The 137958-nt window shown below is 33.1% G+C and overlaps 6 protein-coding genes across 7 annotated transcripts; 1 reads left to right on the forward strand and 5 right to left on the reverse strand.

Moving 5' to 3' along the window:
• Positions 1-40804: 40804 nt before the first annotated feature.
• Positions 40805-65808, reverse strand: LOC126770637 (uncharacterized). Of its 2 annotated transcripts, none has more exons than XM_050490143.1 (5): positions 57691-57824; positions 53797-53923; positions 52331-52648; positions 42019-42133; positions 40805-41726 (listed from the first exon to the last, which is right to left on the reverse strand). In XM_050490143.1, exons 1-5 carry the CDS (start codon positions 57707-57709, stop codon positions 41586-41588), a joined length of 720 nt encoding a protein of 239 aa, XP_050346100.1. In that variant the 5' UTR covers positions 57710-57824; the 3' UTR covers positions 40805-41585. The 2 variants fall into 2 exon arrangements, with proteins under 2 accessions (XP_050346100.1, XP_050346099.1); XM_050490142.1 differs by lacking the exon at positions 57691-57824 and adding an exon at positions 65545-65808 and having other exon boundaries at positions 40806-41726.
• A 330-nt stretch (positions 65809-66138) lies between these two features.
• On the forward strand, positions 66139-68060 carry LOC126770594 (evolutionarily conserved signaling intermediate in Toll pathway, mitochondrial). The gene is made up of 5 exons (XM_050490069.1): positions 66139-66678; positions 66786-67012; positions 67098-67305; positions 67394-67513; positions 67818-68060. Exons 1-5 carry the CDS (start codon positions 66291-66293, stop codon positions 67991-67993), a joined length of 1119 nt encoding a protein of 372 aa, XP_050346026.1. The 5' UTR covers positions 66139-66290; the 3' UTR covers positions 67994-68060.
• Positions 68051-69561, reverse strand: LOC126770661 (TM2 domain-containing protein CG10795). The gene is made up of 4 exons (XM_050490169.1): positions 69184-69561; positions 68989-69070; positions 68679-68844; positions 68051-68408 (listed from the first exon to the last, which is right to left on the reverse strand). Exons 1-4 carry the CDS (start codon positions 69407-69409, stop codon positions 68286-68288), a joined length of 597 nt encoding a protein of 198 aa, XP_050346126.1. The 5' UTR covers positions 69410-69561; the 3' UTR covers positions 68051-68285.
• Positions 69562-75083: 5522 nt separating this feature from the next.
• On the reverse strand, positions 75084-97197 carry LOC126770481 (nuclear pore complex protein Nup214). The gene is made up of 29 exons (XM_050489872.1): positions 97042-97197; positions 96776-96914; positions 96433-96599; positions 96044-96216; positions 95559-95770; positions 94612-94732; positions 94291-94378; positions 93740-93842; positions 93096-93249; positions 92843-92903; positions 91788-91971; positions 90085-90146; positions 89271-89474; positions 88577-88743; positions 88150-88311; positions 87298-87480; positions 86046-86326; positions 85163-85372; positions 81897-82037; positions 81150-81389; positions 80232-80711; positions 80061-80150; positions 78835-79861; positions 78409-78590; positions 77784-77939; positions 77272-77335; positions 76700-76842; positions 76251-76374; positions 75084-75717 (listed from the first exon to the last, which is right to left on the reverse strand). Exons 1-29 carry the CDS (start codon positions 97078-97080, stop codon positions 75687-75689), a joined length of 5388 nt encoding a protein of 1795 aa, XP_050345829.1. The 5' UTR covers positions 97081-97197; the 3' UTR covers positions 75084-75686.
• A 1269-nt stretch (positions 97198-98466) lies between these two features.
• On the reverse strand, positions 98467-101820 carry LOC126770902 (retinol dehydrogenase 7). Its single transcript, XM_050490512.1, has 6 exons — positions 101791-101820; positions 101536-101656; positions 101020-101166; positions 99472-99629; positions 98918-99080; positions 98467-98807 (listed from the first exon to the last, which is right to left on the reverse strand). Exons 2-6 carry the CDS (start codon positions 101633-101635, stop codon positions 98467-98469), a joined length of 909 nt encoding a protein of 302 aa, XP_050346469.1. The 5' UTR covers positions 101636-101656; positions 101791-101820.
• A 5160-nt stretch (positions 101821-106980) lies between these two features.
• LOC126770549 (CLIP domain-containing serine protease HP8-like) lies at positions 106981-112726 on the reverse strand. The gene is made up of 7 exons (XM_050489998.1): positions 112591-112726; positions 111949-112109; positions 108937-109378; positions 108490-108624; positions 108224-108392; positions 107576-107769; positions 106981-107496 (listed from the first exon to the last, which is right to left on the reverse strand). The coding sequence occupies exons 1-7, from the start codon at positions 112664-112666 to the stop codon at positions 107108-107110; spliced, it is 1566 nt and encodes a 521-aa protein (XP_050345955.1). The 5' UTR covers positions 112667-112726; the 3' UTR covers positions 106981-107107.
• Between the last annotated feature and the right edge of the window lie 25232 nt (positions 112727-137958).

The following is a 137958-nucleotide window of genomic DNA, read 5'->3' on the forward strand; positions in this document are numbered from 1 at the left end:
GAATGTTATGTTTGTGTCAAATGAAATTCTGTCTCATGTGTATCTATGTCTCATTTGATCCTGCAGATATGAGACACCTTGGACGCTGAAAGGGATAATAATAAACGCTTAGTTATAGTGTACAGTCATAAACAGAATGATGTGATGTGAATCTAAAGAATTCTATAATCATTCTAAGAAAATTAACAACGTAAAAAGTAAGTAGAGGCTATATCAAATTTTAAGTGAAGTAAAACCTACTTGCGTCATAAACGTTTTACTCAAACGTAATAATATAGAATGGTAACATTCAAAATGACTTTGAACAAAAAGAATATAATTTTTATAAAAAGCAATACATTAAAACTTAAACCGAAATGTTATATAAGATTAGAATAATTAAGATAAGACTTAGGATTTTAAGTGAACTATCTTCGAAGGAACGTAAACCAGCCTGTAAATAAATTAACTCCTCGCTATTAGATAATGGCAAGCATGTGTTAATGCAGCAGCTATAGAAGAGCTCATGACTATGTAATGCTCTTACAGTATGACGAAGCGATGTACGCACAATGTAAACAAGAAGTCGTTTACTACGTTGCTGAAGCTAAAGCGCTGAATTATAGCAATTTGTTTTCCTTAAAGACTATGTCTGAGCTCTGTATGCTTTAAGGTTAAATTTGTTTTGATGGATTTTTAATGCGAATTTGGACATTTTTAATTAGTATCAATTTTAGTATGAGTGGTTCTATTTGTCTGTTTATTTTTACATACGTTAATGAAAAGGCAAGTTTCAAATTAAATATATAAGGAATGTAATTGAATGAAATCTAATACATAAAATGTACAGCTGCACACTTCTTCACTTCTTAATTTTTTTTTAAAGTTTATCTTGATATTTTTCATCTACATACAGATGAGGTGTTTTTCATGATCAGTCAGTCATGACAATGCCTTATATATTTATTAAATTATGTATATACATTATTGTACAACAAATTCACATTGCATGAAAATCGTGCTTAGCGCTACTGCATTCACTAACAGCGAACCTCAACACGTAATCGGAAGGTTGTTAGTATATATAATGTATATAATTATGTGTATATATTATACTAATCAGCTGATATTTTGTTAAGCTAGTCTCACCTGACGCTTAAATCATTTTAATCATTATATAATACTACATTCCACTCGTGGTATCGCCCGCGTGTTAGTTATTTTATTCTCTGACCCGTAATAACGTGTATGCAAAATTTCATACAATACTTCAAGATACTAATATTTACTATTATTCTATATATTTTAGGAAACTTATTCATCACTAGCACACACATTACATAAAGATGCTAATTTAATAATATTACTAAAATTACTTTAATCCTGGTGGATTAAAACTTCGTCTGATTTTCTCATAGTCAAGCATTTCAAACTGGTTGTAAGTAAGCCGATTATAAAAAACACGCGAACACTTAGTTTGCGTTTGTTCTATTCCTGGAAATTATTATTATTGTATGATGTATTATAAATGACAACATTATACTACACTATAATATGTAAATTGCAAAAAATTAAAAATTTTAATATGTCTGTTCTATAAATAGTATAAAATAAAGTCGCTTAGTGCCTGTGTCTGTATCTCCGCTTATTTCGTCTAAATCACGCAACGAATATAATCAAAGTTTTCATTTATAGTCAAAACAATAAATGACGAAAGTTTGTGTATATATTTTAACAATATCGCTGAACCGTGTCGGTGTTTTGTCCAACAAACTGTTTCGTACGATTATACGGTTAACGCAGGCAAAACCTTAGAAGATACATCAAAACAATGGATAAGAAAATTGTAGATCTTTGAAATGCCTACCGGTACCGAAAAGTCCTCGATAGCGTATGTCTATATTTTGATATCTCACACTAACAATTTTCATCTATTATAAATTAGTAAAATTATAGTTTACTTGCGAAGCCATTATCTCCAAGACAGTAATAATCCTAATTCAGACAAATATGTTAGTTACCTTGGTCATTTAATATGGATTAAAATTGTCTTTCACACTATATCATTCAAATACGTGCAACCAATAAACATGCGATCCTATAAGCCGTGGGCAATTTTTTATCGCAATTAAACTACGACTTACATTATGCACAATTCTATGCATAATATAAAAATCTTATATGATTAACTTATATGAATTAACGTTATAAAATAAATATTCCTCCTTAATATTTTCTTGCGAAACTCACTTCGTATTTTCTTTATTAGTTAATACCGTCGGCGGGTCTAATAACATAATAATGCAATGTTCATTTACTTAAAATACTAAACTGTAATCAGTTTAATAAACCCTAAAAATTAATTAAAAAATAAAAATAAAAAATTGTTTAAATACGATATCTCAAAACTTTTCTAGTGTTGTTTCAATAATAATGTATCGTTTACATTTAAAACTACAAAATAAAAATATACCAACAATTATACAAAAATATATTTAAAAATTATTAATATATTTTGAAAAAAAAAGACATCCGTAGAAATAATCCATTACGTAATCTTATAAATGAGAATTATATTATTAATAATATATTTCTTGTACTATTTTAGTGGCTTATATATACTTGAAAAAACTGTTCGTTATCTCTTAATTATAGTGGTTCAACTTCTCATCAAAGTACTTAGAACTTTGCCAGAACTTGAAGATGTAGATAAGATCAAGGAGTTATTGATTTTTTTATTTATAATTTACTCTTATATAAAAATTACAATATATAATACTCGTGCTATGTATTGAAATTATATTATGCATTATATATGAGAACATTATACTATACTATGTCTGTAAGCGCGTCTATAAGAAGAGGTGAAAATTTTCTATCATATTCCTGCCTATATAATAATCTAAATAAACATTACTATCCCTACTAGTATTATATATGCGATAGCAAGTTTATGTATTTGTTTATTACGCTTTCAAATCTTAACTCCTCAACCGATCTATGAATTTTTGCATACACGATGCCAGGTACCCTTGACACGCGGGCGAAGTCGTGTTCGGAAACTAGTTTTACAAATAAGTCCGAAAAAAATCTCTTGTATCGATTAAAAAAAGTTGATTGAATGAGTATTTTCATTTTCTGGTGAAAATAAAGCAATAAAACGCCTCTTCACGTTCTAGTTTTCAAAAAATACGTGTATCTACGTGACTCTTATTTATTAATTATAATCTATAACCATAAACAATTATTCGCTCGGAAGTGTGAATGTATCGAATCTTCGCATTATCAGTAATGACCTCGGTCCTTATTAGGTCAAGACTGGGAGTAATGTAGCGGTCGAGCTATGTAGTTACTGAGACGATCTCGTCTTGTCCAGGTGACATAATTCAATTAAATTGCGAGCCATTCATCAGCCTCGGGGGAGAGTTATACGCTGTCTCTCGAACTGTAGATTGGGTAAACATCTTACAAAATAATATATTACTAAATATATCGATTGTATTGTTACATAAGTTATATTCAATATGCGTAAAATTTTTAATGGCTTTAAATATCAAAGAAAATGATTGTATATTTTCTTAATATTATAAAGCTGGTGAGTTTGATTGAACGTGTTTATATCTCAGAAACGGCTAGTCCGATTTGGATGATACATTTTGCGTTGGGGAGACCATTAATGACTATATTACTAAACACTACGAGATAGCAGAAACCTTAAATCAACCAATTTACTTTTATATCATTGCCATTATATACCAAATCATTTAATACCTAATTATTGGAATTTTAAAGTAATTAATTATTTTAATGTATTTTATTTTTGGCATTTATAAGAATATGCTAATAAAATTGTTAATCTGCGAAATCAAGCTGTTGTAATACAAATAGATCCCTGCAAATGTTCCTCTTGCCTATATACATTTTTTTTTTTTTTTTTTTATAGAATAGGAAGGCGGACGAGCATATGGGCCATCTGATGGTAAGTGGTCACCAACGCTCTTAGACATTAGCATTGTAAGAAATGTCAACCATCGCTTACATATCCAATGCGCCACCAACCTTGGGAACTAAGATTTTATGTCCCTTGTGCCTGTAATTACACTGGCTCACTCACCCTTCAAACCGGAACACAACAATACCAAGTATTGCTGTTTTGCGGTAGAATATCTGATGAGTGGGTGGTACCTACCCAGACGAGCTTGCACAAAGCCCTACCACCAGTATATATATATATATACATATACGTCAGTATATATATATATACGTCATATATATATGACGTATATATATATGACGTGGTGGTCATTTGAACGGTATATAACTTGTGCTACAGCGCTATTAAGAAACGAGTTACAACAATCTTCTCCATTAAGAAAATGCATAATATATATTATGTATGTGTATACTTTCCTGGTAATCATTTAAGCGGTATCAAGCAGATATACATGTACCTATACAAAGTTATATATCTAAGATTATGTACACATGTTTGAACTGAAAATTTATTTCAAATATTTGATTTTTATTTAAAATTGATGCTAGAAGCTACATCTTCTAGCTTCATTATAAATTAAATAATAAGTTTGTTAATTGGCTAAGGGAAAGAAACTTCGAATAATTGCTCCTGATTTAAAAATCTTTTTCGGAGAATGCGAAACTGGAACTACATAAAAATTCAAAATCCGTTCCAAAGCTTTTTTAGACAGTGACGAAAAAACAAAACACATACGATATGAAATGTAAAAATATTTTCGTATACACGTTAATATTAAAGAGCAGATTTTTTAACAAAAAATATAGTCTATGCATCCTTTACAATAGAAAACATAACTAAAGTAAATAGCTGTCCTCTTTAAGAAGAGGCTTGGTGATTAAGTCACTGCGCTGTCCTAACGTGAGTCAGTGTTACACATGTGGTGGAAAATCACGACAATCGCAGAAATCTGCAATTTCCTTTACCGACCCAAGCACGAGATTAATTTTAAAAACAAAAACATAACAATCATGATAAAAGAGTTATGCTTTCCGCAGTTTGAACCTGCTATCATCGGTTAAGGTGAGCGTATAACCACTGGGCCATCGCGTACCAAACGCCATAACATAAATTTAAAAGTAATGGTCTTGTCGAAACTTCTAATGTCCTTCACATTTCAGAGCTCAGGTGTATGATGAGTGAGCCACCGCTTACTTTTCACTTAAACGTCTATATAATAATAACTTTAGAACAATGTTTTAGGGACTCCAATATTTCAAAAGGGTAATGTGTGATGTTGATTTTCTGACTGCTTAATAGTGATATTGACAAACGAAACAAAATAAGTATACTGGAGTTATTATGAAATTTATAGTTGTTACTTTTTGAAATTGGACCAGTAGTATTTTAAACGATAATTGTTTTGTTTTTAGATGTATTTGTTTCGATCTAAAATCATAAATATTTGAAATGTTATAATTATTATGTTCAATATCGCATAACTTTCTGAAATTTCACAACCGATTTTTGTGGTGGGTTTCGAGTTCAGTATCAGTAAAACACCGAAACGTTTTACATAAAAAAAACTTTGTACATTTTACGTTTCACAGTCTACATTTTGGTTAAAACCAAATTATACAGGTTGTCTGATGTCGACATAATTTCGAATCCTCAGAAGAAACCTATTACTTTTTATATGTATATTTATTCTCGTATGGATTTAATTTATTTTATCTTCGAACTAATAAAATATGGTTGTTCTATCACAATCCGGCCGTCTGCCGGGTCTCAGCGCTATTTAGCGTCGAGTAACAACAAAGTGGATATGTCTACCAATTATCATGGTAATCAGTCAATTGGTGTTGAAACCTATTAATCTCCAACATAGATATACTCCCTTTATATATTTTTAGTCTTTTTAAAAAACCAACATTTATTCTGCAGACATATTAATAAAAACATAAAAAAATTAGTATACGACATTGTTTTGTCATCTGTACCAGAGGTGTGTTCAAAATTTCAACTCAATCCCTTGGGTGAAACTGATTTAAAATTCAGTTGCAAGGCTTAACTCGCACACACACACTAACACGTGAAGTTAAATAAAAGCTTTGTAAAAAAATATTACTCGGCAAAAGATTAGTTATTTTTATATAGTGAGAGAAAAATTCTGAAAATCACTCTTGACAGGTGAAATGCGACGATAACTTATTCACGAGAGCTGCCCCACGCGGGCTACGAGTTTTTGTAACTGAAATATTTAATTATGCTTCAATGTGGATAAACGACCTCCAGCCCTAAGGCGTTAAAAGTTAATCCAGAGTATTTTGTAATACGGACGTTGCTCGATAATTAAATTATACGTTCTTTTATGTAACACAGTATATTTAACAAAGAAAAAGTCAATAAACATCTCTTTTTGAATTTTCAAATGAAAATACGTTCTTCATAATGTTAATAGCCAATAATTAAGCTACCAGACTTGATTAAGGACATTTTTTTTTCCATTTTACAGCGCGAATTCCACCAATAATAATAAATCTCAAATGTGAAATGTGAGTCCGCACCAGCCAAATCTACGCATGTCGTCAATTTTTACGGGTGAGTCCGCTCAGATGGATTGACTACAGTTTACTCTGCTTATTTTTTTTTTTTAAAACGTGGTCTCCATTCAAAATAATCTTTTGAGATATGACAATTTGATTTATGTGTTGTGGTTATTCAATAATTGAAATTGTAAACCTATCTAAATTAAATTTTATTTCTTACTAGCAACCCATCCCAAAAAATAAACCCTTGCTTGGCACGGGTTATATTTATATACACATAACTCTATCAATTTACGTGACGAATGAGAGTAAATCTCCCATGCAGTATGATTTTTTCCGAAATCTTTAACAAATATAATCATATTTTTGCCAATTTAAACAAAACATTATTGAATTATACAAAACCTTTCTCATGAATAACTCCGTTCATTGGTGAAACCCGTATGAAAACCTTTCAGTTGTTACGTTACTTTTCGCTATGTCATGAAAGTCACTTCCTAGACTTTTTGATATAATAATTGTTCATTACGATACTAAACAAAAAAAATAGTTATTATATAATCTTATTAATTATAAATGTGAATAGTTTAATGAAGCGCATCGCTGTATCCGTTAAAAAGTTATCGTCTAATACATATAGCGACGGTCTATTTAAAACTTTCGGTATTCTCTCTCGAATGTTCGATGAGAAAAAATATATTTAAACTAAAATAATAATAAATTCATTTTTGTTTTTTTTTCTCTCATTTTATCGTTATGTGTGTCTGTAAAATCCATTCCATTAACTTAATTATCTGTTTTCGCTTATCTCCTGTTTTCCTCCCCTTAGGGAACAGTTAGACCCTCGCCGCATGGTACGTGCTTGTGAGTGCGAAGTTAACAATAAATAGCTCACGCGGGAAACGCTTCACTCTGTTTAAGATGTGGCTTTTGCTTTACCGCTTTTATACGCATATTTAGACTATTTAATTGTCGTCATAGAATCAAAAGTGATATTTGATATTATAAATTAGTTTTAATAAATTATCTGGGATGACATTGAATTGCAAACTGTTCAGCTTCAGTGAGTTTTCATGTTAATTTATCTTTATTATTTCGTTCACGGCAATAAAGAAAACCATTGTAAGGAGGCATTCATGAATTGGTCATATTTGTTCACATGAATACACTGACTTGTAGTGAAACAGCGTGAAGGAATAAGCCTCAAAACCTCTTCACGATAGGAGATGAGGCCTTTTCTAAGCATCGTTCAGACCGTTCGCAATGAACGATTACAGTGGGTGCCCTCTGCCTCATCTAAAGTCAATATAAACTAACTAAAGTAACTCAAAACTTTATCCTAAGGTAAGTAACTAATTACTTACTTATCTCTAAGAGATTAGCTGGTTGTGTTCTCACAATGCAGGGATTTTAAGATGGAATGCAATTAATCTAAAGAGTTGTGATCAACTATTATGATCAACAGCTTAAATATCATAGTTTAGGTGCGTTTTAATGTTTTATTTTATTGGGCTGGCTCAATACAGTCTTACTACAAATCGAATCCTATTAGATCATTATCTTATTACGTGCGTACTTATACATTTTTTAGCAGAAATTTTTTTTTATTAATGAAATGAAATTGTATAAAAGTAATATATTTTATTTTGAAAGACGCACGTACCAATATTAGACGAACGTATTAATCACACGTAAGCACGTGCGTTACCTTAATTTTTTTTTTGTGTGAAATCTATTTTCGCTTGTTGGGGGTAATGAAATTCTACCCTGGGCTGGGTTTGTTAATAGATTAAATAAAATTCGTTTTATTTATTTATAAAGGATATCAGTTATAGAAAAAAGTAGTAAGTACAATGTTAAATGCTATTTATTCTACTTACAGCTGAATACAAAATGCGCAACATGACATTAAGTTAACCCAATTAACAAAATGAGAAACGGTCATATTGTAACGATAAACTAAATAACTTTACAAATATTTTAAAAGTATTAAGTGCACATATGTTCTCTTTTTTTTTATTTTGTTACTTTTAAAATCCCAAAATAAACCAGATTTTAATTTCCAACCATGAACATTCATATTTGTTATAAACTGAAACTTGTCACACTTACTTGTGTGAATCGAATAAGTGACAAGATGAGTTTGAAGAAAATAAATTCGAGAGATCTTTTCATTTTTATTTTGCTCTTTTCAAATAGTTACAACGTAAATTATTTTATAATTATTCTCAAATTTATTCAGTAAAATAATGGTAATTACTGATTCAAATAATTAATTGCAAATTAAAAATATAAAAGATAGATGTGCATTGCGATTTCATACAAGTTGTCGGATAATGCAGACCTGTTTCATACATATTACCAGGTTGATTAAATTTAATAATTTCTGATCCTTTAATAACTCCTGATGCTAGTTGTCTCCGTAATCGGTCAGAAGGACACGATCATCACCTTTGTCAATAAATGAGATACGCTAAGATAAACAAAAATACTCTCCAGCTTTATATAATAGTATAAATATAAATTGTTTCGTGAATTAACGATGAACAGATAAAAAATACTACCTCTTTGCTTATCAACTGGGTGTTCTTAAGCTTCCTTTAGTATTCTTATTTTTGAAAATCGATTAATGTCATCGTTATTCTTATTATATGTCAGTTAATAAAGTATTATAATGAAACCACCTGTTCTTCTAATTGTTAACAAGTAGCACATAGGCGCCCAGCTGTTGTGGCGTATAATAACTACTACCAATGATATTTATCTTAGTGATTTATTTACATATACCTTATTATATCTATAATTCATTATTAATAATTTCGTTAATCATCATATAATTAAATTACATTGTAAACTATAATTTATTAGTTCGTAAACTGACTTCACGCCAAAGGACGCATTCGTTTTAAATAATTCCTGGCACAACATTACGCTGACTGAATATTATAAATTGAGTGAATTAATTATTGGACTGTTTTTCATTTAAAACCCACATAAAATCCACAAGTGTTAACATAATATAAACTTAAACATTTCTAAGTGATATATATAGTAGTATATATTATAACCTCAACCATATACGTTGGCAAATGTTCGAATGCTTACCCGTAGGATTTAAAACTCCTTTTTAAAATGGTGGAAGTAAACTACTGAATTGAAGCACGTTCCACTTATAAATATCTGTGTTATTATTTTTCTTATATTTTTGTCCCATTTTCTGTTAGTGTTTTAGTTTCCTCGTAGAATAAATTGTTGTTCTTTAACAAAATATTTACGACAGTTAAGAATAGAAGTCGTGTATTTTTATTATTAACATTTGATTCTGAGGGGTCGGGTGTAATGAGTGTGTAATTTACTTAGTATTTATTTTGATATACATTTTATATATCTTTTTATTTATAAAATAAATATTTATTTTATGACTATAACACGTGAAGAGTTTGTCAAATTGCATTATTAATATTAAAATGTAGTGATATGGTTTTATTTTTTCTCATTGAAGCAAAGACTTAGAAATTATTTAAAAATAACTTTTACATATTAATGAGAATTTATTGTTTTCGGTTGAGTTTTCAAACGCAATTAATTAATATAAAATCACATTCATATTTTCATGGAACAACATGTACATTGTTCACAAAAATGAAAATTAAAACTAATCACTGTATTCACGAAAAATATAAAACATTATTAAAAAATTCCATCAATGTTTTTGTAAACAACGTTTTCCATCCACTCCGAGTAATCCCTTTAAAACGTAAGCTAAAAATCCTCTTAAATTTATATCCAGTTAGTGAGGCCGTGCAAGCTCATTACGGGTGCATTTTGAAGCTTATCTTTAGGCCATTACCAAGTTAATAGGCTGTCGCGGAAAAGCTAATCTGAACTGTGATAGTAAATAGGCATTCGATTTTACGTTGTAATTATCGTTCGGTGTGATGTGTCAGGATATCACTGTCTAATTGTATTGTTTGCTTAAATGTTATTGTTATATAGATGATAGTGATAAATGTAGCTGCCTTGGTTATACGTTTTGGGTAGTTAATAAGGTTACTAATCTCAAGGTTCTAAGATCAAATCCCGGCGTGGGCCAATAAAACTTTATTGGGCTTAGTAGGCGAAGTTTAGAAATAGACAGCGTTTATCACACCAGAAAGTAAGTACGGCGCCTGAACTATTTCGAACTTGTCAGATTTGTCGTCCCATCGGATTATGAGTTAGAGGAAATAAAGAGTGCATTGCTGCACTATAATATCGCCAAGCGCGATTGGCTAGTCATCCTTGTGGCTACCGCGGTAAAATAATTAAAGCAATTATGTATGCGTGGCTAATACATGTGATATACTATATAATTGTTTTTTATTTATTATTATTAAACATATTTATATGACAATAATAAGTCACATATGTCTTATTTCTTACACTACAGACAGAATATATTTCGGAGTGTGCCGAGGAACTATTTAATTTGGTTCCTCCGTCACCTTTTTACCACAGAAGTTCTGTGGTAAAAAGGCATCGTAAAGATCTGCATCCGTACGTAGTTGACGTATCTAAGACACGTACGAAACGATTTGCTTCCTCGTTTCTGATACCCACCGTTAAAATATGGAATACCCTCCCAACCACCGTTTTTCCTATCAACTACAATATTTACGACCTTCAAGTCTAGAGTGAATAGGCATCTTCTAGGCAAGCGCGCTCCATCTTGGACTTTATCATCACTTTCCATCCGGTGTGATAACAGTCAAGCACTAGCTTATATATTTAAAAAAAAATCTATCATTATACATATTTATGTTATTAAAGATACTCTAAATTTATTTTATTTTTATATTTATTGATTTTCTTTAGTTATAAATTATTTCAATAATCATCAATTTCGTTATTTCACATTTTCGAGGCGTCCTATAACGTTCACGTTTTTGAGCTTTATTACAAAATAGTTACTCGTCCCGGCTTCGGCTTTTATGCGGAACATGGCAATAAAGTTCACGTGATTCTTTCTGCCATCTTCAACACTTAAAGTCATATTTCATGCAATTTTCACAAAACCTTATTGAATTATACCCCTAAACCTTCCTCGTGAATCACTTTGTCCATTGGTGACGTATCCCGAACCTGTTCGGCAGTTTTTGAGTTAATCGCGTTCAGACAGACAGACAGACATACGGGGCGCGGTTCTTTATTTATTTAAATAAATTATAATGATCTTAATGTTGACTCAAGAAGTAGTGCTTAGTATGATAAAAAGTGAAAAGATATATATACAAATTATACTTAACAATGTAATATTTAGCAATATATGAAACTATGATTATTATAATATACACTGGCCGCCAAAAAAATCGACCCACCCGTATTTTTTTACTTACAAAGTTGTTATCTTAACTATGCTACGACCTAGGTGGATTGTTTTACTTATGGGACATACATTTAACATTTTATTACCCACTTGATATTGATTTGGAGGAGTTGTAAGTGTTATTGAGGATATTTGGAATATTTTTAAAGTATTGATAAGAAAACGTTACTTTGTGCACAAAGTGCATGGTTAGTTTATTTCCAGTTCTTAACGCGGAGTCATCTCGGTTCGATGTTTATTATTGATTAAGTGTATGAAACTTTGTTGAAACAATAATTTTAATAAGTTTAAACATAACAAAAATGGATACTACTGAAGCAGAAGCTGCTCAAGTCGTAGCTCTTATTCATGAGGGGTTAAGTCAGCGAAATGTGGCTAGAACACTAAAATTAAGTCGTTCAGCGGTGCGAAGAGTGTACAAACGCTACTTGGAGACTGGGGAGTATCGCCGGAGACCAGGATCTGGCAGGGGGCGTGTCACGAACCCGACCGATGACCGTTTTATTGGTTTGACGTCTTTAAGAAACCGACATCTTTTGGCTGTTGACGTTCAAGGTAGACTCCGAGAAAGTCGTGGAGTGTCTGTGAGTGAAAATACTGTAAGAAGAAGACTTCGAGAGCAAAACTTAACCCCTCACAAGCCAGCAACAGGACCAAAACTCACAGCATCCCATCGACAAGCAAGACTACAATTTGCTAGGCAGCACGTCGATTGGACACTGGACCAATGGGAGACAGTATTGTTCAGTGATGAAAGCCGAATGTCTCTAGTAGGCTCTGATGGACGACGTAACGTCATGCGAAGGCCAGGAGAACGCTACTCTCAGTGTTGCATTCGAGAAACAGTCCTATTTGGTGGAGGCTCTACAATGTTTTGGGGAGGTATTTCTTTGACGGGACGCACAGAGCTGGTTTTTTTCCGTAATCGTGCTGTTAATGCTGAAACTTACATAACGGACATTCTGGAGCCTCATGTGATGCCTTACGCTGGATATATTGGGGATAATTTCCAACTTAGCCGTGCAGTGACGGAGAAAGAATACATTTCACTGCCCCTCTCTTTCCCATGGGTGTCGTAAGAGGCGACTAAGGGATATCTGAGCGACCATCTGCTCACCTGGTGGTAGGATGCTAACATCCGCCTGGCTTGTTACCACCGTACGCATGGTGAAAAACTCGTGAAGTGGCTTGCAGCCGCGTTTCGAGGTCAGCCAGCGTACAGCCAGAGCCCGAGCGAGTATTGCCGCGATGGGTGTCGGTCCAATTGGAGACGGCTGTTGAACCAATGCCGGGGGAAACTGTATTGACCTGCCGGACAGGGAGACCCGAAGAAACGGCTGTTCCGCTGGCCGCCCGTGGCATAGTACAGGGGCCCGAGCGTGCCTAACCAGCTCGTGAGGCTGCCCCACCAGGCCACGCATAATCTCGGGGTGGACCGTCGTGCCGGTTGGTGACCGGTAGGTGGGGTCCCGGCGGCCACTTCCGGGGGGGTTCGGGGGCCCTTCCGTCCGGCGGGTCAGTGTATTTTTCCTTTTGGCAACCACTTGGGGAAACACGCCTCCACGCTTTGCCCATCCCTATCGTGGCAATACATCGCTCGCTTCACGTCTCTTTTCCATTCTATTTTTCCCAAATGGCGCAACAAAACAGAAATAACGGTCGTACAGCGGTGCACACCCCCACCATACCCTCGCTGTTTGAGGTCGAGTTCTCTAACATCCGAGGACTCCACACTAACCTCAACGCTGTCCACCAACATCTCGAGACAGCACGGCCAGCAATGTTGTTTCTCACGGAGACACAAATACTCCGTCCTGCCGATACCAGCTACCTTAATTATCCCGGCTACACGCTTGAAGAATCCTTCAAAGCGAAAGCCGGAGTATGCTTGTTCGTCAGGACGGATGTTTGCTGTCACCGACTGCGCTGCTTGGAGGACCCCTCCTTCTCCATGTTGGTGGTACGTGTGGACCTGGTTCGTCAGAGCCGAGTCTACGTGTGCCTCTACAGATCCCACAATGGTGACTTGGAGACAAGCCGACTATTTGACCATCTTAGTCGGGTGGCAGATGCTGCGCAAGAGCAATTTCCTAACGCGGAATTGGTGTTTTTGGGGGACTTTAATGCTCACCACGAATCCTGGTTGAAATCCCTCAAAACTGACCATGCTGGAAGGACTGCTCATGCTTTTGCTCTCACACATGACTTGACCCAACTGGTTGATCAGCCCACCAGGATCCCAGACATTGATGGGCAAGCACCTTCTCTACTGGACCTTCTGCTGACTTCTCACCCGGTGGAATATCAGGTTGTGGTTCAGGCTCCTCTTGGCTCTTCGGATCACAGCCTTATTTCTACCAGAGTGCCACAGGCCAAGCTGCCGCCACTAGCGGTATGCAAACGTCGCGTTTGGCACTATAAGTCGGCGGATTGGGACGGTATGCGCGATTACTATGCGTCGGTCCCTTGGAAGGAACGTTGCTTCAGTGGGAATGACCCGACAGCTAGTGCCGCTGCTGTTGCTGGCGAGATCATGCTGGGAATGGAATACTACATTCCTAGCTCAGATCTCGTCAGTAGGAGTACGCGTAACCGTTGGTTCACTCGTGAATGTGCCGATGCTGTATCAGCTAAGCAGGCGGCATATCGCAAGTGGATCAACGGCTGCATTAGCGGGGCATCTAACATTGACTCACTGAAAGCAAACTATAATAAAAATTCCAAGTCCTGTAGAAAGGCATACACGAGAGCGGATGCACAGCGCATTGTACAGATTGGTCATGACCTTGTTTCGCATCCTAGGGGCTCCCGTAGCTTCTGGCGTCTGACCAAGTCTGTGCAAAACAATTTCTGCCAACCTTCGCTGCCACCGCTCAGAAATCCGGACGGATCGCTAGCTCACAGTCCGCAAGAGCAAGCTGATCTCCTGGCTAAACTCTTTGCCGACAATTCCGTCATCGATGATTGTAGTGCACTGCCACCTACAATACCTGCATGTGGCCATACGATGCCTGACATTAAAATCAGGCAACGTGATGTGCGTGCGGAGCTGCAATCACTTGATGTACGGAAAGCTAGCGGTCCCGATGGAATACCAGCCATAGTGCTGAAGAAGTGCGCAGCGGAGCTGTCTCCTGTGTTAACGCGCCTGTTCCAACTTTCTCTCTCTTCGGGAAGTGTGCCGGAGGCTTGGAGAAGAGCTAATGTGCAAGCGGTTCCCAAAAAAGGGGATCGGTCTGACCCGGCAAATTATCGGCCAATAGCTATCACCTCAGTACTTTGTAAGGTGATGGAACGGATTTTAAACAACCAACTGATCCATTACCTAGAAGATCACTGTCTAATTAATGATCGTCAGTACGGCTTTCGACCAAAACGGTCCACAGGTGATCTTCTAGCGTACGTAACACACCTCTGGGGTGAAGCTATCGACAAGCATGGAGAATCGTTGGCTGTCAGCCTCGATATCTCCAAGACTTTCGACAGGGTCTGGCACAGAAGTCTTCTCTCCAAGCTACCGGCATATGGTCTGCCTGCTCAGCTATGCACCTGGATTGCCAGCTTCCTACACAAGCGTAGCCTTCGTGTTTTAGTAGATGGTTGCGCTTCACAATTCTATGTAGTGAATGCTGGGGTCTCCCAGGGATCTGTGCTATCTCCCACACTCTTTCTTTTGCATATCAATGATATGCTCTCCCTTGGGAACATACATTGCTATGCAGATGATAGTACAGTGCATGGTGGATACCACGGACGCGCAGTGGCTGGGCGGGCGGAAACTGAGGAGAGGCGGGAGAATCTTGTCATTGAACTCGATAGGACGTTAGATCTCATCGCCAAATGGGGCTCTGATAATCTTGTTGAGTTTAATGCCAAGAAAACACAGGTATGCGCTCTCACGGCGAAAAAGTCAACATTTTCCCCTCTTCCCTCCCTCTGTGGTACTCCGCTGGTGATGCAAAGCAAAATCGCCATGCTGGGGATTGACGTTCGCTGCGACCTTAGTCCAAGGGATTACATCGAGGCTGTTATAAAAACAGCTTCACGGAAACTCGGAGTTCTGAACAAGGTGCGGCGCTTTTTCACGCCACAACAACTGTGCCTGCTGTACAAAACACAGGTACGGTCTTGCGTGGAATATTGCTCGCACCTTTGGGATGGCTCCGCTAAGTACCTACTTGAGGCCTTGGACCGGTTGCAGCGACGTGCCGTACGCATTATTGGCGACGTAAAGGTCACAAACACCCTTGAACCTTTACAATTGCGTCGTGAGATAGCAGCACTGAGCGCTTTCTATCGACTGTATCACGGCGAGTGCTCTGAGGAATTATTCTCTCTAATTCCTGCTTCCCCCTTCCTTCTTAACTCCACGCGGGCTGGTTCTCGAAGTCACCGCCTAACTGTGACATCAATTCCATCGCGAACAAAGAAATTTGGCAACTCCTTTTTTTGTCGCACTTCCAAAAAATGGAATTCCTTACCAGCTCACGTATTCCCCTCCTCTTACAACCCGGGTTCCTTCAAACGAGGCGTGAAGAGGCATCTTGCGGGCCGGCAAGGCGAAGGCGGCTAGTGCAGAACGTTTTTCCCGTCTGTACTGGCCATCGTCGCGTTTGGACTCTACTACCACTTACCATCAGGTGGAGTAGAGTCATTTGCCCTCCCGGCGATATATAAAAAAAAAAAAAAAAAAACTTATGCACGACAACGCACGACCTCACGTCGCTAGAATTGTTAAAGACTATCTCAGGGAAGTCGAAATTCCAGTTATGCAGTGGCCAGCCAATAGCCCGGACTTAAACCCGATAGAGCACCTCTGGGACCAGCTAAAACGTACGGTTCGAGCACGAAATCCAATTCCAGAAACCCTGAATCAACTGGAAGCTGCCCTAACTGAAGAATGGCAACGGACCCCACAGGAAGACATTAAAAAGCTAATCACGTCACTTAATAGGCGTATGCAGGCAGTGATTAGGTCAAGAGGAGGAAGCACTCCCTATTAAAGTAAGATTTAGGCACCCAAATTTAAAAACAAACGGCATAATCGTTTTGTACACAAAAAAAAAAAACTGCGTAAAATTTTGTGTTTTCGTGTTTTGTCACATATTTACCTAAAAACCTATTTTTTGCGCACTATTTCTGTTTTTGTACAACAAGAACTTAGTATGATAAAAAGTGAAAAGCTATACATATAAATTATACTTAACATTGTAATTTTATGCAATCTGTGAAACAATTAAGTCTGAAAATATAATAGACATAGCTTAATAACACCGAACTAAATAAATTCACTCACGAAGCGTCCGTCGCCTTAATTAATGCGGATTTCAGATAAATATGCGATCTGTTTCCCGCTGCACCGTAGCTTTTTGATCCGAAACGAAAATTTTGCAGGATTTTGTTCTAAGTCTGCTTAATTTCGTTTACTCGACCGCAGCAATGAATTCATGAATCCTGTTTGATAAAAATCGCTGTTTCTTTCGTTTCATTTTCATATTTTATGTATATTTTTGTGATTTTTGTTTTGTGGTAAAAACGTTATATTAGTATTTGTTTATTATTTTAAAATTTAAAGTTTAACTATGAACACGTTTTCGTAACTTCATTGTAATAAAGCCTGTCTAATTATAATAAGTATAAACTTTGCTTAAACGATTTTATTTCAATTTTTGCCTTAATTTTTTTTTATTTAGAAGCAGCCGAAACGATCCCGTAGCCGCTCACGTCCGGCCTTCGGAGGTTTTAGTGATTAAGAATCCCACATAACCTGATTCCTATCCCCCAAGGACAAATCTAAAGGTCAAAAGGCGCTAAAAATAAAGATAAGCCAGTACAATTCTATGTCATGTACTCTAATACTAGAATCATTACGCAAATGTTAACAATAGCTGTTGAGAGTTTTAACCAAATTATACCAATTCTAAAGAAATATTCGCAATAAAAATTTAAAAAGATATATTGTAGATATATGTTTGTTGATCAATCGTGTTCGAACAGCTTGACAAATTCTAATGTAATTTGACGCATAAATAGGTCTTAGAAAAAGACATGCATTAGACTATCACATACATAAATTACTTGATCATAATATAACGTATGTGTAAAATATAGACAATCATAATCAGCATGACTGTACATTCGTTCCCTTCCGACACGACGTCAACCACGCGCCATCGAATTGTCAAAGCTATGATTAAAGGCAAATTCAATACCATTGAACAAATAGTGCCTCCAGCAGTAATACTCTCGTATGTAGCCGAGATGAACCAATCACACTCAATAAAAACTCAATTTCCAATTTAAAAATCTATATACATTTTCTTTGAAACATTGAATAATAATAAATGATTAATTAGTTGTTTTATCGGCTAATATTCAATATCGGGTAAACATTGGAATGTAATTCCGTGCAATTAGCGACTTACATTTTCAATTAATAATATTCAAATACAAATTATGATAGCTTTAGAATTATTTGAATGTATGCGTTCATTGTTTATAACCGCTTTATTATTTGTATAGTAATGAAATGATTGAATATGTTTTCAAAACAAAGGCAAAATACATTTACGAAAATAGCAAAACTATTAATCATATTAAAAATCACATTTATGTAACAGACGAAAAGAAATATATATAATGTACACGGTACTAAGGTAAAATGTTACAACAAAAAATCTATCAGAAAAAGGTACGACTAAAATACATAATCTTTGGAACTGTCTGTCTTATCTATATGTTCCATCTTGAATGTAAGCCGTGAAAGGCATTAATAATGAAAAAATAAAACATGTTTCATAAATAAAATCAAAGACGAATAACGGTAGAAAAGGTAACATTCATCAACAAGTAAGCCTGTTTAAGACGTTCACACCGCACATAGGAACTATTCATCGCCTTTAACAGCAATAAAAATGTTAGAAATACACATTAGTAAGAATGAAAGGAGGCACGCGAGACGCATACTAACAATGAGACGGTATGGAATAAAAACTTTATATATATTCCAACTCATATTTTTTTTTTTTTTTTTTATTTATTTTAAGGACTACTAGTAGCTACTACATGTTTTAATGACAAATGTAAAACAATTTAGTGAAAATAGCTAACATGTGAAGCTTTTTAAAGTAGCCACAACAATTACAATATTTGTTTTAAAAATACATTAACACATAATTATAGCAACATGAGTAGAAAGATTAAAAAAAAAAAAAGTCCAAATTGGTACAAATTAAAGATCATAAAAAAATAAACATGCACTTAATAAAATTAAAATTAATAACACAAATAGTTTGAAATTGATATAGGTACAAATTAAAATTAAATAATTCATTAAATTCATGCAAAGTTTACGTTACAAAAAAATTACTAAAAATATACTAATTAATACAAAATAAAATTAAGATAACATTATTTATTATTTATTTATTTATTTATTATTTATTTGCATCTCTCAACAATTCTAGCGCCCGTTTACGATAAATCATGGCAGAATCATTAAAAATATCTAGATCTTGACAAAAACCATTGTACAACCGTGATGATCTAGGCATTGGTGCATTACATCCTAATTTCGTTTTTGATATTCTGACATCAAAAGTGCCCAGAAAACTACGAACATTGCGCCTTGGAATACGATAGTATATCTTTTCAAGTAAGTAAGTACAGTCGATCTCGTTACGAATTATCTTAAATAGGAAAGAGAGATCTAATAATTAATATGATACAACATTCAAGCAAAATACTGAAAAAGACGATATAATATCAATTTTAGAATGCCTTTGTGACTTTAGACATATTCTTACAAGTTTCCCTATAGAGAAGAAAGTTGACTCAAAATTAAAATATATTTTTGAGAGCCCTTTTCTTGAGAAAGAAAAAAAATGAAATTCAATTTAACCTTTACAAAAATCCTTACGCAGAGTGCAAGAAAGTTTTACGGTCGGCCTTTTGAACGGCATTTTAAGCCTCTTTGCAAATTGCCTGACAATGGTGGCAAATTTACCTGAAGTGAATACAATTAGGAATGAAAATGTAAGAATGGTGCGGATCTCCCCGACGAAATGAATTTTAAACGGTAAGGATTAATACTTGGGCGAATAGTTACTACATAGCTTTCGTCGAAAATTCATAGAATAACCTACAATTATACTTCATTCATACGTAAATGGATGTAATTTCTCTGTTAAGACTAGAAGTTTTATCTGTTATCACACCTCGGGGGCTCCTGCTCATTTTAACCTAATATTATACTCAACACAAACAACAACTGCTGATGTAAACAAACTCAACGAGCCTAAGTATTAAACAGCTAATAAATAAAAAGATATAAAAATTATAAGCGTGTTTATAAAATTGTGCTGTAAATAATATAACTAGTATACATAAAAAAGTACATTTATAACATCAGTTCTTATGTATGAAAAATGAAAACATTTTTTTTAATTTACAGCTAGGCCGACAGGCTTATGACCCACATGGTAAGTGGTATATTGCCAATAGGCTAACCGTTCCTTACATCGCCAATGCGCCACCAACTGTTGCCGTTTACTTAATGACCAATGTACCAAGCATACGGGCTTGCATAAAGCCTTAACAACAATTAAATAATACTTTATTAATGTATAATCAATTTGCATTTCAAACGAGTAACAAATCTCATTTGTTAATCAATCAATATCGAATTTCTCGACATGTTTTAGGATGCATAGCAGTCGATCCTTTTACGGTGTAGGACATACGATGCTAATTAATGAATTATAATACGCAAATTTTTGATGCCCTTTACAATTCGATAAAGAATCAATCAATCAATCAACAGCCAATCGTTGTCCACTGCTGAACATAGGCCTCTCCCAAGGTGCGCCAAAGCTCCCTGTCCTCCGCCTTCCGCATCCAGTTGGTGCCCGCCACCTTCTTAAGGTCGTCGGTCTACCTGGCTGGAGGGCGCCCTACGCTGCGCTTGCCGATTCGCGGTCTCCACTCTAGGACTCGTCTGCTCCAATGGCCATCGGTCCTACGACATACGTGACCAGCCCACTGCCACTTCAGTCTGCTAATTTTGCAAGCTATGTCGGTGACTCCGGTTCTTTTCCGGATAATCACATTTCTGATCTTATCCTTCAAAGATACTCCGAGCATAGTTTGCTCCATAGCACGCTGAGCGACTTTGAATTTGTGAACTAGTCCCACAATTAGTTTCCACGTTTCGGCACCGTATGTCATGGCAGGTAAGACGCATTGGTTGAAGACTTGCGTCTTCAAACATTGCGGTATAGACGACTGGAGGACTTGACGAAGGTTGCCAAATGCTGCCCATCCCAAGCGAATTCTTCGATCGGCTTCCTTCTCGAAGTTGTTCCTACCGACTTGTATTATCTGTCCTAGGTAGGTATATTCACTAACAACTTCGAGAGGTTTCCCCTCGACGTATATCGGTCCCGGCACGACATGCATATTGAACATGACCTTGGTCTTGTCCAAGTTTATACCGAGACCGACACACCGGGAAGACTCGCCTAGGCTACGCAGCATTTCGGTGAGTTGTTCCAGCGACTCTGCTATGATGACGATATCGTCGGCAAATCGAAGGTGTGAGATGTACTCGCCGTTTACATTGACTCCATACTCAGTCTACTTCTCCGACAATCTTCTTCTCTCTACTTCTCCGACAATCTCAGGCCTAGAGGTAACGACCCCACCATTTTCAGTTTTAAGTTTTGTCAGACGCGGCCTCCCAAACTTGCGAGCGAACACTTTCGATCCCCGATTTTGCTCAATCGCAGCCTTGATGGCACGGGTATTGGAGCGTCGGAGATCGCGTCGCGTCAGCGTTTTTCTTGTTCGATTTAAGGCCTTATCTGACAAAAACGATGGTAGTTCTCGTCGTTTTCTCATGAGCTCGAGTGTCTCAGCAGAGAGTTTTGGTGCGTTGTCTCTTCTCTGTGGTGGAAAACACTTGCGGGATGTGTTTTGCAGTATTTTGACCAGCGTGTCAATTTTCTCATCAATGCTGCTTACGGTTTCCAACGCGGTGAATTGATTTTGAAGTTCCATTTGGAACTTTTCGGAGCCTTGAGCAGCTTGGAGCATGGTAGGTCGGAGAGTAGACCTCATCATTCTTGATCTTTCGGCTTTTAAGTCGATATTTAGAGTGCCTCGAACGAAGCGGTGATCACTTCCGGTATTAAACCTGTTGATCACTGAAACATCTCTAAATATGTGCCTTTTATTCGAAATGATAAAGTCTATCTCGTTCCTTGGCACATTATCGGGGCTTCGCCAGGTCCACCTCCTCTGAGGCTTCTTTTGAAAGAAAGAATTCATCAAAAAGAGCCCCTGCGCTTCGAGAAAGTTTACCAGCATTTTCATACCCCTGTGATTTCTGCAGCCCAAGCCGTAAGGTCCGACTTTCGATTCAACACTATCTTGTACTCCCACTTTAGCATTAAAGTCTCCCATAACAACATTGTAGTGGGCCTTCGAGGTGTCGTTGAGGGCCTTTGCGATGTCCTCGTACATCGCTTCGACCACATCATCAGAGTATGTCGAAGTTGGCGCATGTATATGCGCCAACTTACTGTACGACCTTCAGGGAGTACCTGTCGGAAAGTTTTAGGACAAGGTACGCTACCCGCTTCGACGCACTACTGATTTCCACAATGCTGCTAACGAGATCCTTTTTGACTAGAAAACCGACACCACCCTGGGAGAGGTTATCACCTTCGCTGAAGTAGAATAAGTTACCGGACTCTAGAGTTATCGTGTCCTCACCCTGTCTTCGGACTTCAGATAACCCCAGTATATGCCAGTTTATATGACTTAACTCTACTTCTAATTCGGCGAGGTGATGGTCCAGCCTCATCGAGCGTCCATTGTACGTTGCCATGTGAAGTCGTCTTATATGGTAGCCTGCCGTGAACCGGTGATTCTTAGCACCCCCTGCCCTGCCGATACCGCGACCGCTACCTTGGTCGGGCCTAGCGGGCTTACCGGTAACTGGGGGCCTTTTTTTGGGCGCATCTGCCATTTAGGAGGGTTTGCCCATACTCGCCGCGCTGGGCAGGCGTGTTGGCGAGCGTAGTAGGGGGGTGAGATGTTTATGGGGGGGGGACGCTGCTGCCCATCCCCCCTTTTCCCCGTCCCTCAGTCGCCTCTTACGACACCCACGGGATGAGATTGGGGGAGTACTATTCTAAGCCGGTACTCCACGGCAATAAAGAATATACAGTAATAATTTAAAGTTTGGCGTTAATTCCAACACCGGAGGGTGTTGGAATTACTACTTAAACATATATAACTACTAATTAAACATATATAAGCCTAAAAACACAGTAGTGCTTGACTTAAATTTAATTAGTGATCTTCGTTAAGATTTACGTATTCGATCTACTGGGTCATATTGGACATTATACATAAATTATTTTGAAAAATGTTCTTAACAAACTGTTGGTAAAGTCGTTTTCACGATGTATGAATGTATGAATGGTGAATTCGAATACCAATTCAATCCAAAGCCATAGACATGCAACGAACGCATTTTGTCTTTGATAACAGAATATCCCTGTATTGTTCATTCAACAAAAAGTCACCGTAGCAGTTTCGGTCGTCAAAACTATTTCGTCCGCATAACAATGAAGTTTATTGATTTGTAACCACTTCCAATTGACCGATTTCGACGTCGTGTGTTTGACGGTTTATGTTACTAAAATTTTATTTCTTTCTTTTGATTATTCGAACTTCAAATAATGTTAATAAATAATCGTGGCTCACAAAAACACAAGCTTATTAATTGACTTTGCCAAGAACTATTTTCTTAATCCGATACGTTAATACTTATGTATGTATTATCAAGTTATGATTATTTTATGAGATTAATAAAAGAGCTAATCCGATTTATACAGATTTTCGCTTTTTATTTCAGTTTCAGGACGGATTTAGGATTATCGTAGGCTATATATATAGGCTAGTTAGTAGGTATCATTTTTTATTGGTCTATATACCTCGATAGGACAATGTAATAGAAGAATAAAATCATTGACCCTTGAACTTTCAAAGTAACGCTGGTCAGTTTTCTCAATTATTTTAACTAAATTTACCTTTGTTGTCTGAGAATAAATGATTATTATTATTATTATAAAAAGATGCCTAAATTTTTACAGAGATTTATTGATCTCCAAAATATGTACACAATAGCGTTAGCTCGGGTTATTAGTCAGTCAGTAAGTTTTATTCCTAATATGTAATGAAATTTTTAAGTTGTCATTATCACTGACATTTAAACAATAACGAAAATTGCAATGAAAACAACTAAAAGTTAAAAGATTTTATTGAATAAATTATTGTTGCTTTAAAGTATGTTGAAACATTTCAAATCGTATTACCGGTTTGATTGACCAAGATTGACGTGTGATCGCGTTTTTTTTTAAATATGATATCAGCATTAGAAAACGAATGTAGTTTGTGTGATTAACGATGTATTAGCACCACATGGTAGCTAGTGTCTGGCGTTGCGTGTTCCCCTTTCTTGTACAGAAACACGATATAATATTGTTGAATGATGAGACCTTATTATTTTTAAAACAAAAAAAATGATAGGTACAGTATAATAATGCAAAAATGCTATCTCTTACATAGTACATTGGTTTTGTGTAAATAATCTTATGTTGAATAATAAAAAAAAATCGTAAAATTTAGCATAACAAATGTAAAAATTTTAAAAACTGATGTACTTATCAATGGAGAATTAATATAAAAACCCTTTCTGAGTTTTATTATCGGTTCTTAATATGTACGGGTATTATTTTCCAAACGTGGTAGTTTTTACTTGAACTATCAACATGTATGTGTACATACTTATACATAAAAATTTTTTTGACTAATTCTGAATTGATTATAATATTTGCTTCATCTGTATCGGTACAAAAATTAAAATATATTAAGTGGGTATATGGACCGTAAAAATTTAAATAAGTAATTATTTATATCTTGTATCGTTTTATTATTGGCTAGGCATAACCATGTGTCATTTATTGTACCGGTAAACATCGATTCCTTGTAGTGCCGTGTTCCTGTTTGAAGGGTAAGTGAACCAATGCTTAAAACGGCACGAGGAACGTGACATCACTGTTGGCATGTAAGGAATAGATCACACATCTTAATAATGTCCTCCAGGCCGTTTTCGGCCACGGCGGCCAATCTCAACAGAGATTAGCCAACTATGCAGGAGATATATATAGTGCACAAGTGTGTGCGCCAGCACTCTCTATTCCCTAACTCTCATAATACGATGGGACGGCAATCCGATACGACCGGAAAGAGTTGAGGTGCAGGACCAACGGCTTTACGTGCTTTCTGAGGCACGAAAGTTTACACACTTTCAACTTCCAGACTCCGAACTGCTAGTAAGAATTTTCTGACAGAAAAACAGAATAACTTCTTATTGCCCCGACCTGGGAATTGAACCCAGGATCTCCGGACCTGCAACCTTACATCAAACCACTAGACCAACGAAGCAGTCACATATCTTACTTACCAAAAAAAAAACCTCTGCTGTGTTGCTAGTAAAAAAAATGTTTATTTATCAATTTTTCTTACATAAACAAATTTCTACATACATGTTGTCCGTGCCTTTGGCTTTTACCTTTCTTCAAAATAAAATAATGACTAAATTATTTTTAACTTCAGATATCAAATAATCAAAAACAAAATATTACTATGGCAATTCTAAACTCATTGTTTAGTTTTGCGACTCACTATACTAAAATAATATACTAAGCGAATATAATATCGTGAGTTATCGTAATCTATTCTAGAGAGTTCGGTGGGTCGGGCCGAGCTGACTAGTATATTAATATACTAATTGGAGACTTATTCACATATACGATAAACAAAGCTATTCAGGCCCGAATTTAGAAATCCAAGGCACTTTGATATTTGAGGTCACCCATTCCGAAGTGGTTAGAGAAATAATTATAAAGTAAAATTTATTCATAATGATACCTATCTAAAACAATCCGTTGTTTATGTAAGTCTTATTAAAGAACCTGTATTCGAATTTGGCTGTTGTGGTTATCAAAGAGTGACCGTCATGTCGATATTAATTAAAAACCTTCGAGATCCAAAATGCTTTGAAATTATTTTTTACTTTTTAAATATTTCGATTTTCTGTCAATACTGAACCATTTTAATATTCTATAAGTTTATACATCATCTGATTATTTATGTGAATGTAGACTAATATTTGAAATTTAAAAAACCTTTTATTTAATCCGTATAAACGTGTACATTCGATTGTATTATCGCCAGCACTAAAGGTCTTCAAAGCTTCATCTTAATCGGGTAGATTATGAATTTTAACAGAATTGTTACAAGATTTGGCCCACACTTACTACCAGGTGAAGTTAAAATAAATTATTGTAAAAACATTATTAGCACTAAATACAGCTAATCCGATTTTGTTTATAAATTAATATATACTCTCTAAAAACAAATCGTCAGATGTGTTGATTCTAAATTTCAAAGTCGATAATGACATTGTTAACTATAAACTTTAGTTTGTGACGTTACTGATTCACCTTCTCATTCACTGAATCTGAAGAAAGTTATTAAAATAAACAACTACAAAAGTACAAGCTACGGGATAAAGAAACTAAATAGTATGTTCTCTTTGACTCAAAATAACTTACATTTTTTTATCAATTTTAGTTTAAGTATTAATTGACAACCCTGCACACAAGGTCATTCAAGCCTGAAATTAGTGGACATTGTCCCATAAATACAATCAACATGATTTGTGTTCCTACAATGCTTATTAACATTGCACGTTGCAAGCATTTATCTCTATTACCCATTCATTGTTATTAAATTGTAATAAAACATAATACGTTTCTTGTACACAAAAAGTATAGACTGGCATGTGGGCCATGGAATGTTAAGTGGTCACCACCATCCCTATACATTGGCATTATAAGGAATATTAATCAGTCCTCACATCAATCAATGTGCCACCAACCTTGGCAACTAAGATGTTATGTCCCTTGTTACACTTGGCTCAACCTTCAAACCAGAACGCGACACAACAAACACAACACAAAGTATTGCTGTTTAGCGTTAAGGTACCTAATAAGACAGGGCTTGTACAAAGCCCTACAACCTACTTATGTAATAACCATTATGGCATCAGTAAATGCAATTTAGGTTACAGCCTAATTAACATGTACAATATATTGGGCATATAGTATATATTGGGCAATTAATATATTGAGCAAAGCATCTTTGGTTGTTTCAAAATGCTGATCCTGTGTCGATAAATAGCTTCACAAGTTGCAATGTAAGTTTCTACCAATATTTTAAGTTTTAACTTGGCGACGAACAAGAGTTGAAAAACACAATTATAATCCTTAATAATATATATTTTTTTTATTTTATAGAATAGGAAGGCGGACGTGCATATGGGCCACCTGATGGTAAGTGGTCACCAACGCCCATAGACATTGGCATTGTAATAAACGTTAACCATCGCTTACATCACCAATGCGCCACCAACCTTGGGAACTAAGATGTTTTGTCCCTTGTGCCTGTAATTACACTGGTTCACTCACCCTTCAAACCGGAACACAACAATACCAAGTACTGCTGTTTGGCGGTAGAATATATGATGAGTGCGTGGTACTTACCCAAACGAGCTTGCACAAGGCTCTACCATCAGTAAAATGCGAAAGTGACTTTTGTGCTTGTTACGCTTTCATGTCTCAACTACTCAACCATCATCATCATCACGAAATTTTGCATACACGTTGTCAGTGGTACAGAATAGGACCCCCAAGTGGGCGGACAGTGGACTCTAGTCTATTAATATTATTGATACAGACTTAGAAAGTTGTATAATTTTTAAGCAAAATCGGACAGTCTCAATTCCTGGTTCGAATTCACGTAACATTTATTTTAGAAACCAAGCCAAGAGAAAGGTATTCGTACGTGCCAATTTTAATATAGAAGCTTCTCATAGTTCTAGATATTTCTTGATAAGTGAGTGTTATCAGAATTTTATATCAAGGATCGGATCAATACTATAATATAAGTTATTTTATAACAGCTAGTTATATTCCATTTTTAAAATTTCAGGTGAATTCTGCAAAATAAAATGTTTTTATTTTCTTCCTGCTTAATCTTTAAAATAACGTTATTCTATTAGAACTATTCTCTTTTTCATAATTATTTACTTGCCTACGATATTCATTAGGAATTTATGTCTAATTTATTTATTATGGTGGTGGTTAGAACGCGTGAATCTTAACCGATGATCGTGGGTTGAAGCCCGGGCGAGCACCACTGAATTTTCATGTGCTTAATTTGTGTTTATAATTCATCTCGTGCTTGACGGTGAAGGAAAACATCGTGAGGAAATCTGCATGTGTCTAATTTCATTGAAATTATACCACATGTGTATTCTACCAACCCGCATTGGAGCAGCGTGGTGGAATAAGCTCCAAACCTTCTCCTCAAAAGGGAGAGGAGGCCTTAGCCCAGCAGTGGGACATTAACAGGCTGTTACATACATCTAATTTATTTATTTATTTAATAAGACACACCAACAATGCATTTACAGACCTCTAACGGATTATAAATACATGTAAAATATTTGATTCTGTGGGAACACAACACTTACAGGTATGCACAACACTTACCTATCCTTATCCTTATCTTATCAAATACAAATTAGAAAAAATGCGAAAAAATTGATGGATTGACAAATATTTCTTTTAATACCTTCAAAACTACGTTCATTATATACATATATTTCATTTAATTACGATAAAAATAAACAATCTTCGTTTAGAATCAGATCCTTCGCCGTTTGCAATCAGTTTTGTAAATAAATCTTATCGAAGGAAGCGAAACGAAAACAGTCTCGTGAAACAAATAAAGGTCATTCACCAAAATAAAAAAATATCATTTGTTTTTCATCAAAATTAAATACTATTAAATTGATATTGCTTTTATTAAAGTCGGAATTATAAATAATAATTTATTTTAGTATATTTGTAAACAGACAGACAAAATAGTTATATAGTTACGGTGCAAAGCATTTGATTATAATGAAATTGCGCTGAATTTTGTACCCATAAAATGCGCAAAATCATTGTGACGCTCGCTTTGAAAGTTGATAAAAATGTAACTCCAATTCCTATTTCGACTTTGAGACATAAGACCTGAGTTTCAACTGAAGCGAAATCCAATTTCTTGAAGAAATCGATGAGTCTTAATGAAAAGCGATTATTCTCCACCCAATGGCTACAAGCCGTACACAAAAACTTAGGGATATAGGAAAAAAATATAAAGATGTATAAATTTTGTTTTGATTTAACGATTACGGACATTCATGAAAGCTTAAATCTTTTCAAAACTTGTTTTTTCGGTTGTTGATCGTAAAGACCTTAGATTTCTATTATGGAATGATGAATTATTATATTTCTTGTACAACAGGTAATGACAAATTATATATAATACGCTAGGTACTATGTATTTTAAAAATTTATAATAATATACTTAAATTTTTAGCGTCAATAGAGTTTACGCGGTTAATTAAATTAATTCAACGTGAATAATCATAATGACTAAATTTGAGGGATTCATGATGCTACCCAGTCCACTCAATTATTTTGTGGCGGTGACATTTGATTTTTGCTCCTAAAATAAAACACATCGAATAAGCTCATACATGCGCAGAAGGCTTTAATAAAAAATTGAATATGAATTGAAGCAACAAAAATGTAAAGCCATAAAATTTTGTTAAGCTTCAAACTTAGCAGATAATCGACTAAAATCGATTTGTATAATCGTGATATAAAAGTAAGAATAAAACAGTTTCTACATATATATTATTATATTATCTACTGTTCCGTTTTCAATTGTTCCACATTTATACCTAGGCTTACAAGGCCTAGGCCTAGGTGCCCTGCCAGCCAAAAACCATATAATTTTACTCTCTTAGTCCGGGCCTGCACATAACGCTGAGCTTCTATATAAATAATAAAATGTACTTTATGGCTTAAATAAGAGACTTACAGTTGCAAACATTTCTGAAATCAATCAAATTACCATAGACATTGGCATTGAAGGAAATATTAACTATACCTTAAATCCCTTACAATACTAAGTATTGCTGTTTGGCATAATTGTTTGCTAGAGTATGTAATGAGTGAGAAGGCCGATCCCTAAGTGACTTAATTATTTTTACATTTTCTAATACCAAAAATTTTAGTGTGTTTAGCGTTAGCATAAAGTTGAGAACTAAACTCTTGGGTTGTTACAAGTAAAAGCCATACAGTTATACGATAGTATTTTTATTATGATAAAACAAATTGAAACATTACTCAAGCTAAATTAAAGTCAAACAAAATATCATGTACTATTCCGTAGTATATAAATGTATCGATATATTTTATATTGTAATTTAATGAATTGTGCAAATATAAATTGATTGAAACAGGAATTCTGTGATATTTTTTTTGTTGTTTTCCAATCAATTTAATGTATTCGCTTTATTTATTTTATTTTAATTAATATTATTGATTTTCATTAATTGCAGGCTATAGCTTAGTTCCGTTTCAATTAAAATTTATAATTAATCAATATGTTGATTTAATAGTAATCAATTCTTAATTTTGTTACCAGATTTTGTTCAGTTCAATTTATGTTGTTTATAATTTGATCCGAAACAGGCCTTTATTGACTTAAGAACCTACTCCGCTATCTATACGATAATGGATCAGCATAATCTTTCTTTGAACTAAATTCGTCTATTATATTATCAGAAACATCTTTACGTGTGTTCAAAGACACAAATAACTCCCACGTTCAAGTTGTAAGGCATAAATAAATCCTTAATGTATTATTTAAATGGTTATCGTGAAATACATTTATAAAAAAATGTATATTGTAATATAATAAACATAAAAGAATAATGAATACTTTTTAATTTACCTTCAACAGTACCTTGCGTAGACTGGACCCAGTACGTGTCTTCGGTTCTCCTATTTATACGACTTCCGGTTAACAGTTGCTGAAGGAACCAGCGAGTGTCGTCCACAGATGTATATACATAATGATAGAACTCATAGAGAACACAGATTACTGTTTTTTTTATGAGAGTACGTAAAATATCGACCGGTCACTTCGAATATCGATCAAAAGAAAAAAAAATCAACGCATGTGGCGCTGTAGTCGCGCTTCTAACGTCTCTATTCGGTTTCCTCTATTATGAATAAAGAAAGTAATACGCAATTCCCAAAAAAGATATAAAAAAACTAAATAAATCTTATGTCTAAAGATTGTGTTGTCTCATAAATTCTGATTAGAAATTTAAGATTATATATATAATCTATAATAAATAATAATATTGCTGTGTTTTTGCGTTTGGCAAAAGACTTGTTAATCGTAATCGTAATAAACGTAATCGTGAATGATATTTCACAACGAATCCTATATTGAATATTTAAAAAATCAATATTATAAAACGCCTGTCAGAAATTACTTATATAATCTTCGAATCGAACTCGCGTCTAGTGCATAGTGCGAGATTTTTTTACTTATTGGATATAAAAAAAAATTAAAGCAGCGCCATCTAGTGACAATAATCAGAATTCCATACAAATCGTAGTTAACATCAAAGCTAGACCACTTTTTTTTCACGCAGTGGAAACCTTCAGAAAGGTACCCAGTTCCCATGGGGGGGAACTGGATTATGTGGGGTTCTTACACACTAAAACCACTGCGATGGCTGTCCTCGGCACGGATCGGAGAGGCTGCGGTATCGTGTTGATATAAAGCATCCGCGGCCTCTCCCGTGCTTTACTCTACTCGTGGCTCGGTGGAGCTCTCCTCAGGGGGCAAAGGTAATCCCGCCCCTCCCCGCACTCCTCGCTAGTGCGTACGGCAGCGCGAGGCCATCCCGGCTGCCGTCCTCCTCAGGGCCGTCTGAAATAAGACACGCGAGGCCCTCACTTCACGCAACCACGGCCCCAGGGTTACGCCCTATCTTTTAAGCCCCAGGCATCGGGGCTATGGGAGGGTCGAGACGACGCCGACATCGTCTCCGTCGAGCAGGATTGTCTCCTTCTGGACCACGACGTTCTTCAAGAAAGAGGCTACGGCCCTTCACGCCGATTCCCTGCGGAGCATCGCCGACACGATTGCTCGCAGGAACAGATCTTGTCCGACACCGTGGACCACAATTTGAATATTTACCGACGATCGTGGGCTTAAATCCTGGCAAGCACCACTGATATATCATGTGCCTAATTTATATTCATAATTTTTCATCACTTGCTCGGCGTTGTAGGACAACATCGTGATTTTTTTTTTGAAATAGAATAAAAATATTACTCTCGTTCTTCATCACAAGTTAACTAGGCGTAAAGAAAGAATTCTTCGGGTAAACAAAAATATTTGAGAAGTAATTAAGGCTTAGAAATGTACAAAACACCGGCGGAAAATCAGCGACGTGACGGTAGAGAGTACGCAACAAAGGATCTCTTCAAAGAAATGAGTTAACTTTCTTAAGTCGACGAACTAATTCAGTAGGTCAACAACGACTAAGATCTTCGTCTAAATGTTGTTTAGGTTTCGTGTTAAAACTCCTGGTCTTTTAAAACTTTCTGATTCGTCAACTAAACCTTTCATTATTTCTCTAAATCGATTACTGAGGCTGCAAGAAAGAACTTACTAAACATTAAAAAGTTTGTAACAATAGTTATTAAGACTAAATGCATTGCACTGAAACCTAATGTTGAAATTGAGTAAATATTTATTTCTTTAGTATATTTCTCAAGTTTAATTACTTAATTTGCTAATTTTTATTTAAAGTAATTTAATGTAAGCGTAGTGTAAAAATAATAAAAGTTTTACCACACCGTTTCCGTTATATCCTATTCTAATATTTAACTCAGTCTGACTATTCTATTCACCGCATTCTAACTCACCGCAGAAAACGGTCGTGAAATGTCAGAAAGTGATATGCTATATTGACCGTTATAAATATAACATTTCATGTATACATACATCAAAATAATATATATATTTAGTAACATAAGTCGTTTGTCAAAATTTCACGGGTGAGTAATAAAGTGAGTTCCTACAGTATTGGAGTTCATAATGTTAATCAGGTCAATATAATCGTCGTCAGAGCGCCACGGTAACATGCGAAAGCGATCCCGTGGCGTTCCTCGTTAAGACGGAAAGGGTACCGCTGGTTTTTTAGAGGGTAGTCCGATGTTCGGGGCGCACTCGGCGCCTTGGACACCGGCGAGTGAACACCTCTCACTGTTCCCGTGGGGGAAATGGGTAATGCGTTTTTCTAAAATAAAAAAAAATGGTCAATATAATAATAATCAATACAAAACAATTATATCCGAAATTTCCTAAAAATGAATATGACATGGCAACATAAAATTAATAGTAAACTTTGACGTGGGTAGACAAGAGCATTCGTGCATCATCTAAGTAAATGGCAGCTACAAGCGAATTCACTCACGTCTGCTTATGGGCAATTATTCCCTGAATATTTTTGGAATTTCCAGATATTCATTTAGACTTATAAGGACAATTCAATTATCATGATGCAGTATTGGATTTAAAGTTCCTACCACCAGTTTGGAATATAGATTTTAACGAGATTATTTGACATGAAACTCAGTAATTACTCTTTTATCATCCTTTTAATTACAGTCAATCAACTATTTATATCCTGCTTGGAAATCAGCAAATAATAAATAACAACCCTTTACCATTTTATATTTAATCTTATATATGCCTTTAAAGTTTTTTTTGACATAACCGTAACAGCCTGTGAATGTCCCACTGCTGGGCTAAAGGCCTCCGCACCTCTTTTTGAGGAGAAGGTTTGGAGCTTATTCCACCACGCTACTCCAATGCGGGTTGGTGGAATACACATGTGGCAGAATTTCAGTGAAATTAGACACATGCAGGTTTCCTCACGATGTTTTCCTTCACCGTCAAGCACGAGATGAATTATAATCACAAATTAAGCACATGAAAATTCAGTGGTGCTTGCCCGGGTTTGAACCCACGATCATCGGTTAAGATTCACGCGTTCTTACCACTAGACCATCTCGGCTTTTTTGACATGAAGATTTTAATTTAATAATAGACAAAGTTAAGAACTTCACCTAAATAACAATAACATAAAACCAAAAAAACATTAAATATAACTATATTCTACGGGTAAAATCCGGTATGAATAAGTAGATATATTTATTTTGCTGAGTGAAACATTATTGAATTTATATGTATATTATTTATTAGTATTACATATCTATTACTTTATAAGTCACTTTCTTTATATATTTTATCGATATCGTGTAATCGTGTAATCGCTTTATCAGTAAAATGTAGGAAAAAAGTTTAGTTTAATCTTCTTCAACTTTTATTTGATCAAATAAATACACATTTTAAACACGTACATTAACATTTTATTTAGCTCAAATACTTTTATTATTTTTCATTAGATTATCAATTTTATTCACATTGTGAATTATACAATTTCTTAATTGTCATTTTATTTTTGGATAGATATGCAAAAACGACATCAGTTAATCAAGCATAAAAGTTTACAAGCATTTTTTTAAATAATTGTATTCGATAAGCTTTCAATTGGGTTTTAAAGACTGAAGAAAACTGACTGGCAGAAAAAATATTGTTCTTTCAACTAAACTTTTTGGTCAATAAGAAGTAATTAGAGAGCATGCGATCGTGCTAAAAGCTAAGTTATACAGTATCTACTTAACTTGTGGCTCCGAAAATAAAGTTTTCTGTTCAAATAAAATTACCTTTAACTTTTAACAATAGCTAATTATAATTTTATTAGATATTTAGCTGAGTTTCAAAAGAAGATATAGAGTTATAAGACGAATTCGAAAAAAAAGGTTATCGATCAAACCGTATAATTTTTTATGCATGTCTCTCGAGCAAATTCCTTTTCCTCTCGAAAAAAAGGCTCGGAGCTTCTTCCACCACGCTGCTCCAATGCGAGTTGGAGAATACTGAATACATATGTGGTTTTCTCACAATGTTATCCTTCACCGCCGAGTGATTATAAAAACATATTAAGCACAAGAAAATTATCATTTAAGATTCACGCGTTATAACCAATCGCGGCACATATTAGTATTTATTTTTAATTGGAAACCAAATTAACCCATATAAATTAAAAAAGCGATTAGGAATTTTGCTTTATACCCCTCATAATAGATCAGACCCATGACCAACGGTTTTAAGTGCTTTATTAGGCGGGAGTGTGACACTGCTAACTTTTTAACTGGGCTTCAGCAGAGAATATCTTCACAGGAAAACTTTATATTTTTTTAATGGCCCTGGATGTAAGGCCAAGGTCTTATAATATACCTATTACATTAGCCATTAGTCCAACTACTACTAGCTATCAGTAAACTTTCAATAACTCTACATCACGTACATATATGAAATCATAAATTATATAAACATCTTACAAGAATAAACATAAATAAACTTTTTTCAGCGAACTGTCCTATATTTTCTGAGCGGCCAGTGGGTATTTGTAAGACGTAAGATCTATCTCACATGAATTGTTACGTCTCTTGCATTTTTAAATCGTGAAAAACAGGCACATTCAAAATGCAAAGTATTGTAAGGTACCGATTCTCGACGATGTTTTTTATCTTATATGTAAATATTTTATATTCCTATTTACTGTAAAAATATTTACTTAGTATTAAAAAAAGTTTAGTTTTTAGTTAGTTTTAATGACAAACCTTGTACCATCACATCACAGAATAAAATTGTATTTAATGAGAAAGACTTTAGATGACTGAATATAGATGCAGTGTATATTAAAACTTGAAAGAATCGATTAAAAAAGAAGAGATTTAAATTTAAATAATTATAACCGTTTATACATTAGGTCCTTACATATGAAATTGGCGTTTTGTACGGGAGGAATTTAAAGTTAATTTTTTTTTGTAAAATATATTTAATTAATCAAAGTATGCACTTTTGCCATCTTGTAGGTACTTCATTGATCCCTTTACTAAAAAACCATGGGGGCAAGAATCAATGAACTCTTTGAAGGCGGTTTGGACTGCCGCATCGCAGTTGAATTTTTTTCCTTGTAAGAAGTTGTCCAAAATCTGTTGGATCAAGGTCCGGGGAGTACGGTGGATGTCGAAGACATTCCAATTGTAGCTTATCTAACTTAGTTGTTGTTTGTTGTGCAGTGTCATGAAGCAGCAGTGGCCTAGAGCGATTAACCAATCTCGGTTGTTTAGCAGCTAGTTCTTCCTTTATGGTTTGCAGTTGCTGACAATAGATATGTGCCGTAATCGTTTGGCCACATTTTAGAAAGCTGTAGTGAACGACACCTAGTCCACCAAACACTCACAAGTAACTTTTTCTGAGTCAATTTTCGTTTAGGGCAGGATTTGCCTGGGTTTCCAGCGTTCAGCCATTGCGACGAGCGCTTCCGATTATAGTACAGTATCCACTTTTCATCGCAAGTAATGATTCGATTTAAAATCTCTTCATTATTGTGTCGGTTGAGCAAAGTAACACAGCAGTCGACGCGTGTTTGCAAGTTCGATTCACTCAATTAATGAGGTACCCATCGTTCAAGTTTTTTTACTTTCCCGATTTGCTTCAAGTGGATTAATACAGTTTTATCACTTACCCCGAAGCCTGCAGCTATCTCTGAAGTGCTTTGTGATTGATCCGCTTCCACAATAATTTTTATTTTTGCCTTTAATTCTTCATTTTCCACTTTGGTCTCGGGCCGTCCACGGGGTTCGTTCTAAAGGTCGAAATTTCCAAAACAAAAACGCTGAAACCAAAAACGTACCGTGCTTTCTTTTGCGACACCAGCGCCGTACACATCATTAATCCTTCGAGCTGTTTCTGCAGCACTGGTGCCACGGTAGAACTCGTACTCGTAAATATACCGATATTTCATGTCCATTGTGCGGTAATAAGCGACGCCAAAGACAAAAATAATGAGGGAAAAACAAATGAATGACTGTTTTCTAAACTCAATTATACCAGATAAATGAATTTCTAAATTTGAATTTGGAATTCTTAACCAAAGAGGAGATATTTCAGATCAAAGTGGTCAGTACGACAAAACACTAATTTCATTTGTAAATACATATACTAATTTATAATATTAATAAATATTTGACATATATTTATATATTATGAAAATTTGATGACTTAAAACCAAAACCTTAATCCTTTTATTACAATATTTCCTCTGTAAAATGTTCGTTTCGTAATGTGTCTGTATTTAAAGCTACGTTGCGTACTTTTAAAGACAAACATTGTAGGTCAGTTTATATAATAAGAACAACAATGATTTTGGCCACGGCGGTCAATCTCCTGAGAGATTAGCCAACTGCGCAGGATGTATTATAGTGACCAAGTGTATGCGCTAACATAGGTGCACTCTCTTTACCCACCCACACTCTCATAACGATGGGACGGCAATCTGACACGCCCGGAAAGACTCCAAGCTGCTACTGAGAATTTTTGACGGAAAAACCCAAAAACTTTTTAATGGCGCGACCTGGGATTTGAACCCAGGACCTCAGAATCTGCGGCATAACTAATAATGGTTAAATATAAGCTTACCTGCCCTAGTTGTCTTTAAATAATATAATATTATAATTACTAATAGTAATATTAAGAAATTGGTTTAATACGTCTAGGATATATTATTTTAATATTAAAAATAGTATTGAAATAGTTTAAAAGCAAGGGTTATTTATATATATTACCACGGGTTTTACAAATATTTTTATAGCCTATTCCAAACGAAGAAGGAATAAAGATAAAAAAAACCTTAGATTTAAATATTCCATGCGATCTGCTTTAAAATAGTTTTGCTGTATTATATACAAACAGTTCTTGATTAATTTACCTTTATTTATAACACAACTATTTCACTTAACCAATTATAACCACTTTAATTTAACTTCCAAAGTTCTTATTACTAACTTCGCTAACATTTCAAACGCCACTTTTTCGCGAATAAATGGTGAAGATTATTCAAGATCTCGACCAATTATATCTCGTCAATTCGACGTTTATTTGTCTTTAATTTAGATTTGTTATTAACAACTCAAGAATAACAATCATAAATAACACTAAGTAATTGAAACACTAAAATTTAAATGAAAAAAATATCTACAATTTTATTAGGGCATCAGTTCCGGCACCGGCTATTCACAGATTAAAAAAATGTATGTATCAAACTGACAAACCAATAAGTAGGTCCACAGATTACAATAATCATAGTGTCGAATACGTTAGACGTTTAAACATTCAACGCTAGCGACCATTTATGTACGGTATATGGGGTGTATGTCAAAAAAGCGAATAATTACGAAATATTTGTAAGCGTAGTTGAGAGTGGCCTTCCACAAATACCTTTTAAGCATCTGAATAAATATCTTGAACATGTAAAGATAAAAATGTCATAGAGTATTATAGTATAATAAAACAATTAAACTTATTTCTCGTTATAACGAGGCCATTTATTTTTATTAATAATATCTGTTATCATACATATACGATACTGATTAACTACGAACACGATTATTATATAATGAAATCTAATTACATACATTCAAATCGCTAGTGATATGTAATGCATATTAAAAACTAATAGTGTACTGATTTAAATGATGGTGATAAAACATTTTAAAACCTAAGATTTTTTTTATTTCGTTTTAAAATCAAAATAATATGTAAGGACTTTTTAAAGACATTAACTTAAATAAACATTTTTTAAGATTTTCATTTTTAGGTACCATTTTAAGTAGATTAGATTATTGTTACCAAATTTTCATAGTTTAAAATTACAATTGTGTAAATTTATAAAATTAATTACTTTAACGTAATCGATAAGTAATTCGCCGGTCAGTACAGTAATATCATATCAGGTACAATAACACAGGAAAAATTGTAATTAGCAAAAAATTTAAGAAAAACTCACGTCATCGTATACATAATTATGCATGTTATAAAGTTGAGAAGTAATTTTATTGTGAGACACCGTATCTAAATCGCCTAAACAAATAATAACCTCCTAGTCGACTGTCGACCACCGCAACCATCTTGCCAGATATTTTATAGTGCACAAGTTTGTGCGCACACGCAGGTGCTCTAATTCCTAACTCTCTTGGTTCGATAGGATACGACCGGAGAGAGTTCAATCGCTGAACGAACGACTTCAATGCTTTCCAAAGCACGGAAGTAAAACACTACCAAATTCCTACCTAAGTGTTGCTACTAAGATTTCTTTAACAGAACTACATCACACTTCCTTCGATTACCTTAAGAAAAAAACACGCCGTAACGTATTGTAGCAAACAAGATCAAGTCCCACAGATTCTCATTCGAAAAGAGAATACGAATATTATATATCGAACATTTAATGAATAAGAGCAATTAGGAAAAGTTATATCTCTTTACGATATTATTTAATTATTGATAAAATATGGTTTTTCTTTATAAAGCCAAATATTTTAGGTCTGAACCGCATATAAAAGTTTTTAAAAATTTTGTTTGTGCTGTGGTTTTAACCAGACGGCACGAATAGAGACTATTGAACTATTCTGGGATCTGCTTTTACATTATAAATAAGATATATTACTATCAGAAATTTCAGTGCTTCCCAAACAAGATTACTCAAAACGAACACGTTACTTAACTCGAAATGAAATATTCAAGAACTTGTTAAAACGCTGGCAACATTTGACATTATTTAATTGTATAAATAGTAATATTCTAATTTCGAACGACTGATTTTTAAATTTTATATTTTGAGTATCGAATGTCAAACCTAAATGATTTGGCTATAGAAGAATATACTTCCATACATAACAATGCTACAAAATGAGCTAGCTTAAATGTAATAATATTTTGATGTATGAAATAAATAAAATTACTTCAAAGAACATTTTTTATGGTATTAACAATTATTATTCTATTGTTACATTTTCGCTACTATCTACGGCTTCTGACAATTAGTACACGCAAACACTAATCTTTAAATACTTTAAAAGTTAACAAAAATCTCATTGACCTTCCATATCAACTATCACAGGATGTTCTGAGCTAAATATTAAATAATATAAACAAATACATTTTTTTATCTCTAAACCACCTTATGTACTACTCTACATAACGAATTAAATTATAATATACATAAACTATGTTTTGTATAAGAAAATTAGAAACATTCTCCCGGAGTATGTATTGTCGTTATACACTAATGATATTATATTTCTTAATAACTAAACAAATTACAATAACTAGATTATTTAAAATAACGAAATTTACTTTTTATTGCGAGGGCAACAATAAACGCATAACGTTAGAGCGGTTTTTATATTATTTGTTGAAAATACATTATGAACGGATAACGTGTTTAAACTGATCTAATATGTCACCTGATAGAAAGTTGACACCTTAGAAAACATAAGAACTGTAACAAATAGAAGCCACTTCTAACACAAGTGGTCGACAAATTGCTCTAATGGCTTCAGGCTGGCAAAAAGCTTATAAACTTGTAAAATATCTATTAAATTATTTACTTAGTAGCTGACAATGTGAACAGGGCACAGATTCTTAGAAAAAACTTTTTTACATCTAGTATTTTTTTGAGTATTAATAAAAATATCTAGAGCTAAAGAATATAGTTATTATATTTAATTACAATTTGTACAAATTGTAAGCAAATTTGTAACTTAACAGTTCATATTATCAATAAATGTAAATAATCTTACTAAAAACGAAATAAAACTAATCATTCTGTTATTCATAGAACTTCAGTTAGAAATGTATTATTATTATCAATTTTATTTAAATTAATAATCATGAAAATTAAAATGAATCTGTCATTTTCGGCGCGAAACTATAAGGGACAGATAAAAATTAAATAGGATAACTATAATATAAATTATATGAGGACATATTATCTGTATATTTATTGTTTTGATTTAAATAGGCAAGCTGTCGTTTAATAAAATAACCTTAATTCAAACAATATTTACAAATAGGTATTGTAGGTAACTTCTTTTAATATCAAATATTTTTTTCGTTCAGCTGCAATTTATATTTTGTTAAGGTTTTTGTAGTTCGAATTCAATATGCACGAGTAAAATAATTATAGAAACACAACGCTGTTTTTTTTTTAGGTTTAATTATTTTTTATATAAAAACAAACAAATATATAATTGATGAAATTTACAACGTAACGAAAATTTGATACAACGATCTAAATACAAATGCCGCTCTTATAATATATATACATTTTACGAGTAAATTATTTATTTACAAAGTGTATAGTATTCGAATAGATAACTTGAGTTGGAAATTGAGATTAACAATAACAATGATTAAATTTTATTATTATTCACTGAATTATAATTAAGTATACCTTAATAAACAAAGGTGGCTTCGCCGGTTATGTTTTAAATAAACTGCTAAAACACAAATTTTAACCGATAAACTGAAACAATCTACCTACATTAATTATTTACAGTTCACTGAACATTGCATCATTGTAACTAGCAACAAACTTCTTCCACACTAATTACTGGCAACCCGCGCTTCTACCTTAGCGTTCTAATTTTAAAAATCGATTTCTTTGTTCCCTTTCAAAGAGGTTTTACGCCGGAACTAAATTGCCAGTGATATATGGATATAGAAACGCTAAAAGTGTTACAGGTATTATTATTAACCTGTGATGCATTGTCGTCACTTTGTTTGATAATCCGCATTCCTGGCCCCGATATTCGAGGCAAAAGTTCTGCAAATTTAAAAAGAAAGAAAATTTAAAAAAAGAAGTAATTTATTACTATTATATATTATAGTATTTTTTAATAAATAAATTTAAAAAAAGCATAATGGGCTATGCATTGTACATTTGTTGAAATTATAAATAAGTTATATTTTTGTAATGGTTAGTGAGTATGTACTTCTCGTCACATATACAATCGCCAAACAGCATAGTATGCTGATAGACAATATGGAGATACTATGGTCCATATGCCAGACATGTTCTGTTCAATATAAAATAAATACAAAAATTAGTACAGTACCTTAATAATATTAGAAGCCATTCGTTTGAGGAATGCACTGGTGAACAAAGCGGCGTCATCACCGCACGACTTCTGAACCGTCAACTCCGAACACATCAAGTATTCTTGGAACGAACTGCAAACATTCAATTCATTAAATGAAACATTTAATTGAAGCTCCTGTAGACATACATATGATACACTTCTGCTGTTATAACAAAAATCTATACAAAAAAATGTAGAGACGTTTTTTTCAATACCTGACTGAATGAATTACTAAAAAAAACTTTACTGATGGTAGGTCTTTGTGCAAGCTCGTCTGGGTAGGTAACACCAGACTCATCAAATATTCTACCGCAATACAGCAGTACTTGGTATTGTTGTGTTTCGGTTTGAAGGGTGATTGAGTCAGTGTAATTATTACAGGCACAAGGTACATAACATCTTAGTTCCAAGGTTGGTGTCGCATTGGCGATGTAAGCGATGATTAAAATTTCTTACAATGGCAATGGTCTATGGGCATTGGTGACCACTTACCATCAGGTGACCCATATGCTCGTCCCCCTACCTATACTATAAAAAAAAACTTTTCTGTACTTTATAATGATAATGATGAAATATGATGTTACTGATATTATAATGCAATAACATTGAAATCCCAACGCTAAACAGCGCAAATCTATTTTGTCAGCGGTAGGCCACAAACGAAATTGTGGCTACGAATAGTCAAGATATGAGTAACCCACCTAGCAAATCGTAAATGTGTTTTGATGAATAAAATTACATAGAAATATATTAAGCATAAAAATCTTATTTATAAATAAAAAACGCAATATGAATCATCAATTCAAGAATCATCTATCTTCAATTTTTACAAACAACAAACGTAACTTAAAGACTTGTCACATCGGAGTAGTACAGCAAACTGGAGAACGACTCTATTTAATAGAAGCACATATTATTCGGAAATAATCACAGAAAATATTGATAGCGTGATTCAGATAATAAAATGTTCTCTGATGTATTCCTTAGATATTCAAGTAACACATAATTTTAATTAAATTTAAAAGTTACCAATTGCAAAAAATATAAATATATAAGCATATCCACATAAGTAGGTGCATAGTTGTGTTTCTGCTTAAACCGTATTAATAATGTAACCGACGGTTAACATTTTTTACAATGTCAATGTCTATGGGCGTTGGTGACAACTTACCATCAAGTGGCCCATATGCTCGTCCACCTACCTAATTTATATAAAAAAAAAAAAAAAAACAAAAATACATAAAACTTATACCAAAAGACGCAGCGCGTTACGGAGAAGGTTGTATCACCCGCTTTAAAATAAACTTAACAAGTGTTAATTTCATGTTCTTGTAGTAGTATATAAAGAAACGATTACACTTAAACTTAAAAATCAATTTAGCATTCGAGGAATTATTTTTTAAGTATTTTATAGATATTTTATATTTATTTAAATCTTCTTTTAGCTTGTTGGCAATTAGGAACCTGTGAGACGTTTGATTGGTATACTTAATCTGAGAAGTTTGAATTTAGAACTTAGGCTGTTTACATACCGCAAAGAACAACCGGCTTTTGTAATGTATATGATATAAATAAACAATAAGCAGTATTGGAGTATGGTTTTAGTACATTACTGAACACACAGAGTTGAGGACACCACCAAGGAACGGGGCGACTTTAAAGCGGTTCTATAGCGTCGCCGTATGTAAGCAGCCTTATTTTATTTAATTACAATGAATTGCTTAAAAACATTTTGACATTTCGTGACTTTATCAACAAAATAAAGTAACGTAACTTAATTTTTCAACCCACGTCATAAAAGACCTTTTCAAAATATTTAAGTAGGCTTTTAAAAGTTCATTTGAAAGTCATTTTTACAGATTTACGTTTAATGTAAAGCTAGAATCGGAAAATCGATTCTACCGAGAAGAACAGGCAAGATGTACTTACTCTTTTCTAACATTTGAAATCAAACGTTATGTCATTCAAATACCTTGTAATTTTTGATGTATTATCTTGTCTGAAAATTAGCTGAGATGGCCTAGTGGTTAGAACGCGTAAATCCTAACCGATGATCGTGGGTTCAAACCCGGGGAAGCACCACTGAATTTTCATGTGCTTAATTTGTGATTATAATTCATCTTGTGCTTGACGGTGAAGGAAAACATCGTGAGGACATTAGACACATGCAGGTTGCATGTGTCTAATTTCATTGAAATTATGTCTCATGTGTATTCTGCCAACCCGCATTAGAGCAGCGTGGTGGAATAAGCTCTAACCCTTCTCCTCAAAAGGGAGAGGAGGCCTTAGCCCAGCAGTGGGACATTAACAGGCTGTTACTGTACTATATCTTGTCTGAAAGTCCTAACTACATGTTTTATTATCATCTGTATAACGTTTTGTTGAGTAATCTACCTTATTAATAAATGTCTTACTGATTTAAATTTTTTATTGGCAAAATAAAAAATGTCTGAGGATCTTTACAAAAAAAAAGACCTGGCTCGGGAAGGATTAATTTATTTCGAGGAGTCGGAAACTTGCCGTTATTAGAAGTTTTACTTCTCGTCTTCAAACTGATTATCACTGATTCTATCAAAATGGTCAATGTTTTTTATCTTTATTTATTTAAGTATAGGAAACAAACAGGTAAATACAATAATATAACGAATGCACATAACACATATACCAATAAAGTTTCCAATTATAGCAAAAACATTAAGAGAGCAAAACAAGAGCACACATTAATAAAAAATGAATAAAAAAATGTTATTGTACATATACATAACATTATTGTAAATATATTGAGTCACACCTTTCTACCTTGTTAAAAACATCCCGAAGGCAGCCTCGATCTCCAATATAAAGAACCGCTTTTCTTTTTACAATGAAAAAAGATTCAATGTCCGTACTGTTAAAGTATTTAATTTCGTACTACTTAAGCCTTAGTACTTTTATATGCTTTTATATATAGTTATATATAGATGTATGAGAAAAAAATTGTACATCTGACATGAAAAAAAGTTTTACAATAATCGTTTAAGTTATAATATAATTTATTGTAATATTTGTGATACATATGGCTATGTATGGCATATGTGATAAGCCAAGGTCAGGGTCGTTCTCCCACTTTGACTTTTCACTCAGGACCAGTCTGCATACCCTTGATCAAGCAATGAAACTGTTGCCAACCGACCTCGACAGCACGTTCATTTTATCAAATCAAATAAATTTTATAAGATTTATTATTCTTAGTCATTTTGTATAATCGTCGGATGTTATAATGACAAAATTAAGAGATCGGGTCAAACAATTTTTATTCTATTTTTGAATAATAATTACAAATGGTTATTGTTTAAAAACACATTCATATATTTGTGGAATGCATGAAAATTTTAACGCGTGAAACGCAAACATTAATATGACTTTAAAACGAAACCCTATTGCGTCAAAAACTATACGAAACGATTACTTTATCATTACCAGATAGTAAATTATTTAATATTGGCAACCCTTATTTCAGACTTGTTAGTTCCTAACCGTTGTAAAGCACTAAGTTACCAACGAGGGTACATTGCAATTAACAATATAAACAACAAACTTTCACAATGAAGCGGCATAGGTTTAGGGATTTCGTTTCCATTTCAGGAGCGCTACTGAATCAAAATTACGGCATTTACTTCATTATTTTATATTTGTACGAACGATTAATTATAAATTATAATTAAGTATTTCATTTAATAAACACGACAATAAATAATGCGACCGTCACGAGACGCCCAGAAGATGTAAAACATCGTAATTGGTTATTAAATTAATTCGTAATTTACAGATATATATATTTTTCTTATTATTATATACAACTTTCACACAAAAGGACATTTCCGCATAAGAGAGCGTCATGTCGTTTACCGCCACGGCATACGTTTCGGTGTTACCCAGAGCGTGTCATTAGATGTTTCACATCAAAACTAATAAAACAATGAAATTATCATCGGTTTTAATACGCTTCAATGTGGATACGTCAACATCTGGAAGTGATTTATTATATAAATTAATTGCATTCAAGATCTCATTTCATAGAAACATTAAAGACAACCTTATAAAAGATTGCCCAAGCAATAATTAAAGCTCCATAACTCAACGATTACGAACGAAACGGCTAGTTCCGAAAGCCTGGGGTTTAATGTTAAGCCCTTAGGTTATTGTTCTTACTCCTTGCACAAGCTTAACGCTTATATGGATGGAAAATAGAGATTTTTTATATTTATATTAATTTGAAAATAGTGCATTAGAAGGCAAATTATTAGATTTCTCCATAATAATATTTCTCCTAGTTTACCCTGTGCCTCCGAAAACACGTAATGTGAAGATACGACTTTACAGCTGTTTTTAAGTATATAGCTGTTTATAAATATATACAGTATGTATCTATATATTCCCTTAAGTCGATAAATTGGATACAAATAATTATTATCAGTAACTCTAGATGTATAATAACTATAATTATTTTTAGCTTAGGTTAGGTACTTTTTAGTAAAATTTAAATCAAGTAAATTCTCTAATTTCAAGATACTTCCTGTTTAGTTTACTAATTGGTTGAAATTATCTGAGATATATTTGCGTTGTTAATTTCGCAAATTAACAAATATTAATTACATACTTGATACATATAATATTACATAATTTAAACTCGGTCGTTTAAAATATCATAACCTAAATCCACCCGTCGCTCTCTGCGGTTATACTTGTGTTTGTCTATACCTAAGCCAAACTTAATGTATGTTAACAACTAGTCAAATAAAGTGAACTTTTATCAGCTTTCCGATATATTTTTTATCAAAACTTTTACCATTGGACATAGATTAATGTTATCATTACTTGAAATTACAGCATTTGCTTGAAACCAGTTTCCACAGAACTATCCCTAATAAACGTGACCACTATATCTGATTTCTGACGCTTCTATCATAATCAACTTGATGAAAATGATTTTATTACAAAAGGACTAATAATTTCTGTTGATTCTATCATATAAAATTAAATAATCGTCAACTACAAGACGTATAAAATTTTAATTGTTAAGCCTTATAAATGTATTCTTCCTCAGAAGCCTTACTAGAGATGGAAGACGAGAACTGGTCCCAGACATTATGATAAACATTTAGTACCCTGACTTGGGAAATAAATGTAACGCGATTCGTCAGTGCTTTAGTTGGCTTCGCAGAAGTTATAGCAATTTATAAATTTACTCACATTTCAGGCAGACTAGCGAACTATTTTATTTCAATCAAGTTAAAAATAAGGAATTCTCTAAAGTACAGGTTTAACTCTAAAAGTCTTCTTCACTTTACGTGCCCGATGTTTTCGTCACCGCCAAGCACAAGACCTTTTCCTCTTACAACCCGGGTTCCTTCAAACGAGGCGTGAAGAGGCATCTTGCGGGCCGGCAAGGCGGAGACGGCTAGTACAGAACATTCTTCCCGACTGTACTGGCCGTCGTCGCGTTTGGACTCTACTACCACTTACCATCAGGTGGTGTAGACTCATTTGCCATCCCGGCGCATATAAAAAAAAAAATACAAGAGGAATTAAAAAACAATTTCAGCACAGACTACCCCAATGTTCTTGCCAGATTCGAAGCCACGATCTTCGATTAATATGAGTGTCCAAGTTTTCCATCCACTGACCCATTTCAGACTGTTCTATTCATTTTCTTGAATTTATGTTTTTTTTTTTATTGAACTTGAATTTTTGTACTTGAATTTTTATACTTTTTTATCAATTTTCTTTAACACCTACAGGTTGCGTATTTTTGTCTCGAGATAACGAAAACGAAAAAATAAAACTGCCCGAATTCGTATCTGTCTTAACCCTTCGGTTAAAGTCTAGGAGTTCTATCCACACAGCCATCTCGGCTCTTACGTCATTTCGATTGACAGGGGCGCCTCAGTTTAATTGTACGTCCAATTTTTCCATTCAACTAGTGTACATTAAAATTTGAGATTTCCGAAAAATTGATTTTTGAATATAATTTAAATATAATTATAACATTTCAATATATTTCTTTTATAAAAGCTCATTGAAGCCATAATGAAGGGATTACCATTCGTTAGTTTACTTATATACTATTATAAAGTCCTTTCAGTATTTTACATTTTTTAAATAAGTAGAATCTTAAAAATTACACAGATATTGGAAACGTAGGTATCTAATTGGAAGCCGTAATTCGATTGAATTTCATCTAGAAACTTCTTTAATATTAACTAGTGATACTGTAGACCTGGAATTAGTATTCTGCGGTATTCCGCTGCAAATGATTTCAGATTCTTTTATTTCGCCGTTCACACGTTTCACAGCGTTTCACACGGCCTTTTTGCAGGAAATAGTATTGTTTTTGTTTATCTTTTCATAGCGAAACTACATGGGCAACGATGTGTAAGTCCTCTGATGCTGGATGAAAAATTTTAAAATATAAAAATACTTTTATGCGTTCGTTCATAATTTTGATATAAAAAAATATCTACCTAATTTGAAACTTTAATAAGCGATGGGATTTTTTGTGTTTTATTTTATTATAGATGAACTGGTGGGTAAAATTTTGCTTTATTAATTAATTATTTAGTCAAAAACTACAAAACAAGCCGAGAACATTTTAAATGCGCCTTTAATCCGACGCTGTTTAAGATGGGCTTTCAGTGACGCACAGATAATGGAAGTACACATTTATAAAGTTAATCCTTAAAACTTTTGCAAAAAAATGCTTCAAATTAAAAAAAAATGGTTGAAGATTATAAAAGACTGTTTAATTATTATATTTCACTACGGTTAGTGAATTCCGTTTGACCAGTAGAATATTCATATTTCTTTACCTTCGCTGATTCCATGGTAACAACATGCATAATTTTTATAGCATTTAATTTAATTAATTATTTAGTCATAAATATAAATACGTGTTACATCTTTTTGGAGTTTTAGAACTTAGAATTTATTATTATTTAAATATGTCAATTTATACATAGCGATACATATTAATTATTAAAGTAAGCGAATGTTAGAAACAATGCTTAAAGATATTTTATAGTTCGTTGTATGCGATTCAAAACGTCAAGATTTATTTCAATAAACTTATTTATATTAACGTATTAACGTTTTAAGAAGTTGATGTTTTATATAAATACAGTATTACTGTACTAAAATTTTATCCTATGCGTAATATTACTTTAGTAACTTAATTATAAAGTTGCATATCAAATATTAAAGGAGATAGGTACTCGATCTTCGAATGCTTCAGTAAACTCTTGATAGGTTCCTTTTCTTGACAGATTAATTTGCTCGATACAAATTTGAGATAAATCATATTATAAATTACACCCGAGTATCCGAGATTAATATTTAAATAACTAAAGTTCTAAGATACTGTTAGTAAATATCTTATCTGTGATTCACTTGTAATTTGATATTTTAGTTATGTTTCTTTGAATTTTGCCGTGGAGTACCGGCTTAGAATAGTACTCCCCCAATCTCATCCCGTGGGTGTCGTAAGAGGCGACTGAGGGACGGGGAAAAGGGGGTATGGGCAGCAGCGTCCCCCTCCCATAAACATCTTACCCCCCTACTGCGCTCGCCAACACGCCTGCCCAGCGCGGCGAGTATGGGCAAACCCCTCCCTTAATGGCAGATGCGCCCAAAAAAAGGCCCCCAGTTACCGGCAAGCCCGCTAGGCCCGACCAAGGTAGCGGTCGCGGTATCGGCAGGGCAGGGGGTGCCAAGAATCACCGGTTCACGGCAGGCTACCGTATAAAACGACTGCACATGGCAACGTACAATGGACGCTCGATGAGGCTGGACCATGACCTCGCCGAATTAGAAGTAGAGTTAAGTCATATAAACTGGCATATACTGGGGTTATCTGAAGTCCGAAGACAGGGGGAGGACACGATAACTCTAGAGTCCGGTAACTTACTCTACTTCCGCGAAGGTGATAACCTCTGCCAGGGTGGTGTCGGTTTTCTAGTCTCGGTATAAACTTGGACAAGATCAAGGTCATGTTCAATAGGCATGTCGTGCCGGGACCGATATACGTCGAGGGGAAACCTCTCGAAGTTGTTAGTGAATATACTTACCTAGGACAGATAATACAAGTCGGTAGGAACAACTTCGAGAAGGAAGCCGATCGAAGAATTCGCTTGGGATGGGCAGCATTTGGCAACCTTCGTCAGACGACGAAAGTCTTCAACCAATGCGTCTTACCTGCCATGACATACGGTGCCGAAACGTGGACACTAACTGCGGGACTAGTCCAAAAATTCAAAGTCGCTCAGCGTGCTATGGAGCGAGCTATGCTCGGAGTATCTTTGAAGGGTAAGATCAGAAATGAGATTATCCGGAAAAGAACCGGAGTCACCGACATAGCTTGCAAAATTAGCAGGCTGAAGTGGCAGTGGGCTGGTCACGTATGTCGTAGGACCGATGGCCGTTGGAGCAGACGAGTCCTAGAGTGGAGACCGCGAATCGGCAAGCGCAGCGTAGGGCGCCCTCCAGCCAGGTGGACCGACGACCTTAAGAAGGTGGCGGGCACCAACTGGATGCGGAAGGCGGAGGACAGGGAGCTTTGGCGCACCTTGGGAGAGGCCTATGTTCAGCAGTGGACAACGATTGGCTGTTGATTCTTTGAATTGATCTATCTAGTCTTATATCTTTCAAGGTAAAATATAATACGATGAATTTTAGCTCGCATTTGAAGCATGTGTAGAGCACCTGTTCAACGAGTTTTATTGACTTTGCTATGTGCGTATTTCATAAAAATATTGCAATATTTTTAAACACGCTTTCATTATCTTATATGAAACAATAAATTTTATGCAATCAACTCGGTTTATATTATATATTGTAATTTTGGGCTTTGCATGGGTAATGTGAACCATTGATATGACAGTAAATTCTAAAAAAAAATTACTTTTTACAAAATTCCGAACACTTTTATAATACACACCATACACAAACATTAGAAAATTAGTATATACGTGAAAACTTGGTAAAACTTTTATAGTATATTTTCATTTTGCGCGCATGTAAGATTTGGCATAATTAAAGTAAGAAGTGCAGAGAGCATTATTACATTTATGCATATTACCTGGCCTATTATTATGTTAACAAGTATATAAGCTCTCTATTCAAAATTTCATCCAAATCCGTTCATTACTTTTATCATGAAAGAGTAACAAAGAATCATTCATTCCCACAAACATTCCCGTTTATAATATTCGTAAGATTTGTATCGTTGTCAGAGTTCAAAACAAATTATGCCTTTTTTTAAATTTCCCTGGCATTTTTTTATTGCCATACCGCCCAGATTCCGCCAACTATAACTTGAAAATTATTGCATAGAAGAAAAATAAAAAATTCAGATAAGTTTATAATTCTGTGAATGTCAAAACTCATTCTTATTAGCAATGAATTACGATCGAATTTCGATCACTGGACAACTACGTACCTTATAGGTACGTAGTAACTTGCATTCTCATACTTTCATTTTCATGAATTTACGAATAAATAGAATAGAAAAATTTAAGACATATTGATTTTAAGCATATCCTTCTTTTTAGTTTATTTATTACGTCATTTATTATGTTTAAATTTATATAGCAAAATTATTATCACATATTTATTTTAGTATTAAAATTTTAATACAATCTATTTTGTTTTTATTTGTTTAAATAGGTCAGAGGAAAAAATTGTTTACTTTTTTCATGTGACCGATATATTTATGAATCCGGGCAGCAAGCTAAAATCACTGAGCCTATTTTAATAAATTACTCACGGCTGTTATATATAGATCTCTGGTATAAAAATTATATTTTCTCTGTGTAAAATGAATACGCTTTTTCTATGTTTCGAAAATCAAATTTAACAATAAATTCTTATTGTTAAATTTGTTAGGTACTTATGTGTATATAGGTCAATATATGATCAATAGATTAATTTACGCTTCATTGTTAAAACATTTTTTGGGAGTTAAAAGAAGTGGAACTGTGGGTACTGAAGTTTATGAGGATGCCTTATAGTCGACTTCTGGCAACATTGTTTCATTTTCTGGCAAATAAAAATTTTAAGTAATTTAAATAATTTTAAAAATATATAACGTATTTTAAAATTAAAATAATAATAAGACGTAAGCAATTTCTCGTCTGAGTAACATTATATTTTATATTAAATAATAAGAAGAATATTGTGTTTATAACGAATATATGATTTTGTATATATAACTAATTCGGTATTTTTAAAATGTAATTGTTCATCAAATACTTACCAACAAACTGTTCTTAGATAATCTTCATGATTGGTTGCGACATGAGTTTCATCTGTGTTATACTGTTCTTTCTTCTGGTGATTGCTGAGCGTCGTGAGCGTCACTTCATAGTTCTTACTGCAAACTTCGTACTCTTGTCTCACATTCTTTACGCAATCTGCGTGTCGAAGGTATTCATCTTGGTACTTCCCTCTAGTGCAAAGCTCTTGAACAACGTCAGTTATCCCGGCGTATATCCGTCTAAACATAACTTGTTCGCTCTTTTCCATACATATCTCCGTGTAGTTATCAATGCATTTTATACCGACACGCAACTCTCTGTAACAAAATTAATTATTCATCTCTCATGTCACTTTTTTTTAATTTAAAAAAGGTAGGCAGGCTACCTGATGGTCACCACCAAACCCATCGACATTGGCAATGTAAGAAAAATTATCCACACCTTAAATTTATCAAATATGTAGATTATTTAGTTATTTTTCCTTGATTTTAGCTTTTTTGTCCTAAATAAAGTTTTTGTTATTATTTTGATTTATAAAATCAAATATTAACCAATGAAGTTCAAAGATATTATTTTCTAATTTAAACCAAAAAATAATTATCACCAATATTAAAATGATTACATTTGGTCTGAATGGTCCAATGGACCGTTTAAAACAATAATTTTGTCGACCTAAATGTTCCCATTGATTGCCTCATTGGCTATTCAAAGATCTAATCATGCGGCGAGTAAAGTTAGTGAGTTGGACAACTGGCTTCAAATTGCTATTTACCGCAAACAAGAACACTAAATTAAGATGAGCTAACTACATACCGCGTACCATTTCGTTTGAAGTTTCTCTAGGGTGCTAACGCTGTCTTAGCAAAACTTTAACGCTAACTTATCGTATAAAAACGAATGAAAGGGCAAATTTACTTATGATAGATGAAAAGATTGGAAATAAAACGAACTTTACTATCTAATTTTGTTTTTGACTAATTATTATATCTTTCTCTTTGCGAAAATGTATTCAACCTATCAAAAAACTTTGATTACGTTTCCTCTTAGAAGCAATTATGAAATGTTGTTACAGTATTTAAGCATTTAATGTCGTAGACAATGCTGTCTTCTTCTTTCGAATGTCAAATCAATAATGACAGAAAGAGAGAAATCAGTGTTTAACAAAACAGTCGCTAAGCAACTTTTATAAGAAGACAGTTAAACATTAAACCTATCAAGAACCGGCAGGTTGAGGTGTACCAGGTGTGGTGTGGAGTGTGAGGTGTCTTTTAAACTACTTACAATAGTATACATAGTACACATAGTACTTTATCAATAAATTTAGATCGTATGGTATTTAAAAAACAAACGAAAATCTACGAATACACTAATTCCTTGTATTTTTCATCAATAAAATCGTGTGTACATTAATTTTATTTTCTATATATATATTAACTTTATTGTTGGTAGAAAAAATAATACTCACACGCAACTCTTGTCCAATTCTTCTCGTGTTAACGCAAACGAGATTTCCGGGGAACTTAACACGGGTAACGCCATTGAACATCGCTGTAACAAATCTTCTTCCTTGTTACATTTTTCTTTGAGCGCATCTGTTGACGAAGGCGAAAGTATAAAAAGTATTCGTTACCGTAGATTAAAAATGTATATAAAATAACAGACTATAAATGTTTCACGGCTAAGGATAGATATTAGGGAGACATTTTACGACGTTTTCCTTTACTGCGTGGCACGAGACGGATTGTAAACACGATCACATGAAAAGTAAGTAGTGCTAGTACTGGTAATCTTATAAATTACGTAACATATCACAACAACGTAAGTGAATAGAGAATATACAATAGAAATTGGTGCAGTCGACATAAAAATCGAAATCTATGTGTGATAATTACAGAACCATTAAAATTCTTTGATTACGTTGATTGTCTTGCAAGCAAAAAATTATTACTAATTCGGGAAATATTGACACAAAAACAACGTGAAGACGACATTAATTATTTTTGGCTTTTCCGTTTTTATCGGTTTGACAAAAGTATTCGATTCTCTTAATCTCTTTCGATATTTTAATCTTTGAGATTTATGTATCATTTCACGTAATATTCTATATATTTTGTTTTTTTTTTTGCAAACGATGTGTAATTTTTATTAGCCATGTCGTTGAATGTCTGTATCTACCTTCACAGGTGTGAAAAGATTACTTAGATGCATTTCTTTTGATCTTTGTAGCCTATCTGTAGTACATATTCATCGTTTAAATAATACCTTAGACGTTCAAAAATCCTCAGCCGTATTATATTATGACATTATACTCGTAATGTGCGTTATGTAAACTCCTTGATTGTTTAACGTTTTTAATATTCTCATCTATAGCGTCCTAAATTAAAACGATTTTTCTGCTGCTTTAAATAAATAATATTATATTCAGAAAACGTAAATTTATTCATAACTCAAAGAACTGCATCGAATCACTGACATTCCGTTTGAATTTGATTATGTAAATATAATTCTTGAATTATTCTCTCAGAAACCTAGATAATTCCTTTCATTTGTGTATTCATAACATAAAGCAGACACCAACACTGGCAAAAATCAGACATCCCTAAAACCTATGCTATGTCCCTTTTGGTTATAATAACACTGGCTTACTGGCAACATTGAGCAAATGGGCCATCTAATGATAAGACATCTTTGCCCATAGACACTGGCACTACAAGAACAAATCACTCCTTAAGCTGTGAATGCGCTGCCAACGATAGGATCAAGATATTTTGCCTAATCATGTTATATTGGCTCATTCTAACGACAAACCAGAGCACAATCAAACATAGTTTTGACGTCTGCGGCACGCTAAGAGCATCAAATAATCTTGATATTTTTAAATATAAGACACATTTATTACAGATATAATCTAACAATATTTCAATGAAAAATGTAACAGCTATTAACAATCATTTTCTTAGTTTCCAAACTTGGTGGCGCATTGGCAATGTAGAGAATGGTTGATATTTTTAAGGATGTGTGAAATAATTACTAAATACTAAATTGTCTATATTTCATCTGAATATCTTTGATTTGACATAACAAGGCTACGCGTGAGTTGGGTTTATGGCGGATACCTAAGTCATGTAAATAGCAAATAAGACAAATAGAGATATTAATACAAATATGTCTACAGCATCAATGTCTATAGACCACTTACCACCCACCGTTTGCCAGACCCCCTACGTTTATAAAAAGAAAGATTTAAGCTAATGAAATTAAATATTCACGTCATCTGCTTATAATAACAACTTTCCCTTAAATATAAACTGTATTCACTAACAATATATCAATGCATATAATTTATATAAATTGAACCTAATAAATGGTTATTTATACATTATGTTATACATATAAGATGGTGCAAATCTGTTTGCATATAATTAAATAATGTATTTAAGATTATACTCGTCTACTCTTTAAAAAGGAATTTTATTGGATATTAAAAACTGTTAAATCGAATTAAATTAATGTATAATCATCGTTATAACGTTTCGAAGTAATTACTTTGGTTTAAATAATTTATAAGATTTTTATAGTTAAGGTAAAATGCGAGCTTAAAGAAACGCTTGTTTATATACACATACAAACGCACACGCACGCACACGCACCACGCACTGTGAGACATTCTTCTTATATCCGATAACTCTAAGCCAAGATGTCCTTGTCAAAAATAAAATTTAAAAATATCTAATTAATAACAATTACTTCCAAATGAAAAGATTAAAATAGACTATTTTATTTATAGGTGTATATAAAATGTTTTAATTTTATTCGAATTGACTGTAATTTATACATTGACGCGACGTGGCAGCAACTTTGTTTGCATTGGTTTTGTTAATGGAAAAAGTTTTGTAATTATAGTTTGCTTTTAAGAATATAATTCAGCTTACCTTCATATTTACATTAATTTTAATATACACAAGAAAGTTCTAAAGAGTAAAGCGTTCAACCATACAAAACCACCACGCAATGAATTAAAAAGTGAGTAACAGCCTTTAAATATTCTTAACGAAATAAATATTATAAATTTATAATTAACAAAAATTAAATCTAAATTTGATATGTTAAAACAAATTTACTAAAGGTTTGTTAAAAACAAAACCATTTTTAATATAATTATTTTTTTATATTACCATAAATAAATATCTCGAATTAACATATTTAAATACCACTTTAAAAATATATAGCGTTAGAATTGTAGAGTAGAATTACTATTTAAAAAATAATTGATTAAAAACAATTTTACGACATGGTACGAGCATATGGTTTAAAATATAATGGTATAAAATCCCATTACTCGATTTTTCGATATTAGAACTACCTAAGTAAAAAATCAAGTCATTGTGTTGTTGTTAAAAACAGCTAGTCAGTTGGTTCTCCAACTTTAACGTAAAACACACGGCTTCGAGATATGTACAAAAAGACGTTTTTCAAGATGACGGCTAACGCTCGCGGTCTGGGATGGGGTTTTAGCAAAATGGTTTTATAAATATAATAATACAATTGCTTGAAGGTTGTTGATATATCCGCAATCGAAGGAAATAATTATTCAAATAAATTACAATAAATATAATATAGCAACATTACATTAAAGTATATAGATTAATTTTGATTAATTTATAAATTACGACCAAAAGCACGGCTTCACCAGCATGGAATTCAGTTTGTAACGAATGTCCTTCAAAATCTGCCATTTTATTACGTATTTAAATTATTAGGTAGCAGCAATAGTGTACAACAAAATAAATAAATTTTGGTTTTGCTAACTCGGAACAGCCATACTAACTTAAAAAGATAATTCACAGACATTTCATTTAAATTTTATTTACTTCTATAGATGTCCACTTTAAAAACACAGAAAACCATTTTATATAATATCGGAATTAAAAGTATTCGTATATTATCATAAAACTTGTTTTGTATAATATTATGATTTTTTAATGATTTCACAAGGTTTTATTCAGAAACGAGTAAGTTTAATTTAATTAACATTTAAATGGGATCGACGCACGCGCAAAGCCACGTAAGTCACGATTTCACGATCCATGCTTTAAAATAATAATAAATTGAAAAGCGTTCTCGCTGGCTATTATTAAAGACAGATCTATAGAACGCAATTGCAATAATTGAACCAGTAATTATGTTCACTGTGTACATATTATAACGTAATGTCTAGTCAATTAGTAAATATTGTGTCTAAAAACCGTTTAACGATATTAGGTTTTGTGGCAATTGATATAGAATCTATATTTCCGTTATAATATTGTTACCATATGTTGTAGACCGTACACCAATATACTGAACTGTTGTTTTTCACCTCTTATCAATCCATGCATGCGGCATACCACACAAGAACAGTCACGTCATTCCGCAGATCTTGTTTCACGCGTTGCGCATGCGCAGATAATTATATTGCTTACACACAAAATTGAAACCATATTGTGATCTTCTATGTGGAAAATTACAAGCCTGTCGTTATTCTTTATGCGACTCAATCATCAATAAACATTAAATGTTGATTAATTGTTGATATATGCTTTGTAATATATTTATTTATTTTATTTTATTATTTTTGTAACGAGACAATCGACATTAAGATTTTGAAAAAATAAATCAGTACATATTTAAAAGCCTCACAGTCATTGATAAAAGAGACGATGAAATATAATAATAATAATAATTTAGTTTCTCCTTCACTGTTATCGTGGCAATGGCCTCGAAAACCACCATAATGTCTCACTAATTCAGTTTATTTATAACAGTGGCATTCTGAGCGTGAGCGCTATACATTCCAAAATCGTGGTGGGGAGCCAAGCCCACCACGACGCTTCGTTTCATTGGCTGGCAGGCATCGTACGATGTTTCTAGATGTGTGCACGTCGTATTTCAAGCATACCGTCACACACTGTCGCCGTTGTATATTGGAGATCAATTTAAGAAACTTAGGTCGGCGTTTGTTGAGACGGAGAATACGTATAATAGATTACAAATTGAATTGATCTTATGGATGCCTTAGAAGAACAGTTTTGCCTTGACACAACGCTAATATTCCGTTCATTTAATTGTCAGCCCTCAACCACTTACGTAAGCATATTCCCATTGATAAAGCTGTTAACTTTTATATTTTGTTGCTTATTTTTAATTTTATCTGATAAGTATTTAAAACTATAAAAGTTAATGACTTTACATATATAATTGTTTAGAGGGTTATAAAAAAAAAGATTCTGTCTTTCCGTTACTATTGATTTGACGAAAGAATAAAATACAACATTGTTATGTATTGTATAAACTACTACTGGTTCGGAATAAAACACCTGACCTGACAACGGCGGATTTTTTTTATTCAACAATTGTTTACAATGTAGGTAGGATATTTATATGTAATTGCCTGGATCAGTTCATTCGACAAGATGTGGATAATTTAAAAATATATAAGTTTTATAATACTTTTTAGTCCGAGTTTTAAAAGCTTATACATCCCGCAACTACAGGTATCCTTATATACAATATATTTCCACGTATTTATAAGATAAAGCGAAGCTCATTTGTAAATTATAATTGCAAAACTGTATACGGTTTCATAATGGACGTATCAAAGCTCTTATGTAAGGATAATCCCTAACCGCGAAATCTTACCCGGCTAGCTTGCTTATTATAAATTTCAACACGTACCCGAACATGAAACGTTTTAGATGTGGAAGGGAACCAAATCCGGAATAGCACATTATTCATCGTATTAAAATATCCAATTACCTAATTCCTATAACATGAACGATCAAGGCTTACATAAAAGTGATTTTTGAAAAATATATAGTTTGAATACTTCAATTCAGGGAGAATTAATAATGTAATTGTTAGAGATAACAATATATAAACTATCAGAATATGTAAACATATGCACTTCATTATCGTACATATATATTTTTAACTAAATCTAGTTTGTTTAAAAAAAATAATAAAAATTTTTACATCGCTAACAATTGATTACTCACATTTAACAATTATGTAAGTTTGTTTTGTTTGTAATGTAGTTTTAATTTGCTTTAATTATTTTATGTAATATCAATATTATTTTTCCGTCTTCTATATGTTGATGTTTTTTTTTATAGAATAGGAAGGCGGACGAGCACATGGGCCACCTGATGGTAAGTGGTCACCAACGCCCATAGACATTGTGGCATTGTAAGAAATGTTAACCATCGCTTACATCATCAATGCGCCACCAACCTTGGGAACTAAGATGTTATGTCCCTTGTTCCTGTTATTACACTGGCTCACTCACCCTTCAAACCGGAACACAACAATACCAAGTGCTGTTTTGCGGTAGAATATCTGATGAGTGGGGGGTACCTACTCAGACGAGCTTACACAAAGCTCTACCACCAGTAATGTTTACGTAATTTTCGAAACCCGATCCAATATCGACCGAAGTGCAACCGGATCGTTGTGTTAGAAGAATAGGAACACGATTAAATGACAACGATGACTTTTCGATTCAATTGCGATAAAGTGATAAACTATCACTCGTCAGTAGAATTGACCCCTGTATAATTTTATCCTTATAATAGCATGTTTGTTATGACTGGAATACTTTTTGCGTGAGATACTAATATCGCCTGATATCTTTTATCTTATCTTATCGTCACACTGCTATGGTTTTTTTTAGATAGACACACTTCTAGTAGCAATGTCATATTCAGTAATAAAATTCTATAATAAAAACTACTACACATTAAATCTCAAGTCCTGACCGACTATGAACAACACGCTTTACATTTAACATAAAAACTTTGAAATTTTGAGATGTCTTTAATTTATAATGTACAGCGCCCTTGGAAATGATTTTCATTTTTATTTTAGGAAGTAAGGAAAGGAAGGAAAATGTATGGTATATGTTGCGATTAGAAACAAGTGTTGCTTAAAATTAAAACGCACATTATTTTAACTGCGATTGATTACACCATGTTTTTATTATATTTTCATTATATTACAGTATTATCTGATTTATCTCAACATTTTTCGAGTGTTAATACATTGCTGTATTTTTTGACCGACAATCACAATCATTTCACTAAACACGCCGATTCTTTAGTACCTATTGTCATATATTATTATTTAGACTTTAATCCGTGTTGAATTTACATTATATGCAATGCATACATGCATTTCATATTCGACATTAATTGTAATATATTGATTTTTCAAAATTATAACATGTATGTATGTATTTATACATATAAATAGAATATAAATGATTTCAAAATTACTGCCTCTTTTTAAAAAAATATAACAACAACAATGATTTAATTATTTGATATGTATAATTCAAACACGCATTATGTACGATAAAATGGCAGATGTTCTGGGATTTTCGTCAAACTAAATTCAACACTGGATATGTTAAACAAATATACTTAACGCCATATGTGAAGCATAAATACAATGGAGATCCTTATCTCCATAGTATTTATGCTTTACACTAATCTATACTAATATTATAAATGCGAAAGTAGTTCTGTCTGTTACTCTTTCACAGTTAAATCGCTGAACCGAATTTGATAAAATTTAGTATAAAGCAAGCTTGAACCCTAAGAAAGGACAAGGCAACTTTTTATATCTAATAGCAGCTCGCCAACCTAACACGCATCGGGCGAATACTAGTATGTTATATTTGATATATATTTCGTTGGTCTAGCCTAGTAGCTAGCTTATAAGGCCTGAAATCCAAATGCACTGGGGTTCAAATCCGGATGGGGCCAATATTAAGCTATTGTTTCTGTCGAAATATTTCGATGAACTGCATCGAAAAGGACGTACAGTCATTGATCCCAGAGGTGATCTTTCTTCGTTTCTATTATAATAATATCCAATGCGTAAAAGAGAGAATATGTATTTAGTAGAAAGTATATTTTAATTTTTAAAATAAAGACGCAAATTACTTATTAAGGTATTTAATAAAATATATCAAAGGTACGAATGTAAAAATCTGTATAACTAACTCCAAATCGCATCTTCCAAACGAACAATTTCGCAGGCACAGGTCTTTTCCATAAAAGCTCGTCACTATCCCCAAAGGCACACATCAACGAATGATCGCAGAGCAAATCGACCATTTCACTGATGTCTCAACGCGCACGGTTGGTCATTTGTCATCGCAGTCCGATAGATAACTTTTCGTACAGGCCGCTGACTCCGTCCCAAGTTTTCCAAGTTTCCGACCTTATTATCTCCCACGATAATGTGGGCGTGTATAATGACTCGTTCTTTATTAAGCCAATGATAATAATAACAAATTGTGCCATCGATTTATCGAAATCATAAATTAAAACGATTTACACCTACACGGGTAACGGTGGTGGTTTAATATACGGGAATAAAATGATGTTTACAATAATACATCGCTACATATTAACAAAATTCGATGGTAAACACATTCAAACTGATTTTAAGTTGAAAATTCAGGTAAAATGATAATTTTGCGCTATTTTCAAACTGCGGTAAACGTAGGTACGGTAAATTATCAATGTTATACCGAAAGTTTCAATGAATAGTTTGGTCTGTAAATCGGTGTATTAACTATTTTAATAAAAACATATATTGTCCCACAACGCCAGCTAGAACATTCGTGATATCTGAATATTTTATTTACTTCATAAAACTTTTTCTTACAATTATATTTACATCAAACTAATATGTTTTTTTTTTGTATTATAGGTATATATTGTTCATATATTATAGTTACATGTAGTAAATGTTGCTGTGCAAAAGCATTTCCAGTACATTATACTATATCCGATACATGCAGTTTTCTCAACGATATTTATCATCATATCCATCCATCCATAACCAGATTAAAATTATAAGCTCAAATTAAACACGAAAATTAATTGCTACTTGCGCGTATTGAATTGAATTCTCGATCTTCGGTTTATATCCACGCGTTTTAGTCACTAAGCCATCCCGTCTCTAATTATAAATATCACAAATGTTCCATAAAATATATTTTATGAAGTTGTTTGTTTCTGTAAACTATGTATCTATATAATAATAAATCAGTCATTATTCATGTCACATTCCTCATAAATCATCAGCGACCTACAACTTTGCATCGTTGACAACCGTATGCTCAGAAAACTCTTATGGTTTGAAAGCTGTACCCGAACCTTTTAAAATCTTAGACCTAATAACAATAAAAGACAACATTTTTTATTGAATTATCTATATAATTAATACTTAAAATACAGCAAGTTACATATATACAATAAACGAAAAAAATTGTAATTGTAATTCGGTTGTAAAACTAAATTGTTTCATTAAAATGAAAAATCAATACATCTAGCTAGTTAAAGCTTCACTTTAAAAGGTGAGTTCAAAATTTTACAACAATACATATTAAGATATACTACTTGCATACTGACGAAAACCTGTTTTTATTGTAAATTTATGGTAGACGAATTGACTGAGATTCCGTCGTCATTAATTCCAAGTACTAGCGCATATCTAAAACTAGCCGGGCCATTTGAAAATTCTCCGCCGTAAGCTATCAATTTTCAAATGCGATAAATTTCCGAAGGCAGAATTTTTTCACGTCAATTGATTTTTATTTTTATAAGTACATAATTTATTACAAGTTTTTGTACCATAGTATTTAATTCTAAAATCATTATTATAGATTATATTATTATATTTTCAATTCTTTATGAATTACCCAACAAAGGCGGAGATTTGAACAGCCATATAATATATAAGTGACAAGTTTATATATCTGGATACCAGAAAAAATTTTTCAGTCAGATATTTCAGATATTCACCTGATCGATCGACACGGCGACAAATCTCAAGAGAGATTAGTCGACTGCGCAGGACATATTATTATGTACAAGTGTGTGCACAAACATAGGTCCACTCTCTATTCCCTTACTCTCAAAATCCGATGGGACGGCAATCCGACACGAAAAGAAATATATCAGTCACAGGACCAACGGCTTTAGGTGCTTTCCGAGCTACGGGAATATATACACTTGTAACTTCCAGACTCTTGGCTGCCATTGAGAATCTGCGAATAACATTTTTCTTTTTATTGGCTCGATCTAGGGGGTTGAATCCAGGACCTCAGAATCAGTGGTCTGTTCAAGCCGCATGAGCAGTATTGACCAATAAACAACTTTGACATTAAATTAAATTGACGCAATATTTAATTTTAATTTACATTATAATCATGATATTCATGGATGGCGTTTTAAATGTCGGCGAAGTTGTTATCGGAACATCGGTAGTAAAATTAAAATGGCTTATAGCTTATGAAATGGATGGTTATTGAGTGGATTAGTGTTGTACCATAATTAAAGATATATTAATTAAAAAATATTTGCAGTACATAATATAGCGAAGCTTTTAAAATTCGAATATATACTGGAATATGTACCTACATGTATGATTTATTTATTTTTAATCCTTCTGCGATTGGAATAGGGTACAGCTTTTCTCACGATTATTATTTGCGGTGCAAAGCATTATGATGAATTATTAAAACAAATTAAATTAAGATTATATCCCGCGTTTTTTTGTAGTAACTAGTAATATGGAATATATTATAAAGAAATACAAATATCAGTTTCATTACATTTTGCGCTTGAAAATTCATTAAATTTTATACTTATTGCTGAATCCATCAAGATTACGATTTGTAAAATTATGCAATTTTTCAATACTTATTTCTCGCTTTATAATATGTATTCATATTATATTGTGATAAAGTTTGAGGTAGCTGTTATAAGTTACTAAATACATTAAAAGTTTTTCTATTGTATTATGTACTCCGAAAAAAGCCGAGATGGCCTAGTGATTAGAATGCGTGAATCTTAACCGATGATCGTGGGTCCAAGCCCGGGCAAGCACCATTGAATTTTCATGTGCTTAATTTGTGTTTGTGTTTATAATTCATCTCGTGCTTGACGGTGAAGGAAAACATCGTGAGGAAACCTGCATGTGTCTAATTTCATTGAAATTATGCCACATGTGTATTCTACCAACCCACATTGGAGCAGTGTTGTGAAATAAGCTCCAAACTTTCTCCTCAAAAGGGAGAGCAGGCCTTAGCCCAGCAGTCGGACATTAACAGGCTGTAACTTTATGGACACTTAGTACTATTTATAAGCTATAAACAACTTATGGACACATTAAGAATACTTCAAATCTTTTGTCTTTGCCTGTGCCTGTTTGTTACCTCATCACCGATAAACCACAAAACTGATTATAATGTTTGACATTGAGGTTAATACAGACAGTGTCGAGAATAATTGCTCGTATTTTAATATAAATCTAATTTAGAAATTTAGATAAACTCTAACAAGTGTAGATACATCAACAAAATAGCGAACGTGGGCGTTTGGATAGGCGCCCAAAGACGCATGTATTATAAACAGTATAAAAAATAACCCATTGCATTTGCACTGAACACGGCGTTTCTCTGACAAACGTCATCATATTACGTAAATTGTTTACAAAATCTACGTCTACCTATATAATTTTTCATGACTTTCAACCATTAACGAGATGTTTATGACGTATGTATATCTTGTATTAATTCAGTCTTATATTATTTTCTACTGAAATAATATCAATTGATATAAAGTACAACTAATTACAATATAAATAAACAATGGATTGATAGGCTTATATCGACTTCGTAAAAGGTTTTTTTTTTGCACTGACAAAAGACTAATAAACTCAAATAAGGTAATTTAATATAATACATAAAATACACGTAAATTTTTAATTAAAAAACCCTAAGTTATAGGTCCATTATTGTTACGTCTTTCTAACTTTAATAGTAGTCGTTTTAGTTTTATTTGTTACTTTCCAACTATTGTTTACAATTTTACCTACATTTCGAGTAATAAAATTAATGAATACAAATAAAAATCAATTAATGTTATTTAAAAACTTGTGGATAATTTGTTCTGATATAAGCAGTAAACTAACACGCAAAGTAACGAAGTTTTGTTTTAATATAAAATATTAAGACTCACGTGTATGATATTGATATTCAGTGTTAATTGTCAGTGCCTAAAAGTTTTTTAACTATTAGGAGTATGTATATTGTTATAATTATTTTGACAATACTATATAAACACCCGTTAAAATAAATAATTCAAACATATTTACTTACCCCCTGTTCTTAGTATTAAGGCGAAAGTGAAAATAAAAAATATAGCTTTCTGCATTATCACCACAGAATTGTAGAACAAATAAAAATAACGAGTCACAACAATACACTTTTAACGCGTTTTCAACATACTTTAAAAACTAACACTGTTTTAACAACAAAACAGAATATTTCACTTTACGTAGTTAAATACGTAACTTTTTAATTGCAGAAGACAACCTCCCACTTTCAATACTATGGCCAAACTACTTGTAAAATACTGTGAATGCAACGAAAGTCCGCCAAAAGTACATAGAGTCATAGAGTAAAGTACAAATTATGCTCTGAATGAGTTGTGATAAGATGCGTTCATTTTACTGTTCAATTGATGTAGTATACATAGATAATAAAATTATTGGAAGTTTCCAATAAAATAAATAAATAATCAAGATATATTTATAGTATTTTTAATTTAATTGGTTTTTAACGAATAAGCTCATTTCTTTGTCATAAGTCACTATTGACACTTGACAGAAATCAGAATAAATTTTATACTTTTATACCATCACTAATCTATACTGGTCTGTCTTAACTTCTGTATTATAAATAATAATTAAGTATATCAAAAAAAATATATATATAAATAGGTTATGGGTTAAGACAAATGTAAAATATTTATGTTTAATTTACAGGTTGTGAATCTAAATGTCTCAACTTGTCATTTACTTATAAGCTGGAATTAATAGTTATTTATATTTTTCTAACCTAATATGAACGTGAATAATATCCTAAGGAATTTTATCAGTTCTCGAACAGTAAATATTATTCGACAAAGATGGAAAAGTTCAGACAACAAATTGACTACTTACGATCCCTTTCTAGCAAAACCGCAAAAGACCAAAGAAACTTATCTAGAAGTGATTAAAATGTTCGAAGAACGAGATACAAGAAGACGGGGTCATGTCGAATTTATTTATGCAGCTTTAAGTCGAATGAAAGAATTTGGAGTACAAAAGGACTTAGAAGTTTATAAAGCTCTGGTGGATGTTTTACCTAAAGGGAAAATGGTACCTACTAACATTTTCCAAGCAGAGTTTATGCATTATCCCAAACAACAACAATGTGCTGTGGATTTATTGGAGCAAATGGAGGATAATAGTTAGATTTCTTTCTATAAATATTATTAACATAGAATTAAATTAAAGGTTAATGATTTATAATGTATTTATAGCAATTTATTAACCACAAAAAACTTTATTTATTAGAAGTGATGCCGGATTCGGAAATGGAGCAAATGTTATTAAACATTTTTGGAAGGCGAGGGATACCACTCAGAAAATACTGGAGAATGATGTACTGGATGCCTAAATTCAAAAATCTCAGTCCTTGGTACTTGCCGGATAAGTTGCCCGTTGATACAATGGAATTAGCAGTACTTGCATTACAAAGAATAACATCAGTCGACCCAGATACAAAAATTGATATTTGGCAGGTGATAAAAAGTTTATAAGTGCTATAATTTTACATTTATGTCTGTTACAATCTTGTATTCTGTTACATTCTTTCATTTTTGTTAGACAGAAGAAATTGAAGCTTCTTTAGACAAGACATGGATTGTGAATGGTCAAAGTCGAGTGCAGCAAGTGCTGTTAGCTGAACAACCGACCGATGAACCACTCATTATAAAAGGACCTTTTAATGTGTACTTACAAGATCAAGTGGTTACATACTTTGTACTTCTTGGAAAAATAAGGCCAGAGTATAATGATGATACTGATTTAGATGGTATGAAATAAAAAGTTATCAATTTTATATAATCAGTGTATGCCTCAATACATATAATTTTTTTTAAATATGTCTTCGTCCATTTTAGACGTTTCAAATATCGAGAGACCAAGAATACCAGGAGTTATTGGTAGAGTAACATTACCTCAAGTCAAAAGCACAATACATGAACAAGACGATGGAACTATAGTTGCTGTTTGTGCCACAGGTTTGTCAAACAGAAATGCATAAGGTTTAAAAGACACTATAAACACTTACATATATTCTTTTATCATTTAAAAGTAATAGGGTATTAAATAAAAGTTTCTTTCAACTTTTTAATTTACACCACTTGAAAGGAAGTAAATATTTATTTTATTTTACAATAAGTTATCATATTATTAGACTTTTAAGTGGATTGTTTTTACAAGGCTTATTACAATGAACCATTTAAGGGGTACTCTATATGGCTATTACACAAAATTGTAATGTACATATAATAGAATAAAAATTAAACAATATTATTGTTACAGGAACATCATCACGAGATTCCTTGTTGTCATGGATTAGGTTACTTGAAAAACATAACAATCCGCTCTTAGCAAATATACCTGTGATATTTACTCTAATAGCACCACCTTCAGATGTCTCATTATTTGACGCTGCACAAAATGAAGATGTTAATGAAAATACTAGTTCACCTAATTAAATGGCAACTTTGTTTAGTTTAGACAATCTGTATTATATTTAATAATATAAAATGATTATGTTGTTAATATAGTTTTATTTACATTTATACAGCTTATGTTAATAAATTTATTATGATATTTACATATATACAAAAAACACTTATATATACACTGTTGGAGAGCTCAATTTCGAAGTCACTAATAGAAGTTTGTATAATTTCATGAAACACTTTACTCCGTCCGTGAAATCCAAAAGTTGTGTTAAGTCCACTCATAATCCTCATCAATTTCAAAGGATATCGTACCCCACTGTCAGGTAATGTTGTGCCAGTCGGCTTGAGGCAAAAGGTAAGTCTCATTGTCGCTTCTTACAACAGAAACTCCAGCTCCATAATACGGTATGACATATGCCGACCCATCTGATGGTCCTACAACCTAAAAAAATTAATATTATTTTTTATATTATAGTATAATATACTTGACTTTTCTTTCATAATACAGAGGTTTAACTCATATGTAAAGTGGCTCCTTAATTAAATAATTGTATATTATAAAAACTATATTTTATTATAGTCCAAACATTTTTTGCAAATGTGGAATAATTATTTGCAGAAAAGAGTCAATTACTGTTATACTTTGGCTTTTATTTATGAGTCAAGAATAATTGTTAACATATTACATAAATAGGAAAAATGATTTTTATACCTGTGCCGCAATAAGTATGATGTCAAGTAACTGACCAAGGAACATAAATCCAAGTGTACACAACTTAGCTAGGCCAATACCAGGATATCCTAGATAGAATCTGTCCAAACCAAACATTCCTAGAAATACTGATAGCAATAGTGCTATTTCAAGAGAATAACCATTCCTGAAAATTAGAAAATACAGTTTTTTGTTACATTTACATCAATTAGCAATTTTTATAATTATTTATCATTGACTACATATTTCAGCTATTTACATAAAAAACAAAACAATAAAATATTCAATTAATAAAAAGTATTTAACTTACGTCCATTTACAGGGTAGTTTCCTTCTAAAGGTAGAATTGTTTGTTTCATTACAGATAATTCCATCTGCTGCTATACATTGTACTGTAACAATTTTACATTTAATAATACACTAAATAATGTACCAATTAAGACATTTATAATTACAGTTATATAGATGACTCATTAAACATTTACTATGCTTTGTTTTATTTTACCTTCTGCTTCTCCATCTGAAGCAATATCCTTTCCTTTAGTACAGCCGCGATATTGTTGAGTGTCTGGATCTATTTGATTTATACTAGGATCAGGACAAATATACTGTCCCAATCGTAAAGTACCACAGTCGACAATTACATTTTTATCGCTTTTAACTTCATCAGACGCATATGTTCCACAACAAAACAATGACAAATAACTTACAAAGAATAGAAACAACATCATAGTATTTAATACAAGGGTGTAATGAACTTTACATTCGTTAGTTCATTTTCAATTATTATTTAAGAATAATAACGGTAAAGACATTTTACAGTATGGAACTGACTATTTTTTAAAATCATATCACATTTTTGCATGGAATAGTAATTACTGTAAATGACAATGACAGAAAAGTGAATGAAATGTGAATTACGAAAAGACTACAAATGACATTTTGACAGTTGACAAGCTGCAGAATCACAGAAAATTCATTTTAAATACTTATGTTGTAATAAGTTCTTGCTATATAATCAATCTATGGTGAAAAAGCATTTTATTAAATTGACCATTTTCTTAATATTTTGTAATTATTTTAAATCCATCATAAATATTACGACAGTTTAGCTGTATTTTTAAATGACAACCACCGATGTAAAATTACCATCAGTTTTGGATTTTACAACCAAACCTTCCAGTACTTACACTTTGTTTTTAAAAATTCGCTATCAATTAGTTAATTTCTATACGAGATCCAACAACCACTACTTCCATGTATATTGTTGATCTGATACAGGTTACAAAGAATATTTAAAAAACCAGACTTTACAAGATTGTTTTTAATAACAGATTAAAGTTGTTCATCGTAAAAACATACCTGAGAGAACTCTATTAATAAGTGTATCACGTCTGGAGTGTGAAAATTGTTTCAATATTAGCTACGGTACAAAAATACTTTATATAACCGATTTGGTAGTTTCGATAACAGTTTAACTTTCTAGCGTAAATAATTAAGGATAAGGTTCTATTCCTAGATTAGGAATCCATTATGAAACCCGAAATGTTCATTGTTAACTATTTTAAAATGATGCATTTTCATACTCCGAAGTCCTCCCTGCGGTCTGCAATGTTGTCAAGTGCCTGTCAAAACTTTGTAGAATTTTTTGACATCTACAAATTGCTTATCATTTGCAGACCTCAAATTATCTACAAAGTAGTCTTTTATTTATTTTATTATAATCATCACTGTTCCAACTTTTATGTTTGAACAAATGGAAAAGTTCTCAACGAAGTCTTTAACTTAATTTTATTTGTTTTTATCACAATTTCAAAACAATGTTATAGGATGTATCATAAATTTAAACATATTTTTAAACGAACGAGAAAGGTTTAGCATCAGTTGTATTATATAATAAGATTGGAGGAAGATGTCGTAAGCAATAAGATAATTAAATATATTTGTATCTATTTAAAATATTCACGAGGTATCGATATGCTCAACAAGAAGTCGTTATAATTTCTATGATCAAAGTTAAAGTATATTATTTAAATCTATTTTTTTAAATCAAAACCACTACAAATGCTTTAAAAGAGAATGTCCTAAAATTTTTATAAATGTCAAAAACAAATTATAACTTATTTTTATTTAATTTATATCGACAAGACCGAATAAGTACATAAGTTGGCGATAGATTTGATTTTTATTTGAAATATAAATAAGAGTCATTGTCTGAAATAGCAACATTAATATGATATATATATATATATATCATATGATGTACGAAATGTACGGTGCGTCCAAAGAGTTTTAGTTGCGACTGTCGGCTAAACCTCACATTCTGAACGGAAACGTTCACAGCAAGCTGTCCCTTCCCAAGATTCAATTTCCGGTTGCACCTCGCGGCTGGAAGTGCAAAAGACATTTATTTATTAACTAAAATAATTTATTTACTAAAATAGTAAACAAACAAGTACTTTTATTATTAGTATAGGTACTATAATTCGTTGATTTCCATGCAGGATAAATAATAAATAATTCTATTGTATCTATCTTGTATCTAGATTTCTTGTCCGATTTTCTCGGTAGAATCGACATTCCGAACTGCTGGTAGCTTTGAATAGAATTTAATCTTGTAAAATAATTATTCAAAAGTGCTCGCAAGAATCTACTTAAATAAAGTAAGTTTCGATTTGATATGTAATTCACTTATCAGCTAATGTTTCAAAACTACTGTTAACTTGGATTCTAAAACTTGACCCTTAGTCCATCCATAATTTTGCGTTTGATAGTTATCACGTAATAATGTATATCAAATGTGTATACCTATAATAATAATAAAACTTTCGCGTAATAACACTTCAACCTTTAATAACGTTATTATACGAAACTAAGACGTTTTGGTTTGAAATTTGTTTGATAAAAATACAAAAATGAAAATAAAATACAAAAATACATAATAAAACTTTTAGCGGGTACAAAATTCTCATTTACTTTAATGCATTTTTTAAAAACTATCGAATAGCTTAATTTTTTTTATTGTATATTATTATAAGTATTACCTATATGATATGTGTTATTACAATACAATTGTCCAAATAAACCGTGTAATTATAGCAGGTAAGTTATACACCGACGACGTTTCTTTTTATGTCATTAATAATTTTACATAGGAAGGAAGAAAACAAACAGTGTTTAATTAATTATACGACTGCCATTTATTGCTTATTAGTATATCGTATTGCTTTTTAACTTTTATATGCTTGGATATCTACGTAGGTACTACACTAATTATATCCTAAAGCTGGTATCTACATAATAACGAACATCATGTTATTAATGTTTGTTTCTTTTAAAGGGCAGCTAAATAAATTTGATGTCATGAGCGAAACGTGCGTTTCTGTAAAAACAATATGTCCGATACTTGTCTGAATTGCTAGTACTTCAATTGATTGAGTGCTCTTATTGCTTGATAGTGGAGTACAATGGTCCTCGCCATTTAGTCCTGAATTAATTTTATAGCCGTATTAAATGAAATACACGAAGCAAATTAATATATAAGTACATATATATAATACTATATTATAACTAGGTACATCATTAACTATTATGTATATGTATTAGTACTTATTTGAATATTTTGTTCTATTAAATTATATAGTAAACATACTTATAATCTCTAAATATTCTTATCGCTTTTTTTATTTCATTTTATAAGCCTATAAAGTATGCCTAATTATAGTTTTTATATACCTAAATATTTTGTCTATGTATGAAAAACACAGAATATTAATATAAACAATTTATTACCTAAATACCGAATTAAAAAGTACCTATATTATATACATAAATATTTAATAATAAAGATCAGACTGTTTAATAAGTAAATATTGATAATATAGGTCTTTAGTCTTTACTGAGTTTTGGGTAAAGGGTTCCTGGCTTAGTGGCTTCGCGTAATATTTTAAAATATCAACTCGCTCTAGTGGTTTACTGCTTGGCCAAAATAAGTAATTGAGGTGTACTATTTGCGTGAAAGTGATTAACAATTCAATTTAGTTAACCATCACCAAGCGTAACTTTTTTTGTAATTATAAGCATAGTTTTAGACGAAAAACTAAAGAGAAAAATGGGTTTTCCACACAGAAGAAAATGTTGGTTCAAATACATTTGAGGGGAAGTTTTTTTAAAGAAATTATGTTCTTTATGATTATGGTTAGTGATCTACCTCGAAAAATAAATAAAAAACAGTAACAGACTACTAAGTGACTAAAACGAACTAATGAATCTCCGCTTATTCCACCACGCTGGTCCAATGCGAGTTGGTAGAATGCCACATGCCACACTCTAATTTTACAATTCTTGAATTTCAGAATTGTAAAATTAGACACTTGCAGGTTTTACTCACGATGTTTTCCTTCACCGTCAAGCACGAGATGAATTACAAAAACAAATTAAGCACATGAAAATTCAGTGGTGCTGGCCCGGGTTTTATAACCCACGATCATCGAATAAGAGCGTTATGTTTCGGGTGCGGTTTAAGCATATCTATTTTTAGCAAAAATCTGAAAAAAATTAAGCGTTTTGCGCTTACTTTTTAGCACCGTTGCCAATAATCAACATATTCATGATTTGTAAATCTCAATAAATTTTATTTAGTTATGTTCTCCATGTAAATAATTCTCAACAATAAGAATTTAAATAAGTTATAACAAATAATACTAGTGCGCTCCATATAATGCAGGTATGTGCGTATTTCTTTTTAATTAGTATTAATATTTTTAATTAGTTTTACTAGTGAGATACTCAAACACAATAATATATGTAAAGTTCGAGAAACTGGTTTGCAGATGCCAACTCCATTTACTCTATCCTCATTAGTAAATCGTAAACTTTTCAATGGGATAAGTTTTAAAAAACTTCGCAGCTCCTATTATACGTTGAGATAACTCTTGAACAAATAGTGGCTGCTTCAGTTCAACTAACGAATCAAGTTTAAAAACTTTGTTCGTAATCGAATTTATGATTATCTATACAAATAAATAAAATTGAAATGTTTGCCTGTGATTTCAAAATAACTGCATTCTGTGTAGTTTACTTGGCTACTTGAAAGTAAAATCATTACAATGTTCTTTTTATTTTGTCCGTCTGTTATTCCGAGGCCAACCTTCAATACGGCTAATTATTACAAATGTAAATAATAAATGGATGATGAGGTAGGTCGTATATTTCCTCTTACATCATCATTATCCCTTTGTCGTACATAGGCCTGCAACGGCACGCCACTGAGCTCGATCTTCCGCTTTCAATTTCCATCCGCTGCCAGTCACTTATACACGTATATCGTCACATTACCTAGCTGGGGGGCGTCCTACGCTACGCTTGCCAAGGCGTGGTCTCAAACTCCAGGACATACTACTCCAACGGCTGTCGGTTCTGCGAGGATTTCACGATGTATCTTTCTTTTAGTCTTTATTTCATGATAATCGGTCGAATCTATCAAAACTTATAGTTTACATAATTATTCAACGTTTTATTATATGTTTATTAAATAAACCACTGAATTACATCTTATTATTATTCTTCTTCTTCGAGTGCCACTCCGACTAGCGAAGGTTGGCAGTCAGCTTTAAATACTCCTTCTTGTTCTTCGCGAGGCGAAAGAGTTCGGCAGCACTCGCGATTCCTGTCCATACACGGATGTTGCACAGCCAAGACTTTTTTCTGCGCCCAACAGCTCTCCTTCCGGCAACTTTTCCCATCATAATCAGTTGCAAAAGTTCATATCTTTCATGCCTAAGCACGTGTCCGAGATATGCAACTTTTCTCTTCTTGACAGTCTCCAAAAGTTGCCGTTTTTGGTCGACGCGTCGCAGAACTTCCGTGCGAAGCACAACAACGTGCAGAAGGCACTTCGAGCTATTTCGATGCGAGTCTTTACCTCCTGTTCACAGCTCCAGGTGTCATTAAGCCATGTCCCCAGATATTTGTACTTGCGCACCTTCTCAATTTTTTGGCCTGCTACAATGATAGCAATGTCATAGAAGCTATGTGTAGATAACACCATGATCTTCGTTTTTGATAGGTTCATCCTCAGACCAGCGTTTTCAGTGCACTCATTAACACGGCTCATAATTAATTGCAGCTTTTCAGGAGATGATGCTATTAGGACTGTATCGTCTATTATTATAAAAAAGTAAATTTATTTATTTCTTCTTTCATTGTTTTTCTAAATTTAATTATGGGAACTCCAAAAGCAAAAGTTGCGGGATTTAGTTTAAAAAAAAAGATTAGAAACTTATTTACACCTAACAGTGACTATTTCCTCTTTGTTACGATTATTACCACTGACCGAATGATAGTCAGCTGAAACCGTATAAAACCTAAAAAAAGAAAAAAAATTACAAAATACTAAATCATATTTATTAATTTTTATTTGAATTTCACAAAATACAATACAATGATTTTATACATTATTCAGTTGGAAATATTACTAAAATAATAAGTGATATTAACATAAACAAAACCCAATTAATTATATTAAAAGCTTTCATTTTATTTTATCTGTTTATGTCGGTCAACTCAATCTACATAACAATAAATATGGACAAAGTGAATTTGACGAATTTGTTTGACGAAATTACCAAAAATGAATTCGATGTATCACGTGACCAACAATTGACAATATTTTATTTCGAATTGATTAACAATTGATTTAGAAGAAAGCGAAGTTCGTAATCGCTTTGACAATATTGTTGAGCCACTCTGAATTTTAAAGCAGTGTAAAAAAATAAGTTTACACTTTTGTTGCTTGTTACAATACGGTCTAGTGTACAAAATTCCGTTAAAACAAAGATCAAAGTTAGATAGAATCAAAGTTTTGCAATTTAAATTTCGAATCATCTCAAGGGTTTTGTTAATGTCACATCTATTATAATTTGTCTTAAGCACTTTCAACTGTTTTATTTCCATTCTAATGTCCATTTACTGCTTGTTTCTCGTAGCACGTTCCTTGTAATACAATCATCAGCCTCGCCAACCCGTGAACGATGGCGATCTATGAATGAAATAATAAATATTAAGCCATTATTTTCATTAATTCATCTAATTCGAGTCTTATTAGTAATAGAATAATATTTATCTTCACAGTGATAAAATTTGATAATATTTTTTTTACAATACCAAAATACCATGTTAAATAGCATTTTTTATACTAAAAATTAACAATTGTTATTACTGAAAAAAATACTCAAGTTGTTTTCTAATTTGTGCCAAATTTTTAACTGTTATAATTTTCGTTAGTTTTTTTTAAATATTTAGAACCGGTGTTTACATCATTACATATTTTTTATACTTTATTTAGAGCAGGGAAAAAATCTAATATCGTATTATGGTAAGATAGCCTAGTATATAAGTGTTCCATTTTTAAATGATATAATGCTTTATCATTTTAGTATTGCCAATTATGTATTTTTTACAGTTTTAATAGTGCACTTAATTTTCTTCATTTGAGTGGCTCACTGTATTGATAACCGCTTTTATAATGAGTGACAATGTTTAGGTAATATCGTAGTGTATAACGATACGTACGCGTTGAAGGTGGGCGCGGGTTGCGGCGCCTGCCCCGACTGCTGCGCCAGGTTGCCGAACGTCAGCGTGTTCTGCGTCGCTAGACTCTCGAAGGTGGCGTTCGACTGTGTCGGTGACCCGAAGTCTGTTTAGATATTTTTTATTATGATTAAAATTTAGCTAAATTTAATTTATTTGGAGATGATTTTGTTTGACCACTATCAAATTCCTATTTGGTTCTTAAAAGCAACACATCTTTTTTTTTTTTAATTTACTTAAAACCTAATTAAGCGATATGCCACCAACCCTAGTAACTAGGATGTTATGTTATTTATATTATATGTACACTGTATCTGCAGTTTCACTAACTCAAACGGGCTTACATAAAGTCCTAGCACGTAGTTTTTTATTAACAAAATAACCGTTACTATTTCCATACTTCAATCATCATAACCTTGAACTATACTCACTAGGAGAAGCATTTCCGAAACCTTTACTCGGTGATGTATTTCCAAAGGTGGACCCTCCGAAGCCAGTCCCTCCGAATGAGGCGGGTGCACCAAATCCACTATTAGGGCTCTTGTTAAAACCACCAAACGCCGAAGAACCAAAACTGCAAGTGTATCATATATTTTATAAAATTTTAGAAAATCTTGTGTTAGAAAACATCAGCTACATTTCAAAATAAAAGTTTCTTTTATTTCAGTTAAACATAAAAAAAATTATTAAATATATTAATATTTATTTATTTATTTATTGACACTTTATTGCACCCAAACTTAAAACTAAAAATTACAATTTTTAAACAAACAAAACAAAGGTGAGGTGCAACAGGCGGCCTTATCGCTAAGCAGCGATCTCTTCCAGGCAACCTTTGAGCAGAGGATCATAATATTTATAAATGGGAAGGGTACAAGCCAGTTTACCTATATACTACATACACTACTACATACATAATACATACATACATAAATATACTACACTACTATTATATATAATATAAATATACAAAATATAATAAATATAAAAATAGATTTCTTACCCGGGTTGCCCCCCGAACATTGGCTTCGTTCCAAATACAGGTGATCCTCCAAACGCTCCCGGCGCTACAAATATACAATCATTATAGAAAATGATATCTCGAAAACCAACAATAAGTATTACAGGATGGGAATTGATGTGGTTATTTTATATTTTGATACTAGTTAATTATTAATCGTATGATAATATGCGATTCCGACGCAGCCTATTGATAAACGATGGTAGATTAAATCTGACATGGGCCAGAAATGTTTACGCGAGTATGTAATAGAACAAAAATAAGTATCATTTTATTGTATATATAACAAAAAATGGCAACATAACATATTTTAGTATATATTAGTAATAATTGTTATCAAGTAAGTGGCAATAAATTTTCTTTTTTAAATATTGCTTGATCATAATACTGAGATCATATTTAATATAAAAAAATGTAAACACTTCTCACTTTTTTACATAAGCAACATTGATAATTTTCATTGTATTTTTATCTCTTTCTTTAATAAAAAATACCTGTTTGTTGTTGTTGTGGAGGCGATCCGAACACAGATTTAGTTTCGCCACCGCTGAACGGGCCCGGACTACCGAAAGGCTGAGCGGAGGGAGCACTGAAGCTACCACCCGAATTTCCGAATATCGAAGACGCTTGGGTCGTTGGTTGTTGTTGACCTTTGGCGATAAATCCGATATTAATATTAAAAATAACATACATCAAATAGAAAAACATATAATATATTTTATAAAATTCAATCAAATCAATGAACAGAAATTAGTTATATAGATATAGTTATCAGTTTAGTTTAGTTTCATATCAATTAACAACAATTTTTATTCGCCAGCGTGGAATTCATTAGCGATGAAAATCCTTCAAAATCGACCATTTTTATTTGAATTATACATATCAGATATTTTAGTTAGCTTAGAAAATCTTAGTTAGGTAGCAGTAATCTAAAATAAAATGGTTTGGTGGTTGATAGCTCACAAATAACTATATTAACTTAAGAAGGCGCAGTTATTTTGAAATAACACACAGACATTTCAATTTTATTTATTTGTTAATAACATAAGTAGTTCTTCGTGAATTTGATATCGAGGAGTTATAAAATCGAATATATTAACTAAAATATGTATTTAATACCAAAACCGGAAGATCCAAAAGCATTGGTATTGCCACCGCTCCAAAAGTCAGTGGCCGGCTTCTGACCGAAGGCTGCTCCACCTCCGCTGAAAATGCTAGCCGCGACAGGATTCGCTCCAGTGAAACCTTGTTTACTACCAAATACATTCGTATTATTGCTGCCAAAAACTGAGTTGGATGATCTGCAATACAACATTACAATTGATTATTTTTTGCAAACAAAACATATTAAAATATAAAATTTAACATAATAAAACATGCATGAAATTTTGCACCTGCACTGGGGGATCGTGGTGGAATAAGGTCCAGGCTCAGAAGTAGGCCTTTGCTTAGCAGTGCGGGATTTATTTATTTATTATCTATATATATTCTTTATGTATTTTTACAAATATTTATCTAAGCCGTTGGTATGAAAAAAAAACTTACGATCCAAAAATATTTCCTCCACTTGTCTGCGAAGGAGCGTTTGTAGTCGATATACTTGCACTGGCGAACAAATTAGACTCAGCGTTGCCAAACAGTGATCCACTTTGTGCTGTAGTGGCAGGTGTTCCGAATATGGACGCTTGAGTGACGGCCGTCGGTGAGCCAAATACTGATGCTTGTGTCGTTTGCGTTGGAGTTCCAAACACAGACGTTTGTGTCGCTGGTGGAGGAGTTCCGAATATAGACGCCTGAGTCGACGGTGTTCCAAAACCTGGACTCGGAGTAGGTGACGTTCCAAACACAGATTGATTAGTTCCAAACACAGACGCTTGTGTAGTGGTCGGCGATGTGCCAAATATGCTCTGTGTCGTCGACGCTGGAGCGTTACCAAATACAGATTTCGAAGCGGCAGCACTAAATATACTTTGAGCGGAAGGAGAACCAAATATAGACGAAGAAGTCGTAGATCCGAATATACTCGATGTTGATGTCGCCGTACCAAATATAGAGGCTTGAGTAGTTTGAGGACCAAACGCAGCGGCTGAAGCTGATGCGAAAACCGACGACGCATTTGGTGCAAATGCTGGCGGTTGCGATGTAAAGGTCTGTGGCGTGCTTGAAAATACTGATGCAGATGTTGTTGTTGCGGGCGTACTAAAATCTATTGGTTTGGATTCGCTTGTTGTTGTAGTTAAAGTAGTTGATGCACTAAATGTTGTTTCTGTAGAGGCTGCACTGAAAACATTATCTGTAACATTTGTCACAGTGTTATCTGACTGACTAGCGATGGTGTCTGTTTGCGAATCCTCTTTATTTTCATTGATTTCTAATGGCTTAGGTGGTGGTGTACTTGTAGCTATAATTTGGGGTGATTGTTCTGCAGCTTGTTCAACCACAGGCGGTGTAGATGGCGTGGTAGTAATTGTAATTTGTTTTGATAAGTTTTCTGCGGATGTAAATGGTACTGATGTCTGTTCAGGCACAACAGGCGGCACAGGCGAAACAGGATCCACTTGCGGTTTAGAAGCTAAAAATAATAAAAAAAATGTGCTTAATATAAATAATAATCTGTAACACGTGCATATTTTAAGGCTTAGAACACTAGCATACATAGCATCGTGAAAAAAACGAAAACGATTATTAAGATCGACGTTCATCATTATATAATACCGCAGAATAAATAGCGCCTGCGACTTGTATGTAAAAATATATACGCAAAATGTTACCTGTAGGAGGAGGTGAGATTGTGGTCCCAGCGAAAATAGATGGGGATACTTTTTCCACTTTAGCTTCAGCAGCAGGTTTCTTGAGATCAACTAAAAATAATAGTCTCTATGTAATTACTATATACAAAACAATTTGATTAAATATATAAAAAATAAGAGGTAAAATAGTACCTATTATAACAGACTGTGCTGGAGTTTTGCTCGCCATTGCTGCTAAAGACGGTTTAAGTTCATTGTCATTTTTATTATCTGTTTCTGGTTTATGCTGAACGTTTTCTTTAGGTTTTTCTGGAACATTCTTCTTAGACTTGTCTTCGGCTAACTTAGCGATAGCTTTGGGTTCAGTTTTACCGAAAGTAAATCCTTGGCTGCTGCTCTTCAAAACATCGGGCACATTTTGATTTTTACTGACCAACGGGGATTTTAAGCTGAACATATTTGTTATTGGTTTCTCTCCTTTGGGTTTATTCACTTTAGATGAAGCTGTGTTAGCTTCTGGTTCACCTGTTTCCTCAGATTTTGGATTAGCGGTTGAAGAAACTGTGGCTTCGGATGTTTGACCTTGATTCTTGGTGAATATGTTAGTCGTATCAGCAGTGGGCTTTGAAGCGAATACAGCTGCTGGCGCAGCGGCTGTCGGTGGTTTTGAAACTACAAGCACAATTTATGTTTAACTTTCATGTACTGAATTGATAAGCATTTGAAAGTTCGTATAATTACGTTACTCTCATATGTGATAGTTAAAAATTATGAAATTCAGCAAGGATTAGTGGATTGTGCTAGCGTTGGATAAAAGGTTTTTTTCTTGTAATGTCTTTATTATAGTAATTACAAAGCAGTAGAAACAATATTGAATACTTTTAGAGCCAAAGTAAAAATAAATACTATATAAATGTATTTTAAAGTTTAAATAATTAAAAAAAAAACATATTGTTTTTATGAAATATTCCATTTTAACTTGTGTCATTTATCGAAGTATTATACTGAGGATCCCATCATCATAGAGCGGACGCTTCCCAAAATATATCTTCGATAAATAACTCGAGGTATTAATAATTGCATAATTATATTAGTTTCATTTTCACTTACAGCTGAACGCGGTAGGCGAACAAATATTTTGTCCCATAAACGTATTAGCATCGTTCTTTGGTTCAGCAGCTTGTTGCGTACTTTCTACGGTGCCTGCACCATTTTTGAGTATCATTTTTCTTAGTAAGCTTTTTGTATCTGGTGTCATAGGCGATAGTTTCTGTTGTTGAACTGGTGCTTGTTCGATCCCTTGGCCGGGCGGCTTCGAGAAAGGTGATTCTGAAGGTTTTTCATTTGAATCTAGAAAATAATATCTATTTAGTATATAACTGATGTCATCATATATGAAAACGACAGTAAAAATAAATGACCCACTCATCAATTGCTGTTTCGGTTAAGAAGATGGGTGAGCCGAAGTAAATACAGACACGAGTGACATAACAACTTAGTTCCCAAGGTTGGTAGCGCTTTGACAATGTGAGTGAGGGTCTGACAGTTGGCAAGGTGGCAACACCTTGGCAAAGTTTAAAGAATAGTTATAATTTATATTCCTTTATTTCGGGCTGCTGTTGGGATCAGCAGCCCTTAATAAAGGAATAAGTGCTAGTAATAAATTTATTGTTATTTTTGTTTAGAAATCGTCAGCACTAGTTCGAAGTTTGGAAATTAGTAGTGTTTTCGAGCAACAGTTACCACTTGTGACTACACACTTCGTTGTCTGCCATATTTATATTAAAAACAAATCGTTTATATAATTGTCAAATATTATAATTAGTATCAATTATATAAAACTATTTAATGTATTACCAGTATTATCAGTAAACAATGTCCTGGCGACACTAGCAGCTTTAACGGGTTTCAAATTAGTCGCTGGCGTGAAAGAAGGTGTAACAACGGGTGATTCCTTCACTATATCAGGTTTCGACTCCAATGCAGTCGGTTGGGCGTCTAAAAATACAATTTTAATGTGATTCATAATAATTAAAAATATATTTACACAATTTCCCTTGTTGCTTGGAGGACCCCTCCTTCTCCATGTTGGTGGTACGTGTGGACCTGATTCGTCAGAGTCGAGTCTACGTGTGCCTCTACAGATCCCACAATGGTGACTTGGAGACAAGCCGATTATTTGACCATCTTAGTCGGGTGGCAGATGCTGCGCAAGAGCAATTTCCTAACGCGGAATTGGTGTTTTTGGGGGATTTTAATGCTCACCACGAATCATGGTTGAAATCCTTCAAAACTGACCATGCTGGAAGGACTGCTCATGCGTTTGCTCTCACACATGACTTGACCCAACTGGTTGATCAGCCCACCAGGATCCCAGACATTGATGGGCAAGCACCTTCTCTACTGGACCTTCTGCTGACTTCTCACCCGGTGGAATATCAGGTTGTGGTTCAGGCTCCTCTTGGCTCTTCGGATCACGGCCTTATATCTACCAGAGTGCAACAGGCCAAGCTGCCGCCACTAGCGGTATGCAAACGTCGCGTTTGGCACTATATGTCGGCAGATTGGGACGGTATGCGCGATTACTATGCGTCGGTCCCTTGGAAGGAACGTTACTTCAGTGGGAATGACCCGACAGCTAGTGCCGCTGCTGTTGCTGACGAGATCATGTTGGGAATGGAATTCTACATTCCTAGCTCAGATCTCGTCAGTAGGGGTACACGTAACCGTTGCTTCACTCGTGAATGTACCGATGCTGTATCATCTAAGTAGGCGGCATATCGCGAGTGGATCAACGGCTGCATTAGCGGGGCATCTAACATTGACTCACTGAAAGCAAACTACTAGAAAGGCATACATGAGAGCGGATGCACAGCGCATTGTACAGATTGGTCATGATCTTGTTTCGCATCCTAGGGGCTCCCGTAGCTTCTGGCGTCTGACCAAGTCTGTGCAAAACAATTTCTGCCAACCTTCGCTGCCAACGCTCAGAAATCCGGACGGATCGCTAGCTCACAGTCCGCAAGAGCAAGCTGATCTCCTGGCTAAACTCTTTGCCGATAATTCCGTCATCGATGATTGTAGTGCGCTGCCACCTACAATACCTTCATGTGGCCATACGATGCCTGAAATCAAAATCAGGAAACGTGATGTGCGTGCGGAGCTGCAATCACTTGATGTACGGAAAGCTAGCGGTCTCGATGGAATACCAGCCATAGTACTGAAGAAGTGCGCAGCGGAGCTGTCTCCTGTGTTAACGCGCCTGTTCCAACTTTCTCTCTCTTCGGGATGTGTGCCGGAGGCTTGGAGAAGAGCTAATGTGCAAGCGGTTCCCAAAAAAGGGGATCGGTCTGATCCGGCAAATTATCGGCCAATAGCTATCACCTCAGTGCTTTGTAAGGTGATGGAACGGATTTTAAACAACCAACTGATCCATTACCTAGAAGATCACTGTCTAATTAATGATCGTCAGTACGGGTTTCGACCAAAACGGTCTACAGGTGATCTTCTAGCGTGCGTAACACACCTCTGGGGTGAAGCTATCGACAAGCATGGAGAATCGTTGGCTGTCAGCCTCGATATCTCCAAGGCTTTCGACAGGGTCTGGCACAAAAGTCTTCTCTCCAAGCTGCCGGCATATGGTCTGCCTGCTCAGCTATGCACCTGGATTGCCAGCTTCCTACACAAGCGTAGCCTTCGTGTTTTAGTTGATGGTTGCGCTTCACAATTTTATGTAGTGAATGCTGGGGTCCCCCAGGGATCTGTGCTATCTCCCACACTCTTTCTTTTGCATATCAATGATATGCTCTCTCTTGGGAACATACATTGCTATGCAGATGATAGTACAGTGCATGGTGGATACCACGGACGCGCAGTGGCTGGGCGGGCGGAAATTGAGGAGAAGTGGAAGGATCTTGTCATTGAACTCGATAAGACATTAGAGCTCATCGCCAAATGGGGCTCTGATAATCTTGTTGAGTTTAATGCCAAGAAAACAGAGGTATGCGCTCTCACAGCGAAAAAGTCAGCATTTTCCTCTCTTGCCTCCCTCTGTGGTACTCCGCTGGTGATACAAAGCAAAATCGCCATGCTGGGGATCGACGTTCGCTGCTACCTTAGTCCAAGGGATTACATCGAGGCTGTTATAAAAACAGCTTCACGGAAACTCGGAGTTCTGAACCAGGTGCGGCGTTTTTTCACGCCACAACAACTGTGCCTGCTGTACAAAACACAGGTACGGTCTTGCGTGGAATATTGCTCGCACCTTTGGGATGGCTCCGCTAAGTACCTACTGGAGGCCTTGGACCGGCTGCAGCGACGTGCCGTACGCATTATTGGCGACGTAAAGGTCACAAACACCCTTGAACCTTTACAATTGCGTCATGAGATAGCAGCACTGAGCGCTTTCTATCGACTGTATCACGGCGAGTGCTCTGAGGAATTATTCTCTCTAATTCCTGCTTCCCCCTTCCTTCTTAAGTCCACGCGAGCTGGTTCTCGATGTCACCGCCTAACTGTGACATCAATTCCATCGCGAACAAAGAAATTTGGCAACTCCTTTCTTTGTCGCACTTCCAAAAAATGGAATTCCTTACCAGCTCACGTGTTCCCCTCCTCTTACAACCCGGGTTCCTTCAAACGAGGCGTGAAGAGGCATCTTGCGGGCCGGCAAGGCGATGGCGGCTAGTGCAGAACGTTTTTCCCGTCTGTACTGGCCGTCGTCGCGTTTGGACTCTACTACCACTTACCATCAGGTGGAGTAGAGTCATTTGCCCTCCCGGCAAATATAAAAAAAAAATCCGTATGTTGTTTAAGAGAAATTCTAAGCGGATGGGCGGATTTTATTACAAAGGTGACTTGATTATGATGATATGATACTCCCGGTATTTTTAGGTAAGAGAATTTGTTCAGCTGTTCGAAGATCATCGGTCTTTCTAGTTGTTAAACGGTAATGAGCAATTTCTACTAGTCTGATCGATTCAAAATTTAGTATCCTGTGATATAACGATACTGAGTTGTTAATGATACATCTTGGTAGAATCTACATTTCGAAACGGATTTATAAGAACCAATTTGAATAAAGAATATTTTAGATTTTTTTTAATTACAGCAATTTTACTTACAAGCGAAAGCAGTCGGAGCACCGATTTTTTGCGACATAAATATATTGACGTCACTCTTCATTGGCTGCACATTCGTTAACTTCTGAGTGAAGTTTTGTGTATTAAGAGCAGGGGCGATAGGTTTTTGCTGTTCCGTTTTTATCGGCATTTGAGTGAATGATGGAAATTGTGGTTTAGTATTTTTTTCAGACGATTTTTCTTTTTGGATATCTGTAATACACATAATATGTTAAAACACAGCAGAGTGTTCGTTCCATTTTCTATTTCATCTAAGTTAGTAATAGAAATCATTGCGATAATGTCTCTAGGAGTTAGAGTCGAACGGTTCCACTTATTTTTTTAATAATAGATCAGATATAAAGACAAAGAGCCGAGATGGAATGCCGAACACCGCAAATTCAAATTCGGGTAAGTACTCCTGAGTATTTAAGCTAAATTTATATTTGTATTTCATTTCGTCCTGGATCTGGCAGTAATGGATCATCATGGAAAACTATGGATGGAATAAATACTTCATGTGTCGGAAAAAAAAACTTCAAAAACGTCACAATCTTTTATTTTAGAGAAGAGGAGGCATTTGCCGCTCACTACGGTGTAATAATTTTTTACATATTTTTTATTTTACTCGCTTACGTTAGATGTGTATGCCATATATGTGTAGTGTGAGTTTTTTTAATTTAGTCGATAGCATTGACTTTAAGTGTGATATGTATGAGATTCCGATGTTGTCATTAGATGGCGCTGTTTATTCCATACAAATTAACGTCAACGCTATAAAAACTACTTACTTACACTGTATCAACACACACACTTTTATCTTTTAATGCAAATTTAAAAAATACATTTTACTATTAAAAAAATATATTACAAAAAGGTACGTTACCTTTTTGCGCTACGAATTCTGTTTTGGGTTCAATTTTTATTGGCATCTGTTGATGTTTCTTTTCTTTTTTCTCTTTAATACTATTTGCGTATCTCTGCTTCAGAGTTTCCAGGTGTTGTGTTATTTCCAGGTTGACCGGTTTAATTTTGATTGGCTTGTGGTTCGATAACATATCACGAAGTGCGTCTAACTTTTGGGAATTAAGTACTTGTTCCTTTGCCTTGTTTTGAGGTTCAATGCTCATATTAAGAATATTTTTAGTTAGTTTTGAGAGAGGGTCTCTGAAACAAGAATGAAAGTTATTATGTCACCTTCACAGTCTAATGTAGTAAATACTAATTACATGTATTGTTACAAATATAAACTCGTATGTACTTTAAAACTAATGTTTCTAATGGTTTTGTATACCTTTTTATAACTTTTATCAGATTCAATTTAAACTTCGTACAGTTGTTGTCTGTCATATGTGACTTACTTTAAATTGCTTAACCAATTTAAAGTAATTACTATTCTGTAAGAACTTCGCAACTCAGCATAGCATACAATTATAACATTTACAGGATACGTGGATCAAAATATAATAATACCGTATCACCGTAAGTCAGTTTTCAACAATTCACGAGTGAGATACGAAACTAGTTCTTATTAACTAGCCTTTTGCGTCGCTTTTTGCTTGTTTGCTTCCCTAATGTCAATCTCATCACACCAGTTTCATCGAAATGGAAAGTTTTAATAAAATACCATTATTTTAAATAACAGCTCAGCATATTCTTTATTTCAATTTTAAAAAGTAAACGAAATGGCAAATGGGCCTCCTCACGGTAAGTGGACTTTGGCGCTGTAAGAATTACAGGTCCACGAGTCAATGGGCCTGAAATTATACTGGCTCACTCACCCTCTAAAATGATACAAAAAAGTGCTATTCAGAGGCAGAATAAACGATGAGTGTGTAGTACCTACCCAGATGGACTTGCACAGTGCCCTACCAACAAGTATATATACTGTAAATAATGCAAGCCTTTTTTTTAACGCTGGAAATTTTACTGGATTATATATTACGCGTTTCCCCCACGGGAACAGTGGGTATGTGGGGCTCGCCGGTGTCCAAGGCGGAATACCCACTAAAAAACCAGCGGTACCCTTTCCGTCTTAACGAGGAGCGCCACGGGGTCGCTTTCGCATGCTACCGTGACGCTTTGAAATATTGCAGGCCTGCTTATTTAAATTTAAAGTTATATAAATGACTACTTACTTGTTTTTAAAAGGTGTGCTTCGTAAAAGAGACGTCGATTTAAACATTGGTGTAAAATTACATTCGTTCATAGCTTTTCTTAATGTCTTGAGTTCGGCTTGCTGACGACACAGTATTTCCTGCTGTTTCACTAGAGGCTGGTACACATCGTCTAATATTGGACGAATCATTCGTTCTCCGGTTCTGGATTGTGAAAATACTATACTTATTACATGAATCGAATGTATATAGTCCGTAACTCTGCTGTGGGCTAATTTACTATATACATTATCCTACTGACTATACTAGGATTGCAATGCATCAGACCTGATCCCACTCAACCGAGGGACCCCACCCAAACAAAAAATTATATAATTTTACTCTATCCGGAATTGGGGGAGGCTTAATATCAAAGTGCTGTTGCTAAATTTAAAAAAATATATAAAGTAAAATTTGTGTTAGTAGTACTTTATGGATGTTAGTAAGCCTTGTGAAAGAAACGGTCGCGCCCTAGTGCCACATACTAGTGTTTGTTTTGCAGCAGCTTACAATCTGTTGTCATCTAATTTATTTAATATTTATTAAAATATATTTTTTTTCATTATTAATTAATCCAACAGTGTTTTCTTATAAATTTAAAAGTTTATCTAGTATGAGGTAAAGAGAAGCTAAAATTTATACCAATAAATGTACGAATAACATCTATGTACAGGTAAGTATGTGTGTGTGTACTCTTGATTGTGTGTGCTTGTATGCCATGCTTGTATTGGATTGGATTCAATTAATCTATTTTGTAATGTTGCTGCAAGTTCTATACAAATTCAAGTTATTTTAAAATTAATTATTATTAATATATGTATATTTAGTACTTACTTGCTGAACTGATCTCTTGCATCAATTTCGTTCCATTTGAAATCAAGCGCTTTAAGTGCTTGATCTAGCTGATTCTGGACGTAGTACGCTAGTTTCTTTACAGACGCTATTCGTTTCGCTGTTAGTGGATCCATTTGAGTCCATTCTTGGTGATCTTTCGCTCTTTATAAGAAAAATAAAAAAATCATGTGTAAAAATGGATAATTTGATTCGGTACTATATGAGCCGAGATTACTTAGTAATTTTATAAGGTTATGTTGATCTCAATTGAAGTGTGTCAAAATTAAGATAAGCGCTGCTCAGTTTTCAAATGCCTTATTTATCCATGGTCAGCGGTAAAGGAAAATAAAGCAAGAAACTCAAGGGATAAAATTTTGTCGTATTTATTGTTATTTTTTATATTATAAATAAATTCGTTATGACTCACTCAGCCAACGTCCTCGACTCGGCGACGACTGCGCATGCGCGGACAAGTTCTAACTTGAGCTGCGTCACGTTGTCACGTAGATCTTCTATGTCACATTCTTTTTTCAAAGTTTCTACATTCATGTTCATTTCTACGTCCAAATTAATCGATTGAATGTCTCGTGTAAACTGAAATTAATTAATAAAATATAATTCCATTAAATAAGTCATTTTTGTACGCAACTTTTCTATATGTAACGTTTTTTATATAAAACGTTTCTGACACAACAAGGCAGTTGTGTGTACTAAGTGCTTTAGAAGTAAACGTGCGATAATTTTTTAGATTTCAAATTGCGTTATTTTTTATGCTATTGTCATTTACTAATTATTTCTTATTTTATATTCTAATGTAATCTAACGATACACAAACTTTAATTTTACATACTGGAAATAGTATTTATTCCACTATACTACTAACATCTACATTAATTTTAGTTCCAAAGTCCACGAATCATCAAATAACACAGATTATGTTAGATGTCGACCAATGTTGTCTTGTCGAAAAGGTCGAAAGTTGTTTTTTTATTCTTATTACACTCTTCTTCTTTCTATATTTCACTCTTCTTTCTATCTTGAAATTCTTTCATTCAAATTATAATTAATTTACATACTAAATTTACACATTTTGAAAATATAGTTATGATATGAAAATGTACCTTATCTCGGTTCTCTTGTGCTAGTTTCATAAAATTGTACAATTCCATTTGAAAATCATTCACTTCTTTGATCAGCATATTCTTCAATTCCTGGTTCGCTTTAGCTTTGATAATTCTTTCTTGTTCTAATTTCAGTGCGGCACTTATTTCAGGCGATGGAACCGCTGGATGTTTCGGCGCTTGAGCACTTGGCTTTGGTTGAGGCTACAATAATAATAATAATAATAATATCCTGGGACATTTTTCACACCCGGCCATCTGATCCCAAATTATGCTTGTACAAAGCTTGTGCTATGGAAACCAGACAACTGATATACTACATATACTACTTTTCTTTTGTAAGTATATACTTATATAGATAATTACACCCAGACTCAAACAGCCACAACCCACAACCTTCGGCGTGAAAGGAAAGTATCTACCAACCACGCCAACCGGCTCGTCATTAGATAACGTGAATAAAACACAGATAATAAAATATCAAAGTTAGTTTCAGTATCTTAAACATCAAACTTATTTTGATTTTATGGTGCAAAGTAGTTCCAACCCATAGAAAAACCAATAAAATTGATTAAAATTTAAGAGAGAAAATGTTTATTTTAAATACATTTAAGAATTTTATTTTTTTAGTATATAACAGTCCAATTTAATGCATATCCCATAATAAAATTTAATATAGCAGATACCTGGTAACAATAGACCAGTACAAAGTGTGTGCAAAATTTATTTATTAGTCGGTTGTGTGACTCTAGTTTAAAATTCCGTTACAAAATTTGAAACACACATACTAATAATAATAATATGTAAACATTACCACTGAGATTGGAGCTTCAGCGACAGCGGGCGGTGTTGGTTCTTTAGTCATTTGTAAACTGGCTGTTGTTAAAGAAAAATAAACATATATTTCAGTTGCTATATGTTACAAAACTATCCTTGTAAGTTATTGGTATTACTAGCACTTGTGGCATGACGCCTGTTCTACTGTAACACTGCTTATTTTTTTTTTGTTAAACTGTGAAAATTATTTTGAATACCGTTTCTATATATTTGTGTGTGTATTTATATGTATGAGTGCGCGAATCTGTTTATAGATATATAGTAGTGCCTCGTTGGTCTTGACTGCCTTGTTGGTCTAGTAGCTTGATGTATGGCCGTAGACCCGGAGGTCTTGGGTTCAATTCCCAGGTCGGGCCAATAAAAAGTTATTTGGGTTTTCTGTCAGAAAATTCTCAGTAGCAGCCCGGAGTCTGGAAGTTGGAAGTGTGTACTCTCCCGTGCCTCGGAAAGCACGTAAAGCCGTTGGTCCTGCGCCTGAACTCTTTCCGGTCGTGTCGGATTGCCGACCCATCGGATTATGCTAGTTAGGGAAGAGAGAGTGCACCTGTGTTTGCGCACACACTTGTGCACTATAATATCTCCTGCGTAGTTGGCTAATCTCTCTTCAGATTGGCCGCCGTGGCCGAAATCGGTCTGGAGGACATTATTATTATTACAGTAGTGCCACAATCTCATCGCGATGCAAGCTAAGCAATGACTTTGATACATCTTTCTTACATTTTTACTGGTGGTAGGGCTTTGTGCAAGCTCGTCTGGGTAGGTACCACCCACTCATCAGATATTCTACCGCAAAACAGCAATACTTGATATTGTTGTGTTCCGGTTTGAAGGATGAGTGAGCCAGTGTAATTACAGACACAAGGGACATAAAATCTTAGTTCCCAAGGTTGGTGGCGCATTGGCTATAAACGATGGGTGACATTTCTTACAATGCCAATGTCTAAGGGCGTTTGGTGACCACTTACTATTCTATAAAAAAAAAAAAAATAACTTTCCTATACTTTCATTTGTCATTTATAAAGTTGCAGTTGTTGCTAAAATGCAATGTCATTTTTTTAATTTATAGGTAAGCGGGCAAACGTGCCATCTGATAGTAAGTGGCCACCACCGCCTATAAACATTGGCGATATAAGATAACTATTATTTATATCGATAACGCCACCGACCTTAGGGACTAAGATGTTATGTCCCTTGTGCCTTATACTGGCTCGCTCATCCTTCAAACAGGAATATAACAATACTAAGTATTGCTGTTTAGTCTTAGAATATCTAATGAGCAAGTGGTTTCACTGGTGGTAGGGCTTTGTGCAAGCTCGTCTGGGTAGGTACCACCCACTCATCAGATATTCTACCGCAAAACAGCAGTACTTGGTATTGTTGTGTTCCGGTTTGAAGGGTGAGTGAGCCAGTGTAATTACAGGCACAAGGGACATAAAATCTTAGTTCCCAAGGTTGGTGGCGCATTGGATATGTAAGCGATGGTTGACATTTCTTACAATGCTAATGTCTAAGAGCGTTGGTGACCACTTACCATCAGGTGGCCCATATGCTCGTCCGCCTTCCTATTCTATAAAAAAAAAAAAAAACCTACTAAGAAGGGCTTGCAAAAAGCCCTGCAACCTAGTAAACATAATTGCTTAGTAAATTTATTAATAAAAAGTTATTATATTAGTATCTCACTTGAAATGAACGATAGGCTAGTTTGTTGCTGTGGTATCGTCTTCATGGGTGCTATAACAGTTGGTTGCTTTTGAGGTTCTGGTATTATCGGTTGCGGTTGCATAATCGGTTGCGACTGTACGACAGACTGCTGTTGTATAACTTGCTGTGATTGCATCAATGTTTGCTGTTGTACAACTTGCTGCTGTTGGTTGTTAAAATAAGTATCGTGAGTTGTGAGTTTGTTTAATGCAAGCTTCTCTGGATAGGTACTGTGGTATAGCAGGTTGACTTATAGGCATAATCCTTACAACAATGACATGATCATTGAATTAAAATTATATATTAAAAGAATATTAATATATTACAATAGAGTGTAAGAGAGAGAGAAGAGAGAGAGAAACGTATGTCATCAAGAATTGTAGTCTTTGCAAGATATTGCTTTGCGGGTGTGCTGGGTCATGTGTAACCGCATAGGCGTCACACAATCGCTATCTCACTTGCACTTGCATGTGAGGCGGTTAAGGTCATTGAAATTATAGTGGCCCGGGATACTAATATTTGGTACGGCGGCGTGCGTAAGGTCAAAGAATTAAAAGACTTTTAAAAATGTAAATCACATAGTACCCATATTCTATGAAATCAATTTTATATAAAAAAAATCATTGGAGTATGTAACATATTGAATTCCGTCTTCATTATATTTTTTTTTTAATCGGGATTTTTTTTAAATCGTGTCTCAAAAACTTATACACATTAGTATGTTTCCCAGACATTACTTTATATTATTTACAAATTGATTAATTGAAAAATGACATTGTTATTTTGCTCGAAACAAAGCCATTTGATGTTATAAAGAATAAATATTGAAATATATTTTCCATGGCATTTTCTTGGTATAATCTAATTTATTTATCAAATATATACTTGATTTCTTGTCATTATTCCATGATAAGTGTTTCTTCTCCTTTATAATTTATTAAAGTATATTTTAATTATAAAATAATTTACACTAGTAATTGAAACACTCAATGAAAACTTAATTATTTTATATGATATATTTGATTGTATCGTACCTTTGGCTGGGCAGCCACTGGTGGCGGTTCAGGTTGCGACGGTACATCATCCGGAATATTTCTAAAACATAAAATGAGTAATTTATTTATATTTTGATTGTGACAGTTTGAAATATGAGTAAGTTAGTTTAATTACAGACACTATACATATTATAATATCCTAAATCTTGTGACAGTGCAAAGAAGGCGCAAGGATTAGTTATAATTTCTTGGTGTAAATAGGCTTCAATGTAAATAAAAAAAAAAAGATTACCTTGTCAAAGCATTTGCTGGCAATGCTATAGGTTGAGGTGGCGTACATAATTGAGGTGCCGATTTATTCAGATTTACAATATTGTAAATAGATAACAGTCCAGTTTGAGATACAACATGGAGGAGCGGCATCGGTGGAAGAGTTTCGTTTTCTCCTAAAATCATAAGCGTTTTTCTAAAATCTAAAGACAATTAATCTCACTAATTACTCCAAGATTGACTGGTTGAGATCCCTTTTTAGGATAAATCCTTTGTAGCTGTGATTTAATATAGCACTAAGTATATATTTGTTGTATTTTTATTTTTCATATTATGTTTATAATAAAGAGAATAAACATTTTTTTTCGAAACAGTTAAAATTTATTGTTATATAAATAACTGTTACTAGTACATAATTAATATTTATTAATTTAACATTTTACTTCACAAATAATGAAGAACGAATTTTGATAAAAAAAATAATTACGATGCATTATTATTTTAGTGTGGTATCATTTTAGAAATGCACATATGTGAAAATCTCAACACAAAATTCCATTTGTATTTACTAAATAAATTAATAAAAAATAAAGTTCCATGATTAAAATAACAATAGTTATATTTATTAGAACTACTGTTTCTATTCTTTTCTATTCTAAAACTTACCCCAAGGTAGCTGATGAATGGCTGCTGTATCAATACAAATACCGACTGGGTAGTTCTCTTGTCTTTTATCAGTCAACGGTAGTTCAGGTCTGGCTTCATCGGTCTGTATAAAAATATTTTTTTATAAACTGTTTGAATCAATAAACTTATCCAGTGGTAGAACTTTGTGAAGGTCTTACTAGGTACCACCAACTCATATGTTATTTTATATGCCTATTGCCGAACAGCAACACTTTACATAGCTGAATTCTATTTTAATGGTAAGTGAGATCTTAGAACTTGTGGCTAACACCGTTTTAAATTGATCCCTTAAAAAGGTTTACATTGCCATTTTAATGTAAGTGTCAGTGTCTATATTGTAATCATTAACTAGGAGGTGGCCTTTTGCTAATCTGCTTTCCTTATTTTATTATAAGAATAATAACACAATAAATAAATTATTTTTTACTAACCATACTATATTTTAATTAAGATATATATATATAGATTTCTGAGGTCATTCACATCTGAATAACGACCATTTTAACTACAAACTTATAATATTATTTTACCTGACACCATTGAATCCAATTCGATCCATCTGTTGTTGATAAAGTTGCTATTTCCATACTATTCGATGATGATGAAATAATTATATTCCTGTTAAACATATAATGATTACATTACTTTTAGTATTCATGTTTTTGTATGTGTGAGATATATATGTATGTGTGAAAATAGTAAATCGCCTTAATGTTATTAGAGTTTCATAAATGTCTGTCTAAGTTTGAGAACACTGTTCTCTGTATTATGATATTATAATTTATTTTTTTAATTGATACTTATAAGTTGTAAGAATATAAAATGAAAAGATTTGCTATGTATATAATTACCATTGCGCAAGTCCTTGTAGATAATAATACCAGGGTCTATTGGCGCCCATGCTGTAGCAAACATCGTCATAGTTATAACACGAGGGTGAACCACCTTTGGGAGTGTTTACTATAGTAACAACTGTAAAAAATGTATCATAGTTTTATAAAAGTTTATAAGTATATAATAATAATAATAATATCTCGTGTTCATGCACACAAATGTCTGTCTTGGGTGGGAATTGAACCCACAACCTCCGGTGTAAAAGGCAAGTATCTACCAACCACGTCAACCGGCCCGTCAAAACAATAATATACATAATTCAAGATCTCGACCAATAATATTGAGACAATTCGATGTCAACATCTAATTGTCTTTACTTCTCTTGTGGCTGGAGTAGGCTATACATATTTACTATTTTAAAATGCTAATATTTTTACTCTGTTTCTTCACTAATGTAGCAAATAAAGAAAACCAATTGAAAGAATATTTTACTTATATTCTACAAAGCATTTTATTTTGTTAAATAAGTTTTGTTTAAGAAAAAAAACTGTACAAATAAGATTTTTCTTTTTTATAGAATAGGAAGGCGGACGAGCTTATGGGACCACCTGATGGTAAGTGGTCACCAACACCCATAGACATTGGCATTGTAAGAAATGTTAACCAAGGCTTACATAGCCAATGCGCCACCTACCTTGGGACCTAAGATTTTATGTCCCTTGTGCCTGTAATAACACTGGCTCACTCACCATTCAAACCGAAATACAACAATACCAAGTACTGCTGTTTTGCGATAGTATAGCTGATGAATGGGTGGTACCTACCGAGACGAGCTTGCACAAAGTCCTACCACGAGGAAAAATTACTCATGTCACATAAAAAATATTTTTGTTTAGTGCTGGTATACAAGTGATAAACAAATCATAATATAAATGATATTATTTGTAAATGATAAATAGCAAACCTGGACGACTATTATCAGACGAATTTCTATATGCTACAGCAAACTGGTAAGTGGAGATCCAGTAAATAGCTAAAGCTTCAACGGGACTACCATCGAACAATTTTGGAGTAGGAACCATTTTCATAGGAGACAAGTCTGGTTTGTATTGAGTAAGTGTGCCATCATTGTTGCCCGTTACAATCTGTTTGCCTTTAGGACTCCAGCATAAACATCTGTAATAAAATAATTTAATGTTAAAATTGAATGCCCTTACTTATAAACATTGATTTATCTCTCTGTCATTTTTGATTTGATATTGGAAAGAAGAAGACACAGCATTGTTTAGCTTATTACCCATTGAACAATGTTTATAACTAAGGCGATAAGTATATATTAATTTGTCTTAAAAATTAAAACTAAGTATAGAAATATTTCATTTCGAAAATCTAAATTGCAAACAATTTTTTTTTATCTTTAAAACGAACACAAACATCATTAAATCATACCTTGCATTCGATTGTACCTTCTTAACTTGCATTGTGCTGATCTGACTTATAAGCAAAGTGCCATCAAAGAATATAATTCCTAGAGTATCTGGTAGGCATGGATTCCATTGTAATGCTGACACAAATGTTGATGGATGTACATCACATTTAATTGACACAGATGGTCTTATATCCTGTAACACAAACTTTATTTAATTCTACAGTTCTTTTTTTTTATAATAGTAAGTTAGTTAGAAAAATATGGAATATTCATCCTAATTTGATATATGCCTCTTCAATGTTGTATACTATCACTAAGGGTGACCACTTACAATAAGATTAAATCTGGCTTATTAATAATGTATTTTTATTATCTTTTGATGTATTTAATAATAAAAAAAATATCTTACTGCATTATGAAAGTCCATGCATTTATAAACAAGTAATGATTGTCCACCAATAACAGCTAACCATTCTTGATTACAGTTTACAGCTATATGGCTAGGTTCTATTAGAAGATTAACAGATAAATGCTGTGGTTCACATTCTTTGTCGATCAATTCTTGAAGATAATAAACTGAAAAAAAAAGCAATCAAACAAAACACTTCTTTAATCTACAAAATGTCTTGAAAATAATCTACATCTATAATCTGATCTATAAGTTTAAAAATTAACTAATATTAGGTAACTTTAGCTTTCTATACGAAAAAATATAAAATAAACACATAATTAAATACAGTAATATATCTTACCAGATAATATAGCATTCGGTGAAGCTACAAATACTATGCCATATCTACTAGTGCAAGCTACTAAGTTGTATCCACGATTTGGTAAAGGATTATTCGTATTAAATACTTTGATTTTACGTTGAAGCTTGTAGAGCAAACTCTGTAAAGAAGTAGATTGACACTTTCATATTTAATGCCAAATATTTTATTATAAATATTCAATCAATTGTCGGTCCCGAAAAAGTGTTCAGAGATATAAGCTAGTTTTTAAATAAAGCGTAACTTACCGGCTCATCGATAGCATTCGGACCAAATTGTATTTCCATTGTTATAAATAAGTATTACTACTTTAGGTACATGTCATATAAAAACAATTATAATGGTACGATTTCATCAAGAATATTTACGTTTATTTTTCAAAATAACATGTATGATAAGTTGAATTACTGCCTCTTACCCACGATTTTACAAAACAGTTTGACATTGATAAATGACTTTGACAGTGATTAAACGATTTAAACTGACGGCGAATTCAGGGTTATCCACTTACAAAACTTATAAATAAAATTATTTATTGTCAACTGTTAAAGTAAATCAATTAAAAATCGTGAGAGCGATAAAACATTATAAAATTAATTTTAAAGTATTAGAATAAAATGACAAATATAAGATATGATAACTTACAATATCTCTACAATCTATCTTGACAATATCAAATATTTTGAAAAAAGGCTAACTTTAATCGGTTTGTATATACAATCTCTATAAATCTATCAATTCATAAAACAACATATCAACTTTGCATTGTTCATATCAATTTTATCTAGTACAAGATTCTTTTAATATTACATATAATAGGTATTATTTAGATTCCAAAGATTAAGATGCTAAATATACCTAGTTCATATAATTGTCTTGTTCTAGTTCTAATACAACATGGATTCACAACTAGCAGTACACCTTTGTATGAATAAAACTGCACTTGATTTACAACTTTCCACAAATATTATGATTAGTGATGTTTGATTTATTACATTATGTAAAATAGCTTCTTATTAGCGGTGCCAAAGTAATATAATCGCTATTTTTTCGTACACGTAATTCTGAGTGTATCTTTATTTGATATAAGAAAAGTGAGTGTATAGGCCTTAAATAAGGTTTGGAATTTATTCGACCACTTTGCTCCAATGCGGGTTAGTTATGCAGGTTTCCATTAGGTGATTCCTCTATCACTAAACACGAGCTGATTTATCAGTATTAATTAAGTATGCGAAAACTCAGTTATGCTTGCTCGAATTTAAACCAAAGATTTTCAATAAAGATAAGCTTTACTTTACTTTACTTTATACTTTGTACACCACAAGGAGAAAAAACTATACAAAACATGGATACAGCCTAAATAAAAGTAGCATACAATTTTGGCGACCTTATCGCTACATAGCGATCTCTTCCAGGTAACCCACGGTGTAAGTAATAACTCATAGGATTGTGGGATGGTGATATTTAAACATTATTATTCTGCTTTTAACTTGTATTTATTTTTTAATATAATCAAAATAACTTGTACATTTATTCTTTTTTATAAAAAAGATAATTATAAAAAAGGTAATGTAATAATTTATATATAAACACTATTATACTACACTGTATAATTATTTATTTACCATTTTTTAGATAAAATGTTAACAGAAGAAACGTTAACTTTTTAGTTTTTAAACTTCAGGGAACTTAAGAAATCTTTTAATAAGGCTTTTGTATATTGTATCTGGCAAAGGTAATTTGAATAAATTGTAATAAAATTTGTAACGTAACGATTCAACTTTGTACATTTTCTTTGGGTTATTATCAGTGAGAGCCTTCATAAAGGTTTCAATTATCTTTTCATCGTTTAGGGAATCAAATCTGGTATTATTACATGCTTGTTTTAAATAATTATTCAAGATTCGTATTTTCTTCCCATATAAAGCCTTTTGTTCTTCATTCATATATTCCAGCATCGCATTTCCATTCAGAAGTTGATTTTTTAACAAATTACTAGAACCGACGAATCCACCTGAAAGAGTGTTTAAGAAGTTATCCTTCTACCTTTTTGATGTAATTAAATATTACGTCAATATGTTTTAAAATAGTTGCTTATTATTTTTTTTAGTATGCAATAAATACCTGGTATAAAAGCCAATGCTTTTATATTATCATGTACACATTCCATATGTAAGGCTTTTGTCCAGGCCAATACACCAGCTTTACTCGCGCTGTAGGTACCAAATCCGGGAAGTGGATGTAACCCACAGTGACTAGCTACATTAATAATACGAGGTTTCACACCCTGAAAATATAAATAGTGAAAAAAATACATAGTTTTATATAATTCCTATTTATTATATTATAAATGGGAAAGTGAGTTGGAAAGCTCTGGATGGATTCAAATTAAATCCATAGAACATCACTAAAACAAATTAATGTTAAAACAAGTTAATGTTAAATAAGTTGCAATATAAAAGGCAATTTCTTATCGATTCATTTCTATTAGCAAAGAAAAACAAATGAACGAATTAAATCTATTCAAACATGAGTCTCATAGACCGATCCGTATTCATTCCAATTAAAAACTCAATGAAATGTTGTTTGAATAGAATACAATACATTACATCTATTATATCAATTCTTAATTGAATGCTAAGATGAATTTAAATAAAAAATAATTAAATAATTCTTACACTCTGTGCACTTTTTCGTAAATCGGGCAAAAATGCAGAAACCACTGTCATTGCTCCGAGTAAATTGACGTTTATTGTGTTTTCAATGATTTGTGGCGTGTGCCATTCGTAGTCACCAATGGTCATTACACCAGCGTTGTTTATTACTGCGTATAATTCTATAAGGACAATATAAAAGTTTAAAAATGTATTAATTTACTTGATTAAATAAGCCATCTGATTCATTAAATATATATTTTAATTACTTATTTAATCATTAGATATTACTATCTAGATAATTGGAAGTAGTCTTTTAAATAAACAAGACAAGGATCTTGTCTCCTCTTTAGACGATAATAGCTTAGCTTAGAGCAGGAAACGTTTGTGTACAAACTCTTTATTATGAGATCCTTAAGGCTATTCAACTGTGGATTGTCTAATATAAATAATAATACCTACCTACTTTAAAAAGTATCTATGTTTTCCTTAGCAAATACGGAACAAATTACGAACATTTTGTGAAAATAAAAATAACCAAGAGATACGTAGTAGATATGCGTTTCCCTCCCAAATTGTAAAAACTCGTATAAATTCCAATATGAGAGTTTTCATATTGATATTCACTTTGTGATAACATTTGAATTTTTTGCTATAAAGGTTAACACTCGTTATATATTGACACAGGCTTCAGTTGAAATGACAAAACGGTTTTACGGTAAAAATATCATTTTTGCATACCAATATTAAAATATTACATACAAACTAGACAGTGTATACCTATTGAATGGATAAAATTTGTGCTTAAGAGTTCGTTTCTTTCTTAATATTGATTAAATTTCCATCTACTTTTAAACCTCCACCACCTGTTTTAAATTAAACAAGCGACCCGCCCTGGCTTTATACGGATAGAACTAAGTAGCTAATTAAGAAGAAATAGTATGGCATAATATAGTGACACGGTTTTTCTTTTGTAACTTCTCGATAAAATATTCAACTTTACATTATTTTTATCTAACTATATCCATTTAAACAGCGCATGCCAATAAGCTGTATTTTTCCTCAAAATAACACCATATCCATATGCTTTGCCAATTTGCTCAAAATATTTACAAATGATATACTGGTTCGATATAATTGCAGATAATAGTGAAAAGAAAAAATATTAAAAAAATAATCAATCCGCAAACATATATCTGCAGAAGGTGTGGAAGAACTTACTGTTCTCGTGTCGGACTATATAGCCACTAAAATTGGTCTGATAACTCACAGATACTCCATAAAGCCCAAACAAGGCCTAGTATATCATATTCATTGATCAAACTGTTAATTGGTGAAAACATCATGAAAATCTTCAAAGTAATTTCTGATATTATCACTTTGGTATATGTAGATACAAGCTCATAATCTTGGAGGGCGAGTTAAATTTTATACGGTACATTCTTCCAGTTCATTGAAATTCATCCAAAAGTTTTTGCGAAAAAACAAAAAAAAGTTTTTTATAATACGCAGACACAACCTTTTTATAGGTTCCCAACAATATTATATTATATCTAAAATATTTTAACTTACTGTAATTTGAATTCTTTTTGACAATACTCTTGACATATTCGCTAAATTCATTAACACTCTCAGAATCTGTAACATCTAGCTTAAATGGATGAGCAGAGAGGTTTTTAAGTGCGTGCGAAGCTTCAGTAGCGGTGCCATTGTACATGCCTAAAATAATTACATTTGTTATACGTAGTATTTTTACATCAAACCAAAAATATATATTTGACAGTCGAAATCAAAAAAACAAACACCTAACAATACATACACAAAATAAAGACAGTTGCAGAAAAATAATGAAAATAAATTAGAAATGTTTTTAATTCTCTGAAATTAAGAATTTCGTTAAAAATCTCCAGTAAACAGTGCCTAAATGCAAATATCCGCGTACGACGTATAATATTTAGTAATAATACTTATAACTCGTAATAACTATATAAATGTTTTTAGCTACTGAAATTATGTAGGTACACTTAAATTAAATCTATTTCTTGTTCATTATCTTACTTTTTTTCAACCAAAAAAGAGTTTACTTACCCGGCACTGTAATTATTCCATCTCTCGCCATCCGCGCTGCTAAAGCCCAGCCAAGGCCACTATCACATCCTGTTATGGCTACAACTTTAGTCCAGGACATTGTCTCTCCTTTTGCTTTAAACTATAAATAGATTTTTATATTATCTGTCGTGTCTGCTAATAACTTATGAGATACTGTAACTTTTGTTTTAATTTTAAAATAATTGAACGGTTTTATTGTTCTTTTTACTATTGTATTAAAAAAGTTTTACTTACAGTTTTATTCTACTATTCGGTCTATATAGGGTCACAGTTCTGGATGTACTGACGTATGTGAATGTTTATTTTATTATCTACCGTTTTAGTTAGTACCTGACCAATGTGGTCTTCGACTAAAGCGGTGCATATGAAACAGGCGTCGGATATCATTGCATATTTATAACGAATTTCATGTTTGTATTACGCCTAGCTTCACATTCGGATGAAAGAAAATATCATACTGATAATATAAATTATATTAATATTACTTTTTTTATAATTTTATTTATAATAACCAGGAGGTACTTAGTTTTCATTTTCTTAATAAAAATTGGTTGTGAATTGTATTAAATGATCCAAACACTTTAGACACATTGCGTGATGGTCAATAATAATATTTGTTTTTATTTATTTGGATTCAATTCAAACGTGTATTTTAATCTTAATGTATTATATATTTCTTGGTGGTAGGACTTTGTGCATCCCGTCTGATAGGTACCATCCACTCATCAGACATTCTATCGCTAAATAGTATCTAATACTCAATGTTAATATGGCCCAGTGGTAAGAACGCGTGAATCTTAACCGACGATCGTGGGTTCAAGCCCGGGCATGCACCGCTGAATTTTCATACGCCTAATTTGTGATTATAATTCATCATTCATTTACAGTGAAGGAAAACATCGTGAGGAAACCTGCATATGTCCAATTTAGCTGAAATTCTGCCACATGTTTATTCCACCAACCCGCACTGGAGCATCGTGGTGGAATAAGCTCCAAGTCTTCTCCTCAAAAAGGGAGAGAAGGCCCATTCACAGGCTGTTACGGATTACGGACTCGGTGGTTTTGTGTTCCGGTTTATAGAGTGAGTAAGCCAGTATAACTACAGTCACAAGGGCCTTAACATCTCAGTTCCCAAAGCCGGTGGTGCATTGGACATGGAGACCTGGTGGCCACCTACCACCAGATGGCCAATTAACCGAACCACCCACCTAAACAGGTATAACAATGGCCTGTGAATGTCCCACTGCTGGGCTAAGGCCTCCTCTTCCTTTTTGAAGAGTAGGTTTGGAGGTTGAGAGCTTGTGGTAAAATTTCCGTGAAATTAGACACAGGCAGGTTTCCTCGCGATGTTTTCTTTTACCGTCAAGCACGAGATGAATTATAATCGCAAATTAAGCACATGAAAATTCAGTGGTTTTGCTCGAGTTTGAGTCCACGATCATCGGTTAAGATTCATTCGTTTTTTATTATTATTATTCGTTAATAAAAATAGTAAATAATAAAATTATATATAAAAAATATATTTTTAAGAGTACGTTTTCGCTTCACATCTATATGAAAATATTTGATTATTTTTCATTTAATAAATCTTATGAATATATAATATAATCGCTACTTGTTTGAAGCATATAAATTTGTCATCAATAAAATTTGCGGGTGACTGTTATTATGAAAAATGTTGAACAGTCAACAAAGAGATGCCAATAAAAGAGGATCATTTCAGCACGAATACCCAACTGAGAGATTAGACCTATTGAACGGAAACAATCTTGTATTTCTGGTTCGCTTCATCCATGATCGAATCCATTGGGTAAAAGTGTTTCGGGAACCACCGCCAATGACACTAAGCGATCTCAAACACCCGACCTAATTATTCAACCGGCAAAGTAATTATCCCGAATTTTCAGAATGAAATATTTTCGCGTAATTATATCATATCGACTAAAGTTATACGAGTATATTGTCATTACTCTTGTAATTAATTATATACTATTTTTATTATTTGGAATTAACATCTCTAGTCCAGTCATTTGGTGGTTTTATTTGGAAAGTTTTTACTTATTATTCTTTGCCTTTCGGTCCACCATATTAGTTAAATAAAATGAGTTTTTTTTGAAAATATCTCTATTTCGACTCTTTTAAAATGAAAAAAGTTGCATCATAAATTACACTCGAATAAATTTTCTTTTATTTATTTGAGCCTTTTTTATTGCTCGAGCTAATAATGCGCTAAGTTTCATTTAATTACATTCAATTGTTGCCACATTAGGTATCATGCACAGATAACTTAAAAGACAAATTTTGGATATTGTAATTTTGGCTTATTTATCTCAAACTGATGTTGTTATTAGTCAAAAGTTTTTAGTTACAATTTTGTTAATTATACAATTTTCAGCTACTATATTCAAGAAACAATTCGCTTGGAGGCTTGAAAGCTTGAAGGCTTGGAGCTAATTCCACCAGTCTGTTTCAATGCGGTTTGGTGGATACATATGTGGTAGATTTTCATAGGTTTTTTCACCGTAGAATACGAATTGATTTATAAACTCAGTGGTTTCCATTAGACCATTTTGGCCTATAGCATTCCTATTAAAAACGTTTCATAAGTTTTTCTTAACTCTTAACTCGAAATGGCCTAATTGATGATTATTATATATATTGATAGGAAGAAACCGGTATTATGTTTAAAATCATAAATGTTTAAGGTTCCGTACCCTTCAAGGCAAAAAGGAACCCTTATAAGATCACTTCGTTGTGCGTCTGTCTGTCTGTCTGTCCATTAAGACCCTTTTTCTCGGGAACACGGAGAGATATAAAATTGAAATTAACACCAAAAATTAAGGTCAGCGGTCCCTTGGAGCTTTGCAAAAATCAATCCTCAAAGTCTACGCAATCAAAAGACTTATGCCGTTTATGTCGCATTTCCCCTACATTCGTAAAGGGAAATTGAGTGAATTTTGAAATTTGGCAAGAAGCAATATCTTGTAGCATCTTGTAGCACAAGTATAGGAAAAAACCCGAAAACCGAAAATTGGTTTATAAAAAAAATAAGAAAAATATTTTATTACAACATATACAAATATTTTATTATAACAAATTAAAGAAAATTTATGAAAAGTCTAAATCTTAAAATAAAACAGAGCCCTCAAGGCGCGAATCCGACTCGCACTTGCCCGGTTTTTTAACTATCATCTACATCTCGTTATGGTCTATATCATATACATCTCGTCTGAGTGTTAATTCATTAAAGTCATTTGACAAAACAATTCAATGTATACGAAACATAATATATTTTCCAAAACACACGCAATGCTATGACTGTGATGAATCGATACCAAAATACGTTTTTTAATGGCTCACTAGGGACCTGTCTCCGATAGAAAATAACAAAACACGTCCCAACAGCGGGATACGCACTAATTGTGACATGGTGCGGAAATTTGCAGATCGTTCGTCGATCTTTATTTGTAACATTGGTTTTACATAAATTTTCCCGGTGAAGATAAACGGCTTATGGTTAGAAGAAAAAAAAAACATAAACACGTTAAAAGGGTCCGTGTTTTTATAGAACATTTTTGTTATTGCGTTGTATTTTGGTATCCGAATGGAATATAATATAAAATATTATCAAATTATTACAATAGGAAATGCTGTATGCTGTTACTATTTTTCTGATACTTTGGTTACGTACGTAATAATGTTTCGTTTCTAAAAGTGACATTATTGAAATTAAGTCGACAATTTGAAGTTTGTACTCAGTATTACAAGCTATTTATTATTATTCATGCAACAGTGTGTTAATTGTGCATTGATTAGATTTTATTAGTTTGAGTAACGTAGACTTTGTTCCAAAACATGCAGGAGAGTTAAAATCTAGTAAAAAAGATACGCATATATCAATAAAGGTTTAATAATATCTCGTCCATTAATCCTTAATGTAATGCGTTGCTTTACGTATTTTCTCGTAACCTTTTAAGATTTATACCAACTTCAATTTTAACTTCTTCCTCCCAAATGTACAGTTAGGTAGCAATAAAATTTTAACTTTACCGAAACTTACTTTAGATCTTTTGTCTTTTGCGAGCATGATTTAAAAGACCGTTCACCGAATAGCGGTCATTCGACCGACACTTTTAAAGAGAAGCGCCCTCCAGGGAAATCTACGCGCCCCCGGCTACGTTCTGATAATAGTGTTTGTTCATTTAAGTGTTCTGACGTATTGTATATGTACCGTGAACATTCATAGTGAGTTACACGTCTTGGTGTACAAAAATTATTTAATAAAGTCTTGCTTTTGTATCTTTTTCTGTACTAGTAACTGGCCCTAACTTTCCGCGGGTAACACTGATTCAACATAGTGTTCCAGAACTTTCTTTAGGGCTATTTAAAAGGAACTTTTCCATTATCTTTTCATATAATTTTAGTGATTTAAAGTTTTAAGCAGCACATACACTTTCAACTCTCCAGAGGTATGATTTTTCTGACTTACAAATAACACCATAACATATGTGCACAAAGTATTCATAAATTATATATCTAAAACAGTCTGTCTCTTGGTAAAAGCGAAATAAAAACCCTGCAAATATTAATGAAAGAGATGTTTCTTCTGATGATCATCTTTTCAATATTTTCTTGGTTAAATAATGTCTTAATGATAATTCTTAGACTTAAATTAATCAGTGATTCAAATAGCCGACAAACTTCTTCTCTTATATGTTTAAATGTTACATTAATGAAACTACATGCGGATTCAATTATTTTACGTTTTTCTCCAAGCGGCATAAATCATGTAGCTTTCTGTATTAAAAATAAAACACGCGAACATTACAGAACAGGTACAGTAAGAGCTGTAGACTGAATTTACACTATAACATTATTCTGCATGAATTCTGCATTATATTGACAAATAAAAGGGAGTCCTTTATGTATATGCTTTATAGGTAGTAAAAGTAACTAAAAAGTCGAGATGGCCTAGTGGTTAGAACGCGTGAATCTTAACCGATGATCGTGGGTTCAAAACCGGACAAGCACCACTGAATTTTCATGTGCTTAATTTGTGTTTATAATTCATCTCGAGCTTGACGGTGAAGAAAAACATCGTGAGGAAACCTGCAGGTGTCTAATTTCATTGCAATTATGCCACATGTGTATTCTACCAACCCGCATTGGAGCAGCGTGGTGGAATAATCTCCAAACCTTCTCCTCAAAAGGGAAAGGAGTACTTACTACTTTAATTTTTTTATAGGTAGTAGTTAGTTTTAATTGTAAAAAAAATTTTGCTCATTATTATTATTATACAATTTCATATCCAAATTAATTGAGATTATGTAATAATTTCATCTTGTTACTTCATATCAAACGGATTTGTACTTCTTAGGTACGTTAAGCAAAACAATAACACAACGGTAGAACAAAACATACATACAATACTTACATCTTTATTAAGTTATCATGACGAAAAAATTGTCGTAACGTAAGCTATTTTTATTATAAAACAGAATGAATTTGTCAGACGGCTTTGGAAGACATTATATATAAAATGAACATAAGTTTAATTAATAACACTTTGTATCCACGGAACGTAATGGAATACGTTTGTATAGAGAGTCGGCACAGACGTACCGCATGGACTATCGGCTCTCTTCCCACTAACAACACCAACAACGTAATAATTTTGTCTGTACAACAACATCAAAGGTCCACCAGAGTCACCTTTGCAAGTATCTTCGCCAGTTCGTCCAGCTGCACAAAGTTGGGTTTCTGTTAAGTAAGGATAAGACTGGACACATTCATCATGATGAACCAAATGCACAACTGTCGACTGCTTAATATCGGTAAGGTATCGCCCAATGCGACCCCAGCCAGCTACTGCAAGAGGCAAGTTTGAAAACTCAGGATCATCTACATTGATGGGTGGAATGCATATTGGCCTGATGTATCCTGGAATATATAAAATATATTAGCTGGTTCAAATCACTTGCAACGATGAAATATAGATAAATAAAATATTTTAACTTACGTGTGTAGGGAGCATATCCATCTAGTTCGATTAGAGCAATATCATTTTGAAGCGACTCATCATCATACTGAGGGTGCAGTATTACATTTTTAGCGTGCATTAAAATATTGTCAATACAATTCCTTTCGCCTAACCCAGATTTACAGTCTCTTGGAAACTGACTCTTATCATACTCAGCAAGTGTTAATTCAATGCTGAAATTATTGAAAACATTTGAAAGAAGCCATCAAAATCTTCTGATTTATATGTTAGTATAGATTTGTAATAGAAAGGCAGATTAGTAGTGGACTATCTGTGGTCACTTCCACTAATGCAAATTGGCAAATGCAATGTGCCGCCACCATGGTTGATTGGATGAAATATGTTATCCCTTGTGTTTGTAATTTAACTGGCTCACACACTCTTCAAAATAGAACGCAGCTATACAAAATCTTATTGCTAATTGCTATGGTGAATAACGAATAAGTTAGTAGTGAGTACCCGGGCGGACGCACAAAACCTACTGCCAATTACTTTAAATGACTTATTAGCATATCACTTCTATTTTAATATAAAAAATTGATCTAGTATATTAATTTAGGTTATAGCTAATATATCATAATAGACAAGATTTACTTCATAATGCTGCATACGTTGTTTCTTACTTACTCAACTATAGTACCTCCATCTTCATTAAGGCAATGCCCTGCTGTGAGGACATATTTTGAACTGATCAAAGAGCCACCACAATTGAATGACGCTCGTTTGCCACCAAAAGTGAAAGTAATTTTCAAGAGAACTGTCCAGGGGAACTCATCCAATTCCGTTTCTTTTCCACCTGATTTAATAACACAATAGTTATAAGTACATTAAATTTAGGGCAATGTAGGAAAGGTATTTCTACAAAGACTATTATAGAAACAAAATTGTTTTACCTGCTATTCTGTCATCTAACGCATTGTCGTCCGTCATGCTTTCGGCGGATCTTCGTCGACGAAATAGTTGGTGTGGTTGGTTTGCCCAATTATTTAGATTTACAGGTGCAAATATATTGAGTATACTTTGTAAATCTATTCATAAAAAATAAAATTTAATATAAAGAAAATTCAACCAAAATCTTAAACATGTTAAAAAAAAACATTTATATGCGGGTACAAGTTAATCTGACGTGTAAATATATAGTACCCGCCGTAATGAGAGTTTTTTTGTTTTTTGGCTTTTTTAGGAAAGACACATTAATAGAAAAACTTAAAATTGGAGGTAGAGCTGTTTCCGAGATACAGGAAATAAATTTAAATAAGAATTGCTTATTTATTATTTAAAGATAATATACAAAATATTTTGTTGAGAAAATTTATTTTTAAGATTACAGTAAAGCATACCCGTAATACTGGATGAATCTGACATGTCTTGGCCACAGCAACCTGTCCTCGGTTCGGGTAGCAAGCTCGTTTGCTCTGTACATTGAGCGCCTGAATTAGCTATACCAAACGAATTGCCATCGCCATTGTTAAAAAAAAGATTTTGTTGTTGAGGTACTTGCAAATATTGCGTATTTTGTGTAATATGACCCGATAATGTCACCTCCGATTCGAAATGGCTTTGTTGGTTCGGATAATACGGCCCCGTATTACTTGCAGTTTTATTTTCATTACCCTTGTTCACCTGATCAGGTACTGGATTTACATTAATATTTTGATCTTTGACCTCACTTTGTTGAATTTGTCTCTTTTGTCTCGTTTGCTGATATTCATAACTATTTGGACGTGGTGTATTTCCATTATGATGAACAATTTTCAGAACATTCGAATTTGGGCAGCATATCTGCAATAATATATTCTAGCACTGTATATTCTTATATATTAAAATTTGTTTATATGTGAAATACCTATTACAAATACTCTAATTAGTCTAATAAGCGTAAAAAAGGCAGATTAAAATTTTATATGGTTTTAACATTTATTCTATTGCGTATTAGTTTATGTAATTTGAAGAAAATAAAAAATAATATCTGACGTTTTATTTACGATGTTTTATTTTCGTGTTGCGTTAACATAATTTGATCTACTTAAGAGATAATGTCGTCTCTAAGGTCTCGCAGCAACTTTAATTGAAAATAGTTGCAACTACAATCAAGTGATTCAAACATTGCAAGTTTCTAAGACATTTTTTTCAATGTTTGACAGTACCAGACCCAGTCTGGACTAAAGATCTAAGACTTGAGGATCAAGATCACATAAAATTAACGACACATGAAAAAAAACTGTGCTAAAATTTGTATAGCAACTTCTTTTGAGCTATGAATTAAGCTTCAGAAAGTTTGACGAGTGACAGTGAACACCATAACCATATAGAAGACACCGTGCGACTGGAAAACTGGGAAACATTTCTACCAGAGGACATTTACATACTATACTGCTGGTCATCGAGTAGTCTAATTATGTTCGTTCATATCGAAACCGCTTCTGTCGTAATATAAATGATGCAATTATTGAAGTAATTGTATGTTGTGATGCTGTTCGATCCGTTATATTAGATATAATTTTATTTTAATGCGAGCTAATTATTTAGTTTGGTTTTCGTCCAAACATTCCATGATAATCTCAGAACCTCGGTGGAATCTTAAACCTTATAAGATAGCCACTAGACTCACGTGATGGTAGTATGTTGTTATATAGAGGAATGTCATGTGACAGAATTTTCATTTAATTATATATGCAATATCACTTACTATCATTTGAATCAAGCTATAGCCTTAATCGCTATCAAAAATCATATTATTTAAAGAAATTTGGCTACAAGATAACGTAGTATATTACAAATCACCCACAGTTTTTTTTTTTATATATGGCATGGCATATTTTATATATGGCATACATTTTTTTTTATATGTCCGGGATGGCAAATGTGCCATCCCGGACATATAAAAAAAAACTCTACTCCACCTGACTCTACTCCACCTGATGGTAAGTGGTAGTAGAGTCCAAACGCGACGACGGCCAGTACAATCGGGAAGAATGTTCTGTACTAGCCGTCACCGCCTTGCCGGCCCGCAAGATGCCTCTTCACGCCTCGTTTGAAGGAACCAAGGTTGTAAGAGGAGGGGAACACGTGAGCTGATAAGGAATTCCATTTTTTGGTAGTGCGACAAAGAAAGGAGTTGCCAAATTTCTTTGTGCGCGATGGAATTGATGTCACAGTTAGGCGGTGACATCGAGAACCAGCTCGCGTGGACTTTAAAGGAAGGAGGAAGCAGGAATTAGAGAGAATAATTCCTCAGAGCACTCGCCGTGATACAGTCGATAGAAAGCGCTCAGTGCTGCTATCTAGCGACGCAATTGTAAAGGTTCAAGGGTGTTTGTGACCTTTACGTCGCCAATAATGCGTACTGCACGTCGCTGCAACCGGTCCAAGGCCTCCAGTAGGTACTTAGCGGAACCATCCCAAAGGTGCGAGCAATATTCAACGCAAGACCGTACCTGTGTTTTGTATAACAGGCACAGTTGTTGTGGCGTGAAAAAACGCCGCACCTTGTTCAGAACTCCGAGTTTCCGTGAAGCTGTTTTTATAATAGCCTCGATGTAATCCCTTGGACTAAGGTCGCAGCGAACGTCCATCCCCAGCATGGCGATTTTGCTTTGTATCATCAGCGGTGTGCCACAGAGGGAGGGATGAGGGTAAAATGGTGACTTTTTCGCTGTGAGAGCGCATACCTGTGTTTTCTTGGCATTAAACTCAACAAGATTATCAGAACCCCATTTGGCGATGAGCTCTAACGTCCTATCGAGTTCAATGACAAGATTCATTAACATTACACAATCGACATAATAACATCCTTATTTCCATGGTTGGTGGCATATTTTCGTTGGGTGTATTTTGGCAAAATTTTAGATAGAGTGGAATATAATCGGAATAGGTTGGAATAAACTCGGAAAAAAAAAGAAATCTTATAACAGATAATATATGAGACGTGAAATGTTCATTGATAGGAGAAGAGAACCTCATGCATCTCAAATCTTACCACTAATAAAACTTATTAAATAAAAATTAAAAAAAACACCCAAGAAGATGCACATAGTGAGAGGATGTATCGCTTAAAAAAATATGAATAAAAAATATTACTATTATTCTGTTAAATCATATTAATCATAAATCCAACAGACATTATTGAACGTGCAAATAAATTCGCCATGAAGCTAGCTTGGACATTGGAGACATATATAACTTTTTTAATTTTAGCCAGAGATTTTTATAGAATATAGTCAGTTTATAAAGGCGAAATAGGATATTTTATTCGAATGTTTAAAACAAAATAGAATTAACGATTTCATTGTATTATCGTTAGAAGTATTTTTATATTTTTATATGTATTTTTTTTACCTCCAAATACTTACATGATCTCTTTTTGCGACTGTCGAGACATCGAAAAGTGGTGGATGTTTATTTTTTTGAAAAATCATACAGGGAAATCGTTTTAGCCATATTTTACGTTTTTCGGTAGGCAGGTTGGCAATCTTTGGACAGTCTTCAATTTTTACGCATTTTTCACAGACGTCTAAAAATAACATTATTCTTTCTTTATTAAACGTTTTTTTAGAAAACGTAATGTAAATTACTTAATAAATCAGTTTTAAAAAGAATTTATTCGTCTAAAAAGAATATTACATCTGGTGTCCACTTACAAGGGATATATACGACTAATAAAAACCTTCTTAACTCACATTTAAACTTATTTTTTATCAAACACAACTATAGCTTTCACCTTTGATTAAAATGAATGAACTAAAGGAAGAATTCGATAAACTTTTGAAAAACGAAGAGTTTGCAAAAGAAGACCCGCTTGTGTAAGGGTTCCTTTTTATTGCGATTTTTACTTAGTTTACGTTTCTTTATTAATTTACGTTCGGGATGGAAATGGGATTGGTTAAAAATTGTATCTAATGTGTGAACTCTTTTCTTTTCAATTCGTTTGATTATAACGTTAAAAGCTGTATTTAATATACACTTAGTTAATTGATATTAAAATAGTTTTATACCTTTTTTGACTGCTTCAGTAACAAAAATATAAGTTATTATTAGAATTAAACTTATGGATATGTTACACTTCTTCATGGTTTGTTAATTAATAATTACTAAATAAAACACGACAAGTTTATACTCCGCGGCTCTTCTACATACTAAGTCTCTTTTAATATTTAAAAATGTTTATTTATCTTAATGACGGTTGATGAAGGGAATCAGTCTAAGGTATTTGCCGCTAATTACGTGACGTAGCAATGTAACTAACGCATATAATTCTAATAGTTGCCAACTAATAAATACCAGTAGTAATGAGAAAATTGAGCTATTCATAGAAAAATTCTTTGTTAATTGGTAATGTCACAATGAAACAATAGAAATATATACGCAGTATTAATATTTGCCTGGAAAACTGTAAACATATTATTTGAGGAAAATTTTATTAAAATTAATCATGCATTTAAAATAAATCTTTCGAAAATCAGCCTAGGCTTAGGTCTATTTATACAATTTCAAATTCTACAATTGTACTGAATGTGCTAAAAAACAGGCAGGATTGCTCATAAAAGTGAAAACTTGAAACTGTTAAATATATTTGTCCAATTTTAACATCTATTGGGATTCCAAGTAATAATTCTATCCGCTTTTATTATATAGCTAACACAGTAAAAGTCCACTCTACAATTTGTAAAACAAACTTACGAAATACGTCGTATTTCTTTCTTTTCGATAATTTAATATTAATAATAAAAATAATTTGTACTTGTACGAGATCACAGCTCAGTAATGTTTTTTTTTTTGTGTTTATTTCACCACGATATTCCAATGCGGAGATAAACACGTCACAGAATTTCAATGAATTTAGACACATACAGGCTTCCTCACGATGTTTTCCGTCACATTGTTTCAATTGTTTTTGTTTCAAATATATATGTGCTTATATGTATATCGTGGCCTTGAGATATTATAACATATTTTAAATAAAATTAAGAGAAAAATTAGCTTGGTGTGTATGGAAATATCAATTATCGCTTCTGGCTTCGCCCACGTCCTGGGGGAGGCTTTAGTCAGATATTAAGTACAAAAATTGTTCTTCCATGGAACTAAAGTTTGCTTTATATTAAATTACATCAAAATCAGTGTAGTGGTACAGTCGTGAAAGATTGATAGACAGACAAACACATGAAGGTTTACGCCTCGGTTGGATAATAGGTATTGTAATAAGACGATAATGAAGAAAGTGTAAGCTGAAGCTAAACATGTTCCCTCAGGCAGTAATTCGAGAATGGATACTTTATCTTCGCAAGCTTGAAGGTTTTAATTAGTCAGATGTTTACATGATTTTATCGATACTGTTTCGTAAAATTCTATACTCATTATTAAAAAAAAAAGTGATCTTAAAATAGTATTTTTTTCATTATTAAATATAATATATTAATAATATATTTTATATACTTCGTAAAATATTTCATTTGTTTTATTTAAAATGAGGATCAAATTTAATGCAAAATTTTGTATTTAGTTTCAAGTTCTGTATATAATCGTCTGTATTTATAATCTGTAGAGCACAGATGCTTGCTTACAATTGCGTTGAGCATCAACGTTCAAAATTCGTAAAGTGAATATTGAAGCTGTCTGTTAATTGGCTAGTTGAATGTCGAAACGAAACGAAGTCGGCGTGTACGCAGGGACAGAAGGAAAATCAATTAGGCTACAAACAGTCTCTGTATGTGCAGAATCGAATTTATACCGTTTGTGAACAGTGAGGCATGATTATTAATTTGCTTTGTCATGTTTTTCATTTATATAAAAGTTAGAAGCTTCAACATAAAGAATATATCATAAAGAATATACTTAATAAGTGTAGCAGCAAATTTTATTATTCTTTCATGGAAGTCCAAGAGTTACGTTTTGTTTAGCGTTTATGTTACTTACATAAATTGGTTTTGTATCTTATATTCTGCAGTATTTTTTTATGTATGTATTTTTTTAAATTAAATCGTTTTCTTCATTCCTTTGCTCGAAAAAGTTTTTGTACGGGTACTCGTAAAATGCTTTATATATCTTAAGTTAATTAAAAGCGTCAATCTTCTATACATATAATAAATCTGTAATTGATCGCTGACACGTATTTATTTTCGGTTTGTAAATAACTTTGTAATTTAAAGTTTATAGGTTAGACAGGTATTTCGTTTCGTTGCCGATTATATATATATATATTATGGTTTTGTTTATTCTGAGTCGGTTAGTTTGGCAAGTGAAGCCCTAAAATATGTACAAATAAAAATTAAAAATAGTTACGGTACAAATCGTGACCGCGTGGAATAGTGGCATGAATGCTAGAAGCATTTCCCTTCGAAGCGCAATTCCAATTCTCTGGGCGGAAAATCAACCAGTTAGTTGATAATGCGTACCTAGTTATTAAAAAAGAACGATTTACGTTTTAGTCTTAAAAGGACACCATTTCATTTGAAGGTATCGTTTGCAGTAACACGAACAACAAATAAAGCACAGGGAAAGGCATTCAAGTATCTCGGAATAGATTTAAGGAAATGATGTTTTTCCATGGCAATTTGTATGTTTTCCTATCTAGATTCGGGTGCGGCAAAAACCAATAAATTCTAATATCCCACGAAAATAAAACTAAAAATGTTGAATATTCTAAAATATTATAAGTCTGCTCTTAGTGATTTTTTAAGTTATACGCGGTATGAAACTGCGGGCACAGCTAGTCTTAAATAAAAATCCCATGTTCATATCCAGACAGTTGGCGCATTGAGGACGTAAGGGATATTTAATATTTGTTATAGTACCAATGTCTATGAGAGGTTCTAACCACTTAACAGGTGGCTCATTTGTCCGTCTTCTTATTTATTTCAATAAAAAAGTCATGTAGGAAAAAAAAGGGATTAGTTATTCCTATATAACAAACCGAGATGGCCTAGTGGTAAGAACGCATGAATCTTAACCGATGATCGCGGGTTCAAACCCGGGCAAGCACCACTGAATTTTCATGTGCTTAATTTGTGTTTATAATTCATCTCGTGCTTAACGGTGAAGGAAAACATCGTGAGGAAACCTGCATGTGTCTATTTTCATTGAAATTCTGCCACATGTGTATTCTACCAACCCGCATTGGAGCAGCGTGGTGGAATAAGCTCCAAACCTTCTCCTCAAAAGGGAGAGGAGGCCTTAGCCCAGCAGTGGGACATTAACAGGCTGTTACTGTACTGTTACTGTATATAACAAACATTGTAGTAAAACTAAAAAAAATAGTAATATATAAAACGATAATGTATGAGCATATGGATGATTTTTTTTTAAATTATAATATAGGTAGGTGAATGTTCTCAGTAATATACAATAGTAACAAATAAAACGATTCGATATTTCTAAGTAATAAGAGATAAAATATCTTAATTAGATTGACCATTACTAAATTATATTCTACATTAAACTTCCATTATTCGAAGTAATATTGAAACCGACTGGCTTGGGCTTAATATAAGTGTAATAGTAACTAGGTGCTTTGCGCTAATGTTATTATTATAGTATTTTATTATTATTGTTTTAAATAGAATTTTACGTTAATAGAAACATTCAGATTCTATTACACACGAGTTCTTTTTTAACCCCGCGATGGCTCAGTTAAGTGGATAGAACGTGAATGTTAAACGAATGTCGTAGGAACTGATCTGGGCAAGCACCACTGAGATTCACGTAGTAAACATGTGTTTTTAATTAATTTCGTGTTCGGTTATGAGAAAACCAATACGTGCTGAATAAAATTATGCCAAATGTGTGTACTTGTACATGTATTATGCAACTCGTAGTGGAAGAGCGTGGTGCAATAGTTTCTATAATTTGTCCATTAGTGCTAGAGTAGAGAGAGCCGCCGACCGAGGTTGAAATAGTACGTCGGCCCAATAAAAAGTTATTGGGTTTTTCTGTCGAAGATTCTCAGTAGCAGATCGAAGTCTGGAAGTTGAAAGTTCCCATGCTTCGGAAAGCACGTAAAGTAGTTTGACCTGTGCCTCATAATTCTTTCCGGTTGTGCCGGATTACCGTCCCATCGGATTATGAGAGTAAGGGAATATTGAGGACTATGTTTGCGCAGACACCTGTGCACAATAATATAAAATTTATATATATTATATTAATCTAAGATTGTAAGGGTTATCTCTCATGAGATTGGCTGCCGTGGTAGAAATCGGTCAGGAGAACATTATCATCATATCAAAATAAATCAAGTTAATTTTACTCTTAAACAAACGATATTAATTTCTAATAATAATATTAAATAGTAATCTACACTAATATTATAAATGTGAAATGTATCTCCGTGAGCAAACTGACAGTCTGTCGGTTACAATTTCACGGCGAAATTACCGAACTTATTTCGATGAAATTAAAAAAAAAATGATACGCAGCAAGCTTAAATTCCAAGGAAGAACATAGGCTACTATTACATAACTAAATAAATAAATAAATGCCATCTAACCCCTCATTCGCGGGCGAAGTCAAAAGGAAGGAAACTGCTTAATAATAAGTAATGTATTTTTTATAAATAAATAAAATTATAGTAAGCAATTAAATAAAACAAAAGCAAATATATATAGACTATACCTATTTAATAAATACGTTGAATTAATATTAGACAAACTAATATAATAATTAAATTAAATACGTTATATCTTAATAAGATATTATGTTGTTTTAAAAGTTTTATTTTTATTAAATAAAAAATATTTACATATAAATACTAAACTGAAACGTTTTAAAAGTTTCAGTAAATAAATTTAACTTTCCGTACTTTTTGCAAGCGCCGCTCAATCGCAATAAAGATTTTATAACATCAAAGCACACAGGAGAGTTTTGACTATTTAGCTAAATTAAAATTGAGTGAAGAATTACTTCTATAACATAAAACACATTTATATAAGCTGTGATGTAACGCAAAATTAAATAAATATTTATTGGTTTTCCAAAGTAAAAATTGTGAGCTTTGTATTTTTTATTTTTATTTTGCTTTATTAAATGGCCCACTTATTGAAATGTGAATAATATTTTATATAAATAAAAAACGCATATTTTTCTAACATTTATAATCTGTAAATATGTTTGCATTTTAAAAATATAATAGTATTTGAGGTAATGACAAATTTTACAGGAATTTCATCCGCCGTGTTAAGCTGATTTGTCTCTCTGCGGAAGCCGCCTAATATTCATCTTCCGTGCTAAATTCATTTTCGCTTTAAAAATATGGATGGTTTAGCTATCACCGTTTCACCATTGAGTTAGCTTTCGCTTGCAAAATTTACTTACGTGACGTTCAATATTTGTAAAATTGACAGAAAATTTCGTCTCCCGTTTTCGTGAAGTACTCGTATCATTTGCATAGATTAAAAATCTTTTTTTTTTCATTTTAAGCTAACCGTTAGAAAACAAAATTTGATTTTTAAAAAAAACAACTTAATTCCCCTCAACAAAATTGTGAAAACAGATCCTGAATTGAAATTCAAATTAATTTATAACTATTTGCAAACAAAGATCCCTTTATGCGCATATTTATGAAGAGTACTCAAATATCAAATGAACCTTACATTTTATTTATTCTATTCGGTGGCTATTTCAATTTATCATTGACGTAACCGTTTTGTTTTTATATTAAAGTATTATTTTTTTAGTTTTATGATTCATAACTACTATTAAAATTTATTGAAAATATCGCTGAACAGGGATACTTTGTATTCATAAACAAGACAATGGAAAGAAAGTGCCAGCTTTTTTGATAGACTCGGTTTCGAATCTAAGGTAAGAAATTCAAATGCAGGGAAAATAGATAGTTTTTAAAAGAGTCTACTTAAATTACGTTTTTGGTGGTGCTTGGCCTTATGATTATTATTATTATTAAATACAAAACAGTATAAATTTGCCGCTATGTCTGTCAATTATGCAGGTTAGCAAAAATTCGGAAAAAAATTCCACTTGTTTGTCGTATCAATTATGTAATAGTGTATACACATAACCATGTATCTATGAAACTTCCACGTTGAAATACTAAGAATACAAATTATATAACAAATCTATTTTACTCAAATATTGTTGTTTATTAATCGTTATTTAAAACAGTTACGTTCTAAGCAAATAACCATATGGGCAGGGTAAGTATTATTATTGTTGTTGTAATGTGTATTTCTCTATGAATAACTTCATTGAAGTTTGTTAATTGTTTATACCTGCTATAACTATGACTATACTTTAATAGCACAAGATTTTTTTTCTTAAACTTTGATAACTACAAAAGCTGAACTAATATGAACTTTAACAAAGATTGCAGGTTTATAGTTAACGGTATTGAGTAAATGAAACGCGCAATCTTTTATATTTTATGTTTACAATTCATCTCGTGTTCGGCAGTGAAAGATAACATCGTGACCTGTACGTGTTGTTAGAAATTCTCTCAGATGTAAATCTACTAACCCACTAGGGAACAGCGTGGCGAGTAAGATTTTCTTGACAGGAGAGAACGCTCTTGCTGAATAGTGGGCCATTGCTCAACATCTGTGAATGAAATGGACAATAACATGTTGTTTCTTAACATCTGTAAAAGAAATATAAAAAATATATATGTTTTAAACTTTAGTTATCACACAAAAGCACACTTAAAGTGACTGAATTTTTATATGCTTAATTTGAGCTTATAATTCATTCAATGAAGAAAATTTGCGAGGAAACCTGCATTTGTTATATATAAGTCTGCATGTATACCCAGCATTGGAGCTGCGTGGTCGACTATGCTACAAACCTTTTCCTCAAAAGACGACCTTTGTATGTGACCAGCAGTGTGACATTTACAGGTGGTTTTTTATTACTTTACTTTTTTTACTCAAAACATTTTGAAGTAAAAATCTCTTCATAAATTTATATACTGTTGCTAAATGGCGATTCTCAGGCGGCGCATGAATGGTTTTAACTAACTATAATTTCCCAGGTGGATCGGACATCGTTATCACCCATTCATGTAAACTAGAAGATACCTAAACGACTTATTCATTGAAAAAATGTTGATAGGTTTAAAGAGCGTGAATTATACGTGTTGAAATCGACTGGAACTTGTATGGACACCTTTTTATTGTTTTCATATATTCAGGTTACGTTTAGTGATTTAACTATTATCGTATTTTTAAATATCTGTTTCAAAATTTGAATAAGCTTAAATTCTTGTAATAAAAAAATATATTTTTTCAGTATTCACTTGATTTGTGCTTTGTGCAGGCTACTATGGGTGGGTGCAATTTTTTTTATAAAATATTCTACCGACAAACAGCAATATTTTTATGGCTTTGTCTCGTTTGAAGGGTGATTGAGCCAGTGCTATTACAGGCTTAGATGGCCTAGTGGTAAGAAAGCGTGAATCTAAACCGATGATCGTGGGTTCAAACCCGGGCAAGCACCACTGAATTTTCATGTGCTTAATTTGTGATTATAATTCATCTCGTGCTTTACAGTAAAGGAAAACATCGTGAGGAAACCTGCACTCACACATCGTGTCTAATTTCACTGAAATTCTGTCACATGTGTATTTGACCAACCCGCACTGGAGCAGTGTGGTAGAATAAGTTCCAAACCTTCTCCTCAAAAAGGGAGAGGAGGCCTTCAGTCCAGCAGTGGGACATTCACAGGCTGTTACGGTATTACAGGCACGAGGGACATTACATCTTAGATGTCTTAATTCGACGCATATTAATGGTATACTGAATGTTTTACTTAACTTGTTAAATGTCTAAGAGCGGTGCGGGCCACTTATCATCAAGTGTTTTTTTTTGTAAATTAGAAATGTATTCATTTAATCAATCGGTACTTTTTTGTTGGTAACATTTGATAAAACTTTTTTTTTAAATCTATTAGACCGACGTGTTAAGCGGTTGTACGATCTGTTCGACCGTTTCACATTGGCGGTATGAATGTAAACAAGTAACGTTTAATTTAATTTAACATTATGTATTTGTAACACATTTAATACATAACATTTTTTACATAATTCAATCACACCCTTCTTCGTGAGAGCAATTTGATTAAAAGACCTTTTTTAAGCATGGAGGCACATAAAGTTTGGGTAATATAATAGATGTGTCTTAGAAGCAATTCCTTACTTAGATTCATACAAAAAATCGTCTAAGAATAAAAAAAATAAAGGCTTATAAAAACGAGTCGTATTCAAATAAAGAGCTGAGAAGTGGACATAATAACAATTCATGCAGAAAATTAAGAAAAGAAGCGACTTAAGAACTCTCAAAGTCGAGGGAAAGTAAAAGTTCTTTTAACCGCAAAATTTTGTTCATCTTGTAACATTACAGAGTAGAATATATATTTTTTCCTGTTTTTTTTTTCTATCGTGACCATTCCAATCATGCTGTAAAAATTAAATTATTACAATAATTTTCTTTTCATTAGGTAAGAGTAATGTCATGTTCACAAGTTTAGTCCAATTAACGAAGGAATTTGTAAGATTTTGGTTGGGTTTAAGGTAATAAATTGTCTTGTTTTGATTGTGATAGCGCTTTAAGCAACTTTTATTATGACCTAGACATTACTGGCTTAGCGCTGAAGCGATAACTGGATATAATTGTATCAAGGGAACGAGAAAACTTGTTGAATTGTCATGAAATAATTTATATGCTATCTATTTTTTTTATTCGAAGGGTCGTTTTGTAAATAAGGCTTAAAATAAGATTGACAAATAAGGCGTAAAATAAGCTGAAGATTATTGTGTATGTCACCCATCTGTGGATTCATAAGCCAATTTGACAATGTTATTTATTACAAAAGTAAATGCGATTATCTCATCTGATCAACATTTTAATCTGATATAAGTACTTTGTTAAATAAATATCATTCGTATTTGTTAAACAAGAAATATTTCAGATCAAATGGTTAGTTTTTAATTTGTTAATTGCTTTTTAGGACCAAATAAATAAAAAAACGATCGTGTTTCTATGGCTAGTTTTTATAACAAACGATTATTGAGGCAAGATTTTTACAGGCCATACTATTTGGCGGTTTGTTTTTATGTATATTAATGAGAAAATATTAAAATAAATAGTTATAAAGCATTATTATTAAGCTAATATGATAAGAAATATTAATTGAATTTCCTAACGTCTCTGGTTATTGCTGGCTGACAGCTTCTTATGTGTCGAGAACACATGTGAGCGTATATAATTAAAAGAAAAGGATGCTGTAATTTATATGAGAAAGAAAAATATTAACTCAGGCTTTCTGGTTAATATTGACTTTTATAAATATCTTCAAAATTCAATTTTTAAAATAAATTACATTTTTTCGTATATTAATACGTAATTGAAGTTCAGTTTTCACAGAGTATTATTTGTTTTAAAAAATATGACGTCGTTTTCGTATATTTATTTAGTAAAGCCGAGTTTATATTACTAAAAATAATATAGAACATTCGCATCTATTCAAATAAACGCAGTCGGGCGAATGTTTTCACACACAATAAAGCACAGGCAGTAATTTGAAACACTCGGCTATTCAATGCTTGAAAGACTGCCTTAGCTATGGCAAGGTTATGTTTTTGCTCTTTGCTCTTTCGTTTCAGCATATGATACAATCCTCAGTACAATGATCTTTTGATGGCGCGAGGCAGGTACGATCTTAAGCGCGGAAGCTTTTTCGCCCCTCGTTTTGAAAACCATGCAAAATTAGACGTCATCAAAAAAAATGCAGCGAATAAGCATCAAGAATTCTTCACATTTCACCGTCCTTTTTGTTCATACGTATTAGTAATATATAAATAAAATGAATGTTTCATTCTCTGTGCTTACGTATTATTATAGGTATAAAGTATATTTGTATTGTGATGTTTGTGTATATACGAATTGTTAACTCACCTAATCTTAATTTTCAAATAACGTAATCAAGAGGTTGTCAGGAAATTGCGAGTAAGCGATAAGAATGCCTTTTGTACCATAGTTTTTATATATATATCTTTGTTTAATTGTATATTTATTTTGTGATATGTGGTTCATAAATAAATAGACTGTGCGGTTCATGACAATAGTAGGAAGATTTATATTAAATTAAAAAATTACATTGTGCGGGTCGTAATGGATAATTGTTGGATAACAATTTAAATAAAATATTATAATATAAATCTTACCATTTAGTTGGACTATAAAATAATAATATAATATCTTCAATTTATTTTTCTATCTTCTTTAGCCGAATTCTAAAAGAAACATAGAAAATGTAAGGCCTTCGATACTTTCTTTAAACAGCGCGTGCGTTTAGAAATATTACCCATCTTTAATATTCCAGGCAAGTAAAACAGGACGCGTGTGTGCGCTGTTTTTTTATATCTAAATAAATTTGTTTTGGCTTCTTTTGGCAGGCACAAAGATATTAGTAGACATCGTAAATATTTCAATAATAATAATATTATATGTTTTTCGTACAAATTAACGCTAAAAAATGTTATTTATAAATTTTTATTTGATGTGTTCATTCTATGAAATGTTTGAATTATGATTTTGTTACGATTATGGTTCTTACATTTCAAAATTATTCGATTGATGAATAAGGTTATCTTAAAGTAGAAAATACTTCCAAACTATAACGTAAACAAAAAATAAATGAAATGTATTCAATTCGTTTAACAATTGTAAATTTATATTATTATCTATTTTCCTTCCCAATCTATTTTATGTTTCATATCCTTCAGTAAATAAGTGAGATTACTTTCTCCTTTCGGTTATAAAGCTGGTATAATAAAACATTACGCGACCCTTCCGCCGACGTTATTTGTGGTTGCACTCAAAACGGGGATAGGGTGAGTCAATGAGGTCGGTATCGTGCTCATTTTATGTATTTAATGTTTAATTTATATAAATACACACTTGAATACATTAAAATGTATACTAGCTAACCGTCCACTCTTCGAACGAGTAGAACTATAACGGTCTTTGGTTTACGCCACACACCAGTGAAGCTTCCAGATATCTTCAACAAATATCATCATATTTCGGTCAATTTAGACAAGCATTATGAATTGTACACCTAAATCTTTACCGTATGAAAATCCGTCGGTAGTTTTTGAGTTTAACGCGGACAGAGAGACGCAGCAGAAGGGGGGGGGCTCTTTGTTTTATAATATGTATTGAAAACCTTTCATGGAAACGTGTGAAGCTTTGCATCCAAAATCGACGTTGCAATTTTACTTACAACTTGGCCTAGTAAGTTTTACTTGAAAAATACACATTGGTGAAATATCAATTTTAAGTACTCTATAAACTGATGCATTTTAATTTGTTATGACACGTGCTTTCTGCATTGAAAATGAATTAAATCTTAAAATTTACTGGTGGTAGCGCTTTGTACAAGCTCGTCTGGGTAGATACCACCTACTCATCAGTTATTAGCATTAGCTATGTAAGCGATGGTTGACATTTCTTACAATGCCAATATCTAAGGGCGTTGTTGACCACTTACCATCAGGTGGCCCATATGCTCATTCGCCTTCCTATTTTATTTAAAAAAAGAATCAAGGCTTTAAAAGTACGTTGTTATAACTGAGATAACGGTTAGATGTTCATTTTGAATAAAAGTAATAACTTGTTAATTTCCTCTGCTGTTGTTTGTAATAATTGTTAATATAAAGAACAGAATCATCATATCATTTATCATTACTACAGACTAACGATGATGGTACGAACATACGGATTCAATTACACATCCCCTTGACTTGCGGCTATTTAGTGCAATGTGTATCACTTTGTGTGTGTGGCTTTATGATCGGGGTGCGTAAACGTAGCGCGGCACGGATGCGGTTGTGATATTTACAAATCTTTAATATTAAATGCGTCATATGCAGGAGTCAACCGCTGATATTTTGACATCAGTGTTTCGCAGACCAATTTTATGGATAAGTTTTCTATTCATAGACCTTATTCGTTTTAATAACAGTAAAAGTCATATAGCGATGCATCTAGAATCTATGTGGCTTATAATAATAAAAAAATATTTGTATAATAAAATTGATAAATTATTACGTTTACACATATGGTAAATATGGTGATATTTTTTGAGTAAACAATAAACATCACAAGAGACACCTGACAGCACAGTAAGAAACACAGTAAGATATAATATAATTTTATATCAACAGTTTTAAAAAGAGGCTCTTCTTTAAGATTGAATCGAGCCCCGAAGGATAACTTGAATAGACTTAAATGGTAATCAACAAATAGAAGGCTATCTTTGCGGGTAACCTTTTAACTTGCTCCCGTAATAAATACTACTCGATACCTTGATTAAAGTACATTTAATAAATACTTGTTAAAGTAATTTCTAGACATACGTTATATATTTTAATTCGATTTGTTTTGTTAATCGTTTCTGACGCAAAATAGTTTTACGTCTGTCACGTATAACTAATGAGTTAAACAAGTGTTATTGTTTTGTAAATGTAAATTTTGTAAAAATAAGTGTACTAGTAAATAGACTATAACTTTAACCTTACCTTTGCGAAACAAAGAACTCACCTCTTTTTACAGAGGTTTTCGAGCTTATTCCACCACGCTGCTTCAACGCACGATGGTGACTACACATGTGGCTTATGTCCATCCGACATACGAGTATCACGCACGGTGTTTTCTTTCACAGTTGAGCATGAGATGAATTAAGAATATAACACATTAAATTCAGTAGTGCTTAACCTGGTTAGAACCCGCAATCTTAGGTTAAAATTCACGATTAAACCACTACGCAACCTCCGCAATACAATAATTGAACAAAATAATAAAATAAAACTTGTTGTTTTAATTACACTGAAATGTTATGCTTTTTCGGTGTCAAATTAAAACTTTTGCGTAATTTTAAAAGTGGGATGGTACAAACAAACTAAGAGTCTGTGTCCCACTGCAAGACGAGAGCCTCTCTTTCTAATTGGAGTGTAACGAAAACTACTGTAATTTACATAATAATTTTTATGTTTTAATATTTACGTATTTTTAAGTGTAATCTCTTGATTTCATATATATATTATATATGTATATGAAATTCTTGTGTGTATGTCACTAAACTTCTAAAGATTTGACTGATTTTGATGACATTTTTGTGTAATTGAGTCGACTACACACCCTGGATGGCTTAGAAATATGATTTGTTAGCCGTTGCCCCGAACCGGTCCGGTTCGGGGCAACGGCTAACAAAAAATATTTATTTCACCCGTACTAAATGAGGCCAATCGTCGTATTCGAGATGTAAAATAACATTAAAAATTAATTTATAATATTATATATATATGTAACTGTCATAATAAAATTTAAAATAATATTTTTTTATTTATCCTTGTTTCAGTTTTGTGTTTCTTAGTAGTTTAAATGCTCAAAGTGAACACAAAAACTTCATCCATTCTGATTATGTTGATTTATTTCACGCGTCATTGGTATACTTGTGATAATACATGCATATACTCTGATGGCCTTGACTTGACGCTGAAGAGATTCATTATAATATGGTTACCTTATAAGGGAACTTCTAAACATCGTAATGAAATTGGCACTTCTCTTGTTTTAGTATTGTGGCATATTTATTACTCAGTGAACTCGATCGTACTACGCTTGCTTGTACATTATTTCGTCCATTAATTGTCATTAGTTTTTATGTTTAACTTCTACTAAATGCTATTCTTACATATTTATATTTTGTACCTATTCGTTTGATATATAATATTCGTCATATAATAAAAATCTAGCATTTTTATCAAGACCATCAATATTATAAATAATGGTACTTGGTATTTAATTTTAGTTTAAGCTTATATTAAAATAAAATTTATTTTTTATTTAAACTGACCTGTACCTGTTCTTTTGTTTTAGTATTGTATGTAAATAAATAAAAACTTAATTTTTGGTCATTAATAAAGACTTGTTTTAAAAAAATTCACGAAAAATTCTAATAATTAAATACCTACCATTCTCAAAGTAAGCACGATGTAATATATATTTGAAGTACATGTCGTTATAGTCGACAAAAGCGCAACTGGGTACTTGAAATAATGTTAAAGTAATTCGACTTGATAAAAGTACAGCGAACTTCAGCTCTTTTGTTGCTTACTTATCTCTATTGCTGTTTAGAAAATAAAGGGAGGTCTCTAGTCGTAAGTCTCCCGAGGTTCGCGGAGAATACCTTCTAAGATTTATGTGTCACCTCAGTTCATGAGGACGTAAGCTTGCCGCATTTTGGCAAGACATTGTCTTTAATGGGGCTTCGTAAAATCTTTATTCGCTGAGAATACTCATTTGTAGATTCGGGGATACATTTGCCTAAAAAATTTTAAAATTTCATAATTTTTTTATCTTCAAATCGTTCGCGGATAATGTAAGTATTTCGCATTATATTCGCAATGAATAGTGATCAACTTTGTTACTTAAATTTTGTAAAGAAATGATTTCCATACATATTTTTTAGTAATTTAATATAAAAGTTATAGTTAATTATTTGTATACATAATACCTTGACAGAGTGATCATTAAATTTTGATTGATCATGGAGTCAACATGTCCTATATATTGATTACTTTATTATTTACCCATCCACCCCCATCTGTCCTTCCATTAAGCTAAAAAAGGGAAAGGAGGCCTTAGCCCAGCAGTGGGATATTCACAGGCTGTTACTGTGAAAGCTTGAATCTCTTAACGGGTATTTTTGGAAACATATTTAAGGACCAGACACCAATTTTACAGATTAATTATTTAAATATTATAAGCATGCGAAAACGAAACAACTAAGCCTACAGAGCCTTGAAATTGGGTGCAGTATAAACCATCCAGACGCCAGTACAACCGAGGACAGTGAAGTATTTTCCCTCGGGATTAAGGGGAGGAAGTCAATCTGCTCGTTACGCGCATTCATGCCAGTGTCGACTCGTAAACGATCTCTGCGAAATGCACTTTCGAACAGACTTGAAATATTATCTCCTGAGACATTAAATTTCCTTGCGAACTGTTCCGCTAACGGAAAATTGTATGGGGACTTACCTCAGCCTTTATGTGAGCGAAACTCCGTCACTATTACATATAACATTTTTTTTGACAGAAATGACAGGTAGTTTTTTTGCTTATTTTGTTTATTGTAAATTTATAATATGTATATTTGTAAGTATAGGAGGAATTTATTTTAAACAAAAGATTTGATAGTTTTTTTTAATAATATTTTCTGGTAATTTCCTAGAATATAGAACATATTATTTTCTTTATTAAACCGTCTCGACATCCGCTCTAGCTTTATATAATATTAACGTTCTACGTCTTTGAAGCGAAATTTAGAATTTAACGTTAGGTACGTGAAACTATGCCCGCCAGACGAGACATTCGTGAATATAATATCACTATTTCGAACTATTCATCACTCGGTTGAATAGTTAAGAGACGGAACAGATGTGAGTTAACTTCCTGGTTTTACCCGAGTAAACAACTTTGTGGCAAATTTGCGTATTTGCATTGTATGATAATCAAAAGTTATGGAATGAAATTAAAGACGAATGTACTCTTGGAAATTGAACCTTATACACTCAATAATTTACAAGCCGCCTAGGACAGTAAAAGTCGTAGATTTGAAGTTATTATTTCTTATATTAAACTTTGCACCATAACACAAATACACAATCATAGCACAAGATGTACAGAAATTTAAAAATCGGTTTTTTCGCTATAGCGATCTTGTTCAGGGAAGCTTTTGTTATATAATAGACATTGGCATTGTAAGAGATGTTAATCACCGCTTACATCGCTAATGCGCCACCAACCTTGGAAATCAAGATGTTATGTCCCTTGTGCCTGTAATTATACTGACTCACTCACCCCTCAAACTAGAACACAACAATACCTAGTACTGCTTTTTTGCGGTAGAATAACTAATGAGTGGGTGGTACCTACCCAGGCGAGCTTGCACAAAGCCCTACAACCAGTGATTTGTTGAAGCAAAAATTGTCTGTACAAAAGTAATATAATATCTTGAATGTACTACTGGATATAATGGAGTGTATTCCAACACGCTGCTCCGCTACGGATTGGAACCCCTTGTACTAGTCTCGGTTGTAAGTATAATTCCTCGGTACAAAGTAAAAAGTGTAATAGACATTTTCTCAGTATCTGTCAATACAAACACAACATCTGAGATTTTATTACAAAATATGACATCTTATATGCATGTAGGATGGGATGATTCATAACAAATTATATTGAAAATATTTATGTCAACCGCAAAATGCTTTGCGATTATATTGGTACAAAAATGTTTTTCTATTTTGTTTTTAATTCAGTATAAATTAAAAATACTTGAGAATTAATGGTAATGCATTTTTTGAACGAGGGTATACAAGTTCCTAAGGGACTGTGAAATATGTTCCTTCAAGGGGTAATTGGATATTCTGAAATATAATATTACGTGCGTTTAATAATACGTCAACGTATTAAAACATCTTGGCGAAGCAAATAACGTTAATAAAATTTACTAAATTAAACGTCTAAATCGAGAACAAAATAATTATTTCATGGGATAAGAGGTAGAACATTATATATATTTATGAACTTTTACTTACAATCGTGGCTATTGGCCGGTTTTTACAATAATATTAATATCCTGGAACATTTTTCACACACGGCCATCTGATCCCAAATTAACCTTGTACAGAGCTTGTACTATGGAAACCAGACAACTGATATACTACTACATATACTATTTTTCTTTTGTAAATACATACGTATATCGATAATTACACCCAGACTCGAATCGAACCCACAACCTTCGGCGTGAAAGGCAAGCATCCACCAATCACGCCAATCGGCTCGTTTATATACAATCGTTTTTGAGTTACGAGTAACGAGCTGTTAGGTGTTACCGCCTAAGAAACTTACGACGCTTTTTAAAAGGGACGCTTTTTAATTACGACTATGTACCATCCGTTAGCAAAATAAAATCATCGTTTCTTGACTGCATTAACCGGGCGAGTAACCTTATGATATGAGTAAATTACTAATACTACTATATATATATATATATATATATATATATATATATATATATATATATATTTATTTGTATTTATTAAGCTATTACTTGTTGAGAATTACAAGCCAAAGTCCTTAATAATACAAATAATATTATTTATTAACGTGATATTGATGCAATTTATCTTAGAAAGAAGATGATGATTGAAGATTTACATATTTTTTTATAATCTGATGGTAAGTGGTCACCACTATAATATAAGTAAGAAATAATAACCATTCCTTACATCGCCAATGCGCCACCAATTTTGGGAACTAAGATGTTATGTCCCTTGTGCCAAATGTGTGCTCAAGTGTAGGTACACTGGCTCACTTACCCTTCGAACCGGAACTTATTCAGTACTAAGTGTTGCTATTTAGCGGTAGAGTATCTAATGAATAGGTGGTACCTACCCAAAGGGGCTTGCACAAAGCCTTACCACCTAGTAAATTTATATCTAAGATATGTAGATATCCAAAATGTCTACAGGTAAATCTAAAATTACAAAAATCTATCTTATGTAAATATGTTTCCATTGGACCGTGTTTTTGTGCTTTAATAAATATTTAATTAGTAAGACTATTTAAAAATAAATTCAGGCGTGGTAAAACCCTAACTTTATCCATGCGAAGTCAAGCCGGGTATCTTGTAACGATTTAAAGTAGTTTCAAAATGACAATCCTCTAGCGGCGAGTGAATGCTTTCAACTGTTTTGTAATTTCCCGAGTGGATTGGACATCGTTATCATCCATTCATGTAAACTACACGACAATTTTCAATGACTTTTTAATAGAAATGTATTTTAATTAATCAAATTTTTGAAGTTTAATTCTCGCACTGAGTCGTCAGTCGTTTGAATATATACCTATAGATATATTAGTATTGTAACAAATATTAACCATCCAATTTAAATTAATGTACCACCAATCTTGGGAGCTAAGATTTTATGTCCCTTGTGTCACATGCATATGCTCAATCGCCATTCAAAGTGGAACTTGTGTTCCAGTTGCTGTTTAGCGGTAGAATATATGATGAGTGGGTGCTACATACCAAGGTTATGATAGTATGAAATGTATATTAAGCCAAGATGGCCCAGTGGTTAGAATGCGAGAATCTTAACCGATGATCATGGGTTCAAACCCGGGTGAGCACCACTGAATTTTCATGTGCTTAATTTGTGTTTATAATTCATCTCGTGCTTTACGGTGAAGGAAAACATTGTGAGGAAACCTGCATGTGTCTAATTTCACTGAAATGTTGCCACATGTGTATTCTACCAACCCGCATTGGAGCAGCAGGGTGGAATAAGCGCCAAACCTTTTCCTCAAAAAGGGAGAGGAGGCCTTAGCCCAGCAATGGGACATTAACAGGCTGTTGCTGTACTGTATATTAAGAAGATAATTGTACGATACCAGATATTCATAATATCAAAACCACATACCTATATCATAATTACTGAAGATAATGTCAAATAAGCGAAAACATTCGCAATATTCCGAGCATCCATCAAAAGCGTCGTTCAAAATTCGTCGTAAAGCGTTCGAACTTCCCAGACATGCTATGGAATCTCTCTGATGTTGCAAACTAAAACAGTTTATTTATTACATTATAGCATTACTTAACATCTACTTTGCTAACTATTGCGTGGTTTGTAAATAACAATACAATTTACAATTTTGAAAATTAAGTGTTAAAATATTATTAAAGTAGCTAAAAGAAGCGCTTTTCTGTGCCCTATTGCTTCTTGGTTATTATAAGTTTCAAATTATGTGTAATATTTATAAAAGCAGGTCTTGTCCGAATTTTTTTAAGTAGCCGAAAAGGCTAGGCTGCCTAATTAATGTGTCGCGTTATTTTTAAAGTTTGATAAAATTGACCATATTCTAATGTAATCGAAACATGGCTTACATTTAATGATCCTTAAAGCAACTCAATTAGACCAGAGTTAAATAACTTACTTTACTTTGTGTAAAGGCAACCGTTTAAACTGAAATTTAATTTGAAAAATACATTAAACTGTTTCCATTTTGCGAGTTTATTTTGTTCATTTAAGAGTAAGCGAACGGAAATAGCACGTGTTTGTGGCGGGAAATTAGTCGGATAATCTGCTCAGAATATCATTTCCTTTCGTAGTCCACGTTGCGCCTTTTGCACTAAACAGATTTCTCCCTCTTTGCAAAATAGCGATTTCATATTAAATTCTAAAATACGTTCATATTTATTCGCTTTATTTCGGGTGTAAAGCGGAAAGCACGTAAAAAAGTACATTGGTTTGGTTCGCGGGATAAACCTAGATTCATTATGTAGCTTGCTTATTTTATTTTTATAGTTTTTCAATATTATTTTCAGGGTTTTATATTAAATTGCCTTGGTACCATTCGCTATTTACTATGCTGCATAAAACAGACCCTTGTATTATTGTGAACCTCAAAAGGGACAATATTTAAGGTAATATTTTTTTTTGCGAAGTTTCACTTCAATCCGATGTTTTAAAGTGGGTAATAATCATGTTCAAGGATCTCGTTACATAGATACATACCAAGGTAATATAAATATTACTCATTCAAAGAAATTTCAGTGGCCCAATTTTGTTATTGGATTTAGAGTGCCAATGTGGTTGTGTTCTATAATATATATATAATTATAGAGAGCAGAGCAGTTGCAGTAGCGAGAAACGTATTTGAAAATCATTATTTTTATATATACGCAATGAAGTAATTTGTAAAAAAATAAAAATAATGATTTTCAAATATGTTTCTTGCGACTGCAACTGCTCTACTCTCATTGTAATGGATCCACGTGTATAAAATCCGCTTTGTATTCGTACAAAAACCACCACTACGTGAAATGTTTGTGAATGTAGTGGATAAACACCCTTATATGATTAATGCGATGTTTTGGTTGAAGTCACTCTTCAACGAAGACATCGCATCGCAAAATATAAATAAGGTTTTTAAAATAGGGACAACGGTATTCATGTAAAAAAAATGCTTTAAATAAACAATCTTAATGACTTTAATATAAGCTATATTCCACCTGCATGTTAGGAGTGGGGAATACGTTAGGTACGTTCTTTTCTATACTGGAGTATGTGTATGTAAAATTTCACGATAATCTGTAGAGTAGTTCAAATGTGATAGCGTAACAAGCAAATAAATAAAGAAACAACTCACTTTCGCACTTATAACATTAGTTAGGCTGATATCTTCAATATTTTTTTTCTAAAAGCAACTTTCCATTTAAAAGCGTTAATTGTAACTTCATTCTATTCTTGTTATACAGTACAGTAACAGCCTGTTAATGTCCCACTGCTGGGCTAAGGCCTCCTCTCCCTTTTGAGGAGAAGGTTTGGAGCTTACTCCACCACGCCGCTCCAATGCGGGTTGGTAGAATACACATGTGGCAGAATTTCAATGAAACTAGACACATGCAGGTTTCCTCACGATGTTTTCCTTCACCGTTAAGCACGAGATCAATTATAAACACAAATTAAGCACATGAAAATTCAGTGGTGCTTGCCCGGGTTTGAACCCACGATCATCGGTTAAGATTCACGCGTTCTTACCACTAGGCCATCTCGGCTTCTTGTTATAAACACTTTCTAATAATAATTCTACTCATTCTATAATCTCTATGCTAATACTTAAAAGTAACCTTAAAAAGCTCAAAGAATGAGCAAAACGGTATTATTCAGAATTCGAGGGAATATTTTTTTTTTCGTAAGCTTGGACGAAAATAAGCTGTCAATTCATCTTTCTTCAAATTTTAGAAAAGTTATCCACAAATCATACACACAACAACAAATCGACAATACATTAATAATATTGAAAATGACGATTTATTAAAAAATATATATATATTTGTTTTACATATACAGTTTACGTTAGACGACTTGTCTTGACAACGCTTAAACTAAATGCAGTACAAACAGACGCCGGCACCAGGCCAGCGATCCATCTAATTAGATAACGAATTAACGTCTTTTCACCCACTCCAGCCGTGTTTATTTTACTCGTCAGGAAATCCTTTGCGAGTCGCAATTAGAATACATTTGCAAACTGATCTGCTCACGATAGTGCATTCAAATTAATTATATTCTTATTTGTATTTCTATCCTTATTCATGTTTTAGATGTTGTATATAAGCGATAAAAATAAATGTAATTAAAAGCATTAGTAGTAATTAATTTTATTTAGTAGTAGCTCAACAGTACCTGGACAGCGCAGCGATGTGAAAGTATAAGGTTCGACCCCGACCTCCTCTATTAAATGTGCAACGACAAGTTAGCACAATTTTCTTTTAAAACATAAGTATGAATAATAATATCTCGATGAAAGGCTATTTAAGCATTAGTTCAAAAAAGTGAATCCGGGTTTCAAGTAAATGTATTTATCATATCATTAACCTTTTTTGCGATGAAAACGATTTATTTTAAGCTTTATATATACATACAATCTTAATACTCAAATAAGACATTGAAATTTTCCTCTAATAAATGTATTGGCCAATTTCATACATATCACATTTTTTTTTCGCTTTTACTTTCATATTTTTGCAATTTTTAATAGAATAGCTTCGCTTTAGATAGGTATGCCTAGATAAATATACTTAAAACTTTCTATTTTTTAGCTTTACTGATAGTTTAAAAGTTAGTGAAAAATAATTTTGGCAAGTTTCGATGTTTTAAATTTAATTTTATCGTTTAATATACTTATTCAAAACACTATTAATTATATTGTTTTAATAAAAATCTAATTTTAATTAAGTTGTTTAAGATTTTGCACCGATTTGCTATTAAAATATTATTTTAGTATTTCATTCATGCTATTTGAAGTAATACATGTAGGACATAGTACATTTAAAAGCGGTGTTTGTGTAGAAAATACCTTGAAAATTTTGTAAAAAGGTAAACCTTTACTGTGTCTAGAGTCTAGACGACTAAGCTAAAGCCGCAAAGCTCATGATAGGGTTTGCAGGGAACACGGATCTTTGATCCCCAACACGTTCCCATGAAATGAAACCTTACAAAATATTTTCAATTTAAATCGAAATAAACACTTTTAAAATTATATCTTTCATTACATTGTGTAATTGTTTCATGGATCTTAGTTTACTTTAAAAAGGTCGAAGTTTTTATTTACTTTATTTATGTTATATTTGTTACTTAAAGTTAAAATTCTTTAGGATAAAGTTAAAATACATCAGGATTTTTACACTTCAATTAAAAATATAATCGGTTAAAATAGTTTTCGGTGATTGGTGAGGAATCAATGGAACCGAGCGATTTTATTTTTAATCTGATTGAATGCAATTGTTTTGTTGTGGTTTTATATTTGAAGAATTATAATTGTTTTTTTTATAATAGATATTATTTTTAATACAAATTTAAATATAATCTCTTGAACTCGAATTTATAATTATCTTTTCAAATTCATTATTAAAAAGTTTGTATGTTTAATAGAAATTGATTAAATTATGTTCGAAATAAAAAGACGAAGCTTTATAAGATAGTCAACAGAATTAAAAGTCTGGTTCAAAGTGTGCACTTTGGCTCAGACAGGTCATTGTGCTAAATAATAAAACCTAAGCTCCGAGACAAGAAAGTTTGTCGACGATAAAACGTTTCAACAGTTTCAATATTCACCATTATCATATACATATAAGGAATAAATGAGAATGAAATTAACTCATTTTATTTTTGTTTGACTAGGACATTATTTTAAATCTCAATCTTTACTATATAACATTTCAATACAAATGTTGAGTACCCAAATAGTACATTTTCTTATTTACCGAGTTTAATAAAATATGGTTACAAAGTTTTTACTTTAAGATTAGACAGTTAATCATGTACATCGAGCGTTGTCTAAAGAGATATTATTAAATCTTTCCCCTTAAATCCCTGTTTGTGTTAAGTCAAATGATTCTATCGTTTGACTTAGCACAAACGGAAACTAATTTTAAGGTTGATTGCTCCCCGAATGATAAGTTGTGAAGATGGTCAGAACGTCCTCATCACAGGTTGAGAGTGACTTATGTTGTAGGTTTTTCGGTAGACTTATCACAAATAATTATGGTAATGCATGTTTATGTGGCGCCAGGTGGAGCGGACAGGACCAGGCACTTTTTGAGCATACAGTAAGTATTTGATTATAATGAGTAAGGAAATCTGCGTCAATAATAGTTGTGTGCTCATGTAACAAAACTCCACTTAAAATGTCATCGAAAGCCAAGATTGACAGCGGGATCACACCGCATTGATTTATTTGCGATTGTAGCTAGTACTGCTAAAATAAACGTAATGTAATGATACATATATTTACAATGTGAAAAAAAAACAGAATGTCATAAAACTTTAATTAAATAATTTAATATAGCAGTTTCAATTACGGTTTCAATCAATCAATCAACAGCCAATCGTTGTCCACTGCTGAACATAGGCCTCTCCCAAGGTGCGCCAAAGCTCCCTGTCCTCCGCCTTCCGCATCCAGTTGGTGCCCGCCACCTTCTTAAGGTCGTTGGTCCACCTGGCTGGAGGGCGCCCTACGCTGCGTTTGCCGATTCGCGGTCTCCACTCTAGGAATCGTCTGCTCCAACGGCCATCGGTCCTACGACATACGTGACCAGCCCCCTGCCACTTCAGCCTGCTAATTTTGCAAGCTATGTCGGTGACTCCGGTTCTTTTCCGGATAATCTCATTTCTAATCTTATCCTTCAAAGATACTCCGAGCATAGCTCGCTCCATAGCACGCTGAGCGACTTTGAATTTGTGGACTAGTCCCGCAGTTAGTGTCCACGTTTCGGCACCGTATGTCATGGCAGGTAAGACGCATTGGTTGAAGACTTTCGTCTTCAAACATTACGGTTTAATTGGTTTTAAAATTAAGAATGAATTAATTTAGCATATGTATGTTTTGAGTATAGTTAAGTTAAAAATAAGAAGCCCTTTATATTGTTCGTAAAATGTATGTGTGAAATACACAACGAAGGTTCTTGAATTATTTATATATCCATTATATAATTGTGCCATTAAATAATAGCTTATAGATATAATAATAAAAAAAAATATTGATGTTACTGTTAATTGTTAATATTATAAAAAATGCGAAAGTAGCTCTGTCGGCCTGTCTGTTAGGCTATACGTACCACTGAACCGAATTGGATGAAATTTAGTATAAAACAAGGTTAAGCCCCGAGTAGTCTACTACTAAGTCATCAGATTCCACCAACCCGCATTGGAGCAGCGTGGTGGAATAAGCTCCAAACCTTCTCCTCAAATAGGGAGAGGAGGCCTTAGCCCAGCAGTGGGACATTTACAGGCTGTTATAAAAAGTCATCAGATAGTAGTAGTGAACTTTTATACTTATAAATACTACATATTTATAACTCATACCTGCCTACATATATATCATATTAGTAAGATTTATATAGGAAACGGAATTAATATAGATAAATAATAAATATAATCTAGCCCATGGTTATGTTATGAGTGTGTATATTACCGCAAAACAATTAAGTCGTTGACTCTCAAAAAACTACTAATCTCTTATATATACCACAGAAAAGAAAGATAATTTTCAATGTTCACGTATTAATATACAGATTTTGAATAAAACTTGTATCTGATGTTTTTAAGTGTATTTTGATTTCGAAAGAAAAGGCAGAAGCCAAAAGGTTGATATCGAACATTTTATTTTTCATTCCGTTCGCCCGTCAGGTGTACTTGACGATGATTTATATCGCATCTAAAATGGAAGAATTGAATGAATTTTCGTCTTGATTCCGTGAAGAATTATTTTTTCAACATTGTTATATTGCGACAATGGTTTTTTTATTCGAATGAACACAATATTGTTTTAAACAAAGCATTTTTATTTTTAAATTACGATTCCTTTTAAAACTCATGTCAATTTAAACTTATCGTGTATTTTTTTCCTGATTATTTGAATTCAGGTTATCGCAGCAAAAGATAATAGGCAGGCGCGTTCCATCTCAGAGTGTACCATTACCTACCATCAGGTAAATAGTGGTTAAGCGTTAATTTATAATAAAAAAAAGAACATTATGAATACTACCCAATATTATAAATGTGAAAATATGGTCATTGTCACAAATAACATACGGTTGATTTTACTTTAAACAGTGATTCGTTTCCACTATAAATTTTCATAGAATCCAGATGACTTAGTGGAACGTATTTCGAAAATCCTCTGGATCCAAATACAGATAAGCACAATTGAGTTATCAAGTGTTCATATGCCTCCTGTTTTTATGTGTGAGTCGTTTAGTGAAATAAGCTTTAAGCATTTCAT

This window comes from Nymphalis io, chromosome 9 (genome assembly GCF_905147045.1).
Source record: "Nymphalis io chromosome 9, ilAglIoxx1.1, whole genome shotgun sequence".
NCBI classification, from domain to species: Eukaryota; Metazoa; Arthropoda; class Insecta; order Lepidoptera; family Nymphalidae; genus Nymphalis; species Nymphalis io.

What these genes read in the sequence shown, in the direction of transcription:
- LOC126770637 (XM_050490142.1), bottom strand. Translation starts at nt 65,599, where the DNA reads ATGCAGAAAGCTATATTTTTTATTTTCACTTTCGCCTTAATACTAAGA. An exon ending in TATCTAAGAACAGTTTGTTG is followed by an intron (nt 42,134 to 52,330) that starts GTAAGTATTTGA and finishes GAATGTTTGCAG; the next exon opens with TTCGTTCCAAGAATACTTGA. An exon ending in TGGCTTCTAATATTATTAAG is followed by an intron (nt 41,727 to 42,018) that starts GTACTGTACTAA and finishes TTAAATTTGCAG; the next exon opens with AACTTTTGCCTCGAATATCG.
- LOC126770594 (XM_050490069.1), top strand. Translation starts at nt 66,291, where the DNA reads ATGAACGTGAATAATATCCTAAGGAATTTTATCAGTTCTCGAACAGTA. An exon ending in GGAGCAAATGGAGGATAATA is followed by an intron (nt 66,679 to 66,785) that starts GTTAGATTTCTT and finishes TTTATTTATTAG; the next exon opens with AAGTGATGCCGGATTCGGAA. An exon ending in TGATGATACTGATTTAGATG is followed by an intron (nt 67,306 to 67,393) that starts GTATGAAATAAA and finishes CGTCCATTTTAG; the next exon opens with ACGTTTCAAATATCGAGAGA.
- LOC126770661 (XM_050490169.1), bottom strand. Translation starts at nt 69,409, where the DNA reads ATGATGTTGTTTCTATTCTTTGTAAGTTATTTGTCATTGTTTTGTTGT. An exon ending in TTCAGATGGAGAAGCAGAAG is followed by an intron (nt 69,071 to 69,183) that starts GTAAAATAAAAC and finishes AAATTGTTACAG; the next exon opens with TACAATGTATAGCAGCAGAT. An exon ending in AAACTACCCTGTAAATGGAC is followed by an intron (nt 68,845 to 68,988) that starts GTAAGTTAAATA and finishes TCTAATTTTCAG; the next exon opens with GAATGGTTATTCTCTTGAAA.
- LOC126770481 (XM_050489872.1), bottom strand. Translation starts at nt 97,080, where the DNA reads ATGGAAATACAATTTGGTCCGAATGCTATCGATGAGCCG. An exon ending in ATTGTTTACTGATAATACTG is followed by an intron (nt 81,390 to 81,896) that starts GTAATACATTAA and finishes ATTATTTTCTAG; the next exon opens with ATTCAAATGAAAAACCTTCA. An exon ending in AATCTCACCTCCTCCTACAG is followed by an intron (nt 79,862 to 80,060) that starts GTAACATTTTGC and finishes TATTATTTTTAG; the next exon opens with CTTCTAAACCGCAAGTGGAT.
- LOC126770902 (XM_050490512.1), bottom strand. Translation starts at nt 101,635, where the DNA reads ATGTCCTGGACTAAAGTTGTAGCCATAACAGGATGTGATAGTGGCCTT. An exon ending in TGGAATAATTACAGTGCCGG is followed by an intron (nt 101,167 to 101,535) that starts GTAAGTAAACTC and finishes TAATTATTTTAG; the next exon opens with GCATGTACAATGGCACCGCT. An exon ending in TACGAAAAAGTGCACAGAGT is followed by an intron (nt 99,081 to 99,471) that starts GTAAGAATTATT and finishes TTATATTTTCAG; the next exon opens with GGTGTGAAACCTCGTATTAT.
- LOC126770549 (XM_050489998.1), bottom strand. Translation starts at nt 112,666, where the DNA reads ATGAAGAAGTGTAACATATCCATAAGTTTAATTCTAATAATAACTTAT. An exon ending in CAGTCGCAAAAAGAGATCAT is followed by an intron (nt 109,379 to 111,948) that starts GTAAGTATTTGG and finishes ATATTATTGCAG; the next exon opens with ATATGCTGCCCAAATTCGAA. An exon ending in TGGATATGCTCCCTACACAC is followed by an intron (nt 107,497 to 107,575) that starts GTAAGTTAAAAT and finishes TATATATTCCAG; the next exon opens with GATACATCAGGCCAATATGC.